The 143670-nt window shown below is 46.7% G+C and overlaps 3 protein-coding genes across 6 annotated transcripts in view; 1 reads left to right on the plus strand and 2 right to left on the minus strand.

Moving 5' to 3' along the window:
* The first annotated feature begins 16557 nt into the window (after positions 1-16557).
* Positions 16558-36998, plus strand: TCEA2 (transcription elongation factor A2). 2 transcript variants are annotated; one of them, XM_081868075.1, is made up of 10 exons: positions 16558-16730; positions 20996-21058; positions 22141-22246; positions 22951-23041; positions 30898-31031; positions 31383-31439; positions 32441-32595; positions 35033-35179; positions 35680-35751; positions 36658-36998. In XM_081868075.1, the coding sequence occupies exons 1-10, from the start codon at positions 16662-16664 to the stop codon at positions 36664-36666; spliced, it is 903 nt and encodes a 300-aa protein (XP_081724201.1). In that variant the 5' UTR covers positions 16558-16661; the 3' UTR covers positions 36667-36998. The 2 variants fall into 2 exon arrangements, with proteins under 2 accessions (XP_081724201.1, XP_081724202.1); XM_081868076.1 differs by lacking the exon at positions 16558-16730 and adding an exon at positions 19060-19082.
* A 9997-nt stretch (positions 36999-46995) lies between these two features.
* Positions 46996-114405, minus strand: RGS19 (regulator of G protein signaling 19). Of its 3 annotated transcripts, none has more exons than XM_081868130.1 (6): positions 114170-114405; positions 70252-70398; positions 68565-68704; positions 55813-55887; positions 50747-50981; positions 46996-49863 (listed from the first exon to the last, which is right to left on the minus strand). In XM_081868130.1, exons 2-6 carry the CDS (start codon positions 70279-70281, stop codon positions 49675-49677), a joined length of 669 nt encoding a protein of 222 aa, XP_081724256.1. In that variant the 5' UTR covers positions 70282-70398; positions 114170-114405; the 3' UTR covers positions 46996-49674. The 3 variants fall into 3 exon arrangements, with proteins under 3 accessions (XP_081724256.1, XP_081724255.1, XP_081724257.1); XM_081868129.1 differs by lacking the exon at positions 114170-114405 and adding an exon at positions 87313-87661; XM_081868131.1 differs by lacking the exon at positions 114170-114405 and adding an exon at positions 82286-82692.
* A 28966-nt stretch (positions 114406-143371) lies between these two features.
* The window catches only part of LKAAEAR1 (LKAAEAR motif containing 1), a 19667-nt gene continuing 19368 nt past the window's right edge, over positions 143372-143670 (minus strand). Inside the window, exon 6 of the mRNA XM_081868171.1 lies at positions 143372-143588. Within this exon, the coding sequence (XP_081724297.1) occupies positions 143578-143588 (11 nt within the window). The 3' untranslated portion in view covers positions 143372-143577. The remainder of the gene's footprint in view (positions 143589-143670) is intronic.

The raw sequence follows: 143670 nt of genomic DNA on the forward strand, positions 1-143670 counted from the left end.
GAATTGTGCTCGGAAACATACTGGGAGCCAATGTAGGTCTTTCAAGACCGGTGTTATGTGGTCTCGGCGGCTGCCCCCAGTCACCAGTCTAGCTGCCGCATTCTGGATTAGTTGTAGTTTCCGAGTCACCTTCAAAGGTAGCCCCACGTAGAGCGCATTGCAGTAGTGCAAGCGGGAGATAACCCGCTTGGAATTTTCATATTTTTCAAAAATTGCAAACCAATCTAGAAATGTGGAGAACAGGACTTCAGTCTGTAAAAATGAGAAACTGAGGGTGCATTCAGGTTTAATGTGTTAGCTTTACTGCTTATAATGCTAGTGGGGAAACCCAGCCAGATGGGTGGGGTATAAATAAATAATAATAATAATAATAATAATAATTATTATTATTATGCTTCTGTTCCTATTTCTGATATTCCTTTTACACTGCAGTAGCCATTGCATTATGGAACTGGGGCTTTTTGATCAATATATCACCATGTTGTTTTAGATTGTAGGAAAGAAAAGTATACCAAGACGCCACCCCAAATTTCGTCACATGACTGGAGGTGGTGTGGGAAAACCACAGGAAAATTGCAGCACCAAACTCCTGTGAATTTCTTGGCTAATGGTGTTGCAAACTGATTTCCCTTATTGAGCAACTGCAGACAGCCCCTGGGTTTCTCTAACCCATGGGTAGGCAAACTAAGGCCCGGGAGCTGGATCCGGCCCAATCGCCTTCTAAATCTGGCCTGTGGACAGTCCAGAAATCAGCATGTTTTTACATGAATAGAATGTGTCCTTTTATTTAAAATGCATCTCTGGGTTATTTGTGGGGCATAGGAATTTGTTCATTTTTTTTTTCTTTCCAAAATATAGTCTGGGCCCCCACAAGGTCTGAGGGACAGTGGACTGGCCCCCTGCTGAAAAAGTGGCCTCCTGCTCTAACCAAAGAGTACTTGCCCCAAACCTGCATCCCGGCAGCCAGGGAATTCTCCTTTTATATACCGTCCCTCCCCGCCACTTGCCACCAGCACTCTGGTCTACATTAACCAGCAGCAGCTCTCCAGGGTCTCAGACAGCAGGTTTTCGCAGCCTTATCTGGAAATTGAACCTGGGTCCATCTGCATGCAATGGACCCAGGTCTACCACTAAGCTATGGGCCCTCCTAAGTTTGGTAGTTCTGGCCAAGTGTGGAAGCACCCCAGAGCTGTGCTAACTGGGGCTAATGGGAGATGTAGAGGTGTTTTTTTACATCACCCCCTCAGAGGACAGTGAGCTTTTCCCCCTAGTGCTAGACTGTCTTCGGTTGCCAGCACCCAGGGATGGGAGGGAGGGAAACGAATGCAGTATGCCGGCACATTCAACATCCTAATGGCATTCACGTCACCCAGGAGATCGCAGCTGCAGAGGTAAGAAGAGAAGAGTTGTTCCGTTGTCTGGAGAGATCACTTCCTGCTTCACATGGAGAAGTCATTTTCAAAGGAGCCCAGCAACGGAAGCATGCAGCTGTATTGAGGCAGCACCGGGTGTTGAAATTTTGCTCCGCTAACAATTTTGTGCCCAGGGCAACCACCCCTGTGCGCCCCCCCATGCTTTGCCACAGGACGTCTTTACCCTATACAAAAGTGTTCACACCTTAGCTAAAGCTGAATTAAGAAGGGCTTAAGGACTCCAATTTGTGTGAAGTTGCTTTGAGAAACAATGCATCGAAGAGTAGTATTTTATAGCAAAGTACAGGACACATACCCATTTTGTACAATGCTATGTGAACACAGATTAAAAACTGAGCACTGAAAATTCAGTGTGTGCACAGTAAACAGGACTGTAAACACAGCTTTAATTCAAAACATTTGAGGGATACCAAGCTGAGGAAGGCCTGTTTAGACAAAACTGAACTAGACATATTCCCATGATCTAAGGGCTCTTCCAGATTATGTTTATTCATCATTCATCCTGATTTACTTGCACAAAGCTTGCACAGTAGTTAGACTATGCCCAGACTTCACTGAGCATTTGTTCTGATTTGATTATGGGGCAGTTATATGACAACGAAACATTCTGATTTATTGGTGGGGTGTTTACACATCTTCCTGTTAATAATTCCTTGTGCATTTCCCTGTTACTTTACAAACAGCAAAAAGTCTTTTTTTAAAAAAAGTTAATTTGTTGCATTAGACTTTAACCCAATTGTGCAAAACCTTAACTTCCAGCAATACAAGAACATAAGAAATTCCTGCTAGATCAGGTCGATGGTCCATGCAATCCAGCATCCTGTCATCACAGTGGCCAACCAGTTGCTTCTGGGAAATGCAAGCTGGGCCAGACCACAAGACCAATCTTTCCTCCTGTGGTTTCCAGCAACTGGCATTCTGAAGCATTACTGCCTCTGACCCTGGAGGTAGAGTTACTATCATGGCTAGTAACCATTGTCCTTGAACATATCCCAGAAAATACTGACACTGGGGAGAGACCCTAACGTGGTCTGGGCTATAAAGGTAAAGGGACCCCTGACTCTGTTTTTTTTAAAAATAATATTTATTACTTTTAAACCTTACAATAAAGAAGAAAAAGAAAGGAAAAAAGAAGAAGCAAAAGAAAGAAAAAAAACAATACGATACAATATATAAACAGTACACAACGCAACATTAACACATTAGACTAAACAAAACAAAGCAAAAACAATTTAAAAACATACATCATACCATTTCAATGCCTTATCTTTCATTCCCTTGTTTCATCGACCTCCTCTCACCTCCCTTTTTGTATTCCACTTCTATTAATTGTTTCAGCAATTCCTTTCCATCTTTCTATATTTTCTGTCATATAATTATCTTAACTTATTTTAACCTTATTTTCCATTAATACTATAATACTTATTTATGCTTAACTCCTTATAACATTTCTACTAAAGCCTTATAATTTCATTCCAACATTTTTCTGACACTCATTAATTTTACAGTATTTCTATAAATAAACTTTAAACTTTTTCCAATCTTCTTCCACCGTCTCTTCTCCCTGGTCTCGGATTCTGCCAGTCATTTCCGTCAATTCCATATAGTTCATCAACCTGGTGATCTTCTGTCCGAGGCTCTTAACTCTTTTCCAAGTCCCTTCTGCAGGTCTTCTTCATATTTATACATGCACTTTACTTTGTCTTCTGCTGATCTTGTTCTTAATTTCCTTCCTTTGATGCTGAAGAGTAGATCTCAGGGAAGCTCCGACCTAGCAATGTTTTTATTCCTTCTCGACAGGTCAGCCAAATCTCCGTAATTAAAACTAAAATCCAAAAGATATTTCAGGACGTGTTTCAAAATCCCTCCAAATCTGAAAGTCCCCACAACTCCAATCTCCTCCTAACCCAGGTCCAGGTCCCAAAGGTCAGTAAATCCCTGCATGAGGTGATCTATCCAACTTTCCTTCTCCAGTCCAAGCAGGGCTCCAATCCTCAAAATCTGACCTTCTCTGAATTCAATCATAGAAGGCAACAACTTATAGCCATCAAATTGCCTCTGTAAGTCTGGGGCTGTCTCCCTCTCCACCCGTATTACTTTAGGTTCAACAACAACAACTTTCTCCCTCGCCTTCTCCACAGCCTGCCACGCCAAAGTAGATTCCTGCATCAATTCTTGAACGGCTTCTGTATAGATGTTCACTCTTTGTCCCAAATTAGTCACTTTTTGTCCCAAGTTATCAATTTTAATAGTCATCAAATCCGTCTTCTTGTGGAGCTGTTCCAATGAATCACTTATCTTACATAATGCAATCACTAAGGCTTCTTCTGTCGACATTCTTAACCTATCCAAGGTTAATCCCTGGTTCTCACGGTTTTTTATCTTGCAGCTGGAGATTCCACCAGCTCAACTCTTGTAACAGTTTCAAAGGCTCCCTCTAGAGGGAAACAATTTCTATTTGTATCAATCCTTTTAAGCACAGTTCAAGCAATAAAATTAGTTTCAATTTTCAGTTACTTTTACTCCTTTTTAAACGCAGAAGGAGACAATGGAAACAATGTATTTCTCTTATTTAACTAGCTGTCAAGATACGTTTTATTCAGAGTCAATGAACTTTCCCAAAATGTCAGTCTTACTAGCAGCCCGTTTCCAGGTTCAGAGCGGTGGTAATTTAACTTTCTTCACTCTCTCCTGCAGGCTTACGCGATCCCAAATTTCCCCCCCTCTTCTCCTGCTTCCAAGGGGGGTTTAATGATTTTAGCCGATGGAAGTTTAATCCTTTACAGAGCACTTTCCAAGACTTTAGCTTGCAAGCTCTTTGCTTCAATCTATTTACAAAAGGGGGAGGCAGACTTCCTGTTTGAAACCTCCCCGTTTCGGTGCCACATTAAGACATTTAAAAATCCAATTTTCCGTTCTACTCATGGGTAGTGGTTTAGGATCAAATTGTCCACAGGAAAAAGTCAGCGCTCTCCGGCAACAGCAGTGCGGCTTCACTCCATGAAAGAAGCAGTCAATTCAAAGCACCGCGCCACTCACCCTACGTCGCTCCGGATCCCCGAAACCGGGTCTCCCCGCGAGTAGGGAAGGCGCAAAAGGTGCCAGCCGAATCCCACGTTCACAGGCTTCTCCCGCCTGTGATTTTTAGTGGGTCTCTGCCTTCGCCGTGGCGGCCAGACCCTGATTTCCACGGAGCAAATTCCTCCCGATCAGAGGAATTCTGCCATTGTCGGAGGTGCCAACCCGGAAGTCCTCCAGTCGTGGCTGACTCTGGGGTTGTGGTGCTCATCTCGCTTTATTGGCCGAGGGAGCCGGCGTACAGCTTCCGGGTCATGTGGCCAGCATGACTAAGCCGCTTCTGGTGAACCAGAGCAGCGCACGGAAACACCGTTTACCTTCCCGCTGGAGTGGTACCTATTTATCTACTTGCACTTTGACATGCTTTCGAACTGCTAGGTGGGCAGGAGCTGGGACCGAGCAATGGGAGCTCACCCCTTCACAGGGATTCAAACTGTTGACCTTCTGATCAGTTTAACCCACAGTGCCACCTGCGTCTCTTGGTCTGGGCTATACATCAGTCCTAAAGAGCTAATGTGGTGTAGTGGTGTTTGACTATGACCTGGGAGACCCGGATTCAAATTGCCACTAGACCATGAAGCTCACTGGGTGAGCCTGGGCCAGTTACTGCCTCTCAGCCTAACCTACCTCGCAGAGTTGGTGTGAGGATAAAATGAGGAGCGGGAAACCATGCACACCACTTTAAGCACCTTGGAGGAAGAGGTGGGCTATAAACAAATGAATAAAGTAACATGTTCTAGCTCTAGCTCTTTCCCATGCACACATAGGCTGCCAGGTTTGATAGAAGCCAAAAGGTCCTTCCTGCCAAATGAGCGGGAACCTCTCTCTCATCTTCCTGGAAATAGCTGCTCCTCCTGCAACAGGTCAGCTTTTGTGGAGGTGGGGTTTCCTCTCCCTCTGCCTCCACCCAGATTTGCTGGCAGGGACCTTCTGTATTCAGGGGGCAGAGCCGGACGACGCCACGGCAGCTGATTCATGGTTGAGGGCATCCAAATGTTGCTGAGCCTTCCAGACAGTCCTGGGTGAAGCTGACTCTCCCTAGCCTGGGAAGTCATTCTGTGCTGAAGGTCGGAAGGAAGGACTGTTTGGGGAGAACCTGGCAGCATGGAGTGGGGCAAGACTATGAGCTGGGAGCTGGGAGATCTCTAGCCCATACCTCCCCCTCCCCCAGCTATGAAATCCAGCCATTGTCTCTCAGCCTTCCATCTGCAATATGTGGGAAAGAATATGGCCATTACTGCACAGGGCTGTTGTAAAGATGGCTGAGATCATTATGAAAAAACATTTGAACACTTGCAATACCTTATATATGTTGTTGTTGTTTAGTCGTGTCTGACTCTTCGTGACCCCATGGACCAGAGCACACCAGGCACTTCTGTCTTCCACTGCCTCCCGCAGCTTGGTCAAACTCATGCTGGTACCTTATATATACGATGTAATATTAATTTTGAGGCACAGTTTAGCTAGGGCTTAGACCAAGAGTTTGTTCAAAGTATCAGAACTATGTCATAAGAACCTAAGAAAAGCCCAAAATCCCATTTAGTCCAACATCCTGTTCTCACAGGAATCTACTAGATGCCTCTGGGAAGCCCACAACCAAGTTATGTGTGCAACAGCACTCTTCCCATTTGTGATTCCCAGCAGCTGGTATTCAGAACCATGGTTTCTTTGACAGCCACCATGGTTAGCAGTCACTAACAGCCTTATCTCCCATGAATCTTTCTAACCCCCATTTAAAGCAATCTGTGGGTAAGGGACGCGGGTGGCGCTGTGGGTTAAACCACAGAGCCTAGAGCTTGCCAATCAGAAGGTCGGCGGTTCGAATCCCCACGATCGGGTGAGCTCCCGTTGCTCGGTCCCTGCTCCTGCCAACCTAGCAGTTTGAAAGCATGAAGTGCAAGTAGATAAATAGGTACTGCTCCGGCGGGAAGGTAAATGGTGTTTCCGTCCGCTGCTCTGGTTCGCCAGAAGCGGCTTAGTCATGCTGGCCACATAACCCAGAAGCTGTTTGCCGGCTCCCTCGGCCAATAAAGTGAGATGAGCGCCGCAACCCCAGAGTCATCCGTGACTGGACCTAATGGTCAGGGGTCCCTTTACCTTTAAGTTGGAGGTCATAGCTACGGCTCGTAGGAGCCAATTTCATAGCTTAACTAGGTGCTCCTTAAAGATTTGTTGGGTGTAGGGGCAGCTACACCTTGGAAGATGCACCAAGTTCCTATCCCTCATTGAGTAACTGCAGGCAGCTCCTGGTTTCTAGTTGCCTAGACTCTTGATCCTCAAAGTTGATGGCATCAAGACACATGCATAAGTGTTGCATTCAACATTCCGATGTCTTTTTATCATCCCCAAGAGCAGATAAATTATTTACTGTGCATTAACATTTTAATGTTTTGCTTATATGGGTTTTTTTGTTTTTGTTTTTTACATTTTTATGCAACATGCCCCAGGCTACACACAAAATTAAAAGCACAAAACATTTCCTAAGAATGCTCAACACACAAAAATTAAGCCATTAAAATACTGCATAGCAAGTAACCATCGGCAAGCCACAGCAGCGTACATAAATCTCAAAATATCCAAGAGAAGACCAGGATTGGTTACAGCGGTCTAAGTCTTAAACAACTGCTTTAAATCTTATGGGCACAACTTAGCAAAAGTGAAGCAATATTTATGGCTGCAGTTTGATGCAAGCTTCTTTGGAATGTATGAACATAGGAAGAGCCTGCTGGATCAGGCCAGTTGCCCATATAGTCCAGAATCCTGTTCTCACAGTGGTCAACTAGATACCTGTGGGAAACACACAAGCAGGATCCAAGCAGAAGAGCACTCTCCCCTCCAGTGGTTTCTAGCAACTGGTATTAAGAAGCATTACTACCTCCAACCATAGAGGCAGAGATATTGGTGGCTTTCTCCTCCAGACTGGATTACTGCAACATTCTTTATCAGGAGCTGCCCTTCCTACTAGCTTGGAAGCTGCAGGGAGTGCAGAATGAGGTGGTCTGGCTGACTTTGCAAGGCTTCATATAACACACATATAACAGCAGTGCTAAAAGAAGTGCTTGCCAGTTGAGCAGCCTTTGTTTATTTATTTAGTGGATTTATATCCTGCCTTCAACTAGAATCTTGACAGGATCAGGCTAGGGATGTGATGGGGGAGATGTTTGATTGAGTTGGCATTTATAGGCAGTGTTGGTGCTGACCTTTAAAGCCCTAAACGGCCTCGGTCCAGTATACCTGAAGGAGCGTCTCCACCCCCATCATTCTGCCCGGACGCTGAGGTCCAACGCCGAGGGCCTTCTGGCGGTTCCCTCATTGCGAGAAGCAAAGCTACAGGGAACCAGGCAGAGGGCCTTCTTGGTAGTGGCGCCCGCCCTGTGGAACGCCCTTCCAGCAGATGTCAAAGCAATAAACAACTACCTGACATTCAGAAGACATCTTAAGGCAGCCCTGTTTAGGGAAGTTTTTAACGTGTGATATTTTACTGTATTTTTGGTTTTTATGGAAGCCGCCCAGAGTGGCTGGGGAGGCCCAGCCAGATGGGCAGGGTATAAATAATAAATAATAATAATAATTATTATTATTATTGTTATTATTATTACACACTGGTAATTTTTTTGAAACAATAGTGTATCAAAACACAACCATCCTTCGAAATCTGCATTTCTCAGAATTTTGCAGTGCAGTTCTCCGGCCAAATAGCATGTCCTGAAATGCATATACTAGGGTAAAGTGTGCATTAAAAAGTATTATATAACAGAAACTTAGGCAAAATTGCATACAAAGATGGATATATTAGGAGAAATTCACAATGAATTTACAGGCCAGCATGGAAATGTGGAGCTTGTCAGCTTTTTGCGTGAACTGCTTTGATAGTTATTTAGAAAAGGGGAAAGCATGACAATATACCAATTTTACAATAAATAAAAGTATTTGGTTTCAATTGAGCAGTCGCTCCCAATGCAGTGAATGGGACCTCAATGAGTTTGGCTTTGCTTGGGCATTTTTTTGTTATTTCCCTACATTTTCAAACTCTGGGCCTTGTGATTTAAGAGAGACACTGCACATCACAAAAACAGAAGCCTATTAAACAGGGGAAGAAGACTTTTGGGAAACTAGGAGACAGCTTTTGGCACACCACTAGTTATCCCTGGTACATATATACAGGAGTGTAGTCTAGTCTTAGTGAACAAGTTTTAAATGAGGGGCCCCTTACTATATACTCTTAACCCCACACTAGACATGGCACATGGGGGAGAAAAAACCCCAAACCCTAAAAGCAGTGAGCTTGAGTGAGGGGGTTGCAATTATCTACTTAGATTAAAGTCCACATTTCTAAAAGATGGAGTGTGGATCGTAAGTCCTCGGAGTGAATGAGCACCCTGGAATGTGGAAAACATCCCAGGCAGGGTCTGTGGTTACAAGCCATGTTGGAGCTCAGATGATACAAAGCACATTTTACAGCCCCTGCGGCAGCAGAACATCCTTTGTGTAGACAAGGGCTTCTGTGGGGTGGCCGTGAAGTGTCTTGAACCCAATCAGCTCACACCTATTCTCAATCTGCTCTCTTGCTTAGAGGCCTTTGGCTCCCCGTTCTCTAAAGTGTGGCTTTCTATAGAGCCTGGATTTTGCCATGGGGTGGAACGTTGCCAAGTACTGTACTGTTTCCAGATTCTGGTCTGGACCATTGCCTAATCCGTACTACACTGAAGCTCATTGTTCTGGGATCCCTGGAAGAATCTCATGCCTGTGCGCGCACACACATCCTCTCATGAGAACGTATGTAGCGAAGGTTTCAAGGCTGACCTTTAATTCTATTCTTTAAAAAACTGACGTATCTTGAAATCCACATATTACGTGGTCAAAACTGGGGAGGAAACTCTCATCACCCCATACCACAATTCTGGCTGATGTAGGGTGAACATATATTGATGTGGCCACACAGCCTTCATTTTCTTTTCTCTGTCTAGAACAGGGGTCTGCAACCCGCGGCTCCGGAGCCGCATGTGGCTCTTTGACACCTTTGCCGCGGCTCCGGGGCAGATACTAGCGAGGGGAGGAGGCGCATTGTGCGCCCCGACACTCCCCACTGTGGCGGGCGCTATACTGGCTGTGACGTCGCATGGGGGCGGTGCGTGCGTTAGTCACGCACCGCCCCGACGTCACCTTCCCGCCCGCCCGCCCGCCCGCTACATTGTAAGGGGCATGTACGCTGGTCACTGCATTGAAAGGGGGCATGTACGCTGGTCACTGTTTTGAAGGGGAGTGAAGAACACACACACACAAAAAGGTAACTTGTTAATTTAACGTTTATTTATATGAGGAGGAGTAATTCTGAGGGATCAAACAAAGAAATAATAAAAAAGTGACAAAAAAGTTATTTTTATAATGACGAGTTTTGCGGCTCCCAGTTTTTTTTCCTTTGGAAATGGGTCCAAGCAGTGGCGTAGCGTGGGGGGTGCAGGGGGGGCCGGCCGCACCGGGCGCAACATCTGGGGTTAGGGCAAATCCACGGGTTAGGGGGCGCAAATCCACGGGTTAGGGGGCGCAAATTACTTGCCTTGCCCCGGGTGCTGACAACCCACGCTACGCCACTGGGTCCAAGTGGCTCTTTTTGTCTTAAAGGTTGCAGACCCCTGGTCTAGAAGAAGTGTTGGGCGGGGGGGACAGATTTCCTCATAGAAGCTGTCCTGATTGGCTACCAGTCCTGCAGACAGAGCCCAGAATCCTTAGCCAGTTGGACAAGGAGCAGAGTCTCATCTCTTTTGTCTTTTTGCCTTTTGTGCATTTTTCGAAACCCTGATTGGCTTCCAAGCCCAGCTTCCAGATTGGCCAGGAGCCCTACATAAACTTCCTGCCTCTGAACAGCCCACACCGGCTGAATGTTCTGCTGGTGACCTGTTTTGCCGGTTGCTGGGGATGTGCCTTATTCAGCGACTCAGTACCTGATCCCAGGGACTGCGGTGTTCTTGCCTGCTTCCTGTTCCGCTCTCTTCAAGGATTGCTGCCTTGCACACAGGCCTCATTTGCTCTGCTTCTGCATCCCATTATTCCAACTACGAGGGCCACACTCACTTTCATCGCAGATGCACAGGGAAGGGGAAACATGCTAGAGGATTCCAATTCCCAATACCCTTATGCTTCAGTTTCTGCCTTCTGTTTCTGCCTGGGGAGGCCCATAGGGGAAGCAAGCAGGGGCATGGCAAGTAATCGATTTCCTATTAAAACTAAACACCGCCTTTTCTGTACTAGAAGCAGGACTTTGTGTGTGAGAGAAAGACAGTGTTCACCAGTATGGAGCAACAGCACTTTGCTTTTGGGGCTGCCCATGGCAGCCATTTTGTGTTGGCACCCACAACACCTGGATGCCACTTTTACATGAGTACCAGCATCTCGTGATTTTTATTTATTTATCTATAGCAAAAAGGCACCGCTTAGAAGAGGCACATAACCATGTTTTTTTTCTTTTCCTGATTAAGGACAGGGGCAAACAGGAGCATAGCTAATCCCCAACCGTCACAACTGTTTGTTCTGCAGGGCCAATATATTGCAAGACTGAAATTGAAAAGTGGAGTAGGAGAAAAGCTTCTCCTGCAAGATCAAAAGTGACCACACCAGTTGACTGTACCCAAATGCTCATCACAAAGCTCGACATTGCCACCTGCAGAGACTTCTTAAGTACTGTTGCTCTTGGAGCGAATCAGGAAAATTGACAGTTTTATTTATTTGATTATACATCTAAGATTTAACATGGCAAGCCTAAGTATGTTTATTGAGAAGCCAGTTCTGCTAAGTTCTGTGGGACTTATTCCTTTGAAAACAGGTTTGTTTAGGATTGCAACCTTGGTGTTCAACTATCTTAGAGATGCTAGTGTTCAGTTAGCATATTGTAGATACACTAGAACTCCTTTAGCTTTGCTTGACTGGTGGGGGTGTAAACTGATGAGTGTGTGGTATAAATTTAGGAATGGGTGAGAAATTCATTTCAGTTTGCATTTTAATATTAACCCACCCAATTTACTCTGTCCAGCTCAATACAGTGGTACCTCGGGTTACATACGCTTCGGGTTACATACGCTTCAGGTTACAGACGCCGCTAACCCAGAAATAGTACCTCGGGTTAAGAACTTTGCTTCAGGATGAGAACAGAAATCGTGCTCCGGCGGTGCAGTCGCAGCAGGAGGCCCCATTAGCTAAAGTGGTGCTTCAGGTTAAGAACAGTTTCAGGTTAAGAACGGACCTCCAGAACCAATTAAGTACTTAACCTGAGGTACCACTGTATATAAATCCAAAATGCAGCAAACCTTCAAAATTCACACCTCTGTGAATTTTGTGATGGAGTTCACCAACCAATAAATTTGCACAACAGTGCATACATTAGGGAAAGCTATGAAGAAGAAAAAAAGTATAATGGGAAAAGGAATGTACAAAAATGCATTGTATTAAGGAAAATAGCTATGAAAATGCATGCTGATTTTCATGTGGTTTTTTAAAATTAGAAACTGATGCTGAAATGGGGTGAACTGAATTTAAGATTGGGAAAATGAGAAACTGGAACCAAAATCGGCACATTTTTCCATCCCTACCCTTATTGGCAGGAGATTGCTTATGGGATTGAGAAGTGCAAGAACTTGAGATGTCTGCAAATGCCTAATAATGTATATGCACTAATTTCTGGCTGCTAACACAAACAAGCATCCCTGTTTGTTTCAATAACATTGATTTGATGTAATAAACAAAATAGGAAACATATAGAACTCAAGTAAACACAATATATGTGAGGCCCAGGCAAGGATAGGCACTGCTCATCATTTTTCTGCTTTCCCCACTTCCACAGGGTCCAAAGCACATTATGCGAGCAAGTGAACAAGTGCCACACTTCTGTATATCTACAAAAACATTAGTGAATATGGACAAAATCCTAGGGAGTCCACCAAAAGATTTCCATCAGGTGGGACAAATAACAAAAGCTATGTCAGATTTGACTGCAGCATGTAAAAGGATCTTTTGTAAAAGCTTCTTGATATGTATAGTTTCAAAGGATACCAAACTGTACAAAATGAGTCTGCTTTATCCTGATGTTCAGTTATTTTCTCAGGCACTGCTATCTTCCATGGAGAGTGAATCCTGTTTCCCAGTGATGAGCTTCGGTGAGACAGGAAGCTAAAACCATAGATAAAGGTCAGTTATTTCATTTGAATACTTGCATTGCCCTCAACAAATATGTTCAAGAACATCAACTGTGGCACCATTTTCATGTAATATGTTTAAAATTTCAAAATTAATGATTTCCCAAAACCAAGCAACAAATTCATGTTCCCATAAAAGGTGGATCTATGTCTCCCATAAGTCTAAGGGGAACCTGTGGCCCTTCAGAGACTTTAACTTTCATCAGTCCCAGCCAGCATGGTCTATAGTCAGGGATGATGGGATTTGTAGTACAGCAACATCTGGGACCACAGGCTCTTGCTTCCTGCCGTAGACCTACAACCCCTGCAGCTAAAAGGACTAACACTCTGGAACATGTGGGATAACTGTGGGTGGCTTTCAAGAAATTTTCTTTAACATATACTGAGACTGTGTCCCAAACAGTATTCCAGCTGTTAACCAATCTCTCTATCCTGGTATCTGCCTCCCAGGTTATTTTAAGAGTAGGCGGGGGAAATCTGGCAATGCCGCATAAATTGTAGATACTAATCCCTTGGAGGAGACTCTTGAGAGTCCCATGGACTGCAAGAAGATAAACCTCTCCATTCTGAAGGAAATCAGCCCTGAGTGCTCACTGGAAGGACAGATCCTGAAGCTGAAGCTCCAATACTTTGGCCACCTCATGAGAAGAGAAGACTCCCTGGAAAAGACCCTGATGTTGGGAAAGATGGAGGGCACAAGGAGAAGGGGACGACAGAGGACGAGATGGTTGGACAGTGTTCTCAAAGCTACCAGCATAAGTCTGACCAAAGTGCGGGAGGCAGTGGAAGACAGGAGTGGCTGGCGTGCTCTGGTCCATGGGGTCACGAAGAGTCGGACACGACTAAATGACTAAACAACAACAATCCCTTGGCACCTTTTCCTGTGTTGTAAACCAGGATTTCAAAATTGGTTATGGTATGAAGTGCTTTCAACAAATTCCTGGTTTATTAAGTTAAGCATCTGATTGTGCTGTAAACAATTTGTTCTGATTTCTGCTCAAGTTAGTTTAAGTTGGTCGTTAGTGACGGGTCTAGTTCCATGAAAGAAATTCAATATAGCACCATCTTCTTCCATGGTCAAAACTTTTCTTCCTTATCCCTATTGTAGATGGCAGGGTGATATACACTGGGAATCACTGGGGAGATACATAAATAGGGCTGATCTTTCCTGCCACCATTTCCATATACAAAATGTGCACTGTGAAAAAGGACAAGAGACTTGTTTAAGGGTACAGGGCTGCCCAAAAGACAAGGCTGTCAGGTAACATATTGTTTCACGCCACTTCAATCTCTGAGCAGTGCAATATTCCAGGGGTTCCAGGCATGCTTAACCAGGAGATTGGGGTGTCTTTATGATATATGGTTTATTCACACACATATACAACCTGAGCTTACAATGGAGAGGCTTACAGCATTAACACTCAAAGAGGGTCTTGCTTCTCCCATAGAGGCAGCTCTGGATTTAAACAGAAATCAGCCATGACCCTCTCTTTAGTTTGCTGACTCTTTAGCCTGCCACTCAGCGCCCCCCACAGGTCACATCAACAGGGTATCAAAAGGGTAATATTTTCTGCTTCCCTCTGACAAACTGAAACCATCACAGTGGTGGACAATGTCCCCAAATTTTAGCCTCTTACCATGTGGTTTTCTTACTGTAAGCAAAAAGTGTGGGAGGCAAAAATATCCGATAAATTATTATCCTCCTTCTTCTCCCACGAGTCATCTGGTTTTGCAACAACAACAAAAATGCCCCAAGCAAGCAGGGAAGTGCCCATCTTTTGTTACATTCACATGGTTTTAGGACATTTTTTTATTCCAAGACATATTGGGATTTGGGCTTGTGGTAGCAAAATGTCCCCCCAAACTGCCCATGTCAGTTTCTGAAATATTTGGTAGGGGAATAAACGTCCCATTAGGTTATTCAAGAAAAACGTGATGTAGGGAACTTGACAAAGGTATTTTTCCCTTCTTGCCTAATACAAGGAGCCGAACGTTGGAAGATTCAGCATGGGTGATAGACACTAGCTTAGATGGTTTTAAAGAGGATTAGACAAATTCATGGATGGGGTGATTGCTGTTCCGCCTGGCCTTTGCTTTGGACTCAGTCTGACTCTTATGTTTCCCTCCCCCTTATGGTCTTGATCTATTGGCTACTTTTAAAATGAGGCTGCATTTTAAATTGCATTTTAACCTGTATTTTAAATTGGTTCCCCCCCCCCTTATGTTTTTACTGTGATTTTATTGGTGTCAGCCACCCTGAGCCTGACTCTGGCTGGGGAGGACGGGGTATAAATAAAATTATTTATTATTAATATGTCTATCAGCCGCAATGGGTACATTCTACCTCAGGGCCGGCCCAATGCAGATGGGCACTTGAGGCGGACCCCAAAATGGCATCCCTCCCCCCGCCTGGGAAGAAGGGGTGAGGAAAGACCTACATCAGGAACGAGAGGAGAAGAAAGATTGACACAGCGATCCGCTGTCCTGGTGATCCTGCCGCCTGAGGCAGTTGCCTCACTACGCCTCATAGGTGGGCCGGCCCTGGTATTCCACCTGTTATGTACTGAGGTTTTCACTCTGGGGCAGCAGGGGGATACTGTAGATAGTTTTCACTCAGGTCCACATATGCAAATAAGGGATTGAAAGTGACGTTCAGTGATTGGATAGTTACAAAAAGTTGCTACTGTTGCGTTGTAGTGGAGCTCTATATAAGCAGGCTGGCTGAACCCTTCAGTTCAGTTCTTTTCTGGCCTGTGAATAAACAAGAGCTGTTTGAAGAATCGCTGTGTCGTCTGATATGTTCACCCACAACTTAACACCACCGGAACACCACTTGCTGGGATCCGCGAGCGTGGAATAGCACTGTGGGCTCCTTACGGGCATCTGGTTGGCCACTGAGAGGGCAGGATGGTGGCCTGATCCTGTAGCCAGGCTCCTCCGGTGCCTCTCAGTAGGGCTCCTCTTCCAACACAGCTTCACCGGGAGTAGGACACGGCTCTGGCTGGCAGCATGCAACCCTGAAACTCCTTACTGTTGTTGCGTCTTCACAATGCGCTGAATTTCCCCGAGGGCTCAAAATGCTTTTCATCAAGGTTTCCTGGATCAGGCCACACAGCAGGGCCTATTCGTGATCCCCCCCATGACTGGAATGCCTGAGAATGGAGGATATATGCCTTCTTGGCCTACTGCCGATTTTAATTTTCTGAATGTCTTAATGGGTTTTCACTAATCATTTTATTTTACGACAATATACAAGCAGTATCTACATTTTACGAATTAAAAAACCCCGTCAGGTTGAGCGGCCCTCGACCACCTTTTCCTGAGCGCTATTCTTTTATATCCCTGCTTTCCTCTCATGCCTTTTCGTCTTTTCTTTTGTGGGCTGAGTTTCACGTTTTTATCTCCTCACAGACGCTTCGTTCCCATGCCCCTCCCCCCCCCGTGCTTCTTCTTTCCCCCCTTTTTGTCATAAAAATAATAATTTTATTGGTTGCGGTAGAACATATCGTAGAAAGCCACACGACATAAAACACAGCAGCGCCGTCGTCGTCTTCGCCCGAAAAATTTCTATCTCGTATTCCCCTCAGCCTCGCGCAACCCGCTCGGAGCTGCCGCTGTGCCGAGGCGCTTGATGGGGCTTGTAGTCCTCCTCTCAGCCGCCGACCACGGCGGACCGCCAGGCGCCCAACTACACCTCCCACAATGCTTCGCGGACCAAAACAGTGCCGCGCGCGCTGAATTCTGGGATCGGTAGTGCAGGCGGCCCGCGCCGAGCCACGCTCTTGAAGCGGCCCGTGGGGCGCGACGGGACTACGTCTCCCGTCGTGCCTCGGGCCGGCGCGCACGGCGGAATCAGGCGGCGGCGTGCGAGCTCGTCGGCTCCTCACCGCGGCCCGCCGGACTGCGGCACGGCTCCCTCAGCCGCATCGCGACGCGCCCTAGGCGAGCCGAGCAGCCGGCGGCCATGGGCGGGGAGGAGGAGGTCGTGCGTATCGCCAAGCGGCTGGACAAGATGGTCGCCAAGAAAAGCGCGGTGAGTGAGCCTCTTCTGCCGCTGACTGAAAGGTGCCCCCCAAACACACACACAGCCCCGCCTCTCGGTGGGTCGCGCGCGCGCGCTCCCGTTGCCTTTTTCAAAAAAGCCCCGCCCTTCGCCTCAGCTTCCTCAGCTAACGTCTCTCTTCCCTCCCCCCTCCGTTTTTCCGTTTTGACCAGGGAGCGGACGCCCTGCGTCCCCCCCCCTTGGTTTCCATGGCGACCGTCCGCCCGCGTCTCGTGAAGGATTGGCCCCGCCCACCAGTCCCTCCGCGCTCTGCGTTCCCATCCTTCAGCTTTGTAACCCCGCCCACAACGCTCCCCGCGCCGCCCTGAGGGAGTTAGCCCCGCCCACCCCGCGGAGACGTGGCCCCGCCCATCTCGCCTCCCCGACGCTTCCCAGCCTTTAGCTCCGCCCCGCCGGCCGAAGCCCGCAACTCCATTTGCCCCTCTTCAGGTACTGAAGGCTCCGCCCACCGCTCCTCGCGCTCCTCGGCAGTTGGCTCCGCCCACGCGGCCCTCGCGCCCGCCTACTGCTCTGCATGCTGCTTTTCGCCACGCCCCCTCCCTTGGTTGGAAAGGCTTGCCCTTCTCTTCTTCAATAAGGACCTGTGCAGTGCTCATTTGCATATGCTCATTTCATTTTATGCTGGCCTATTGCATTTGTATCCTGACCATCCTTGGCTGTTGTGCAACTTTTCCTCCTTGCAATAACCCTGCAAGGTAGTCGAAACAAAGTAAAATAAATTCCTTCCAGTAGCACCATCGAGACCAACTAAGTTAGTTATTGGTATGATCTTTCATGTGCATGCGCACTTTTTCGCACGAAAGCTCATACCAATAACTAACTTAAAAAAGGTCCAGTCGTGGCCAACTCTGGGGTTGTGGCGCTCATCTTGCTTTATTGGCCGAGGGAGCCGGCATACAGCTTCCGGGTCATGTGGCCAGCATGACTAAGCCGCTTCTGGAGAACCAGAGCAGTGCACGGAAACGCCTTTTACCTTCCTGCCGGAGCGGTACCTACTTATCTACTTGCACTGGCGTGCTTTTGAACTGCTAGGTTGGCAGGAGCAGGGACTGAGCAATGGAAGCTCACCCTGTCACGGGGATTTGAACTGCCGACCTTCTGATCGGCAAGTCCTAGGCTCTGTGGTTTAACCCACAGCACCATCCGTGTCCCTAATAACTAACTTAGTTGGTCTCTAAGGTGCAACTGGAAGGATGTTTTAAAATAATTAAATTTTTTTTGGTTTGTTTCAACTACGGCACACCAACACGGCTTCCTACCTGTAGCTAGAACCCTGCGAGGTAGGTCAGGCTAAGAGAGAGAGCTCAGGCAGTGTGGGCTGTACCACTTCAGGCATGTGGGGGTGGCTCCTGAGATGGAACGCTCTACCGGTACAAACATAAATTAATTTGTATAGCCAGTGCTAGGATTTGCTTATGTGTACGTTTTAAGCGGAGCGCGTTTTTATAGGTGAGCTTTCACTGAGGTGAGCTCCCCCCACCCCCCAGCTGAAGTGGTACAGCTCAGCTGTAAGCTCCACCTAGAAAATCCCACCCCCTTTCTCTTTTCAAGGTTCCTGATGTTGGGAGAGTGCCTGAGGCCCTATGCACTACTTGGACTACAACTCCCATCATCCCTGGCCACTGACTGTGCTGGTTGGGCAGATGCGAACTGTAGTCTCACGACATGTCAAGGGGCCATAGATTCCTTCCATAGCTGTCAACTTTTCCCTTTTCTTGTGAAGAATCCTATTCGGAATAAGGGAATTTCCCTTTAAAAAAGGGCAACGTTGACAGCTATGACTCCTCCTGTTGATTTAAAGCAGTTCATACAGAGTGAGCAGAGTGAGGGCTGCTTGGTCTGCTCTCATCGCCTCTGCAATCCTGCTTCTTCACCTTGTAGTGCACAATCCTGCTTGTAAAGAGAGAAAGAATACACAGATTTCTTTCAGCCCTTTAATTCATGCCTTGAAGCAGAGACTGACTTTCAGGTACAGACTGAAAAAGATTCGTGCATATGATGCGCTTTCTGAAATAAGACCTGTACGTCTTCATAGATGAGAAATGGCAGGTGGAGCTGCCTGAGGTAAGTTACCTTAATCCATACATGCCCATGTCTGGACACCAACATTTCTCTGTTCTCAGCAGTTGGTTTCCACTTGAACCCATTCTTCAAGTAATAAGGCATACTTTTTAGCAGGTTTGGCAAAGAGCTGTTTCTAGATGTCAGGGGCTACATCTGGGTGTCTAGACTCCAGGCTGAGGGATTGATTGGACAGCACTGCTCATTCCAAAGTTGGTTGATTTGTACAATTGGCAGTCATTTGTGAATGAGAGAAGAAACGTGAGTAGCAGTATAGATTTGGCGGTGAGTGTGGGTGCTTCAAATGTGTGCTAGCTTTTTCTTAAAGCAGCCAGACTAGGGTTGTGGAGCCTTTTTTTCTGTTGAGGGCCCTAGACCCTCAAGGTAACAAGTGGCGGGCTGGGCAGGAAAGGACTGAAGCCAGGACCCAGAACTAAAAGTGGACAGGACACCCCATTTTATCTTGTTCTATTCCTCTGGGGGCCCCACTTTTTAGAATTTCCTTCCTTTCCATGCCAAGAGCAGATACAGATTTTTTTCCCTTCCCAGACAATTGCTTTATACAAGGAATGCGTACTGTTCCAGCACTAATTGTTCCCAGTCTTTCCCGCCTCCTTGAGAGCAGCAGAGAGTCCTCCTGCTGTCTTTGTAGCAATCAGACTGAGTTGTTTTTGTTTGGCTTGGTTTTATTTAAGTGATTTTCATATACGACTCTTCATCAGGCTTGATTCAAGGGCAGTGTATAAAATAAACGTTTTAAACTATTAAATACAAACAGTCACAATAAGTTTTCATTTTCTTGCAATACATGTTGTATTTCGCAAAGATGCTTTAAAAAGCATATGAGCTCCAATATATCTTTCACTGGCCTAATTTCTGTGGCCAAAAAAAGCCTTTGCCTTTTGGATTGCCTTATGTGGGGTCAGAATGGCCCATGGTGAAGGGATAAAGCCAATTCTTGGATATTACTGTTATCTTGGCCATACTGCTATTCAAAGAAGCGATTAAAAACCCTTCAGTGAAAGCAGAAATTGGCCCTCCCTGTGTTTTTTCTGGGAGGCCTGGCTCGAATGGATTTTCAGAAAGCTGAAAAGGGACTGAGCTTTGTTAAAGAGCAGATTGTTTTTTCTGGATATTGCTGTAGTTCCTGGGCCTTGCAGCTTTGCTCAGATCGAGCTCTCCATGGCCTCTTTCCTTGTCAGATTGTTCTGGCGATTGCATCCCTTTCAGAGATGAAACAGACCCTCTTTATGGAGAGTAAGAGATCAAAAGCCAGTGAGTCTGTCGGGATAGGCCTCTTTCCCTGCCTTTGCAATTGGTCACTGGAGAGCTTGCTTTTTCTAGGAGTCCAGAATATTTACTCTTTGAAATAAGCAAGTCATTCCCTGTCTGATGGAATGGGCAGACGAGCTGCTGACCAGTCTTGATAGATTGCAGGCTGATGGGTGTCTGGTTAGCACTGCAAAAAAAATGAGCCTGTGCAGATTCCTTCATCAATTGAGAGGCGGAGGAACAGATTCAAGGGTACCAGGTGCCACTGCTTTATTAAAGATCATTAAAAACCTCTGGTTTTATTTAACCTCATTTTCTAAATTTCTATAAATCATTTGAGGGCCTTTTTTTTTTTTTAATTCCCTGCAGCCCCGCCAGCTCATGAAGTCTGTTTTGTTTGGTATTTGTGAACCCACACCCTGCCCTTTTTGTGGATCCAGCCTTCCATTTGGCTGGCATTGGTGATTCTCTCCTCATCCAGACAGATGCAAAAGTCTTTGGGTTTGGAAACTCCAGCTTGTTTTGCTGGTGCAGAAATATTTTCTAAATTATATACATGTAATGAATATCTCAAACATGCTTTTCTCCTACACTGCAATGACTGCATTTTCAGCCACATACTGATCCATGCCAGAGTGAAAATCCCCTCACAGTGGAAAAAGTTGGAATCTATCTTGATTTGTGAAATGTTACACAGTTTACAGCTGCAGTCATCTGCAACAAAAATTGCTGGTTCTGCTGGGGATCTTTCTTTTCGAGAAAGGATTTTAGACGCAACTGACCTCTTTGAGGAATTCCGTTCTTAATTTGCTGTGCCTGTTATCTGATGATCACATAGAAGCAATTTGGACTTAATCTGCTTGTCAGTTTCTGTTAATTTGTTGAATTCCTTTTCCTTCCAGGAAGGGGCAATGGATTTGCTGAAGGAGCTAAAAAGTATGCCAATAACTCTGGATTTGCTGCAGGTAATTCATGCTGATGGATGCCATTTGTCTTTTACCTTGCTGCCAGCGTGAATTCTCCCTCTACACCTGCTAGTCTGTTTCATGTATGCTGCACGGTCACATATTGGAATACCATAGCTCAGTAGTAGAGCAGGCAGACAATCCCAAGTTCAAGCAGTCCCATCTACAGGTGTGTGACCCAGGTGCCTAATATGGTCCCCCCCCCCCAAGATCCTCTCCCAATTTTGGTGGATTCAGCAAAAAGAAAAAATATGTAGACATTGGATTTAGTGAGTTAGGAGGAGACCATGACCCCCCCCCCCGGTTGCTCAACAAAGGTCAGCTGAGGAGAAGCGGGAGGCTCTGACATGATACCCCTGGGTGGTTGGCTACTGGCGACTGCATCCCTTGGGCCAAAAAAAGGGTGGCAATCTCTGTGTTTGGTAGCCGAACTGATAATACAACCTGCCTTTGTGGATCAGACCAGGCCCATCTAATCCACCCACGGGGCATGAGAGTGGCTGCCACCCCCAACAGCAGCAGTCTCTCAGAATCCTACCTCTGATCATGGAGACTGTCCTTGTGTCTGCTATGCCTAGAAGCCAATACTAGACCTCTCTTTTTCCCCCGAGCCAAACAGAAAAAAAATACCCATCTCCTAGTTTTCATCCTGTGGCCATGAATTCCTTAACTAGAAATTGCATGAAGGAGTGCTTATTTTCTTTTGTCCTGACACTGCTGCTTATCAGTTCCTTTGCATGACTCTCTGGGCTCTAGTGTTTGGACTATGTCATACAGTGTCCTGTCTCTAGTTGTAAGAAGTCCTTGATATCCCAGAGCCGTGGAGAACAAAATCAAGGTCCTATGTGGTAAGGAGGGGAGGGGAGAATCCTTGCTGTGATGAATGATAAGAGGGTTATAAAGCACACAGCATTACAATTACTGTTTCATGGAGTAAAGCTAGTGCGACGTGTCTGAGATTTGGTCTTAGCCTTTAATTATTGCTGCTTCGACTTGTTTGGGCCACTGGTTTCCTTGTTGTGGAGATTTCTGTCTAGCTGGTCATATGATGACCTGGTGATTTCTTCCTTCACGATCTGCAGTCCACTCGCATTGGGATGTCTGTGAATGCACTCCGGAAGCAAAGCACAGACGAAGATGTGATCGCACTTGCCAAATCGCTTATCAAGGCCTGGAAGAAACTCCTTGGTGAGGGACTAAGCATGTTTGGATAGATTCTCAAGAACGTAAGATAAGCCCTCCTAGACGGAAGAAGCAAGGATTTGTCTACCCCAGTTATCTGTGGCCATTAGGGGTCAATCAGCTGTCAAGGGGGGGGGGGAGCAACAGTCCACTCCTCTCTCTCTCCTTTTTTTTTTGCTTGTACCCATGGTTGATTCTCAAAGGCTCATAGGTTGCTGAAATGAGCATGTAGGTGGGTATTGGGGCTTCCTCTGCCTGCTTTAGTGACAAAACTACCTTTGTGCCCGCAGCAAAAGCAGTGGGAAAGCTGATAGAACATAACTGCGCTAGTTGAGTGTGTAAGCTGAGTCACAGCAGTTGCCCTGCTCCTAAAGTTTAAAGCTGTTTTCTGAGTGTGGCATCTCATGAGGAAACATGGGAGCTGAGGTCTTAGCGGCTGCTTTGTGTAGCAGGGTCATGTGACAGATGACTGGCCCTGGAGCAGAAGCGGGAGGGCGATCCGATTTGTGGCCACATCAAGTAGTCACACTGTCCTAGGATCAGTTGCTTTAGAACTTTATAGGGCCGGGCCACCAGAGAAGCTCACTTAAGGGTGATCAAAGGCCAGGCAGCCTTGGGCATATGCCCTGCAGAGAAGATTGTAGTTCCTCTTGATTTAACTCTTTCTACTTCTTGCTTCTGTTGCCATTGCTCCTGTCCCCCGCATTCAGATGCCTCAGAGGATAAGAGTGACGAGAAGAAAAAGAATTCCTCCTTGCCAACTTCCTCCTCAAAGGAGAGTGGCGACTCAAGAGACCAAAGGTAATAATGTTTCCCGTTAGCCAGAGGTGGCACTTTTGCACCTCGTATTCCTCTTCCCGCCCCAAACGTTCCATTTTGGGTATTCATTTTTATTTCTTTACTTGGCCTGTTGGAATGGGAAACTTTTTGATCTTGGTATAGTCAAATTAAGGCTGCCCTTAATTCATGATGGTGAGGAATAGAAAATAGTGGTTGCAGATAGAACTATCAGTGTGGTATCATGTTGTGTTTTTTTTAATGCTATAGTTGTAAATGGAAAAAAAAATAAATGTCTACAAAACTCAGTGGCTTTTGTGAGTTTATTTTGATTACCATTGTTTATTATTTGATTCACCTTCATTCCTCCTTTATTCTTTCTCATGCTCATCCTTTATTAATAAAAACATCACTTCCGTTTTTGTTGATTTATTTTGTGTTTGGGTTCTGCCCCCCTCCCCCACGTATTAACCTGTACTCTCCTCCCTCCCCCAAGTGCACTTACCCAGAGGGGTGGCCGTGTTAGGCTGTTGCAGCTTAAGCAACAGAGTGCTTTTTGGCACTGTAAAGTCTAACAAATTTTATTATGGCATGAGCTTTCATGGACTACAATTCACTTCAGCAGATGTGTGCGTATAATATATATATTATAAAATAAAAATATGCATGGATATTTGTTAAGTCTTTAAGGTGCCACAAGACTCTTTTCCGTTTTCACTTTCCACTTAGTTTTGACACCAAAAGAGAAGTTGTCCTTTTTTCCTCAGCTGCAGCAGAACAATGGGACAAAATTCTATTTAAATAGAAAGTGTATGTCATGCAACAATCCCACAACTTCTCAGCTCCCAGGTTATGTTGATACCATTCTTCTCCAGACTGTTAATAGCAATCTGCCCTGTGGCCCCTGGATCAGGGTGATTTGCCCCGCCCCAGGAGCCCCCCACCCTAGAATCATCCCCAAGCAATTCAGGGGTGGGGGCGAGACTATGGGTTTTTCATTCCATAAGAAACCTTTTAAAAGATTGGTGGCGCATGGCACCGTACAGGACTGGATCTGAGAGGATCAGACCCTACCCTTAGCAGCTGTTAAGCAGGAGGATCCAATTCTGTGTGGTGCTGCTGGTTCATAAGCTGCTTTCCCACAGGAAAGCCTCTTGCTAAGCAGCACCTGAACCCCGCAGGATCTATGCCTCCATCCAACAGCTGTTGAACAGAGGCATTGTCCTTGCATAGGTGGGGATGGGGTCATGTCAGGTAGGAAGAAGAGCTGTGGTGCTGGGCCCACCTTAACCAGTGTAGGTCCTGGCCTCTTTCATGTGGCTTTGTGCCCAACCTGCCTGTTCCTCCTGCCTGAGGTCTTCCCCCCTGCCAACCACAGGTCACTCTGGGCCAATCCAACCTGACCTGTGGAAATTGTGGCTGTCTTTACATGACTTTTCCAGCGCCTAAGGACTGACACCTATGCCTAATTTGACTCTGGCATCATTCGAATCCAGAACACAGCCCTAAATAGCCAGGGTTCGGATATGACCAGCCCTCTATATGAGGCCCATTCTCAAGCGACTCTCTTGCAGTAAGGGGTGATGTGTTTCTTCCTGTACACAAGACTTCGGAGCTGCTGGCGGTTGCTTCCTCATTGGGTGCCTTCTGTAAACCTCTCTGGATTTTGACCCTTTACCTGACACTGATTTTATAGCTTAAAGACTTTACTCCACAGCGACAGGGGGAAGAACCTTAATTTTGTTTAACCAGGAAGGAAAGAAGTTGAGATTTTCCATTATTTTGCTCCATTTCTTAGTTTGTCGGGTTGGGAAATATGCAGAGGATGTCTAGGCTAGGTTCATACTGGTAGACATCAGTTGTAGAAGGACATGACTCTCATGAGGTTGAGCATGCCAACTATCTCAGTGTAAGTAACCCTTCCTTTTCCGATTTGTGTTGGTGAGGTTGAAATGGTCAGAACCATAGGGGGAGCCACTTCACTGAACTAGCCTCATTGAACTATGTTCCTATGTTGGTCCGTACGGTAGCAGCACTCTCAGTACTTGCACCTATCATTCAGGCTTTAGCCTTTACTTACTTGCCTTCTTCAGGGGAATATTGTCACCGGGCTTTCTTGAGACAAAATGAAGCTGTGTGTTTTGAGTTTTCCTCTGTCCCACCTCCTTTAATTAAAAACAACAGCTCCTCCGAACGCCAGTGAACGCCGATTCCCATGTGCCTTGAAGTGTTAGGAAATGTTTGTTTAAAACTTGCACGCTGTAAAATCAAGGAAAAAAAGACATTGTTTTTGTTGGCTGTGATCGAGCTATGGGACTGAAAGCTCCATCTGCTACTCTGTATAGCTGCCACCTTCCAATCAAATGAGGATCAGGGTGCCATAAATGGAGAGTAGGCCTGGGCGATGTATTGGACTGGTTTGAGGGCCAGAGTTCAATGGTGCTGGTGAAACCACCGTCGCTCCCAAGTCCCTCCACTGCCAGCGCCTGGAGGTGAAACTGCCGCCACTCCTGCCGAGGGAGTTGAGGTGGTTTCACCCTGGCGTCTCACAGGCTCTGGGGCTGACGCAGCTTGTTCCTCCCTTTGCTTTTCAACATCGTGATGTGTCACTATATCGTGATGTTTGGCTGATGATAAGCACAATGTTGAAAAGCCGAAACGCCCAGCCTTGGTGGAGAGGAAGTGCAAATTAGATACCTATTTGTTGTTGTTGTTTAGTCGTGTCCGACTCTTTGTGACCCCATGGACCAGAGCACGCCAGGCACTCCTGTCTTCCACTGCCTCCCGCACTTTGGTCAAACTCATGCTGGTAGCTTCGAGAACACTGTCCAACCATCTCGTCCTCTGTCATCCCCTTCTCCTTGTGCCCTCCATCTTTCCCAACATCAGGGTCTTTTCCAGGGAGTCTTCTCTTCTCATGAGGTGGCCAAAGTATTGGAGCCTCAGCTTCAGGATCTGTCCTTCCAGTGAGCACTCAGGGCTGATTTCCTTCAGAATGGATAGGTTTGATCTTCTTGCAGTCCACGGGACTCTCAAGAGTCTCCTCCAGCACCATAATTCAAAAGCATCAATTCTTTGGGGACCAGCCTTCTTTATGGTCCAGCTCTCACTTCCATACATCACTACTGGGAAAACCATAGCTTTAACTATACGGACCTTTGTTGGCAAGGTGATGTCTCTGCTTTTTAAGATGCTTTCTAGGTTTGTCATTGCTTTTCTCCCAAGAAGCAGGTGTCTTTTAATTTCGTGGAGACCTATAGAGCAGCTCAATTGAGCAATGGTAGAGGAAGGCCAAAATAAAAGGTGGGTGGAAAAACCCAGGGTCATTCGCTGGTCTGATCAAGCCCTGACCGACTAGCAAATAAACTGGTTGAAGAGCTGCACCCATCCACTGTGTCTTGGCATAAAGAAAAGTGTAGTGAGACATTTTTAACTATTTGCGATGTAGGCAGATCAATTCTGCATCCTGCCCAGATCATAGAATCATAGAATCATAGAGTTGGAAGAGACCACAAGGGCCATCGAGTCCAACCCCCTGCCAAGCAGGAAACACCATCAGAGCACTCCTGACATATGGTTGTCAAGCCTCTGCTTAAAGACCTCCAAAGAAGGAGACTCCACCACACTCCTTGGCAGCAAATTCCACCGTCGAACAGCTCTTACTGTCAGGAAGTTCTTCCTAATCTTTAGATGGAATCTTTTTTCTTGTAGTTTGGAACCATTGCTCCGTGTCCGCTTCTCTGGAGCAGCAGAAAACAACCTTTCTCCCTCCTCTATGTGACATCCTTTTATATATTTGGACATGGCTATCATATCACCCCTTAACCTCTTCTCCAGGCTAAACATGCCTGGATCATTATGGATGGTCCAACCAAACTACACTGGCTTTCAATGCAGCAGCGTTCTTCTGACCAGGTTGGAACACTGGCTTTATGAATAGGCCGGCTGTCCTTGGGAAGCAACAAAAGGTTTCACGCTCGGAGCTGGAGTACCAGTCCTACACTTGCCCAAATCCAGTGACAGCCATTCATGTGTAGCTTCCTTGAGCATACCATTTTATGGACATTCAAACAGCAGTGCTGACTTGAGTTAGCAGAAGGTGGCAAGATGTTGTAATAAGCATTTATAGGTTCCAGCCAAGCTATTGGAATGGCTCCAGGGAAAGCGATGTGGAAATTACTGCTTTTGGGTGGCCGTAATCTGGGACCTGACATTCCCATTGGGTGATCTGTTGCAGCCTTTTCTTACAGCTGCCTGGCAATTGCTTTCAAAGCACATGGATTGTGGTTCAGCCATCAAAACAAGCTCTGTATAACTTTGTTATCTCAGCATGAGGCCATGGATTACAGAGAGATTACAGTGGGACATAGGGGAAAGTGAAGGCTTTTTTTGTATACGGGGATATCGTAGTGATGTCTCCTGCGCATTTTATTTAGAAAGTTACATATTTCTTAACATTTCTGACAAACATTCCTAAGCAGTTTACGGAAGATACTGTGAATAAAATGGAAAACACTGCAAATATAGGTCAGAATACCATAGATATATTGTAAAAGTGCCATCTTTTAAAACTGCTAGTCAACAGAGAAGGATAAGTCTCTCAAGTATCCAAACTGGTCTCTGTAACAAATTGTGTTTTTTTAGGTTTGTGCGAGATATCCAACAGATGGATTTTCTAATGTATTGAGAGATTATTGCAGAGGGTTGATGCTGTGACTGGTTTCTAGAGATGGCAGTCCACTAGTCACAGTATGTTGGCCGTTCCTCTAAATTACCCATTCACTGGGAAGAAAGTGCTGTCAAAGGGCTTAGTTTGCCCAGTTCCGATGCATCATATTTCAGTGGTGTTGCCTATGACAGCTGGTTGCCCTCATGACTGAAGTTACTAGAGCACTCTGTGTAGAGACATTACCCTATACAGCAGCAGTGGGAAGCTTTTTCCACAGGCCAAATTAGGCCTGGCAGGGTTAAATTTGTAAAGCTGTTATTGCCCAAACCATGTCCACCTGGCCCACACCTGACATGTGACGGCAGGTATGGTACAGGTAAAGATGCGGCTGCTAAGCAACAAGCAAAGTTTCTGCCGCCACTGATCGGTGGTGGTAGCAAGCCCTGCAAGGATGACCTCCACACAGGCTATGATCCTGATCAGGATTAGGCCTTTGCTCCTGCAATTTGCTGCATTTCTGTGTTGGCTGGCTGGCTGGGTGGGTGGGAGGGAGAGAAATCCCTCTGTAACCAGCAGGAAATGATGCAGGGGGGGACGTTTAAAGGTGGGGGGAATGAGGATAAAGTGCGGGCCAGTGGGAACCCTCTGAAGGCTATATCTGGCCTGCAAGCCAGATATACACTACACTAACTGACAACAGCTCTCTGCAGTTTCAGACGGGAGACCGAAACCTATCTGGAGATTTCAGAGACCGAACCTGTTGCGCTCATTTCACTGCCAAAGGTGGAACTATACGACACCTGATGAATGGGAAGATTAATGCAACTGGGTAGCTCAGTTGGTTAGAACATGGTGCTGGTAATGTCAAGGCTGCAGTTCCGATCCCTGTAGGGGATAACTTGCATTTTCCTGCATTGCAGTGGGTTGGACTGGATGACCCTTAGGGTCCCTTCCAACTCTCATGATTCTAGGATGGGAGCTAATGTTGATGCCACAAGGAAATACGCATATCAGAGGTGTTCTAAATCTCATCCCAGGTGCCGTGAGAGTGTGGGAGGGGGTCCCCAGATTGGGACCTCTTGACATGGTTTGCAAGAGGGATATATGCTTACAGACCTTTGTTCACGTTCCTGCTTTCTGTGGGAATGAAACAAAGCAAAAATGGCTATAGCAGAAGTGGGCGGGGGAATTGCAGAGCATACCTGCCAAGGAGACTTCTCTGATTTCATACTGGGAATTGGTTTGATGAGCGTGCAGAGGACTCTACAATCTCCTCCGTAGACCTGCTCAGTGCTCCACTTCCCAGGACTCCCTGGGAAAAAGTAATGCTGATTAAGTCACTTAAAAATCTGTAGTGCAGATATATCCATAGGGCAGAATCCAGCGTTGCACAAACAGACTTCTGCTCGTGCAACAGGAACTCGCTTTTCTCTTTCCCTCCTACAGTCCCTCTCCTACAGTCCCCCCCCCCAGTGCACCCCCAAAATTGCTCCATGGGAGTCTCTGGATTCTACAGATCAAATTTAAGGGCGCAGGAGGAACTGCATGGGGAAGGTGATGTTCTGTTGTGCAGCCAGAAAGCTGTGCTGTTTGTGCACAGAAAGCTTCAGTGCAAGCTATACAGTTTGCTGGAGGGGACCTCTGAGCCCCTGGTCATTTTAGCAGCATGCCATGAACCTGGCCATCCCCCAAAAGTTCCTGGGAATAGTTTGAAGAGGGTGCAGAAACTCAGCAATCCCATCCCTAGCCCTAGGGTACCTCCTCTCCCACATGGCCACCCATGCTCTTCTTAAAAAACTGTGTGTGTGTGTGTGTGTGTGTGTGTGTGTGTGTGTGAGAGAGAGAGAGAGAGAGAGAGAGAGAGAGATTTATTGTTGGGAGCTGCCCAGAGTGGCTGGGGCAACCCAGTCAAGATGGGCATTATATAAATAATAAAATTATTTTTAGAAATATGCTTCACACTGTTTCCAGAACACCTGTTCATGGTTGAAAATGCTCAATTGCGTGTAAGCTCTAGGGGGGAAGATTCCTCACCCCTGATCTAGATGAAATCATTGAAAGCAATTATTAGGAGATTTGGGGTGAGACTCCATCAGTATTTTTCTGCAATGTCTGAATCAGGAGAGGCTGTGTACGTTCTGAACTGGTTCCAGTTCCAGAAATGTGGGGTGTTGGCTACCTTGTAATATTTTGCTGTAATAAGGCTACCTTTGTGCTGTGTCTGGAAGTACAGTTAGTGCAGCACAAATTAAGAGGCTAGAATGGACACCACAACTATAAAGGAACTCGACAGTTGTTTGACCAGTGGATGCGGACAAAAGCTTAACAGCTAAGAAACTCTACATCTGTTTGCACTGGTTTCTCAAGGTTTTGGATTGTCCAAAGCTTGTGTGAACTCAAAATCAGCCTTTGCCAAACCAGTGCTATAACTCCCATCAGCCCCAGTCAGGGAGATGCAATCCAAATCAGTTGGATGGTTCAAGGACGTCAAAGGCTGGTCTGAATTCTCACTCAGAGCCCCCCCCCCCCAACTGGGACGCGGGTGGTGCTGTGGTCTAAACCACTGAGCCTCTTGAGCTTGCACAATCAGAAGGTTGGCGGTTCGAATCCCTGTTGCTCTGACCCAGCTCCTGCCAACGTAGCACTCCAATGCAAGTAGATAAATAGGTACTGCTGCGGCAGGAAGGTAAAAAGGCATTTCTATGTGCTCTGGTTTCCATCACCGTGTTCTCTTGCGCCAGAAGCGGTTTAGTCATGCTGGCCACATAAACCGGAAAAATCTGTCTCTGGACAAACACCGGGTCCCTCGACCTGTAAGCGAGATGAGTGGCGCAATCCCATAGTCGCCTTTGACTGGGCTTAACCGTCCAGGGGTCCTTTACCAGCTGCAAGCCCACCTTCCTCTTAGACTTTCACAATTTGACTTCTACAAAATGAGCAGAGAAATTTTGTCAAAACAAAAAATTCCTTCCAGTAGCACCTTAAAGACCAACTAAGTTAGTTCTAGGTATGAGCTTTTGTGTGCATGCACACTTCTTCAGATACTTCAGTGTATCTGAAGAAGTGTGCATGCACACGAAAGCTCATACCTAGAACTAACTTAGTTGGTCTTTAAGGTGCTACTGGAAGGAATTTTTTGTTTTGACTATGGCAGACCAACACGGCTACCTATCTGTAAGAGAAATTTTGACCAGCTTCCTTTTTCTTCCAGCTCCGCCAAAAGGCAGGACCCACCGAAGACCCCCACCACGCCCAAGATCACCACCTTCCCACCAGTGCCTGTCACGTGCGATACGGTGCGCAACAAATGCAGAGAAATGCTGACCTCCGCTCTGCAGACGGACAGTAAGAAGCAAAGGAGGGAGTCTTTCCCTCACCTCTCCTTTCCATCAGCGTCATCTTCCTTGCATTCCTGAATCTGTGCCCTTTTCAAAACAGCCCGTGTTTGCTGGTGTTCATAGCGAGCACTAGTAAATTCTGAGCTTTCACAGAATCATAGACTTGGAAGGGACCCGCAGGGGTCATCTAGTCCAACCCCATAACTTTGTATGTAGACAAATGGCGCCGATGGGCACACTGCATTAAATGTGAGTCTCTGGTTCAGTGCAGTGGGAACCTGGTGGCGAAATGTGAAGGCAACGGCTTGCTTAGGGAATGTAGTCTAGGCTACCTTTCAGTTTTCTTGTTTCTTCACAGATGACTATGTGACCATCGGTGCCGACTGCGAGCAGCTTGCAGGCCAGATTGAAGAATATATCCTTGCTTTGTTTGTAGCATCGGAAAGGAGGCATAGAGGATTTCTGGGCAGCCGCTATTTCAAAGGCAAACTCCCAATCCTCACACTTTAAACTCTCTCTATGCCATGATACACTTAAAAGCAGTTTAGTAGGGCCTCCTCCCAAAGAATCCTGGGAAATGTAGTTTTTGAGGTTACCAAAAACCCTCACATTTAGGAAAATGACAGAATGGCAGTGGAGCCGGATGCCCTGGGAGCCAGAGATAAGAGTAAGTTCAGCAGGAGAGCTTAACTTGAGAGGCTAGTCATCTACAATGTAATAATAATACAGTGGACACTCGGGTTGCAAACGTGATCCATGCGAGATGCACATTCACAACCCGCAGAGTTCGCAACCCGCGTCTGCGCATGTGGGGGTTGTGATTCGGCACTCTGGTGCATGTGCAAAGTGTGATTTACTGCTTCTGCACATGCGCAAAGCACGATTTAGCGCTTCTGCACATGCAGTGCAGGGCTCTTAGTAAGGATCTGGCAAAGAGGTTTGCACGACTCTTTCAAGTAACAATCAGCTGATTATCGGGCCTCCAAAGCGCTGCGTCGCCTGCCATCATTGTAATATCAGCCGATTGACAGATGGGGAGTCAAATTTGGCCTGTGGGGGTTAGGCTGGATCCTGTTCCCAGCCCCTGGGCTATGGGTTCTCTATTGTCCTGTGAAGGGTGTTGTTGTAAAGGTGTTGTAGTAAAGGGGCTGAGAGAGCTCCCAGAGAGGAGAATGTGGGCTAGGAAAACTCAGGAGCAGGGAATGTAGGATTCCTGGTCACTTGGCAGTCTCCCCCCTCTTAATTTTTGAAGGTGCCTGCCAGAGGGACTTCCAAGGTGATCTCAGGGTCCTAGGACTCCTCTGCTGGTGCAGAGCTCTCCATGATACCCAAACCTTGGTTTGGACTGTCAGGCTAGCATGTTTGGAGCTGGGGCAAAGGCAACTTGACGGTGGTGCTCCTTAATGGCTTTTGAACTTATATACCAAGATGTCAAGAACACAGATTTGAAGTACAAGAACCGGGTCAGGAGCCGCATCTCCAACCTCAAGGACTCCAAGAATCCTGACCTCCGAAAGAATGTCTTGTGTGGAGTGATCAGTGCAGAGCAAATTGCAGTGATGACCTCAGAGGTGAGATGGACGGTTGCATAGCCTGAAAAACCCAGTGAGGCTTGCCCCAGTCTACTAAACAGCCTGATCTTACAAAGGTGCAGTTCTGTTACCAAAATTCTAAACAGCTGCCATTGATAAGGAAGAATATCCAGTGTAGGGTTTGTTACCGGAAAAATCCGAGGGCTCCCTTGGACAAAACAAAGATACCAACCAGGATAACTTGGAGCAAAACAGCAGCCTGTAGGCTTGGCCTTTATTGAACTGTTGCAACAGGGTGTTCCCCTCACTTGCAGGAGAGAGGAAAGACACAGAAAAATGGTGTGCAAGACCTTATAAAAACTTTTGAAATTCCCATCCTGTAGGTCAAGCCCACCCCCAGAAACATCATGCATACATTACAGAAAGGAGGGGTTGAGGGAGGAGTTGTGGTGGTAACCTGAGTGTCCTGTCACCTGGCTGATTCCCTTCTCCCTCTCCCCATGAGTCATTTTCTGAAGACAAAAGGTAGTCGCAGTTTCCTGCCCCCTGAGGGAAGATCTGATCATTGTCCTTTGTTCCAGTCCATGCTGAATCCACTCCCATATGGAAGTTCTTTGTGATCTTGATTGTCTTCTGTCTAGGACCATCAGGGTTGGCATAGCAACTGGGCAGGGCCTCCTGTGGATATGCTGGGACGTTCAAGGGATTATGGCTGGCCTGTATCAAACTTTCCCCATTTTGTAGTCCTTCCTTCATGGAGTAAAATAAAAGTGGAACAGTGCAAATCCGATGTATGGTTGATTTTCTATGAATTTATAACAGAAGCGTAGCGTATGTAGTGTGTGAGTGTGAGTGAAGTTTGTACAAACTGAATGATGGGGGGGCGGGTTTCCTGCTACAGGTTAAAATTACTGTCTATAAACAGAGGGGAAAGGCCTTTGCAGAGGGGTCAAATGCTTTGGGCCAGCTCTGACATGCATCCTCAGGAGAAAACCTTAAAAGGATAAAGTATGTATTTTAAGGTGTGGGACTCACAGTAGAGGCTTGGGCCTGGATTCCCACTAGTGGAAGCCCTTGCAAGAACTTCTGTTAGCTCAGCCGGACTTTCCGCCTCCCTCCCTCCCCATTCCCCCCCCATTGGCTCTGGGGTGGGTGCAAGAACCCCAGAGCCACATGCAGAGGGACAAGAGGAGGTGTCTCCATGAGGCAAGCAGAGATGCTTGTACTGATGGGACGTTTATAGCAGCACACTGAATTTCTTGCTCTGTATTTTATTCTCCTTGGAAGGAGGAAACTCATGTCTGCCGTAAGTGTGGGGAGGGGGTCTAAGGGAAGGCCTTGGTGGCAAGGAAGAGGGGTGTCTCTCTCTGTGTGTGTCCATTGCCCCACTGAGAGGAAAAGTGGTTTTAAACAGCAGCAGAAGCTTGAGTAAAGCAGGGAAGGAGAGACACTGATTGGTAGTGCGTGTGCATCTTTTAAACAATTTTAACAAGGAGAAATTGCAGTGATGGTAACAACGCTGACTCAAACACAGCAGAGTGTTTCCCAATCCCCCTTGTGGCGTACTCAAACCTTGTTTTAATCTGCCTCTTCCCATCACCGCCAGTGTCTTCCGAACTCTGTTTTATTCAAGCTTCTGTTGTTGTTTAAAACTGCCACTTTCCTCCTCTCAGCCCCCCCCCCCCCGCTCTTCCTGCTGTACTCAAACTGGCCAGTGGAATCAAAAAGGTTAAGATCATAGCTCTTTCAGGGGGAGCTCATTTGCTCCACGGTTTCTGACGACCGTGTGGGACAAAAGATCATTATGGAGTGTCTTTGAACATGTTTAACAGAAATGCAGCTCGCTAGTGTGCAAATTAAGAAAGCCAAACTGAGCACATGGAGAATTAGAGGTTATCCAAAACAGAAAGTTCAGAAAGAATGGAAAATCTTTAAAGAGTATCTGAAAAAACATTACAATAACAAATATCTCCTGGCAGAAATAGAATGATCCTTGTAAAACAACAAATATAATATTTTTTGATATCTGACGAAAACAAAGAAAGCAATACAATAATTTGGAACTGTGTGTGAAAAAATAGTAGAAATAATAACACAATGAGTCTAATCGGAAGTCAAATGTGTTTATTTTGTTTTGTTTTTTCCTCCCCCCTTTTTTCCTCCCCCCCCTTCTTCTTCCTCTTCTTTTTTGTGTGCCTCCTTTCTTGGTCTTTCTCTTTTTGATTTGTTAAGAGAGAGATAAAGAGATAAAAATGTAATATGAAAACTTCAGTAAGTTAAAAGTGATGTTGTGTAATTTTTGTTACTATTTATATATTGTTAAAATTGGTTAATTGTAATGAATTGATGTAGCAATTACTGTGGTTTTTCCCTTTGTTATTGCTGAATTCTAAATAAAGCAGTATTCTTTTTTATAAAAAAAGAGAGAGAGAGAAAGCCAAACTGAGCGGATGCCCTTATCTTATTTCCCTGAAAGGAAATGGCCAGCAACGAGCTGAAAGAAATCCGGAAAGCCATGACGAAGGAGGCCATCCGGGAGCATCAGATGGCCAAGACGGGAGGGACCCAGACCGACCTCTTCACCTGCGGGAAGTGCAAGAAAAAGAACTGCACCTACACCCAGGTGAGGCTCCAGGTGTGCACAGGTCACCCTGAAAGACCTGCTGGTTTGCTTCTCGAGGTCCTGAACACCCTCCCATTTCATGAAATCCACTGAGAGGTGAGGGTCTTCTCCTCCGTGGAAGGATCAGTTCCCGTCAGGATTGAGCCCAGATTTGTACCAGGCCAGTTGAGGGAAAGGACAATACAGCTGTCCACTTCTACTGATGGAAGTGAGAGGATTGTTTGGGTTTTCTTCCATCCCTGGCAACATCAGGACGGATTGTAATTGGTAGCTTTGCTAATAGCGGGGAAGCCTTCTCACCCCTCCCCAAAATCCTCAGAACAAGTTTTTGTGGAGCTGCTGCTGGCTAGAGCACTAGTTTTCAGTTCCAAAACGAGTGGCGGGCCAACAAGCAAGTGCAGATGGTGGGAGGGGATGTGGAAAGATTGCTACAGGGCAAGCCTTGGAGACCAGCAGTACAGATTCCACTCACCCTCAGGCGTTTCCTTCCTTCAACACAGGTGCAAACCCGCAGTTCAGACGAGCCAATGACCACTTTTGTCGTGTGCAATGAGTGTGGGAACCGCTGGAAGGTAAGCATGCCTGACTCCCTTAATTTATTTGACCTAAGGGCAAAACCTGCAGCTCCAACCCGGCGTCTTCCACCAACCTCTTCTCCGGATGAAATGGCACTTGTGAAGAATAAAACAATTCCCCGAACAACGTAGGATGAGCTCTCCAGTGTTGCTTTGCACTCCTTCAGACACTTGGAGAATATGCATAGATCATACAGATCTTGCCCCGTGCTGTTTGGATAATTGTTTTATAGTTCACACACACACTCTTATCATCTGAACTGGGTTGTTGTTTACAGATTGGCCTGTGTTTGGTGCTACGCAGTGACCCAACTTGTATTTTCAGTAATGTTGAGACCACTTTTAATGGAGCTCCTGTGGCTCGGTCTCTTTGTTATCTTTAATTGAGGACTCTCTCTCTCTCTCTCTCTCTCTCTCTCTCTCTCTCTCTCTCTCTCTCTCTCTGTCTACAGCAGGGCTAGCCAAGGCATTGCTCTGCAGACATTGATGGACTGTTAACTCCCATCAGCCCCAGTCAGCACGGCCAGTGCTCAGGGATGATGGGAGTTGTAGTCCAACATGTGGAAGGCATCACATTGGCAGACAGAAGTACTGTGTTCAGTCTGACCTCGGCATGCAGCCTAAAAGGTTTATAGTCCATGACACATAATGGCTGCAATGGGATTCCAGTAGGCAGGGTGTGACTTTTTTTAATTTAAAAAACCACAACTCTCAGGCCATTCTCCCTGCCCTGTCAGCCCTCTCTGTCTTCCCGAGTTCCTTCCCTCCCTTGCCAATACTGCGCAGCAGCAAGAAAATCAAATCCGGTCATTCTGCAGAGAGCCCTCTCTGCTGCTTCTGTGTTTTGGGGTAAAATCAGAGGCATTTTGGTTGACTCTTTCCAATCCTACCAACTTCTTGCAGTTCTGCTGAGACATCCCGGACCAGGGCATCAGTTGCAGCCGCCAACGCTGGGCTGGATCTCTGCCATACATTCCGCCCAACACCGCCAGCAACTTTTGTACTGTTTTTGTCGCCGAGTTTGCTTTGTGCTCTGTACATCATCCGGGGAGAGGAGGTCCCGGCTGCCTGCACACCTCTGGAAAGAGCAGCAGCCGGGGTTGGAGGCTGGGAGGGGGCCGGATGGAGAATTCGTGTGGACTTGACCACCTTTGGAGTTTCTCATCCTGAATCAGTATTTTGTGAGGGTCTGGAACAGTATTAAACATTTTTTTTTTTTTGGTTTTGGTTTTTTTAAAAAGAAATTTGGCCAGGTGTCTCGTCTTGAGCGTATGGTAGCTTCTTCCGACTTTCCTTTCTCGTCCCCTCTCTCAAAAGCTGAAACGAACGTCTGCCTCACTCTGTTAGCACAGAGGCAGGAGAAGGGGAGACGTAGGAAGCCACATTCGCACCCACTGCAACCGAAGCTTTATGTCTATGGAATAAAATTCTATGGGCAATTCTTAGTCGAGACGCACAACCCATAAGGAGTTCCTTTTGGGCTGGGGGTGACAATGAAACCAGTTTCAAAGCAGATCTTTCCCCAGAACCAGGCTGTATGGCAAGACGCCTCAGAAGACGTGTTGCAAAGGAAAGGTGTGTGAGGGGGATGGATTCAGAGCAACAAAGCACACCGAATAAGAACCTCATGAGGACTACCTCCATTAGGAAGCACTTGGCACTGGAAAGGGGGTAAAGGTCAGGCTTCGTTCTCATGCTTCACCCTCCAACTTCCTGGTTGTCCGTTTGATGCCGTGCACTGGACCTTTTAGGGTTTATCTCCACTACACATTTATAATAGTCATGGCTCCTCCTCGCAAAGAAATTGACATTTGCCAGGGGTGCTGAGAACTCTGCCTTGAGATTCCCTCGCCTTCCTTTGCGGGTAGCAGCGTTGCTGGCCTCTGAGCAGCATAGACCCTCCTGCCCTCTGCCAGCCCACCCACACAGGAAGATCTGGGGAGACGTGGGGCCCATCTCTCAGTTGGGCTCTTGTGGGGGTGTCTGCGGGGGGGGGGGGAGGGTGCCGGCCCACTGGGTGCATGTCAGAAAGGAGAGCAAGCTCGCTACAGAATGGAGCGAACGACCTGGCCAGCAGATGCAAACACTGAAGGGTTAAGAAAAGAAGAATCTGCTGGGGCACTTAAAAGCCACTGGGGGAAAGGCCCAGTGGGTCTCTGGCAAGGGGAAGGTTTTGCGCTCAAGGCATTTCAAGTGGGTGGAAGGAGGTGGGGGGAGGCCATGGCTGGCTTGGGCTTTTAGCACCCACTTGAATCCCAGGAAAGGCTTTTGAATCGGGACTTTGCAGCATCACTCCCAGGCAGCCAATGTAGCTAAGGGTAGAGCAGCGCCTGTGAGCAAGAAAATGCAGCGAAGTGCAGGGAGACCACACAGCTTTTGGCAAAGTCAGTTTGGCTTGCATCTCCCGCCCTTTGCTGCATCTGTGCCTGCTCTCCCCACCATGCATGTTACATGTACAGTTGCAAAGGAACAAAGGACAGTCATACCTCGGGTTAAATAAGCATCAGGTTGAGCGTTTTCAGGTTACGCTCCGCGGCAACCCCGAAGTAACGGAACGCGTTACTTCCGGGTTTCGCTGCTCGCGCATGCACAGACGCTCAAAATGACGCGGGTGGCGTTCGCTTCAGGATGCGAACGGGGCTCTGGAATGGATCCCGTTCGCATCCAGAGGTACCACTGTAATCAAAATTCCTGACAGAAAGATGAGGCTCTTCATGCACTGCACCATTCTAAAACCCGGAAACTACAGCTAATCCAGAATGCGGCAGCTAGACTGGTGACTGGGAGCAGCCGCCGAAACCACATAACACCGGTCTTGAAAGACCTACACTGGCTCCCAGGACGTTTTCGAGCACAATTCAAAGTGTTGGTGCTGACCTTTAAATCCCTAAACGGCCTCAGTCCAGTATATCTGAAGGAGCGTCTCCACCCCCATTGTTCTGCCCAGGCACTTAGGTCCAGTGCCAAGGGTCTTCTGGCGGTTCCCTCCCTCCGAGAAGTGAGGTTACAGGGAACCAGGCAGAGGGCCTTCACGGTGGTGGCGCCCGCCATGTGGAACACCCTCCATCAGATGTCAAGGAAATAAACAACTATCTGACTTTTAGAAGACATCTGAAGGCAGCCCTGTTTAGGGAAGCTTTTAATGTTTAATAGGCTATTGTATTTTAATATTCTGTTGGAAGCCGCCCAGAGTGGCTGGGAAAACCCAGCCAGTTTCACAGGGTATAAATAATAAATTATTATTATTATTACATCAAAGTCCATCTTTAGAAATCAGGGCCAAATGACTATGCATAATTTGCAAATTTAGGTCCAGCAGGATTTCCTTCTAAAGAGGGCAGAGGTGAGAGCAAAACCCCATTGGTTGCCTTTGTTTTTGTTTAAAAAATAAAATAGCCATCCAGCAGGCGAAAGGGAAAGCCACGTACAACAGCCAGGCGCTTTTGCTTCCTTGAATTGGTTTCGTAGCATCTCTCTAGCCTGCCAGCACAGGAGGAGCTTGGAATATCCATGGATGTGAACATTCATTCTCCCTTTCCAAGCAGTGGAACCACAAAGGCCATTTAAATAAAATAAAATAAAATAACATGTTCATTGTTGTCCTTTCCTTCTAAAACACCTTCACTTAAAGACCCCAGGAACTCACTGCCGTAATTGGTTCGGGTGGGGGAAACTTATTTTAAAAATAAAAAAATGAAGGTTTTTTGGTAGAGGGATGGGTCAGAAAGGATTTGACATGATCTGAAAAGGCAGCCTGCCACGTCAAGCCTCTGTGTGCTGGGATTCCATAGCTGTTTTGTACATTTGCCAGTTGGAGAACAGACTAAATATGGCAAATATTTTAGCCAGCCTGCCAATCCGCTTCCAAGCTCCACCTTTTATGTTTTGCAAAAATAAACATATTTTCCTCTCCTTCCCCCAACGTATTTCTATTCCTGCTGGAGTTGCTTGATATGGAGAAACAACTTGTGCATTCAGCTTGGTACTTGCTGCTGTTTCCATGGCATCCATAGAGTTAAGGATTTTCTTTGGGGGGGGGGACGGACTCCCTACCCCCCCCCCAAAAAAAATCCAAAATGAGTGCAATATAAGATCCACTGCAAAATAGCATTTCCGGGTCATTAATTTTAGGGAAACTGCTGCAATTTAAAAATGCAGATATAAAGGGATCATTTTGATGGGCCGCAATCTTCATGGCAAGAAGATAGGGGAATCTGAAGGTCATAGTCCTACTCCCCGCCCCCCAAACAGGATTCTCTATACATTGAATCATGGGCACACTGTACAGAAAACCCCCTTGCAGATACATTACAGCAACTGAAAGTTGCAGAAGAGAACATGAGACTCGGTACCAAGGCTCCATGCATAGCCAAGCAACCAGTTTCCAAGAGTTGCCAACCAAGGTGCTTCCAGGAAGTTCACAAACCAACATGGCCCACAAACTGGTTGAGGTTGACGCTGCCTTAAAACATGGAGATTCCACTTCATCAGCATGGCTAAGTGGCTTTGAACAGCGCTGTCCTCCATGCATTTTCTTTTAAAAAACCAAACAGATCTATCTAAGACAGCGGCAGTGATCTACTGCTAGGATAGCTGAGTTGGTAGAGCACAAGACTTTTAATCTCAGGGTTGTGGGTTTGAGCCCTACATTGGATTAAAGATCCCAGTATTTCAGGGGGTTGGACTAGATGAACCCTGGTGATAAATCTACATAAATTCCATATTGCTTTGTGAGCAGTACGTTGGTCTGTCTTGAATCCACTCCCAGTAAAATCCATTGGGATACCCAGAGTTCTAGTGCTCTGGACAGAATCGTCAATCTGCTTTGTCTACCATACATTTGATAAACTTCCCCCATGTCCCAGATTACATGTACCTTTTCATCATATTCTCCCACCCTTTGTGCCACACTGGAGAAATGTTGGAGGGTATGAAGTTGGAAAGTGTTCTTGAAGCTACCAATATGAGTTTGACCAAACTGCGGGAGGCAGTGGAAGACAGGAGTGCCTGGCGTGCTCTGGTCCATGGGGTTACGAACATTTGGACACGACTAGGTAAAGGTAAAGGGACCCCTAGGCCCAGTCATGACCAACTATGGGGTTGTGGCGCTCATCTCACTTTATTGGCCGAGGGAGCCGACATACAGCTTCCGGGTCATGTGGCCAGCATGACTAAGCTGCTTTTGGCGAACCAGAGCAGCACACAGAAACACCGTTTACCTTCCCGCCAGAGCGGTACCTATTTATCTACTTGCACTTTGACGTGCTTTCAAACTGCTAGGTTGGCAGGAGCAGGGACCGAGCAATGGGAGCTCACCCTGTTACGGGGATTTGAACTGCCGACCTTCTGATTGGCAAGTTCTGGGCTCTGTGGTTTAACACACAGCGCCACCCACGTCCCGTGGACACGACTAAACAACAATTAAATTGGAAGCCCAGTTTCCTGTAAGAGAAAAAGGCTCTCTCAGTTGTAGCTATCTGCCAGATCTCACTGACATTTGCTACAAGGTGTTGTCTTTTAACAACTTGGGAGTCGGGACCAAAGAACTCACTGGGAGCTACTCTCCATTACTTGCCAGGCTTTGCCTTGTTGCCTTGCTGCAGCCAGGTCTGTGTCATACAATAGGGCTTTTTCTGTAGCAGACCCTCCCGTTTGTGAAACTCCACAAAAGAGGCTGCCCCCGGCTCGCCGACAACCTGGGAGAGATTTTCACATGTGCATTTGAAGGTCTGTGAACGGGCATGAATATTTGGGTGCTTGAACCACTTTACCTGCTTAATGTGATGTTTTAAGTACAGTGGATGCCCAGGTTGCGAATGTGATTCGTGTGGGATGCACGTTCGCAACCCACAGTAGTGTGTCTGCGCAAGCGTGGGTTGCGATTCACCGTTTCTGCCCATGCGCGACCGCTCAAACCCGGAAGTAACCCGTTCCGGTACTTCCGGGTTTCGGCAGTCCGTAACCCAAAAAAACACAACCTGAAGCGTCTGTAACCCAAGGTATAACTGTACAGTGGTACCTTGGTTTTCAAACGACTTAGTTCCCAAATGCCAAAAACCTAGAAGTGTGTGTTCCGGTTTTAAAATGTTTTTCAGAAACTGAACGTCTGATGTGGCTGTCGGCTATTGTTTCCGGGGCGCCTGCACCAATCAGAAGCTGCGCCTTGGTTTTTGAACATTTCGGAACTCAAACGGACTTCCGGAATGGATTAAGTTTGGCGCTTTTGTTTTTGCTATTTTGCATTTTTGAGGCTTTTTTCTGTTGTTCTCGTGACTGTGTGGAAGATAATTTTTATCATCTATAATACCGTCTTATTTGTTTTACAGTACTGTACATTATTGCTTTCATTTTATGAATCAATGGTCTCGTTAGATAGTAACATTCATGTTAAATTGCTGTTTTAGGGGTTGTTTTTAAAAGCCTGGAACGGATTAATCTGTTTTGCATTACTTTCTATGGGAAAGCACACCTTGGTTTTGGAATGGGCTTCTGGAATGGATTAAGTTTGAGAACCAAGGTACCACTGTGGACTGTTTCATCTTGCATGTTCACCTGGGGATCCTTTGGGATGAAGGGCAGTCTATAAATGTCTCTAAAACCCAAATCAATATCCTAGGAGGGAGACATTGTTGTTAAGCGCCCAGTCAGAACTGACAGGGCTCAGTTACATGCATAGATTACCTAACTTTGCCCAGATCACAGCTGGAATAATTTGTATGGGTCCTTCCCCAGAGTGGCAGAGATGTGCAAAAGTGCATCTGGAAGCTTTGCTTAAGGTTAAAAAAATTAAAATCCTTGCAGCTTCTCTCAAAATTCTTGCAGACGTTTCAGCTCAGGCAGAGGCTTCCAAAGCTCTTCAAATATTCTTGTAAAGAAGCTGGTAAAATGTGGTCTTGACCATGCTACCACTCAGTGGATTTGTAACTGGCTGACTGACCGAACCCAAAGGGTGCTCATCAATGGTTCCTCTTCATCCTGGAGAAGAGTGACTAGTGGGGTGCCACAGGGTTCTGTCTTGGGCCCGGTCTTATTCAACATCTTTATCAACGACTTGGATGATGGACTCAAGGGCATCCTGATCAAATTTGCAGATGACACCAAACTGGGAGGGGTGGCTAACACCCCAGAGGACAGGATCACACTTCAAAACGACCTTGACAGATTAGAGAACTGGGCCAAAACAAACAAGATGAATTTTAACAGGGAGAAATGTAAAGTATTGCACTTGGGCAAAAAAAATGAGAGGCACAAATACAAGATGGGTGACACCTGGCTTGAGAGCAGTACATGTGAAAAGGATCTAGGAGTCTTGGTTGATCACAAACTTGACATGAGCCAACAGTGTGACGCGGCAGCTAAAAAAGCCAATGCAATTCTGGGCTGCATCAATAGGAGTATAGCATCTAGATCAGTGTTTCCCAACCTTGTGCCTGCAGCTGTTTTTGGACTACAATTCCCATCATCCCTTGCCACTGGTCTTGCTAGTCAGGGATGATGGGAGTTGTAGTTCAAAAACAGCTGGAGGCACAAGGTTGGGAAACACTGATCTAGATCAAGGGAAGTAATAGTGCCACTGTATTCTGCTCTGGTTAGACCTCACCTGGAGTACTGTGTCCAGTTCTGGGCACCACAGTTCAAGAAGGACACTGACAAACTGGAACGTGTCCAGAGGAGGGCAACCCAAATGGTCAAAGGCCTGGAAACGATGCCTTATGAGGAACGGCTAAGGGAGCTGGGCATGTTTAGCCTGGAGAAGAGGAGGTTAAGGGGTGATATGATAGCCATGTTCAAATATATAAAAGGATGTCACATAGAGGGGGGAGAAAGGTAGTTTTCTGCTGCTCCAGAGAAGCGGACACGGAGCAATGGTTCCAAACTACAAGAAAGAAGATTCCACCTAAACATTAGGAAGAACTTCCTGACAGTAAGAGCTGTTCGACAGTGGAATTTGCTGCCAAGGAGTGTGGTGGAGTCTCCTTCTTTGGAGGTCTTTAAGCAGAGGCTTGACAACCATATGTCAGGAGTGCTCTGATGGTGTTTCCTGCTTGGCAGGGGGTTGGACTCGATGGCCCTTGTGGTCTCTTCCAACTCTATGATTCTATGAAATTTAGCCCGTCTGTCTCACCATGAGAAAATGTACTTATCCCGGTCGGCTAACTTGAAAATATCATGCAATGCAGGCTTGTTCCTTTTTGAAGCCATTTGCCCCAACTGTTGTGATGCATCTCAAGTTTTCATCTGCCTTTTGTGCCACGGTCCTACGGAGCTGTGTAGGAAGCACATTTGATTTTAAAAGGCTGGGGACAATATTTTGTCCATTCCCCAGGCACGACTTGTTTACCCATTCACCCAATACTTGAGTGAACACCGAAGTTCCCAAAATGCTTGTGTCTGAGAAGGTACATTTAAAACAATACTTAGACTTCCTCTGTCTCTTCTTTCACACTGTCATTTGCATTGCATTTACCACTCCTTTGAGTGTGGCATAGGGTCTTTTGATACTTGCTGTCATAAATCAGATTCGTACTCTCAGCGTCAGGCAATCCAGACTTCTGGTGTCAAATACTATAGCGTGGAGCAAGGATGGCTCTCAGATGAGCAACATTTCTTATATTGTGAATCTTCAAATTAAGAATTCTGTTTTGTTTTCCTCTAAAAGTCAGGGTGGGACGCGGGTGGCGCTGTGGGCTAAACCACAGAGCCTAGGACTTGCCGATCAGAAGGTCGGCGGTTCGAATCCCTGCGACGGGATAAACTCCCGTTGCTCAGTCCCTGCTCCTGCCAACCTAGCAGTTCGAACGCACGTCAAAGTGCAAGTAGATAAATAGGTACTGCTCTGGCGGGAAGGTAAACGGCGTTTCCGTGCGCTGCTCTGGTTCGCCAGAAGCGGCTTCGTCATACTGGCCACATGACCTGGAAGCTGTACCAGAAGCCGGCCGAGCTCCCTCGGCCAACAAAGCGAGATGAGCGCCACAACCCAAGTCGGTCACGACTGGACCTAATGGTCAGGGGTCCCTTTACCTTTAAAAGTCAGGGTAGGCTTATGAAAAGTTGTTAAACAACATACCGGTACTAAATGTGAAAGTGTCCACCCTCACTAAGAACTGAAGATTTCATTGGGTTTCATATACTGCACAGTGGTACCTCAGGTTACATATGCTTCAGGTTACAGACTCCGCTAACCCATAAATAGTACTTCAGGTTAAGAACTTTGCTTCAGGTTGAGAGCAGAAATCGTGCTCTGGTGGTGTAGCAGCAGGAGGAGGCCCCATTAGCTAAAGTGGTGCTTCAGGTTAAGAACAGTTTCAGGTTAAGAACGGACCTCCGGAAGGAAGTAAGCACTCAACCCAAGGTACCACTGTAGTAACTTTACATTTTGGGAATCCAAGAAGAAAGGGGAGTTGGAGCTTGTTGTAAAACATTGCAGATTGTAGACCACAACCTGCCTGAATACCACTGACTGATTGTTTTATGAAAAGTGCCCATTCACCCCAGTGAATAACACCCATCATTAATATTGGAGAAACCACATAGGGAGACTTCCTGTGGCAAACCTGCTCTCCATCCTGAGCACTGGAGAGTCTAGCACGACATTAGTGTGCTATACTTCTTTTTTAAATTGAAAATGGCCCAATTGGAAGGTTGGGTGGGGAGAGGCCATGTAGCCACATCAGCCCAGTAAGAACAATTAGCAGGGTGATCTCTTGACCATTCCCCCAAACATTTCTCTCTCTCATACACGAACCAGATCCTTTATATCCACAGACCTCGTACCTGATCCACGTTTGCAGGAAAAGCTTTGGTCAGAAGAGTGCTGGAACTCAGATGCATTTCTGCTGCTTTTAGGCAACCACAACACAGCATTAAGAAGCAATGTGTGTGTGGTTGTGTCTTCATTCCTTGGTGGAGCACTCAGATAATCACCACCTCCGTGTTCAAAGCAGCATAACGTACAGCCACCCCAGAACATGGAACATAACCCCACATTTTGTTGCCTGTTCCCCAAAATCAGTGTGGCAGGTGGGCCATAAATTTTTTTTGCATGGATCTGGCAGATGCCTGCCGAAGTAAATTCTCTAGATATTGAGCCAACATCACCTACAGGGGAATTTTATTTTCCCCTATAGTTACTGTGACACAGCTTCACCTCTTGGCTTTCCCACTCAATGCACAGCACAAACACTAGCCATATTCCTTAACCCAAAGGGACAAGACTCACAGAAGCGCTATGACTGTTGCAGCCCATTAAGAGAGTTGGGTGCTGATGAGGCACTTTGCCACGTTGCTTTGAGTTTTCAATTTATGACATGGGAATAAGAACGATCTACATCACAGGGTTGTTGTGAGTAGAAGACAAAGCACCTCGTAATTATGCTGCGTAAGAGGAATCTGCCAAATATATATATACAGTGGTGCCTCGCAAGACGAAATTAATCCGTTCCGTGAGGCTCTTCGTATAGCGTTTTTTTCGTCTTGCGAAGCAAGCCCATTGACAGCTTAGCAGATTAGCGCTATTAGCGGTTTAGCGGCTTTTAGCGGATCAGCTGATAAGCGGCTTAGGGCTTAGGAAAAGGGGAAAAAAAGGGAAAAAACCCCGCAGGAACTCACAAGACATTTTCGTCCTGCGAAGCAAGCCCATAGGGAAATTCGTTTTGCGAAGCACCTCCAAAACGGAAAACCCTTTCGTCTAGCGGGTTTTCCGTCTTGCGAGGCGTTCGTCTTGCGGGGCACCACTGCATATTACATGTTGCAGTATGGAATCCTTCTGTCTAGTGTTTCAGCTACCCAGCCATGCTTCCTTCCTGGATATTCAATTGCATTCACTGTTTTCAGTTCCCCATGCTACAACAGACAGCATTCCAGTCCAATCGAGCATACTCAGCCCTCCTTGAGCTGTTTTGGAGTTGTCCCTCATTTCTTTTCCTAAAAAAAAAAAAAAAGAATTCTTTTTTGCATTTCTGCAAACCTCTGCATTCCACGAACACACCAGTATGTAGGAACTGGCACTCAAGAGAAAGATTTTGTTGTCACTACATCTATATCAATGCAAGAGTCAGAACTGATCTGCCCAGTCTGAATCAGGAAAGATGTATCCTAACAGAGCTACAGTACTCTCTCGCAAAGTGCCATTTCCTTTCCAGAATTAAAGACACTCAGCCTATTCACACTGTTGTAATTACTTGAGGTCACTTGCTGCAATTCTCACATTTCTCGCACCTGTAAAAAAATAATAATCCTCAATTGACACAAACGGCCTTTATTACTTCTGGTGGAAGAGAGTTCCACAGGTCAAAAAAGGGTTTGTTGTGTGTGTGAAGCCTGCCATGATGTGAACGTGTGCCCTCTGAGTGTTGTGTGGAAAGAGGGAAAAGGGAAACCCAATTGCTCCTTTTAAGACTCTCCAAGGCCAGTTTCACGAAGTGCAGGTGTTACCAGGCAGAAACGAGAGAACTGCAAATAAAAGACAGTTGAGAAGGAGCTCGAGTCTTACTGGCTCTCCAACATCGGTGTGGGGTGGCGGCGACACAGAGGCCTCAACATCATTGCATATTGTGGCTTGATGAAAGCATGATTTCAACAGACATCCACGCCCATCTTTCGGAAGAGGCCGTGGCAAACAGGCTGTGGTCGTGACACAAGTTCCAATTTTGGCACCCAGCATCAAACAATATAAGCTTTTGAGATCATGGGGGGGGGGGGGGGGAGAGAAGAACAAAAGGAGGATGTTCCATCTTTGATGGAAGAAGACACAAAACCAGCTGCACATCTAGTGTGAGGAAGATTCCACAAGGTGGCATTGCCCCAGGCAGATGCCCACTGGGACCTGGCATAGTTCAGGTGAAGGTTTCACTTTTGGAAACACTGCATGAACAGAACAAGAAGGGCAGCCGTCTCACTCCATGCAAGGAGTTTCTACCAAGGAAGCGTCTCTCCCTTTTTGTGGATACAGCTTCTCCCGTTACTGCAACGGTATGATGGGAGAAACCAAATCTGGTGGGACGCCTGTCTCCTCAAGAGGAGACCGCGAGGAGATATGATGGCCATCTTCAAATATCTAATGAGCTGCCGCATGGAAGATGGAGCAAGCTGGTTTTCTCCTGCTCCTATGAGGACAGGACCCGAACCAACTGCTTCGTGTTACAAGGAGATTTTGACTAAACAGGAGGAAGAACTTTCTGGTGGCAACAGCTGTTCAACGGTGGAATGGACTCCTTCCGGGAGTCTTTAAGCAGTGGCTGGATGGCCACCTGCCTAGTTGCTTTAGTTGAGGTTCTTGCATTGCAGGGTTTTGGACTAGATGGTCCTCAAGGTCCCTTCAAACTCTGCATTTATGATTAAAAGGAACCACAGCCCTATCTGAGAGGCGTGTGTGACACCCTTAAGCTTTAGGCTTCCTTGGAGGTTGTTGCTAAGCAACCCAGCCTCTGAGACGGGCCACCCCATCCCATATCCCATAGTCCCATCTCACTCACTCAGCCTACTTCTGTGGTTGAATTGCTGGAGAGAGGAGATGTTCTGTCTTCCTCCAATAGACACGACTGAGCTACTCCATTCTGCTCCAGCATGTACAGTGAGGACAGACCAGCTGGATCAAACCAACGGTCCATCTGTTCTAGCTTTCTGCTTCCTCCATGCTTAACCAGATGCTTCTAGGAAACTCACAAGCAGGACATGGAAGCAACAGCCTTCAGAGGCTCAAGGCCTCATCCTGGCATGACTGCTATGCCACGGAGTGCTGTAGCCTGGCAGAAAAGTTTCCTTCTCCATCCAAGTCTGCTCCCAAAAGAATAAGGTGGAACCCCCGTTTTCCACCTGCCAAACATTTCCTTCACCTTTCGAAAACGAGGTCTCAGTTCCAGAGCCTCACACCTCTCAGAATATGATGGGCTCCAACAAACATCTGCACCGCCGAAGGCCTCCTGAATCTTTGTAGGACGAACACGTAATCGTACTATGAATTCCCCTGTGCTGCTAACACATGGAAGCCTCCTGTACACTTCTGGGATCTCAGGAAATTTGGAAGTTTACTTCCGGGTTGCTTCTGGGAAGGGCAAAATCATGATTTGCACCAGGGAGGTCTGCTTTCAGTGGAACTCCTCAACAACCCTACCTATCCCCCCTCCAAGAGCTCTGAGGTCAAGCCCTCCTCAGTTTTCCCACATCAGAGATGACAGAAGCCTTCCCGAGGTCTGGCCCCAGCTGGAATAAATGCAACTTGGGGGAATAGAGAAAGCCTTTGAGTTGCACGGGACTCTTCTCTGGCCAAAAACCACCACCTACACCTGTGCAATTCAGAATATTCTTATGCTACACTCATATCGGTCTGACTGAAGCTTCCACCAGAACCATTTGAGATCTGCCACGGAAACAGCTCTTTTTTTTTTTTTAAACAGGGAAAACCAAACAAAACAGAAAAAAGACAGGAAGAACAATATTCAGAAGATGTGGATTTTGGCCTTTTTCTTTTCTTTCGCCATGTCGCCCAGGATTCTCTTGCCCCCTCCCAACCCCCACCCCTCCCTGCACCAGTTGGCCGATTCAGTACTTTTAGTTCTTCTGCGTGGTCAGCTAGCTTGCCAACACGGATTCAGTAGTAAAAGCAGAGGCCTGAGTTTTGAGGTTCATGTGATGGCAGGTGTCACCTTTCTGGCAGAAGAAGATGGGGCAGGTTTGCACGGAGTGAACTTCCTAGTAAGTTGGACCAGCACCTTGTTGTTCAGAACTGAGGCGGTTTTACAGGATTTGGCCCAGAATGCCATTTCAGGTCCCTTGGTTCTGTAAGACCAAGTGGGAGGTCCATATATATATATATATATTAAAAAACCCCAAAGTTAACACCTGCCGTATGAAAGGAGAACAGTCACTTCGTATTTTGCTTCTCTCTCCACCCTCCCCAGTGATGGCGGTGGCGGAAGGGGCTTAGGACTCTGAGGATGACCGAGAGACGCTCTGGAGCAGTGCTTTGTATACGGCCGAGTTCAGAAAACGGGGATAGGAGTCTCTATGCATGAGCGTGTAGATCTGTAGCTGTGCATCGTCGAAGGTGTGCGAGGACGGCTCCTGCATCTTGCGGTTGATGCCTTCGCGGACGCGGGAGTCCAGGCTGACCTGAGGGACAGGTGGGCGAGAGAAGCAACACACCTTTTAGGGGAAAGACGGGAAGCGAATCTGCTGGGGAGAAGGTCTGAGTGATGTCTAGTTTTCACCAGCTAAACATTGCGATATACAGTGCTACCTCTGGATGTGAACAGGATCCGTTCCGGAGCCCTGTTTGCATCCTGAGTAGAACACAACCCGCATCTGCGGGTCACGATTCGGCACTTCTGCACATGCGCGTGACGTCATTTTGAGCATCTGCGCATAAGTGAGCGGTGAAACCTGGAAGTAACCCATTCCGTTACTTCCGGGTTGTCGCAGAGAGCAACCTGAAAACGCTCAACCTGAAGCGACTTTAACCCAAGGTATGACTGTACTGATTTTTCACAATGTCTGCAATAAGGAAGCAAACAGGGTAATGTCCCAGACTTAGGGGTCTGTAAGCGACACATTTTTACTTATCTTTAACAAATTGTTACGACTGTTATTTTGTATTGCAGAGCAACAGGGGCGGCAGGAATCACGAGAAAAGGGATGGCCGTTTCTCCCCATATCACGGTTTTTTACACAGCACACACACATGATTCGCGAAATATTGCCATGTCAAATATTATGAAACCGTTATCATGATGTGGACTTCAAACCGATTTTGGATGACGTATCGATACACTGCCCAGCCCTACTGGGGACTACAGGGGAAATGGAAACATCAGCCAGGGGGAGGGAGGGAGGGAGGGAAGGAGCTGGGATAATAAAGTACATTATCAAATAACAGTTTTTAAGCATAGGTTGGGTAGCTACGATCTAGTTGAGATTCCTGCACTGTAGGGAGTGGGACTAGATGACCCTTGGGACGGGACCCCTTCCAAGTCAATAATTCTAGCTGCAAAGGTACCTCCTTGGGCGAGAGGATGGAGATATAATCTTCGTAGATCATCCGAGCCTTCTCGTCGATGGCGTGCTTGTTGCACTCGCTTTTGAGTTCCTCGCAAGCCAGCCAAAAGAGCATGTTCTCCTCGCTGTACTCAGTCCGTAAGAATTCCCGGAACACGTTCCTGCCGGCTGGGTTCTTCATCAACTTGTCAAAAGACTGGGACCAGCCCTTGACTTCCTCAGTCGTCGGCTTGGCGCTGAAGGGGTAGCCCTCCCACCAGGCAGAGGCAAAGGCAGCGCAGGAGGAGCCGCAGGGAACAAGATGGGGGAGAAAAGGAGTTATTTCAGTCCCTTCGGCCTGCTCTCAGTCTCCCCCAGTGTGCTTGCTCAAGGGGAGAGATTCTGTTTGGCATGCAGTAGGTCCCAGGCTGAATCTCTATCATCTCCAGGTAGGTAGGAAAGGCCCCCTGCCTGGAACCCTGGCCTACAATATAGAGCCAGGTACTGAGACTGCGGGTGGCGCTGTGGGCTAAACCACAGAGCCTAGGGCTTGCCAATCAGAAGGTCGGCAGTTCGAATCCCCGCGATGGGGTGAGCTCCTGTTGCTCAGTCCCTGCTCCTGCCAACCTAGCAGTTCATAAGCACGTCAAAGTGCAAGTAGATAAATAGGTACCTCTCCGGCGGAAAGGTAAATGGCATTTCCATGCACTGCTCTGGTTCGCCAGAAGCGGCTTAGTCATGCTGGCCACATGACCCGGAAGCTGTATGCTGGCTCCCTCGGCCAATAAAGCGAGATGAGCGCTGCAACCCCAGAGTTGGCCACGACTGGACCTAATGGTCAGGGGTCCCCTTTACCCTTTCTGAGACTGCTGACAGGCAGTGTGGAGCAGTGGTTAAAGTGCTCGACTAGGGCCTGGGAGGCCAGGGTTCAGTTCCCCACTTGGCCATGAAGCTTGCTGGGTGTTCTTGGGCCAGTCACTCACTCACACACTCACTCACTCCCAGCCTAGCCTACCTCACAGGGTTGTTGAGGGGATATAATGGGTTGGGGAGAGAACTGTTGGCTTATTCTGTTCCACCTTAAGGAACAGGCATGATTGTTGTGTGTCACATGTCTGTTTACACTCCAGCACAGCTTGCTGGGAACTTCCGTTTGTGTATAGCTTATGCTTTAGCTGTCTTGCTTTGGGCATGAAGGAGATCAGAAATGTTTCCTTTTGTCCTGATGTACGCTGAATAAACTGCTTGCAAATAGGCTCTCACAGCCTCTCCTGCCACTTCCGTGGTCCTAAATGGAGTAACTTTGCGCCCCTGAAGGACCAGGTGCGCAGACTGGGAGTCATTTTGGACTCACAGCTGTCCATGGAGGCGCAGGTCAATTCCGTGTCCAGGGCGGTTGTCTACCAGCTCCATCTGGCATGAGGCCTGAGACCCTCCCTGCCCGCAGACTGTCTCGCCAGAGTGGTGCATGCTCTAGTTATCTCCCGCTTGGACTACTGCAATGCGCTCCACGTGGGGCTACCTTTGAAGGGGACCCGGAAACTGCAACTAATCCAGAATGCGGCAGCTAGACTGGTGACTGGGGGCGGCCGCCGAGACTACATAACACTGGTCCTGAAAGATCTGAATTGCCTCCCAGTACATTTCTGAGCATAATTCGAAGTGTTGGTGCTGACCTTTAAAGCCCTAAAGGTCCTGTATACCTGAAGGAGCATCTCCACCCCCATCGTTCAGCCCGGACACTGAGATCCAGCGCCGAGGGCCTTCTGGCGGTTCCCTCATTGCGAGAAGTGAGGTGATGGGGAACCATACAGAGGGCCTTCTCGGTAGTGGCACCCACCCTGTGGAACACCCTCCCTTCAGATGTGAAGGAAATAAGCAGATATCCTATCTTTAAAATACATCTTAAGGCAGCCCTCTTTAGGGAAGTTTTTAATATTTAATGCTGTATTGTTTTTAACACTCAATTGGGAGCCGCCCAGAGTGACTGGGGAAACTCAGCCAGATGGGCGGGTTATAAATAATAAATTAGTATATTATTATTATTATTATTATTATTATTATTATTATTATTATATCAGGGTTTCCCAAACATGGGTCTCCAGCTGTTTTTAGACTACAACTCCCATCATCCCTGACAACTGGCCCTGCTAGCTAGGGATGATGGGAGTTGTAGTCCAACAACAGCTGGAGACCCAAGTTTGGGAAACCCTTGGCAAAATGGACCAGGGGTCTAACTCAGTGTTAAGGTAGCTTCCTATGCTTTAACTACAGTTCTGAAAAATGAGCTTGCAGGACTGCACTGGGCCCTGAGTTACGGCAAGCTCACACATGGTCACTGACTTTCTGAAGATCCATTTATGGCTTTTTAATGTGCAAAAGGGGCAGAGATATTCCACACACACACACCACCCATGTCTCATGTGCTTCTTTCCTCTCTCTCTTTATGAATTTCACACTTCTTACTGGATTGCTATTTTAACTGCAAGACAAAGTCTTGAAAATTAAAATGGAAAGAAGAAAGGATCTAGAAACCTCACCCTCTCTGGCCAGCTGAACTCTGGCCCTATCCCACCCTCCGATTCCAAATGTCGCTTTTTGGTTTCTGAGATTTCATCACGCACCCACCTTTGAGCTTATTAAGGACTAGAAACATGCTTTTTTTTAAAAAAAAAAAAAGAATGTAGAACTGTTGATTATTATTATTATTAAAAAATTAAGTCTCCATACAAGACTTAACATCTATACATGCAGTTGTGCTTTAGCTCGATGCTTGGCAATTGTCCTAAAAAGATTCAATAAAGTCTGTAATAAAAAAGAAGTTTGTCTTCCCTAACATAGAACCCCCCAGATGTTTGCAAGTACAGCTCACACCAGTCCCAGCTGTCACCACTGGGGAACCAACACCACACTGGGGAAGCCTGTGTTCTAAGCTAATGCCAATTTATTTGGGGAAAGGCTGTAGCTCAGCAGTACAGGATCAGCTTTGAATGCAGGGGTCTCCACCAGGGAGAAGAGTCGGTGGAAGAAGATTGGAAGAAATTTAAAGACTACTTACATAAATACTGCAAAATTAATGAATGTTAGAATGATGTCGGAATGAAGTTAAGTGGTTTTAGCAGCAATGTTATAAAGGAGTATATAAAAATGGATTGTTATTAGGTGAGAATGTAAAGTTATAATACATCAAGGTAAAGGATTAAGATAAAAACAAGGAGGGAAAGGATTTGCTGAATTAACTAACTGAACTGGAATACAAAAAAGGGAGGTGTGAGGAGGTCAGGGAAACAAGCAAACGAAAGACAAGATATGAAAAGATTGATTTGTTTTTAACTGTTTTTATTTTTTTGTACTTTGTATTTTTTCTTTTCTTTTCTTTTCTCCCCTTCTTTTTCTTATTCTGTAATCTTTTTTCCGAAACTTTAATAAATATCTTTTTTTAAAAAAATGAATGCAGGGGTCTCCAGGCAGGGATGGGATAGTTGCTTCCAATGAGTGTAGACAATATTGAGCTAGATGGATAAATTGGTGGTCTGAGTGAGGCACCTTCCTATTTTCCTTTGCTTCCAGAGGGCCAAGTCAAGCACTTTAAAAACCCACTTTCGGGGGGGAAATCCCATCAATAAAAGAATGGCAAATCAAATTTTGTGAATCTATATATATATATTTGGCAAGATTCACAGCATTCTTCAGGGGACAATCGGCCCCAAAATTAGTAAAAGAATGGGATTGTGTTAAAGAATATATGAAAAAACATTGTTCTGGAGTAAGTATATCAGTATGCAACGAATGAAGCTTTGCAGGGTTAAAGAAATTGAAAAATGGTGCAAGAGGTATAAAGATAAAGGTAATCTACACTAGACACAACAATACGGAAAGATTAAGAACTATGAGGTCTCAGAACAAAGGAAAGAAGTCAATATGTGTATATGTATGTATGTGGGTTAAAGAACAGAGCCTAGGACTTGCCAATCAGAAGGTCGGCAGTTCGAATCCCCACGATGGGGTGAGCTCGTGTTGCTCGGTCCCTGCTCCTGCCAACCTAGCAGTTCAAAAGCACGTCAAAGTGCAAGTAGATAAATAGGTCCCGCTCAGGCGGGAAGGTAAACGGTGTTTCCGTGCGCTGCTCTGGTTTGCCAGAAGCGGCTTAGTCATGCTGGCCACATGACCCAGAAGCTGTACGCCGGCCAGTAAAATGAGATGAGCGCCGCAACCGACTGGACCTAATGGTCAGGGGTTCCTTTACCTTTACCTATGGTTTTCTTTGTAGGTGTGATTTTTCTTATTGTTTTTTTCCTTCTTTTTTTATCTTTGTTTTTTGTTTTGTTTTGTCTTTTTTGTTCTGCTTTGTTTTGGACTTTATGTTTGTAATCTATTTTTAAAAATAATAAAAACAAAACAAAAACCCACTTTCAGCCCATGCAAGCTAGCTCAGTCGTTAAGAGCACGAGACTCTTAAACTCAGGGTTGTGAGTTGAAGCCCCATGTTTGGGCAGGAAGATTCCTGCATCTCACGGGGTTGGACTAGATGACCCTCATGGTCCCTTCCAACTTTACGGTTCTATGATGTCGGTGTACTTAACTCTCCCACTGAAAGTGATCAAACTTGGAAGGCACTTCTTCACTTTAGCTGGGTCATGCACTTTTTGTGTAGAGATTTACCTCTGCTCCCCACAGCTCCAAAGGAGCCCGGAGGAAACCTATCAACGGATAAAAACCAGTCGCTAAAAAAAAGCCACTAAAATGCATCCGTAAAAACCAGTGAACAGTGCCACAGCCATTAAAAACCCTATAAAAACCAGAAAAGAACAACAGGACCTCGGTGGAATCTCAGAAAACTAAAGTTAACTCCCCAAATATTTGCCAGGGAATGGTGGTTCTTTCGTATCTCCAGAGAAACAAACAAGCTGAAAGACAGACCTGTTGAACTTGCCCATCTGGGGAGTAAATTGTTTTGGTGAGGGTGCCACCACCAAAAAGGCCCTGCCCGTTGTCCTGGCAATTCCTCAGCATGGCTCGCTATGGACAGGTTGATGGTGAAAATTCTGAGTGCACAAGAGCTGCCACCACGGCAAAGAGTGAACTCACCAGGCTTCACAGTTTGGAATGGGCTCCAGTTTGGTGTCTCGCGATGCCCTCCACGCCCGCTCACGATCTTCATTCCTAGTATCAAAATGAAAAGATTGCAAATAGGGCAGGGTGTGTACAGCATCAAGAATGAAGTTATGGAGAAGCTTCAAACATATGCACATGCTTCCCACCAGCCTTCCTTATGAATGAATTTTATTATTTTGGTCACAGACCAGTTCCACGTACAATATCAAGGAAGTCATAAAACACAATAGAGATACATTTGAATTTGCAATTAGGTATAACAGGGACAATACAGATATAGCAACAGTTATATATATATATAAATTAAAACTTAGTCCCTAACATATAACCTAAAATTATCATTTAAAACTGTAACCGTTATGATAGCACAGCTTGTTCCCCAAGTTTTATGCCAATTGCACAGAATTTGGCTGCCCTTAACGTGATCTCAGGATCCTTGTCCTCTACCAGGGATTTTAGACATTGAAGTTCGGATTCATTTGGAGATTTTTGCATAGCAGGGGTGATAAATACTGAGTGTATATCCCCGTAGAAATGGCAGCGTAACAAGGCACACCCTACCTTATGAGTAAAGTTCAAACTACATGTTAATCAGAGTTGATTCTATGCATTGCCTCCCCCCCAAAACCCAAACCCAACTGGGAAAAGCTGCTTAACCCCTTTCCACTCCCCCCCCCCAACAAGTGTAAAAGCATCCGGGGAGGTCCGTTTTGAGCTGAAAAATGACGAGGGAGAGATTGATTAAGCACCTTGCAGCCTTCTGCACAGATGCAGCTCACGCCAGGGCTGCTGTGTTTTGAAAACGAAGCAGAGAGAGAGAGAGAGAAAAGAATGGATAAACTCCACATCAGAGGCAGACTGAGACTCAAGAGCTTATATATAGAAAACTTAGGGAAGGAAATGTGCAGCTGTCTTTACCAAAGCTGACCAGTAGAGGTCAGTGTTCTCTCACAATTAAAGCAGGCAGCGGTTTCACTAGCAAATACTGTATAAGAAGTTTGAAGGCTGCTCCAGGGAGTGAAACTTTTTACCGCTATGTTGGCTTGGAGGTGATGCCCACAGCCAAAGGAAGACAAGCATGAACCGTAACTGTTAGAAGTCGCTGGATGAGACAAGTGTCTGAAATCTTGGAGTGCAGCTGCCAGTCAGTGTGGACAATACTGAGCTGGGTGGACCAACAGTCCAGATTCCTATTTTTCATTATACTTATTGTTGTTTAGTCATTTAGTCATGTCCGACTCTCCTTGTGCCCTCCATCTTTCCCAATACGGACTATACGGACCTTTGTTGGCAAGGTGATGTCTCTGCTTTTTAAGATGCTGCCTAGGTTTGTCATATCCCAAGCTTATTCCAAAAGAGCCCCTTTTCCTGCTGTTCAGTCCTACTCTCAGCTGTTCCCCTGCAATGTTCGCGTGCCTGGGCAGCTATGTACAAGGCAGGATTTTCAAAAGCAGGGGAGGAAAACTTTCAATTGCCAAAATTCCCTCTTCTACCTACAAAATGAGCCCTGCTCTCTTCTGCATCAATTCCAGTGTTAAAAGTCTCAGAACAATTCTCTCTGTGCTGACCAGGGAACAGCTGAGAGTGGGGCTGCACTGCAGGAAAAGGGACTCTTTTGGAAGAAGCATGGGGTACGAAATTAATGAAAAATTATCTGGACCAACCCCCTGCTGCTTGGCTGATCGGGGGGAGGGTATGCTGTAGGGCATGTGAGACTAGGCAGTGGGCTAGAAGCAGCCTAGGGAGCACAGATTGAACAAGAAATAGTGAAGCAAAGAGGTACTCGCATTGTGTTAAAAATAGATCAGCCAGACAGCAATGGAGAATAAGAAGGTGAGGTTTATTGCCAGGCAATAAGGTACCCAGTTGGAATATTTTCCAAAGAACTGGGGACCCCGATTGACAGAATTCCAGAGGTCTTTATACCTGAGCAGAACACAGCAAATCATTGATCATGAGACAATCAGGAAGGATTCATAATATTGTCAGCGAGAATCAGCCAATCAGCAAGCGGTTGTCACGCAACTTGACCCCCGGTCAAACCTTGGTCGGCACCGGATTCTACTTCTGCTTTCCGATGCTTGTAGTGACGCTCTGTCTAACCTTTCCCCCAGTAATGACAGGACAGGGAGCTTGGACATTTTGTGGTTTTGCTCTTCCTGTTCTGTGGATTAATTTAGCCTGCATCTGAGGGGATTTTGTACCAGAATCTCTGATTCATGTCTTTCCCCCTTGTCCGGAGTGCACAGATATTTAGGGGAAAGGTCGGCTCCTAATTTCTTGCCGTTTCAAGCAGTTTGCAGCACAGCTTCCCTTTTGATTCAAAATGAATTATAAAGTACTGTAATCCTTGATTTGTATAAGCATATGTGGATATATATTGAATATATTGAATATATTGGTTTCTGATAACTGATTATGTGGATAGCATAGGGGTAGCCCTTCTCCCTTGCCTCATTCCCCCCTTTTCAAGCTCAGAGAGAAGATTCATCTGACTCCTGAGCTTGAACACCACTCAAGACATCAGAATAAACCGTTGCTTCCTGCAATGGGGCCTGTTCCTGCACCGGAACCGGTTCCCTATGCATTCGCTCGTAACCATCGTCTTCCTCTGGCTCATCTGGCGCTGGTGGCAAAGCTCGATATATTGCCAGAATCTGAGGGTCAGTGAGATGTTTAACATTGCGGGCTATCATTCCTCTAAGCAAAGACAGACAACAAGGGATTACAGAAAGAAACAACAGAAAAACAATTCCTCCTATAGCTAAGGCGGTCAGAAGGCCATGCACCCACCCCTCTCCTGGGATCCATGACCACATCTTTCCCCAGGGATTCTGAGAGGGTGTGTTGTCAACTACCAGGGATTGAAGTTTTTCCAATTCATCCTCGATTGTTTTGTTAAGGTCGTGGAACTTAACCTGGCATTGACCTTTTGGGACAATTTTACAAAAACCGCCTGAACGTGCAAGGAGGTAGTCTAAAACCAATCTATGGGTCATCGTCAGTTGGTTCAAATCCTCAACCTCTGACTGCAAAGAGCGCAAGACATGGGTGGTGGCATTGATAATTTTTTCCAGCCTGCATGTAAGAGCAAACAGTGCTTTCTTATTTTGCTCGGAAACTACTCTTGGGTAAATTCCATTGAGAGGAATCCTATAAATCCACCCCCAACGCTCCCTACAGAATTTGTCAGATAAATTTCATCTTCACAGTGTTCGCCTAGGGCCGCCCTTTTCCGTCTGCTTGCAAGACGAGGTACCATGTGGTTGACCTCCACTGCAACCGGAAAGGTGAATGCCCCTACACCGACACACTGGAATTTCCTGGGTGGAAATTTGTCGCCAATCCATCATATAGAAACCAGAGGTTAGGATCTTTAATCATCCAACCAGAACAAATGGACCCTTGTCCGGTGAAATTAACTGAATACTGAGGAAAGTATGGGTATAAATCTGATGAGGTCGTATTGCCCTGGTAGGAGGCATTGTGGGATCCCCAAAGCCAAAATTTATCCGAGCATTGGGTATAATTTCCCAGCCATCCTTTGTCAATGTGGTACTTAACTTGGGGCCAATACTTCCATTTGGAATTCCATAGTCCAGTGGCATGACAACAAAAACATAGACCTTTTGTGGTTCTGGTATATCTGATATATCGATAGGGGATGTCATTCATTTCAGTAGGTGGGGCTGCAAAGAGACCACTCTGATTGTAAAGTAGGCCTGCCAAAACAACATCAGGATCCTTGATTAATCCTGGTATAAGGGACATGTCTGCTACCTTCCTTGGGTGTTCATAATATAGGGTAGCATTCTCCCCATATATCTGGAACATGTGTTCAGCATGGTTTATAAAGACATTACCTACTACCATTGGGCCTCTCTGGAGCCACAAGCACATCAATATCAACAGAAGCTTCATTTTCATTTTCCCCATGTATGCCTTCAAGGTTGAACCTTATCAGTTCTGGCTCTAGGTCGATGTTAATACTGTGATCCTTCTTGTATAAACAAAATACAATGATCAGGACCAGAAGGAGCGAAATTGCAACAATTAAATAAGGTAGCAGGTACCAGAACATACCCTTCAGTGAGATATAGCCTCCCGCTCGGCCGCACCCAGTGGACTTATTGGTGGTCCCCAGGTTCTGATCGAACTGGTGAGGTCAACTCACACTGTATACACTCTGCAACTGCTACCTTGAAGGGACCTGTGGGTGGTGGAGGAAATACAGCTACAGTGACCAGTATAGCACCGGGAAATGCTCTTTGGGGAGGTGGGTAGGAGAAGCTTCGTATGGCTCTCCTTGCTTCCCCTGGCATGTACTCTTCCCTTGTATGTGAACTATTGTCTTGGACCTGCTTGTGCCCAATCTGGTATGTAGAGTTCCCAAAGAAAGAAAGGGATGTAACAACCGTATGCAGTTACCCAATCCACCCACTTGTCACGAATGTCCCCCTTTTTGTCCACCCTTGTTATTGTTATTTGCACTAAGGGTTTATGAGCAAAGTCTGGCTGGAATTTAGGATTGACCGAAATTTTAACTGGTAGGGGTCCTCCCATACGCTGGTGCAGCTCCAAAATCTTCCGGTGTGCGTAGACTCACTGGCTTCCAGGTGCAGTGAGAGCAGACCTGTAGTCCCGTTGCCCGTGCTCCTGCCCGCTTCCGGAGGGGCTAGGTGCAAGGTTTCCTGGTGAGCTTCAGCTTCAGAGGGTCAGACGGGTTCAGCTCACAGTTCCAATGACCCTCAGACTGCTTCAGACGAGAATGATGAATCCACGGGGTTACTTCCGCTACTTTTACTGCAGTAGGTGTGGCCAGCAGAACCGTGTAGGGAGCTCTCCAGCGAGCCGTCAGTGGTTCGTCTTTCCAATCTCGTACCCACACTCGGTCTCCTGGCCGAAAAGGATGAACTGGGTCGGATAAGCAGATGGGAATGCGCTGGAGACACCACCTGTTTAAATCAAGAAAAACACGGGAGAGAGCCTGGATTTGCTCTGCTGTTATCTGCCCCCCCACCTGAGTCAAGTCTGCTGTTTTCCCCCTGGCTATTGGAGGTGGTCTCCCATACAAAAGTTCAAACGGAGAAGTTTCAGTCTCTTTGTTGGTGAACATCTGATCCTAAACAAAGCTACAGGCAACATGTCTATCCATTTACAATGAGTTTCCTGGCACAATTTCGCTAATTGTGCTTTCAGAGTCCGATTCATCCTTTCTGTTTTTCCTGAACTTTGAGGTCTATATGCCGCATGCAGTTTCCATTGTATTTGCTGTACCAAAAAGTGTTGGGGAATTCTTGAATCCTTGAGGCAACCTTGTCCACGTTAACTGAGTCTTTGTCCCCTTGTAAGGATCCTCCCATTGAAATGCAAATATTGGCTGACTCTGGGAGGCAACACGGCAACAGAAAAATGCATCTTTTAAGTCCAATACTGTAAACACAGTTGCCTCTGATGGAATCAATCCTAGGAGGTTGTAAGGATTGGGCAGACATGGATGCAGAGTCTGTATTAAATTATTAATCCTTTTCAGATCTTGGACTGGGCGAAACTGATCTGAATTCGGCTTGCGCACTGGAAAAAATGGAGAATTCCAGCTGGACTGGCACTTTACCAAAAGCCCATATTGCAAAAACTTATCTATATGCAACTGCATTCCCTCTGCTGCTTGTCTTGGGATTGGATATTGTCGAGTTGCTATCGGCTTTGCCCCTGGTTTTAAATTTATTATGAATGGGGCTATATTCTTTGCCATGCCTGGTGGGTTGTCCTCTGCCCATACTCCAGGTGGGGCTCTCAGATTTTTGGGAATCTGTGAAATTTCTTTTTGAGAGTCTTTACTTGACAAAGCCACCATCATTCTCCATGCCTGTTCCCTAGGCACCTCTACTGTGACTATCCCAGATGCAGCCTGGGGTAATTTCATTTCTGCCCCTTTTGGTGTGAATGTAATCTGTGCTTGAACCTTTGATAGAAAGTCACGTCCCAGCAAGGGAATTGGGCATTCAGGCACATACAGGAATTGATGTGTAAGTGTTTTCCCTCCAATCTGGCATCCTTGAGGTTGCAGAAACGGTTTTAGGACCCTGTTGCCTGTGGCCCCCACAATTGTCACTGCTTGGTTGCTTTTTGCTTTTAATGGCTTCGTGAGCACCGAAAACTGCGCTCCAGTGTCTATCATGAAATTTACTAAACGGCTCCCCAGTTTAACCGAGACCATGGGCTCCTGGGAGCCTAAAGAAAGAGTTGAGCCCGGTCTCTCCTATGCATTCTCATTCTCATATTCCTCCAATTGCGCTAATCCAACAAAATCTCTGCTACTTCCTCTGTTTCTCACATATCTTCCTGCTTGCATCCTTCCTCTCTGCGATCCCCATTCACGTCCACGTTCCCTCTGATCCCTGAATCCACCTTCTCCCTCTGCTTCCCTTGCATCAGGGCACTCTTGCTTCCAATGACCTTCCTTCCTGCAAATTGCACATTGATTCCTTCCCAATGGCAGTCCTCTTCCCCTTCCACTTCTACCTCCACGTGCCCTACTTGAACCTCTCCCTTGGGCACCTGCATCAAATGCCGATCCTTGGCTGATGGCTGCAGCCAAAAACACTGCCTTTTGCTTCATTTCCCGAACTCTGTCCTTCTTAACCTCATTCTCTCTGTTCAAGAAAACCTTTTGAGCGATTGCTAGGAGCTGATCCATTTGCAATGTTTCAAAAGCGTCTAACTTTTGTAATTTCCTCTTAATGTCCGTAGCACTCTGAGCCACAAATGCCGCATTTACCATTTGCTTACTTTCTGGGGCTTCTGGATCAAAGGCCTGAATCTGTAATTGCATCCATTAATTTCCATAATTTTGAACTGTCATGGCTTCCTGGGGTTCTTAATGAATTAATTTGTTCCCCCCATGCTCCAGACATTTGAAATGTACTGGTTCCTCCTTCCGCTCCCTCTGTCTGTGTCTGCCTGACTGACATGTCCTGGTTGAATTTTTCCTCGGGAGGGGAGGGTAACATGCCTTGATCTAAGGCAGCCGCTTGATTTGGCTGGGAAGGCAAATTTGGAAGGCTAGGCACATCCAGCGTTGCTTGAAAAGGTGGGGCTGCCTGAGAAGCTTGTTGTGAGTTATTTACCGCCAGCTGAGATGGGCTGGGCACAGGTATCTGTTGGGCTTGTCCTGCCATTGCATTTTGACTTGGCAACACTTGCCCTGAAGGCGGCTGCATTGCTTGATTTGTGCTGCTATAATTGTATGGCGGTGGAGGGATTCCCTCCTCCTCTGGCGGAGCAACATAAATTTTCCTGTCAGCTGCAGAAGAATTTGTGGTTTTCCTGGCTTCCTGTCTTACAGCAAAAATCTCACAGCTGCTATTATTCCCCTTTATCCTGAGCCAGTCCGGATTTTTTAAACAAATAGTAGTCCATTTTGAAATATAATAAAACTGCTCCTTAAGCAAATCCGGTTTCTGCATTATTGAGTCCATAACTGCTTGACATAGCTCAATCCTGAAGGTACCTCCCCGTGGCCAATTTTTGACCTGTTGGGGCCAAATCTGCTGGCAATATTTCTTTAAAACCTCCTTACTTGGTTTGACCTCTCCCTGTTCTTCTGGGAAAACTCTTTTAAAATTTTCTAACATGCATTCTAGGGGTGTACAGGCTTGAACTGGTTTTGAACATTTTCCCCCCATAGTTGTTCTTTGCAAAAACTTTCCCTCTTCGCCAGGCAAGCTTTTAGCTAGGCAGTTTCAAAAATAGGACAAGGAAACCCACAGCACACTTCCCCTTTTTTTCCCCTGCCTTTCTGCGCTCATTCAGAACCCTTTTCTCCTTTTTTTTTCTTTCAAACACTCTTCCTTTTATATATATCACAGTCCTTACTCATTCAACCACAAGTCCCGGGACACTCTTCCATTCGATCATACACATACACACCACCCTTTTCGCCCCCCTTTGCCTGCGGCGAAACAACTTTGGCAGAGAAACCCACACACACACACACACAGCTGTTTTGTTTCTTGTTTTTCCTAACCTTTTCCTGCAGAAACTCCCTTATTCCCTCCTTTTGGGGCTCACCCAGCTTCTCCTCCCTTTCCCTTCTGGGAATCCTTTCCCCTTTAACGGGAGGTTACTAGTGGGTCGCCCGAGTGTTGATCAAGCACTCATTTTTATCTCAACTCACCGTGAGTTCCTTCCGTAGCGCGCTTTTCCTGTTGGCTCACGTTCAGATTCTCCTTCCTCGGTCCTTGCCTCCGTCTTGCCGGGGATCCGGGCCGAGGCGATTGCCCCCCTCCTTCGGAAATGATGTCCGAGTGGCGCCTGGAGCTGGAACAAGGTCCCCGACACGCCCCCCCCGCAAGAACCGAGCGAGGCTCTTTTGGGTTAAAAAAACCCTACTGGCCTGTCTGATCCAGTCACGGCACCAAATGAAGCAAAGAGGTACTCGCATTGTGTTAAAAATAGATCAGCCAGACAGCAATGGAGAATAAGAAGGTGAGGTTTATTGCCAGGCAATAAGGTACCCAGTTGGAATATTTTCCAAAGAACTGGGGACCCCGATTGACAGAATTCCAGAGGTCTTTATACCTGAGCAGAACACAGCAAATCATTGATCATGAGACAATCAGGAAGGATTCATAATATTGTCAGCGAGAATCAGCCAATCAGCAAGCGGTTGTCACGCAACTTGACCCCCGGTCAAACCTTGGTCGGCACCGGATTCTACTTCTGCTTTCCGATGCTTGTAGTGACGCTCTGTCTAACCTTTCCCCCAGTAATGACAGGACAGGGAGCTTGGACATTTTGTGGTTTTGCTCTTCCTGTTCTGTGGATTAATTTAGCCTGCATCTGAGGGGATTTTGTACCAGAATCTCTGATTCATGTCTTTCCCCCTTGTCCGGAGTGCACAGATATTTAGGGGAAAGGTCGGCTCCTAATTTCTTGCCGTTTCAAGCAGTTTGCAGCACAGCTTCCCTTTTGATTCAAAATGAATTATAAAGTACTGTAATCCTTGATTTGTATAAGCATATGTGGATATATATTGAATATATTGAATATATTGGTTTCTGATAACTGATTATGTGGATAGCATAGGGGTAGCCCTTCTCCCTTGCCTCAATAGAGGGGGGAAAGTATGTTCTTTGGAGTTAATGCATAGTGACTGGAGTATTTGCATATTGCCCAGACAATGTACACGACACAGCCGATATTATGCACATTCCCCAAGGCCTGTTGGGGATTGTGCATAATGACCAGGAAATCCACATAATATACTCTTCATGGACAGATTCTGTGCACCTTCTCCATGAGGCTCAGCGAATGTGCATAATGGCTGGGTGTTAATGCACAATGAGTTGGAACGTGGGTGGCGCTGTGGGTTAAACCACAGAGCCTAGGACTTGCCAATCAGAAGGTTGGCGGTTCAAATCCCCGTGATCAGGTGAGCTCCCGTTGCTCGGTCCCTGCTCCTGCCAACCTAGCAGTTCAAAAGCACGTCAAAGTGCAAGTAGATAAATAGGTACCACTCTGGCGGGAAGGTAAACGGCGTTTCCGTGTGCTGCTCTGGTTCGCCAGAAGCGGCTTAGTCATGCTGGCCACATGACCCGGAAGCTGTACGCCGGCTCCTTTGGCCAGTGTCGCGAGATGAGCACCACAACCCCAGAGTAGGTCACGACTGGACCCAATGGTCAGGGGTCCCTTTACCTTTACCTTTAATGCACATTAGCAGCTCAACTTACATTCCCCATAGCACACACAAAAACATCTGCTGCCTGATTAATCTGAGCATCTTTCTAGTCAGTCTTTTTTTATATACAAAAAAATCACACTCTAGACATTTTGCCTATTAAAGTTTCCACCCTTGATTCAAACATAAAAGATCAATGTTGGCAGCCTCCTCTGTGCCTGAGGCAAGCGACTGTAGGCCCGAGTTGCTTCAACTTCCTTTTTTTAAAGAAAAAGAACTTTCACTCGAAGCCCCACAGGAACAGCAGTTCCGGTGTGCAAATTTCATCTTTTTCTCAACCCCCGCCCTTCTGCCCGGGGTCTGAGAGCATCAACTATACAGGAAAAGAATTAACACAAAGATATGCCACTGTCAAAGGAAGTGACCCTGTCCAAATGTGACCGCAGGCTTATCTTGCTGGGACTTGGGGGAAAGGCAGACAGAGTGGCAGATCCTCGTCCGACTGCAGTGGCTACCAATTAGTTTCCAGGCCCAATTCAAAGTGGTGGTTTTGACCTATAAACCTTAAACGGCTCACGACCGCAAGACCTCAAGGACTGCCTCTTTCTATATCAACCTACCCGGACCCTGAGATCATCTTCTGAGGCCCTCCTTCGTGTGCCCCCTCCTCGATAGGTCAGGAAAGTGGCAACACGTGAACAGGGCCTTCTCTGCAGTGGCTCCCCGTCTGTGGAATGCTCTCCCCAGGGAAACTTGCCGGGCACTTTCATTATACACCTTTAGGCACCAGGCAAAAAAAGTTCCTTTTTAACCAGGCCTTTGGTTGATCTGTTTTACATCCTATACCCTTTAAAAATGTGGCTCTTTTCTGGGGTGTGTGCGTGCTATTGAGTTGTTTTTGTTCTGATTATATACTGTATGTTGTTATTTTTTATGTGAACTGCCCTGAGACCTCCGGGTATAGGGCAGTATATAAACTCAATCTATCAATCAAAATAATAATAATTTAGCCTGGAGGCGAAGGGCTTTGTTGCAGCAATGGCTGAGAAGGTCCCAAGTTCCATTTCCAGTATTTCCAGTTAGGGCTTGGAATGTTCCCAGTCTGAACTCTGACAACACCCCTTGCTCACCTGGAACAGGGGACAGAAGTGTGCAAATGTCTGTAGGAAGTAGCCAGCTACAGAAAGGTAAATTTCACATTCGTTGCTTTGCTCACCCCCCCCCCCTTTTGCTTCTGGCCCTGCCCATTATTGGCGTGTGGCCCCCAGAAGATTGCACGGAACGGAATGAGGCCCTTGTATCGCATGTGAATCCAAGAACGACAAGTGCAATGCAAACGGGAGACAGGGCTCAGTGGCAGACTAGGAAAATAGCAGCATTTCCTAGAACAGATTGTGGGAAAATTCAGCCGTGCAGTATATCCTAAATCCGAAACACAAACACGTATCCGAACCCAAACAAAACTGAACATCCGAAGCTTCCGAGGGCCTCCGCACTCTGTGAGGCACAAATACCAGACCATCTGCTCAAGATGGTGTTTACACTTGCTTTGTTAAATACTCCTCCAATTAGCCACCAGCTATAAACAAAGCTTAAGCACATGGCTCCTCCGAAACGCGGCAGCTGAACATCAGGCAGCAGGAGGAGAGGGAACCTCCAAAACTTGCCTGTAAGAAGAGACCAGTGGCCCATTTAGACCAGCAACCTGTTCTCACAGTGGCCAGTCAGATGCCTGTGAGGAACCCCTAAGTAGGATTTGAACACGAGATTTGAACCCCTCCTGTGGTTTCTAGCAGCTGCTTATCAAAAGCATTCCTGCGTCAGACCATGGAGGCAGAACAGAGCCACCACCACAGTGATCAATATCCCTCCCCTCTACGAATTTGTCTAATCCTCTTCTAAAGCCATCCAGTTTGGTGGCCATCACCACCTTCTACAGTGGCAGGGAGTTCCACAGTGTAACTGTGATGAAGAACTGTCTTGAGTACTCTGCATTAGACTGCACTGGCATGGTTCTAAGTATCCAAGCAGGTTTGCTAGGCAAGACGTTTGAAAAATATAATTTCCAATAATATAAGAATGCATTCTGAAAGGCTGCAAAAAAATATTATTTGCTTTTTTTGCTGTGTGTTTGGGTTGTTAAAAGCAGTGGGGCGTCACTGCTGGAACAGAAAGTCACTGCATGACTTGACAAAATAGGATGGGTTCAGTTAAAAGCCGTCTTTGAAGAAGCTTTTAAAAATATGCTGTATGGGATGTTAAATGTTTATTTTTTCCGCTGTTGTGTTTTAGAATGTATTTATGTGTAAGTTCTTCAGTGTAAGATCTGTTGGGTGGCAAGTGACTAATAAGTCAAATAAATGAATAGTGTTATGAGGGAGAAAAGGACTTCTCTATCCACCTTCTCTGTGCCATGAATTATTTCATAAACTGTTATCGATCTTACTCACCTTTTCCCTTAACGAAAAAAGGTGTAATGGCATAATAACCTATCGGCTTCCTCTTCCATAGTTTCAAACCAAAATTAGCTGACCCTGCCCATCATTGGTTCGGTCACTACCTATGATTAGACTCCTGCTAACTGCAGTGGGCGGGACGCGGGTGGCGCTGTGGGTTAAACCACAGAGCCTAGGACTTGCCGATCAGAAGGTTGGAGGTTCGAATCCCTGTGACAGGGTGAGCTCCCATTGCTCGGTCCCTGCTCCTGCCAACCTAGCAGTTCGAAAGCACATCAAAGTGCAAGTAGATAAATAGGTACCTCTCCGGCGGGAAGGTAAACGGTGTTTCCGTGCGCTGCTCTGGTTCGCCAGAAGCGGCTTAGTCATGCTGGCCACATGACCCGGAAGCTGTACGCCGGCTCCCTCGGCCAATAAAGCGAGATGAGCGCCGCAACCCCAGAGTCGGCCACGACTGGACCTAATGGTCAGGGGTCCCTTTATCTTTAACCGCAGTGGGCACCAGCCTCCACTGGCCCAGGCCCTATGACACAGGTACAGGTAGGCAGTGTCCAACCCCCCAACCCGCCCCAGTTCGTTCCACGTACCACGAGCAGCTGCAGCAGCAGCACCAGCAGAAGCAGCAGGGGTTGTTGCGTCGGTGGTTGCTGGCGCGTCGCAGTACTGTCGGAGAGGTCTCATGCTGGGACATTGGAAGGGGTCTCCCCGTGTACTCTGGCTCTGGGTACTAGGGAAGGAAGCAGGAGGAGGAGCGTGAGACGTCACATGGAACAAGCCTGTTTTCTCCTGCTCCTGAGGGTAGGGCTTGAACCGACAGATTCAAGTTACAAGATTCCGACTCAACATCGAGAAGAACCTTCTGGCAGTAAGAGCCATTCAAAAGTGGAACAGACTCCCTAATCTACTGGGAAGGGTTGTGGGAGCCCCCAGAACTGATTTTGTTTTGGGGAGGGGAGATTTGTGGGGTAAACATGGGGGTAGGATAAGGAGGGGAAGCGCAACTGCGCAAGCAGAAATTGTCCTGCACTTAGGTCATATTCACACCAAATGTTTAAAGCCCTTTGTGGGAAGCCACAACTGTTTAAAGTGGCTTAAATACTGCTTTAAATGTATTCTTAGGGCCTGATTGCCATAGGCAGTATGAGCCTAGATGAATCATTGGTCTGACTCCTGTAAATCTAGGTGGTAACAAATTCCTGCCGAAACTTCACCAGAGCTGAATAGAATGGTACGTATGATAGCACTTATATTCCACCTCTGGGGCTTTCTAAACTTACCATTCACAGTGGCACAACCCCTGTTTGATCCAGTGTTTTTGAGTGAATTTGTAGCTGACTGCCTGCACATTTGAGCACATGTTACTGCTATTAGAGGGCAAAGGGTTTTCCTTTCTACAGTAATGACGGTTGTGCCCAAATTGGAGAAAATAAATAAATATGTGGCTGTAGTCACATCACATCCCTTAGGTACCTTTGTGTTCCTTCAGTCAGCAGATGCCAAGAGTTTTTAACATGCACGTGGCGACAGCCCTTCTGCGGCTTTTCAAAATTTTATTCAGTGCCGAGTATTCCAGAATTCTAATCTTGTGGGAGCACAGGAGATTAGAAGAGGAACTATGTGTTTGCCTGAGCTACGACGAACCTGGCTATTGTGATGAAATGTTGTCTGCTGCTAATATTTGCTGTCACGGGCAGCACTCTGACTCAGGACCCGAAGCTTGATCTACAGCATCTCTCCTCTGAATTGAGCCACAAACTCACAGCTCAGAGGGAAAGTGGTAGGAAACACATGCCTTCCAAACCACATCCACCAACCCCAACCCCCACTCTACACAGGAAGTGGGACAATACTTGTACACGTGCCATAAAAAATACTGAGCATCCACTCCTGTTCTTTCACAAAAGTCAGATTTTTTTAAATGGAAGAAGAAAACGCTCCCCCTGGCTATACTATTCTGGAGTACTAGCTGAATAATGACGTCACGTGGCAACATGCTAAACATTTCCCCCCAAACCGAGTCAGTGGCATGAACGCTCCCACTCAAATCAAGTTATGACGTCAAGGTGCTACATAGCCAATCAGATTTGACTGTGTTCTGATGTCACCCGAGACCATGTGACCAATTCAGGAAGCGATGTCTCACTCTTGAATAGTTTTCACCCCCCTTTCGATGCAACGAAGGGGTGAAAGAAACCTCTAGAAGGGCAGCCCTTCCCAAGGTTGTCAGATTAACCCCAAGCCCGACCTTCCTGCAAGACAAAACCAGCAGCTCACCTGCTTCCCCACTTCATAAACTGCCGGCATGGGCAGTTCTGCTCTGCCGTTCTGGCCCACCGTGGCTGTTTTTTCTGGCCAAGGGCTGGCCACACGTCCCGTTGACACTTGCCCTTCCTAGGGACCCTGCGGTTTATGGGATGGCACCTGTCGGAAGAGAAAGGCAACACCCCGTCAGTGTCATCACAATGCAGTTTCTTTGCTGAGTTGAACCTTGCATACCAGAAAAGGAAGTAGCATATTATCGTTTTTTAGTATCTCAACTTATCTCTAATGCCTGGGGTTTTTAAATTTTAAAACCACAACACACACACACACACACACACACACACACACAATGAACCTCTGAAGCAAAGAGACTGATGATCCTGCTCATCACATGTAAAGAAGAGAAGAGAAGAGAGAAAAAGAAAAGGTGCTAACATGTTGTCTAGTGCAGTGTTTCCCAACCTTTGGTCTCTAGCTGTTTTTCGGACTACATTTCCCACCATCCCTGACCACTGGTACTGCTAGCTAGGGATGATGGGAGTTGTAGTCCAAAAGCAGCTGGAGACCCAAGGTTGGGAAACACTGGTCTTGTGTGCAATAACATGGATTCGGATGCTCACTGGAATGAACATGCTATTCAAAGTCACACTGCTAAACTACATCCTCATTTGGATATGCTTCCAATACCCAATCTACTTCCTAATCCGTAAATGACACACGCCTACTATGTCTGCTCATGAATATAGGTCTCCTTAGCTGAACTGGTGGGAAAGAATGTACACAACACAGTATTATTATTACATTCTGCTTATGTGTCGTATCCCAAATATTGGTTCCCTAAAGGTCCATCAGTTGGACTATATCCACACTCAACACCCCACCCCAACAAACAGCCGCTGTTCCTGGGAACACATGGCTTAATCTTTCAGGTGTCTACAGACTTGTCCACAGAAGCTCTCTTTTAAATTTAAACCTACGATTGGTACGATGTACCAAAGAAGGCATAGGGATGTGGGTGGCGCTGTGGGTTAAACCACAGAGTCTAGGACTTGCCAATCAGAAGGTCGGCGGTTCGAATCCCTGCGACGGGGTGAGCTCCCATTGCTCGGTCCCTGCTCCTGCCAACCTAGCAGTTCGAAAGCACGTCAAAGTGCAAGTAGATAAATAGGCACCGCTCTGGCGGGAAGGTAAACGGCGTTTCCGTGTGCTGCTCTGGTTCACCAGAAGTGGCTTAGTCATGCTGGCCACATGACCCGGAAGCTGTACGCCGGCTCCCTCGGCCAATAAAGCAAGATGAGCGCCGCAACCCGAGTCGGTCACGACTGGACCTAATGGTCAGGGGTCCCTTTACCTTTTTACCAGAGAAGGCACCTGTATTTCGTCACAGAGGCATGGAACCTGTGGCACCTCCAGATGTTGTTGGACTCCAACACCAAACTGACTTTTGGCCAAGCTGGTTGGGGCGGACAGGAGTTCTAATCTAACCACACCTGGAAGGCCTCCATGATCCCTGGCTGACCATATTCACCATGGACAGTGTTCTTCTATCCTCTGGCGAACTTGATGAGCTTGCCTCCAAGTCTTAGTCCTACAGAAGTGTGGACATGTGAGTGTGGTGGTCCCCCACCCCACATTTTAGGTTGGAAGGAGGGCGCCATGACTGGCTTGGCACACTCCATGTCTTTCCTGGAAGAAAGGGAGGCGGGACATTTCAGTGGTTGATTCTCTGCAGAGGAACTTAGGAATGTAGCAAGTTACCTTACACGGAGACAGACCATTGGCCACCTAGCTTTGCATGATGTAAATCGAGTGGCAGAGGCTCTCCAGGGTATCAGACAAGGGTCCTTGCTAGCTTTGTCTGGAGAGATCGAACCTGCGACTTGCCTCTCCCCAGCCTTGGCCACTTGGAGGCAGGAACCCGGCAAGGCAACTGCGGTTGGCCAAGGCTGTTGGCTAACTCAGTACACAAGTTTCCCACGCCTGCCTATGCGCAAAAAGAAATAAAGCCACATCCCTGTCCTCTGCTCCATAAGTGGGGAAGCTCAAAACCTGATGGCAGACCCATGATAAAGCACATTGCACTAATGTTGTTGTTTAGTCATGTCCAACACTTCGTGACCCCCTGGACCAGAGCACGCCAGGCACTCCTGTCTTCCACTGCCTCCTGCAATTTGGTCAAACTTATGTTGGTAGCTTCGAGAACACTGTCCAACCATCTCATCCTCTGTCCTCCCCTTCTCCTTGTGCCCTCCATCTTTCCGAACATCAGGGTCTTCTCATGAGGTGGCCAAAGTATTGGAGCCTCAGCTTCACGATCTGTCCTTCCAGTGAGCACTCAGGGCTGATTTCCTTCAGAATGGATAGGATTGATCTTCTTGCAGTCCATGGGACTCTCAAGAGTCTCCTCCAACACCATAATTCAAAAGCATCCATTCTTTGGTGATCAGCCTTCTTTATAGTCCAGCTCTCACTTCCATACACTAAGAGAAATAGGTAAATGATCGCAGGCCCTTCATGCGTAACACTGGTACAACCTGAAAAGTGTGACAGCCTTACAGCAATGGAAGGGGACTCTTTCCCCTGCAAACATTCTTCATCGTCAAATAACCGTTGACCTGCAGGTGTGGAAGTCATCACAGAGAGATGCTTCTTAAAGCCTCAGATACGAAGCATTTTAACAGAAGCCATTCCAATGGAGTTTACGGTATACCACAGCATCCTCACAGCGACCTTGGAAGGTAGGTTAGGGTGGTGAAGATATGTTTGCTAAAAAAATGAAGAAATGGGTGCATGAAGTTCCAGAGGTGTTAAGCACCCAACAAGAGCAGCAGTGCTGTGATTCAGACCAACACAGAACTGGAATAATAATCACGAAGGTATCTGGAGAAGTCACAAACCCTACATTAACAGAATCAGGTTCCTACAAATTTAGCTCTCACTATTCATTGCAAAAAACTACTTGGGACGGGATGTTTCGCTAGCCATTTCAGCTGCCTCCTTCCCAGGAGCACAAATCTGTGGGCCTAAGCACCAATTGCGCAACCCGAGCAGCTCCATGGGCCGTTTGCACATCCGACGCCCTCTGCTGCAACTTCGCCGCATGACCTTGTGCCACAGAGAGTGGCGCAATCGCTGGATTGTGCATGTTGGAGCAGAATGTGTGTGGGACTAGGAACCGTGTCAGCAGCGGGGCAAGCCAGCCCCTGAGACGGCCAATTAAAAAAAGATAAAGAACGAAAACTTCCAAGTGCACACCACACAAGACAAGACGAATCAGTCGGCCACCAAAGAGGTTGGGGTCAATGTTGGTCCCTTTAACTCCCTCCCTGTCCCTGCGATACTGACAGATGGAGGCTCCACGGTTGCTGAGCATTTCATGCATGAGATATTTTATAAATATGCCTAAAGTTTTTGAGCACGGGTCCAAAAATGCAATGTGGGAAAGAAACAGGTTTGTCTGGAAACATGGGTTTGTCCACCAGTTGTCCGATTTAGAGGAAACATATAATTGTGGTGTTGGAAAGGACCTCCAAAGATCTTCTAGTCCAACCCCCTGCAATGAAGCTTCCTGTGAAGTGTGTATGCCCTGGCAAGTCAAGCTACGTACAGAAAAGCCCTGAATGGGGGGGGGGGGAGATCTATGGTCCTCCAGATGTACCTGGGCTACAAGGCTACAACTCCCATAATATCTGACCCTTGGCCATGCTGGCTGGGGATGGTGGGAGCTAGAGTCCAGCAGAACCTGGAGGGCCAGAGGTTCTCCAAACTGGATGTAGCACTGGAAATGGGGACTGTGCAGCACTCAAGATGTGGCTAGACTCCATCTCTATTCAGCTGCAGCCAGAATGGCCATTATGGTTAGGGATGACAGGAGATGGAATCCAGCAACCTCTGGAAGGTCACAGATTCCTCGCCCTAGCCCTAAATGGTCATAAAATCATAGAATCGAAGAGTTGGAAGGGATCCTGAGGGTCATCTAGTCCAACCCCCTGCAATACATGAATCTCAGCTAAAGCACCCATGGCCAACAACCTCTGTTTAAAAAACCTCCCAAGGTCCACCACGTCCCGAGGGAGATTGTTCCACTGTCAGAAAGCTCTTCCTGTTGTTTAATCAGAATCTCCTTTCTTGTAACTTGAAGCCCTTGGTTTGAGTCCTAGCCTCTGGAGCAGGAGAAAACCAGCTTGCTCCATCATCCTCCATGGGGCAGGCCTTGAGATATCTGAAGATGGCAATCCTATCTCCTCTCAGCTCCCTCAACTGTTCCTCATAAGGCTTGGTTTCCAGACCTTTCATTGTCTTAGTCCCTCTAGCTCAGTCTTACCTACCTCTGAAGGCGGTGGACTTGCCTTCACCAGAAGTTTTTAAGCAGAGGTTGGATGGCCATCTGCCAGGGATTCCTCAGCTGTGTTTCCTGCTTGGCAGGGGGTTGGACTAGATGACCCTCAGGGTCCCTTCTAACTCAACGATTCTTTCATACCCTGACCAAAATATACCCCAGCATTTCACTTGGGGCACCTGCTAGCCAATACCTTACGAGCTGGATACACTAGGCACTCTATTTCCCCCCCAATGTATTTTTATTAAAGATTTTCTTGATTTACAAAGGTATGTGCAATGTCTCTCTCTCTCTCGTATTTCCCCCACACACACACACACATAACATTTTTTAAAAAATTTTATTTTTTACAAATTAGTTTCATTTGTTGAGACATTAGGAAGAATAGGGGGAAAGAGGTGGAGGGGGGGGAAGATGAGTTGGGTTGGGGGGTGATGTTTCTATTTTACTTAATATATGTGGGGTTTTGTGTCAGCTTCACTTGTGCAGGTTCTCTGTTGTTCGCTTGTGTTCCTTAGGTGGTGAGAGAGGTAGGGGTTGGCCAAGGGTGTGGCTGTTCATTTGTGGTTGGCTGTGGTGGTCTTTGTTTTCGTGTGTGAGTGGGGTGGGTGGGTGTTTTGGATCAGGTTAGCCATACTGATTTGTATGCTGTTGGTGGATTTTTGTCATTGTCCTGTTGGGCTGTGTATGTGATAAAGGGGAGCCATACCAAGATGAAGGCGTCTTCTTCTATTTGTCCCCGTGTCAGTTTCAGTTTATTGGTTAATTTTTCTAGTAAGGCTGTTTCCCATACTATTTGGTACCACTGGTCCATGCTTACTCCTCACAGGTCTCACCAGTGTCTGGTTATGGTGTGTGCTGGTCCAGGGGGGAGGTTACCGTGGGGCGAGGTCCAGGACCTGAGTTGAGGGTCGGCAGACAGTCCTCCTCGGGCGAAGTGGTGTCCACAGAGGGAAGCCGGGCAAGGACAGGAACTCTGGGGGAAACAGGACTGGATGCTGGCCGAAACAGCTCATCAACGACGTTGCTCCCGCAACCTGGGACCGGGCTGACTGGCCTTTATCTTCTCTGAGGCCAGGGGCGGTCCCGGCCCCCAGGAGACCCGCCTCTCCTGGCCTTAAGGCGAGCACTCCTCCTGGGAGAAACCAGTTCCCTTCGCCTCTCTGCCCTGAGCCTCTGCAGTTCAGGAGAGGCTGAAGGGTTACTGGGCCCAGGGGGAGACTCACCTGTAGGCACTGAGTCCTCAACCACCTCTGGAGCCAGAGTGGATTCACCTGGTGCCTGCTCCTGAGGATCCGGCACAGGTGCAGGCGCTTCAGAATCAAGGCCCTGCCCCAGTTCAGCCGGCCCTGGAGGCGGGGACTCCTGTGCAAGCTGGGATTCCTCTGGTTCAGCCTCTGAATCGGATTCCCAGGCCATCACATGGTGTTTCTGGCTGCTGAAAGTAGGTGGGTTATGAGTTCTTTGTGGTGTGCGTGGGCATTGTTGTCTTGGAAGATGTTTAGTAGGGCCATTTCTGGGGTGATTTCTAATACTTGCTTGGCTATTTTACATATTTCTCGTATGACTGTTGTCCAGAATAGTTGGATTTCGGAACACTCCCACCACATGTGGAGGTATGTGACTAGGCACTCTATTTGAGATTTTAAGAGACAGGGACCTGTCCTGCCACTGAGCCATGGCCCTGGTATGAACAGCTGGCTGTGGAGCATTTCCCAGCTCTACTGCATTTGCACATGGGACCGGGAGAGAGAAATGAACTGCTTTCCTCCAGTTTCAATACTAGCCTTCTTGTCACTGCCTCTCCCTTTCATGCAAACCATCTTAAAGCAGCCAGAGCCACAGCGACGCAGAAACTCCAAAGCTGAGTCTAGACTCTCTTACTTACACAATGCAGCACAGGCTGGGGGCGTCAAACACGGGACATGCCTGGTGTTCTGCTCCTTCCTCAACATCCTGCCAGCAACCTCAGCATGGAGGGGAGAGCACAGAAGTCAATCGCCACCTCCATATTTGAAGGTTCTGCCCAGGCCTTGCCAGCACCTCGGAAGGTGGTGGACTCTCCTTCCTTGGAGGTTTTCAAGCATAGGTTTGGTGGCCATCTGCCAGGGGTTCCTGAGCTGCAGTTCCTGCACTGCAGAGGGTTGGATTGGGTCACCCCGGGGGGTCCCTTCCAACTCTACAATTCTATGATTACATCTCCCTCCCCACCAAACCTTTGCCAAGAAATTCCAAATCCCCCTGTTGACATTTATTAAAATCAAGCCACTCCTGTCATTTTGCACCACCTGCAGGATCTTCCCCTTGTCTTTTGAAAGTTATTGATTTATTAAAGTTATAACTTCCTGCCCAGGGCGGCATCAAGGGCTGAAACTGCATCAAAGACAGCACATGCTGATAAAACTGGTTTTAGATTTACAAAGAAATAAATAAAATAGGGATGATCACTTCTTAGGCCATGCTAATCTTAATACAGAAGAAGCATATTCTTTTCTTTAATTCATCGATGTGAAACTTGAAATGAGGAAAAGCAATTATAGTGTAAATCATGCAAGTTCTAGCATTACTATTAATATGAAAAATGCAAGAAGATTCAATCACTGTATAGAATGGGAGGGGGGAACAAAACTCATTTCTTATTTCTATAGCATATTGATAAATAAACTGCAACAGACAAAAAGGTGGTCCTTCTTGAATTCATGTACATGGTATTTACTTTGGATTGTTATGAAAAATGCTGTTTTCAACATTGTATTTGGAATATGCATGTCTTTTTTCATTGTATATAAAGTATTGCTTAAAAGTGATATAAATGACTGAAGTTTTCTTTTAAAAAAAGATAGCACATGCTTTTGTGTTAATGCCCTCCTTATTCCATAAACTGTTACCCAAAGCGGTATCAAGAACTTTTTCACTGCTCCCATGATTGGTGGCTAAGGTGTTCAGTTTATACCTATGAATTCCACCACCACCCCATCAAAAAATTGTTGTATCCTCACCAAACATCTCCTCTAGGCACCCCGGCCCTGCAGCTCAGGGCATCAGACAAATGTCTTTTTCACCAAATTTGCACTATGGGTCAACGATACTGGCCCCGCCTCGCAGGGCTGTCGCATGAGGTAATAACATTGACAAAGCACTGAAAGGTGCTCGATAAAACTACAATGACGAATGCAAAACGGCTGTTGGCAAAAACAAGACACGCTTCCGCTTGGACCCCACTTTATGGTAAACCTTATCTATTCATGGCATCGGCTTCTGAGAACAGGGCTGTTTCAGGGGGACGACTCTCAGCTGGAAGAGAAAACTTCAATGCGCAGAATAAATGGAGGGAAAAAAATACCCGTGCCACCAAATGTTAGGATAAAAAGGCTTAGCTTGGAATCCTGTTATGCAATTCTGTTAACATCTGCCAAGCTGACGACAAACTCTGTGGATTCCCTCTGCGGCTACGTTAATATCAAAACCAGAAACATGCTCCCATGAATCCCAGGTGCTTGCCTCACAGAATGTATTAACACCACACAGCGAGAAGCCGGAAACCAGGCCAATTCAGCAAGCACAAGGATGTGAGCTGGGAGAAAATGGGGGGGGGGGGGATTAGCCAGACCACACCCGAAGAAACAGATGATGGCAATTAGAAATCCAATTGGGATTTAAAAAAAATAAAATAAAAACTAGCAGAGCTGTAAAAGTCTGGGATCATCTCCCTGGAACAGCTGTGGAATAAAGAACCTCAATGCACCGACGACAGCAATAGGAGCCTTTACGGAGAATATCTTGCCATTTCTATTCCGACGATGCCCATTCCAGTTACAACTGCAAGGAAACCCTTGCCAGGATGCAACAGGGTTTTCTGGGATTTTTCCAGCCCTGGAAAATGGAACAACGCTCTGGAACAGCCATTCCCAGCTTGTAGCTAGTGTCACGCTGCGTACGGGCTCTGCCGACGCAGCTTGCGGCTTCTATGTGAAACCTTATTTCCTGCGCTTGGGGGAAGAAAAAGCCCTGAACGATGTCTCTGCACCTTCTGACTTGCCAACAGCTTTCCCAGCCTGTTGCGACCAGCAAGAGGCCACCTGAGATTCTCTCCTGTGTGAGAGTTTGCCGAGGGAGTGAAAGCCCTTTGTGCCTTTGGCTGTCCGAGGCAGGAAGATGCAAGGATAAGACACAAGGGGGAGGAAATGGAGTTGAGAGAGAAAGACAGGGAGAGGAGGCTGGAGGGAGAAAAAAAGGGGAGATGGGGAGGATTGCGCAATGGCATCGCAGAAACCTGTTGCATGGAGGAAGTGCTGAAACTGCACTGGAGGCCGATGCGTCTGCATGCGAGAGAGGAACCTGCTTGCCCTTCCTGGCCTAACCTGTGTTGACCTTCCCGCAGGTGCAAGACTGACCGATATACTCCTGGGTTGCTAACCTCATTTCCTACCGCCTCCTTTTTCATTCCTACCTTGGGAGATGAGACATAATTTGTGTGTCTCTCCTGAAGAGATGCATAGCTCAAGCTGACTCCACCTTAGGGAACTTTCCCAACCCACATGCATTTCCTGTAATAAACATGGCTTTCTCATTCTCATGTCCAAAGTCTGTTTTGGGGGCCTAATCTGGCCCTTTGGTCAGCCCCCACGGCCCTTCACTTCATCAAATCCGACCCTCATTGAAAAAAGTTTGAACACCACTGTCCTAAACTCAAGAGTCTCTATGTGATTGCAAAGTGTGCCCCTCCAGCAGAGATTTAAGTTCCATTTTCTGCCAAGCATTTAAACACCAACCCCCCAAAAGTGGGGGGGAGGGGAATGAAACTCAGATGGGCTGCAGAAAGAGAACACAGAAAAATAAAGGGGGTAAAGAGAGAACGGTGTGTACAAAAAGTACACACTGGACAAAAAAATGGCAGCAACAATGCTTTAGTGTAGTGGTGCAACCCGGCTGAACTAAATAAAGCATGGCTAGGCAAACTAAGGCCTGGGGGCCGGATCCAGCCCAATCGCCTTCTAAATCCGGCCTGTGGATGGTCCAGGAATCAGCATGTTTTTACATGAGTAGAATGTGTCCTTTTATTAAAAATGCATCTCTGGGTTATTTGTGGGGCATAGGAATTCGTTCACCCCCCCCAAAAAATATATAGTCCGGCCCTCCACCAAGTCTGGGGGACAGTGGACCGCCCCCCTGCTGAAAAAGTTTGCTGACCCCTGAACTGAAGCGTTAAATGCAAGAATGGCCCTTAAGAGTCATTCATTCTCCAGTCCTGGGTTTTTCCAATCGATGGGCAACCCAGTGGCACAGGCAGGGAGAATTTATTGCAGGCTTGGAGAGGAGATGGACGTCCTGGGACCATGACAGGGAGGGAGACCTAATACTGCCTGCCTCTCCATCACTGCCTGGCTGCCTGGGCCAGCAGTCGAGGCAGAAATAAAATACGCTTTCTGATCTCCTCCGCCGCAAGTGTTCTAGGGGCTCACTCAGTGCTCTTCTCTGATCGGCCACTTCTGACTCTGTTCAGTGAAGATTGCAGGGTGGGGAGGGGGAAAAAAGAACAAAGGGCCTTCTGGATGCTGAGCATGTGCCCTGTGGCTTGAGTGACAGCCTCTTCCCCAAAATAAATGTCTGGAAAGACAGACGTCTTTCTAGGGGGCCCTAGAAAGCTTTACAGAATTAAGGAGTGCAGACATATGCAACCTTCCGTAATTCATAGAATTGTAGAGTTAGAAGGGACCACGAGGGTCATCTATAGTCCACCTTCCTGCAATGCAGGAATCTTTTGCCCAACGTGGGGCTTGAACCCACGGCCCTGAGATTAAGAGTCTCGTGCTCTACTGAGTGAGCTATCCATCATGAGCCTTCATCCACCTATCTTCCCCACAAGTCTTTACTCAACCCATTCTGGAAGCAGAAGGCACTGGGGAAGATGGAGTGTACAGAGCACTGTGGAAAGGTAGAAACTAGGAAGGAGGGAGCCTCCATTGTTCTTGCCTCGGTTGGAGAAGTGATGCTTGATGCTGCTGCTGCCGCTTTGGTTGGAAAAGCAGCATGTGTCCTGCTGCAAAACAAGACTGGCCCTGCCTACTCAAAATTTCTAAAGTGCATTTGAAGTAGAGAATCTGATTCAGTTTGCACTGAAAGGCGAATCTACCTATTCTGCACTGTCCAATGTGTGAACCAAAACACAGGCATCCCTTTGAAATGTGCACTTCTCTGAATATGGCAATGCAGTTCTCTAAGCAAGCAATGTGTACAAAAAAAATGCATATACTAAAGTGTGCATAAAAAACACCCATCCCTACCTTGAGGCCAGAACTAGTGATTCATCATAAAACATGGGAGCAGGGTTACTAATCCTGTGTTTGCCTTTGAAGAGGGGGGGGGGGGGGGGAAGGGCTGGTCACTTGCAGGGAAGAACCAATATGTGTGTGCAGGAAGGCCAGGGAATTAACTACAGTGGTACCTCTGGTTACAGACGCTTCAGGTTACAGAAGCTTCAGGTTACAGACGCTTTAGGTTACAGACTCCACTAACCCAGAAATAGCACCTCGGGTTAAGAACTTTGCTTCAGGATGAGAACAGAAATCGTGCAGCAGCGGCGCAGCGGAGGCCCCATTAGCTAAAGTGGTGCTTCAGGTTAAGAACGGTTTCAGGTTAGGAACGGACCTCCAAAACGAATTAAGTGCTTAACCCGAGGTACCACTGTATTCCCTCGGTCATTACTGGTAGTCTGAAGCTGGTCCTCACTCTAGCTGAGCTCCAAGACCATGTTTCCCAGGGAAATGGGGAAAGTTGCTGCCGGGGAAGGGTTAAGCACAGTGTTTCCCAACCTTTGGTTTCCAGCTGTTTTCAGACTACAATTCCCATCATCCCTGACCATTGATCTTGCTAGCTAGGGATCATGGGAGTTGTAGTCCAAAAACAGCTGGAGACCAAAGGTTGGGAAACACTGGTTAAGCACACACAACACAAAACGATTCCACTTCTTTCACCTTTAGAGGCAAACGCAGGATTGGGAACTCTACATTTGTTGATGAGCATCTGGTTTCACCATTTGGGCAACTCCTTCCTGTCATTCAGCAGCCTCTCTCTGCAACTCTGGGCTTCGTTGGTCAGAGATGAGGCTCGCACGAGCATTTGCACAATCTCCTTTCCCAGAATGCAAACAGAGGTGAAAGAAGCTAGCCAGGTTCACTGCATTGCTTTCAGTTGAGTGTTGTTTTAAAAAAATACACATAGGAATTTATTTAATCTCAACTCTAAATATTCAATACAGTGCTACCTCGGGTTACAGACGCCTCAGGTTACAGACGCTTCAGGTTACAGACTCCGCTAATCCAGAAATAGTACCTCGGGTTAATAACTTTGCTTCAGGATGAGAAAAGAAATCGTGCAGCGGTGGTGGCCCCATTAGCTAAAGTGGTACCTCAGGTTAAGAACAGACCTCCAGAACGAATTAAGTTCTTAACCCGAGGTACCACTGTACAAATAAGAAACAAATAATGGATTGAACAAAGTCATCCTGTTTGCAAAAAGGACTTCTGCTTGTGCAGCAGAACTTCCCCTCCTGCTCTGCCCCCACCCCCAGGATCTGGGGGCAACATGGGAAGGAGAGGGGACGCTGCCTTGCACAAATGTTAAGTCCTGGAGCAAAGGGGAGGGCTTTGTTCGATACAACCACAACATCTACATTCATGCACATACACCAAGAATATCGCAACTCACGCTAAACTCCGAGAGCCAGGCTGCAAGGCTACAAGATACGGTGCTTGAGCATGCAAGGAATTTGGATCCGCTTGTGTTGAACACACAGGACTCCTGGCCACATGCTGCCCCTACCAGCATAGAAGGAAGGCTGGAAAGGCTTCGGGGCTGCCTTGCCCCTTGACTTCCCCAGTGCTCACAGCAGGAGGAAGCTGCCCCGGACTTGTACTCAGCAAGCACAGCAGCTCTTTGCTGGAGGAGGGAGCTGTCTGTTGGCGAGGGCTTCTCCCCGCTGATCTCTTTTGGTGGCTAATCTTCCTTCCCAGCTGCTGGGATATCTTACGCCTAATAAACATGCACTGACAGATGCTTTCAGGGGAAATCCCAAAGGAAGGAGGCTCCGCATGAACATGGAAATAGACGAAGCTGGTGCTTTATCCCAGGTCAATTAGCCCATATTGCCCCCCCAATACGGTTTATTCCAGCCTTCCCCAACCTTGTGCCCTCCAGATATTTTGGATTACAGCTCCCAGCCAGCACATCTGGTGCTTGTAGTCTAAAACACCTGGTTAGTTTGGATCTGCAGTGCAAAACACCAGAGGTTGAGGAAGGATGGTTTATTCTGACTGGCAGCAGCCTACGAATATCGCGGGGGAAAGTTTCGCCCAGTCCTGCTGACCAAGTGGTAATCCCAGAAGTGATTTATTAGTGGCCACAAACAAACAAAAGTACGAGGGAGACCCTTCGATGTGATTAATCACACCACCTCTGAAACTTACAGCATTGCTCAACCAGTATTTGGGGCTGCAATTCAAGGCACAGTGGTTTTAAGCAACTTCTAGTGCCGAAAAGACAAGCTGCTTTTGAAGCTCAGCAGTAACGGCTTGTCTCTTTGGGATCAATTTAAGCAAACAAATGGGGGGAAATACCAAGCTAGCAAGTTATTTCCGTTATCAGACAGGTCCCTTTAGTTCAAACCCATTGGCCGCAATCTGAAAAAGGTCACACACCATGGCTATTCTTTTTGGGTTTTCGGAGCACAGAGAATCTCCAGATTTTAGAGTGGAGAAAGTGTGAGATAGCAATAGTTGGGAGGAGAAGGGCTCTTGCTGATATTCCTGCATTGCAGGGGGTTGGACCCTCGAGGTCCCTTCCAATTCTATAATTCTTTGATTACAATTACAAAAAATAGTCGGTCCCTAATTCTGTTCCCTAGGAGGCTTCTGAAGGCCACCATCCACTTTCAGTGGGCTGAATGTGGCTTTGCAGATTGCAAGCTCTGCAGACCTGACCTAGCGAGGGCACACGAAAATCTGCAGAGGATCTGCCCAGCAGCAGAGCAAAGGAGGAAGTTCATTTTGGGTAGCTAAAATACTGGGGCAGTTTATCTCAAAACGCCCTTTAAAAAGAGGAAGGAGAGAGAGTGTGTTAATTGCGAAGAGGAACAATCTGAAAATGCGGAAATTTCCCAAGACAACAAAATAAGGACCCGTCTCTCTGCTTTGAAAAGGGGGCGGCTGCCCCTTTTTGTTCTGGGGAACCTGGACTCGTACACAACAGATTTAACAGCGCAGTTCAAGAGTCATTGCTGCCCGGTTTCCAAATTGTGGCTTGGTGATTCGGCAGTGTGACGTTCAAAGGGGTCACCAGGAGCCAGCCCTACGCCACATAAATTAAGTTTCAAAAACTGGAATTCTAATGGGAACAGAGACTATAGTACATTCCACTGGAACGGCCAAAAGCCATGCAAAAAAAAGTTCACAATTTATTTCCACAAGCTTTCCCTGGAGTGTGACCTAGTGATAGGTTATTGTGTCTTTTAATTATTATTATTTTTAAAAAGAGAATTTGACATTGTTCGCTGCTTCGGCATTTTACTATTAAGCAGTATATGAATTTGCAAAGAAAAATATATATATACACAAAAACGCCCATATTGCTCAGTCGGTAGAGCATGAGATTCTTAATTTCAGGGTCGTGGGTTTGAGCCCCACAATGGGCAAAAAGATTCTCAGTAAAGTTGCCTCACATCCAGAGACAACCCAAGCATTTTGCCGACGCCATATCCAAACGGCATTCACCTCTCCTACCACAAACCTGCGGTAAAAATGCATGTTGGTTAACTAATTGTCAATTTTTGCCATTCTTTCCTGGCCCCACAAGAAACTGCCAGCCTAACGTTAGGACCGGGCCTAGTTTTCATCTAATTTCCTGGGCATCTTTGCCCACTATGTACTTGGGATATTTTCACCGCCTGGAAACCAGAGGCTTAATTCTCACACTGAAAACCACAGGGTTTGAATCCAGCCCAAAGGCTACATTCACACCATATATTCAAAGCACGATGATGCCACATTAAACCATCATGGCTTCCCCCAGAGAATCCTGGGAAATGTCGTCTGTTCAGGGTGCTGAGAGTGGCCAGGAAGGCCGCCATTTTTTGCACTCCCTTCTGAAGAACTATAAAACGACTCTGGGAACTGTAGTCCTGCAAAGGGGAATAGGGGGTTTCCCTGAACAAACTATACTTCTTAGGATTTTTTTTGGGGGGGGGAGTGTTTATAGCAGTGATCACCAAACTTTGCCCTCCAGCTGTTTGGGGACTACAATTCCCATTACCCCTGACCACTGGTCCTGCTAGCTAGGGATGATGGGAGTTGTAGTCCCAAAACAGCTGGAGGGCCAAGTTTGGCCGTCACTGGTTTATAGTATATGGCACAAAGTTGCGAATGACTTCTGTCCGTGCTGTGGAAATTCCCCTCGCTCTCTTCACACACCCGTCTGCTGTGGGGATCCCCCCCCCCAATTTTGGGGGGAAGCAATAATAATAGTAATTTTGTTATTTAATATGCCACCCCTATCTGACTGGGTTGCCCCAGCCGCTCTGGGTGGCTCCCAACAAAATATTAAAACACACAATAAAACACAAGCATTTAAAACTTCCCACTTGGAGTAGATTTGGGAGCGGGGGGCGGCAGCGCATGGTGGGATTTTAGGGGAAATTTTGATATGTGGGTACGAATCATTCCACCAGGATGGCGACTCCTGTCAGATCCTGTAACCACCTTGGGTCTTCTTAAAATAAAAATAAAATAAAAGCAGGGAATGAAAAGGAAGCCCCTACATCACAACACAAAACGATGACTAATCCAAGCGGAAAGGAAACTCGCTTACTGCCTTTAATATACTATTAAGCTAGAGGGACACTTAGAATAAAATAGCTTCAGGAAACTCACGAACTATTATTATTTTTTAATTTGTATACCGCCCTATACCTGCGATTCTCAGGGCAGTTACAACATAAAATCACAATGCAGAAACACAAAATACAGAGTAATAATAAAACAAACAAACTACTTGGATGTTGAAGTTATGTAGCCAAATTCTGGTCAGAAAATAAAATAAAATACAATTGTAACCTGACAGTACGATGTGTTCTGCCACTACCCCATCTTGAAATAGAGTTAATGTGAACAGAGAAATGAAAATAATCTGGAGCAGAAATCCTAAAATGTGAAATGTCGTATGAATATTTAAATAAAACGGATAAAAGCAGCAGCGGATTAATATGTTCTGGGAGACGTTTATGGGCTTAGAAAACAGAAATGGGCAGGGGGGAGAGTTGCCAGTTCCTGGAAAGAGGGCAATGTGGGGGTTCAGAAAATACTCGCTCTATAAGAGTCTATAAGACGCACCAGACCACAAGACACACCTAGTTTTTGGAGGAGGAAAACAAGAAAAAAAATATTCTGAATCTCAGAAGCCAGAACAGCAAGAGGGATCGCTGCGCAGTGAAAGCAGCAATCCCTCTTGCTGTTCTGACTTCTGGGATAGCTGCGCAGCCTGCATTCGCTCCATAAGACGCACACACATTTCCCCATACTTTTTAGGAGGGAAAAAGTGAGTCTTACAGAGCAAAAAATACGGTAGCTCCTGGGGAGAACGTGCCATAACTGGGTGTCTCCCAGTTCACCCACAACGGCTGCTGGGAGACGGCTGAGGGTGACCTCAGTGCCAACATAGAGGAAGGAGATGGCAAACTGGGTGGTTGCCATTGCAGCCAAGGAATGCATTGTGGTGAAATGACACCCAAATGCCTCGAGCGCCATCTTTGGCCACAGCCCCCCTGCAAAAAGAGCAAGGTTTGCAGTAAAACCACGCACAGGAACCGCTTCGTGCAAACAGCTTCCCACGCAGAAGAGGCGCCCACACGATTTTGTCTTCCGAGGAGCGACGGCGGCATGAGTGCGCCGCTTCAAAGAGGGCTTATTTCTATGCGCCTACCAAGATGCGGCGCATAAGCGTGAACTGAAGCATCAATATGATAATCCACTTAAACATCTATGCATTTATGATCCCTGAAAGAGGAGGTTGGCAGCCGGGGTGGGGGGAGAGAAACGGAGGTGGCAGAAGCAGCTAAAAAGAAGTCTGGTAAAGTGAGAGGAACAAAGGCATGGGAGGAAAAAGAGGTGGGGAGGATATGAAGAGGAAAATGGAAGAGAACGAGCAGAAAGCATTGAGACAAGGACGGCTCACACCAGCGTAAAATAGGATATGAAATATTTTTTCCAGCTCTGAGCACAAATATCCCCGAAACGCCAAGCTTCTGAGTAAGCAGAAATTCCCCTAGTTATGAAGACAATACAAATGTGTATTAAGGGAAATTATTCTGGATTGAACTACAGCACAGCACTGAAGTTTTTAGAATATGGCTTTGACAGGCAGGCCCTTAAATGAGGCAGACAGGTACACATTTGTTTGCCCACAGTTCGTAAGAACTGCCTCCCTGCAAGGAAGCTTTTGCAAACAGGTGGGGGGAAAGCTGGTTCTTCCCCCCCCCCCCCCCGGCAACAGACACATAAAGTTGTGGGCAGGTGGTTAAAAACCAAAAAAGCCCAAACACTGTGGACAACTGTTTGCAAAAACTGCTGGGGCTGGGCAGCTGCAGAGACACCACCCCATTGCAAAAGGCTATCTTGCCCAAAGTCAGAAGAAGACAACCGTGAGAGCATGGGAAAAGGGTTCCAGGTTAGTACAGGTTCCCTTACCTGTTCCGTGGCTGGCAGGATTCCATCTAGCCATCGTGAGGTCTCTCCAAGCAGACTGATGTCTACTTGCAGGGCACGGCACAACACATTTTGCAAAAAAGGAAGGGGGAAAAAAAGGCAGATAGACAGACTCGAGGGGTGATAGAACAAAAAGAAAAAAAAGGAGGAGAGGGGAAGTGAATGTCTTGTTACTTCACAGGAAAGGGAGTGGCAAAGGAAATGGCATAATCTAAATGCAACGCTAAAGCCCTTTTTTGGGAAAGCCCCGGCCATCTCTTGTGAAGGCTTCCTAGAGACAGGAAAAGCTGGTGGCCACGCAGAGAATGAAGAGAGGAAGTGGTTGAGAAAACGAGAAAGAGTGTGGAGGGGGCACAGAACGGCGGGGTATGGAACAAGAGAGAGAGAGAGAGAGAGTGCGTTCCGTGTTACGTTCTCTTGCTGCGCCGCAAAACTCTTCAGCAAAAATATGGCAAAAAATAAGCATTTTATTTATTTATTTTGCAAATATGGAGGTGCATCCATCTAATCACCAACTGGTTTTAAAATACTGCAAAAATAAGCATTTTTTTTGCAATTATGGAGGTGCTTTAACCTAATCGCCAAAGCTGGTTAAAAAAAGACATTGCAAAAGATCTGGATCTGCTGGCCTAAGCAATGTGGCTGAGCTCTTGGAATCCCAGGTGGCAGCTTATGGCATTTTATCAGCGTTGGCTGCCATGCCTGCTTTGAGTGCCACAGGAAGACAGAGACCAGACTGTTCTCATTCAGACCATGCAACTTCCAGATCTGCCGACTGAGAGGCATTCTATGCGAAGCCTGCCTTTGGGGGCGAAATGACTGGAACTTGTAGCTGGTGCAGAATGAGACAAACGGCTTGCTAAGTGATGTGAACACAGGAAAACAGGGAGCTGCTTATACAATCGGACCACTGGCCCAGATGGCTCAGCATTGCTGACACAGGCTAGTAGCATCTCTCCAGTTTTTCAAGGAGGGGACATTTCCAGTCCTACCTGGAAATGATCCAGACACCTTCTGCCTGCAAAACATCCCTTGCCTATGTCCAGACCCGTCCAACTCCCAAGGGACTGTGATCTACTCCCAATATGAAAAAACTGACAGTGATCTACCAAAGGTGGCAACTAAATGGGGGGAGATTTGCCAAGGGTTGTTTAGCTTTGGGGGGGGGGGAGCTGTTTCTCAGTGATCACTTCCTATTGTCCCGCAATCTACCTATTGCGATCTACAGGTTGGACATCCCTGCTCTATGTCTGATCTCTAAATCCTAAAACAACTTGGGTCCTAATTATCTGTAGTCCCATTATGAACCTGCCCTCCCTTCCAGCTCGTGAAACCTTCTTGGGGAGGTTCACCTACAGCAGCGGTGTCCAAACTTTTTTCAAAGAGGGCTGGATTTGAAGAGGTGAAGGGCCGTGGGGGCCAACCAAGGTTGTTGACCTCTGACCTTTTCTTAGGATTGAAGTTGTTGAACTTTTTAGGATTTTACCCCAAAGTTGTTGAGCCAGATTAGGCCCCCGAAACAGACTTTGGACATGCCTGACCTACAGACTTCATCCAACAAAAAGTCTGGCTTAGCCTCTGTGGGGAAAGGGGTCTTCTCCTGGGCAGTCCCCAAACTCTAGAACTCTCTTCCAATGAAGGTTTGAGTAGTCTGCTTCCAGGTGTCTAGTTCCCTTTCCCCCAGAAGGCTTTCATTCACCTGCAGGGCATGCCTACCAGTGGTTACCAGGCTAGTAGCTAAATGCAAGCCTACATTATACCACTCACCATCTTGCACAAGATTTCATTTTTCTGAATGGGAATGACAATCTCCAACGCTATGAACTAAGCACTATGTATGTCCCAGCTGTTATCTGAATGTATCTGAAACTGCTTTATGAACTCTTTTCATATATGTTAATTGCTCAAACTATATTTTTTTTTAAATATATGCAATGTATGTGGTTTGGATGGTATTGTATTGTATCAATTGAGATGCTTCAAAGGAAGGGATTCATAAATGAAATTAAGAATAATTTCAACGTAGCCAAATGTCACAGCAAGGGTACTTAAACAAAAGCAAATAGCACCAAATAGTTTTCTATAAATGTGTTGCTGATTTTAACCTCAATCCCACACAGTTTCAGGGCAATTCTGTGAACAGGTTCTTTCAAGTAAGCCCCACCGGGCCCACTCACTTCTGCATAGGATCAAGGCTACACAGCCCCCACAACAGTCTAACAAAACACAGAAAATATGGGCCGATGCTGTGCAGAATATGTTTTCCACTAGCTAAAGATTCGAGCTCTTACAGGTTTGGGCCATTATGAATGGGTGGCATCCCTTGAGCTGGAGAAGGAGCAAAGAGGTTGAGAGGATTGCTTTATAAAGAGTTTTGGCTGTGATTAAATATGAAAATCAGGTGAAACCCACTAACTAATTATACATTTCCACTGCAGCTCTCGTTTCCAAATAAGCTATATCCTTCCAATATACTCTTGACTAATGAATGGAGTCAAACGACTGCCATGATTTTAAAAAAACAACCCTTTTTTTTGGTCGGGTTTCAAAATGCAAGTTGCTTCAGAACTGGCTTCTCTCTGCTTTCCAAATCACAACTTTTATGTGGCTTCTTTGCTGTCTCCAAAGTCCCTTTGAAATCCAGTTTAAATCCATACCATTCCCATGCACTGCATACTGCCATCAGCAGGGGTATATATCCCAACTTGGGTTCTGCAGACAGCTCCATGCATGATATTTCTCTGGGCAGGAGCTACGACAACCCTGGACAATGTGGGGCTAGGGTGGAATCTACACACATATTAAAAACGTGGCGAAAATGCATTTTTTTAAAAAAAAAAGTTTTGAAAAATACATTGAATTTTGCATAGCTCACTGTTGCCATCTAGTGTCACATTTGTATATTGCACTTTACAACACATTTAAACCTTTTTTTTTGCAGCTGTGTAGCTGCGTCCTTAGGGACGCGGGTGGTGCTGTGGTGTAAACCACTGAGCCTTGGGCTTGCCGATCGGAAGGTCGCGGTTCGAATCCCCGCAATGGGGTGAGCTCCAGTTGTTTGGTCCCAGCTCCTGCCAATCTAGCAGTTCGAAAGCATGTCAAAGTGCAAATAGATAAATAGGTACCACTCCGGCGGGAAGGTAAACGGCGTTTCCGTGCGCTGTTCTGGTTTTGCCAGAAGCGGCTTAGTCATGCTGGCCACATGACTCGGAAAAACTGTCTGCGGACAAATGTCGGCTCCCTCGGCCAGAAAAGCGAAATGAGCACCGCAACCCTAGATTTGTTCGCGACTGGACTTAATTGTCAGGGGTCCTTTATCTTTACCTATGTCCTAGGTTATCTCCAGGGATTCCTAACCATGTACAGTGGTGCCCCGCAAGACGAACGCCTCGCAAGACGAAAAACCCGCTAGACGAAAGGGTTTTCCGTTTTGGAGGTGCTTCGCAAGACGAATTTCCCTATGGGCTTGCTTCGCAAGACGAAAATGTCTTGCGAGTTTTTCCGACTTTCCCCCCCTCCCCCCCTTTTTCTAAGCCGCTAAGCCGCTTATCTGCTTATCCGCTAAGCCGCTAATAGCGCTAATCCGCTAATGGGCTTGCTTCGCAAGGCAAAAAAACCGCTAGACGAAGAGACTCGCAGAATGGATTCTTTTCGTCTTGCGAGGCACCACTGTATACCCCTGCCTGGTCACTTCATTCCCTCCGGAGAGTTGCTCTTAGTAGAGCTGTATGCACTGGAGCAGGCATAGGCAAACTCTAGCCCTCCAGATGTTTGGGACTACAATTTCCATCATCCCTAGCTGACAGGACCAGTGGATGGTGGGAATTGTAGTCCCAAACATCTGGAGGGCCGGAGTTTGTCTATGCCTGCTCTGGGGCTTTGGTGTGGTAGCACCTGCCCTATGGAATGTGCTTCCAACAAGACAGTATTGAGCTCATGTCTTCTCCCAGGTGTTCACAGAAAGGCGATCCAGTTATGTTGATGCATCAAGCTGCTCTACAGAGGCAGAAGAGACAGTGGCCAACTCACTGGCTGTCGCACTGTTGAGACCTTGAAGCAGAGCTCACTTATTCACATGGGTCCTGATCCGAGAGTCACTGCCACATGAGAGAAGCCCAGCCCCACAGGGAAAAAAGGCGGGTGTCAGAAATGGGTCAATTGTGGAGAAAAGAATTTTGAAGATCTCTTTGAAAGCACCCCTGTGGCCGCCAAGGTGGATCTTATTGTTGTCTGTTAAGAGTGCCCAAGAGCATTCAGCTTCTGAACAAATTCCCAGAAGCTCCAGATCACTTCGCCCCTTCGAAAAGCTGGTATCACAGCATCAAGAGCATTCGTTTTGCCAAATTCATTAAACTAAATAGCTTTAATTGGATTTGAAATAAATGTGCAATTAATTGCTCCTGCTTTGAATTTCACTGTGCCATGATCTTCCTGAGTGGGCAGTGCAAACCACTATTTTGAATAAAGCTATTTATAGGGTACGGGACAAGGGTGGCACTGTGGGTTAAACCACAGAGCCTAGAACTTGCCAACCAGAAGGTTGGCGGTTCAAATCCCCACGACAGGGTGAGCTCCTGTTGCTCGGTCCCAGCTCCTGCCAACCTAGCAGTTCGAAAGCACGTCAAAGTGCAAGTAGATAAATAGGTACCGCTCCGGCGGGAAGGTAAACGGCGTTTCCATGCGCTGCTCTGGTTCGCCAGAAGCGGCTTAGTCATGCTGGCCACATGACCCGGAAGCTGTACGCCGGCTCCCTCAGCCATAAAGCGAGATGAGCGCCGCAACCCCAGAGCCGGCCACGACTGGAGCTAACAGTCTGGGGTCCTATTACCCTTTACCTATTTATAGGGTAGGGGCAGCTGGGAAGGAGTTTAAGGAACCAAAGGCGCAAAAAGCGATTTGGGAACCACTGCTCTAGGTTAGGAAGGTTCAGGAAAAGAAACAAGGCAGTAGAATCGTGGTCCAGTTTCCTTTTGAAGCAGTGGGTAGGCCAGCCGGGCGAAGAAGAAATGCATGCAGAAATCTGTTACGACAAATGTTTACTACAGTAAGCAGCAGTGACATTTGCGCAGATAATGTGGACACTACCCTCCCCTGGAATATTAAGACAAGGGTGCCTTCTTAGCACACGCGGAGGAAATTCCTTTTTCAACAAGCCTTTTAAGCTGCGCTCTTTCCCCAGTTTGGAACTGTCTTTAAGGATGCAATTATGGAAATAAAAATGCAGCTCAAAGCAGGGCTGCCTTTCCAGCGTGTGCTGGGTTCAGCAGGTGCAGAATGCAGGTTAACCGGTGCAAGTTACAGAGCTGGCATAAGGCAAAATCTTTCCCACATCCCTGAGCGAGATCATAGCTCCACATTCCCTGAATCTGGGATGGGGGGCGGCGGCGGCTCTGCCAGTGGTTTTCAACCTTTTCGAGTCCACAGCACCATTGACTTAACCACAATCTTTCTGTGGCTTCCCCGTGGGAGCCACTCAGACCAGGGTTCTGTTACAGGACGCGTGTAAATGGGGATTCCCCCCATTAGCCCCAACCCTGACCTGTTCTGCCCCACCTGCCGGCTCCCCTGAATGTTCCTCAGAGAGAAGGAAAGAGAGAGATAACGCAGGAAAATATATAGGGGGTGCAAGTGATTCACTGGCCATTCCTCAAGGGATACTCAGAGTAGACCGACTGAAATTAATGGACAGGACTTGCAAGTCGCATGGCATCATTTCTGTAATGAAAGCAACTAGTAAAAATAACAGTTCCAATAATTTCAATGGGACTTCTCTGATTAGGGCTTATTTAGGTTAAACCCCACTCTGTCCAGGGCAGCTGTCTACCAGCTCCATCTGGTACGCAGGCTGAGACCCTCCCTGCCCGCGGACTGTCTCGCTAGAGTGGTGCATGCTCTAGTTATCTCCCGCTTGGACTACTGCAATGCGCTCTACGTGGGGCTACCTTTGAAGGTGACCCGGAAACTACAACTAATCCAGAATGCGGCAGCTAGACTGGTGACTGGGAGCGGCTGCGGAGTCCTGAAAGATCTTCATTGGCTCCCAGTACGTTTCTGAGCACAATTCAAAGTGTTGGTGCTGATCTTTAAAGCCCTAAACGGCCTCGGTCCAGTATATCTGAAGGAGCGTCTCCACCCCCATTGTTCTGCCCGGACACTGAGGTCCAGCTCCGAGGGCCTTCTGGCAGTTTCCTCTCTGTGAGAAGCCAAGTTACAGGGAACCAGGCAGAGGGCCTTCTCGGTAGTGCCCACCCTGTGGAACGCCACTACCGATGTCAAAGAGAAAAACAACTACCAGACTTTTAGAAGACATCTGAATGCAGCCCTGTTTAGGGAAGCTTTTAATGTCTGATGCATTACTGTATTTTAATATTTTGTTGGAAGCTGCCCAGATGGGCGAGATATAAATAATTTATTATTATTATTATTATTATTATTAATTATTAATTATTCTGAGATAAATCTGCATCATTTATTGCATTTCTCCAAGGTGTTCAAGATGGCATTCATGGTTCTTCTCTTCCTCCTCAAGGAATCTACACAACAACCCTGTGCTGTAGGTTAGGCTGAGAGACAGGGACTAGACCAAGGTCACCCAATGAATGTCATGGCTGACTTGGGATTTGAACCCTGGTCTCCCAGTTCCTAGCCTGACACTCTAACCCAGGCATCTCCAACCTGCAGCCCTCCAGATGTTTTGGCCTACAACTCCCATGATCCCTAGCTAACAGGACCAGTGGTCAGGGATGATGGGAATTGTAGTCCAAAACATCTGGAGGGCTGAAGGTTGGGGATGCCTGCTCCAACCACTAAACCACACTGGCTCTAGGTGACATCACCGGTTTTGTCACCTATCAAGATGACACCTTTTCACTAACGGAAGCTGATTATTTTTCTACTGAATCGTAATAGGAGTGGCTCATTTTTTTTTAGCAGTGAGATTCGTTTGCATTTACAAAGACGCCATCTGTGTTTCCTTGTAAGCGGTAGTTCCTCCTGTTTAGCAAACTCAGCTTTGCAAATAAGTCTGCAAGGTATGGATGAGCCTACAAAAAATAAAAATAAAAAAAATGTGCTACTGGCTGCCTGCCCACAAATAGTCATTTGTGACTTTCAAAGCAGCAGGGATAGAAAGACGCTTTTGTAACGTTTTATTTTTTATCAATGAATGCTTAGAGGACATTGCCACTGGGCCAGAAAATGTTTACAAGCCTGGGCAAACCTGTGATTGACAAGAAAGGTGAGCCATGTAAAATTTACAGAGAAAATGCACTGCATTTAAGCAGAAATATATATCTTTTTAAAGACTACTTATATGGCTCCTATCTCCTTCCAAACAACAATGTCCCGTCCAGCAGACACGTGAGAAACACAAGCCACGATAACAGAGTGATGTAGTAGCTAGAAAGTTGGGATAGGCTCTGGGAACCCGGGGGGTCAAATCCAAACTTGGCCATAAAGCTCTCTCATTCATTCATTCATTCATTCATTCATTCATTCATTCATTCATTCATTCATATCTATCTATCTATCTATCTATCTATCTATCTACAGTGGTGCCTCGCAAGACGAAATTAATCCGTTCCGTGGGGCTCTTCGTATAGCGGTTTTTTTGTCTTGCGAAGCAAGCCCACTGACAGCTTAGCGGATTAGCGCTATTAGCGGTTTAGCGGCTTTTAGCGGATCAGCTGATAAGTGGCTTATCAGCGGATCAGCTGATAAGCGGCTTAGGAAAAGGGGGGAAAACCCGCAGGAACTCGCAAGACATTTCGTCTTGCGAAGCAAGCCCATAGGGAAATTCGTTTTGCGAAGCGCCTCCAAAACGGAAAACCCTTTCGTCTAGCGGGTTTTCCGTCTTGCGAGGCGTTCGTCTTGCGGGGCACCACTCTATCTATCTATCTATCTATCTATCTATCTATCTATCTATCATCTATCTATCTAATAAATGTTCATAATGTACAAGGCAAACACATACATAAGTATATAAGGCAAACACATACATAAGTATATAAACCACGTGTCTGAAATACAGGAGGACAATCCTGAAGCCATTTTGACTCTCCCAAATTGACCTCAAATCTTTCTCTGCAAGGAGGAAGGAAATGGGAAAAGCTTTCCAGTTGTCTTTGGACTGTAGGGGCTTACACACCTCCCTGTAAATACAGTCTGGCAAGTATCTGTTAAGCTGAGCACACTATCAATATGCGCAAGAGATTCAGGAACTAAGTATTTACCATCTCCAAAGAATGGCCAGGCTACCCAGAAAAGGCAAGCAGATAAGGCATTATCAGGTACTTTGGCAGACAGGAGAGAAACAACACACTCAAATTTCTGCTGGGGACCACCTCTTTCTGTGATGTATGTATGTATGTTTTGGAGGGTTGTCTTGAGCTACAACTGGGACGCGGGTGGCACTGTGGGTTAAACCAGAGCCTAGGACTTGCCGATCAGAAGGTCGGCGGTTCAAATCCCCGTGACGGGGTGAGCTCCCGTGGCTCGGTCCCTGCTCCTGCCAACCTAGCAGTTCGAAAGCATGTCAAGGTGCAAGTAAATAAATAGGTACCGCTCCGGTGGGAAGGTAAACGGCGTTTCCGTGCGCTGCTCTGGTTCGCCAGAAGTGACTTAGTCATGCTGGCCACATGACCCGGAAGCTGTACGCTGGCTCCCTTGGCCAGTAAAGCGAGATGAGCACCGCAACCCCAGAGTGGGCCATGACTGGACCTAATGGTCAGGGGTCCCTTCACCTTTACCTTGAGCTACAGGGGAGGCAGTTTCAAAAGTCTATATAAGAGCTTGCACACCAATGTTCTGGGTTCCTCTCCTCCCTCCCTGCGGGGTGTGTGTGTGTTTGTGTGTGAGCACCCTGTTACAACAGTTTAATAAAGATCAGGCTTGCTAGCTCCTTTGCTTCTCAATATTCTCTGGTCGGCCCCAGTTATTTTCTCCTGCCCACAGAGAACCTACATAAGGACTCTAGTATACGGGCTCTTGGGTACCCCATGAGGGAAAATGAGCAGTTTTTTCTTATAACAATCAACTCTCAGCCGAGCCTACCTGGCAGAGTTGTTGTGAAAATAAGACAGCGAGGAGAAAAACGTAAGCCATCTTGGAGGAACAGCGGATAGAAATGGAATAACATATATAAAGACGGCCTTCTCTTTCTGCTTGCAGGTTTATGGAAAGGGGTTTCTAAATTTCTGGGGAGATAAGGTTAAGCCTTGGGATTGAATTCACATTCCTTTCCCTCCCACTTCAGCCACTCTGAAGTGCAGGTCCATCTGTCTCGGAGGAGTCTTGCTCTGCGTCTCAGGAAGTACCCCGCAAGACGGCTGAATTCTCTTTGGAATCGGAAAACGCCACGCCATTCCTCACAGAGTCTCTACATGCGCTTTGCCAGGGCTGTTTCTCCATTTATCTGTGGCATTTGTATCCTTCCCCGTTGCTACCAATAGCTATGCTGCTGTTGGAGGCACCATGCCTATTATAAATGCCCATTGCTGGGGGTCCCAGACGGGGAAATCGGGCCGTTGCCCCCAGGTCCTGCTTGAAGGCTTCCTATGAATATCTGGTTGGCTGCTTTGAGAACAGAATGCTGCACCTAATGAGCCTTTCGCAAATCCAGTCTAGCTCTTTGTATACAGTGGTACCTCGGGTTACATACGCTTCAGGTTACACACTCCGCTAACCCAGAAATAGTGCTTCAGGTTAAGAACTTTGCTTCAGGATAAGAGAAATCGGGCTCCGGCGGCGCAGCGGCAGCAGGAGGCCCCATTAGCTAAAGTGGTGCTTCAGGTTAAGGACAGTTTCAGGTTAAGAACGGACCTCCAGAACGAATTAAGTACTTAACCCGAGGTACCAAAGTACCCATTAAAATGCCTGGGATAATTCTTTTTTTTAAAAAAAACCCACACCCTCGCCTGGCACCTAAAACGCCAGCCTGGAGAGGGCAATCAACTGCTCCTCACATCGTTGACAGGGAAACTTGGAAGAAGGGTCTCCAGGGAGGATGCCCAGGTCCAAATTCAGAACATCAGAAAAGTACTGCTGGATCGAGCCATCTAGTCGCTGTGTTCTCACACAGGGGTAGGCAACCTAAGGCCTGGGGGCCGGATCCAGCCCAATCTCCTTCTAAATCTGGCCCACAGACGGTCCGGGAATCAGTGTTTTGACATGAGTCGAATGTGTCCTTTTATTTAAAATGCATCTCTGGGTTATTTGTGGCACATAGGAATTCGCTCATTATTTTTTTCAAAATACAGTCATACCTCATGTTATGTTTGTTTCATGATAGGTTTTTTCAGGTTGCGTCCCGCAGCAACCCGGAAGTACCGGAAAGGGTTACTTCCGGGTTTTGCCGCTCGCGCATGCGCACGAGACCAAATCGCACCTGCGCAGATACGGCACTTCATGTTGTGGGCTTTTCACGTTGCGAATGGGCCCCTGGAACGGATCCCGTTCGCAACCAGAGGTACCACTGTACAGTCATACCTCACGTTATGTCCGCTTTATGTTACGTTCTTTTAAGTTACGTCCCGCGACGACCTGGAAGTACCGGAAAGGGTTACTTCTGGGTTTCGCCGCTCACACATGTGCAGAAGTGCAAAATGACCTCATGCGCGTGCGTAGAAGCGGCGAATCGCAACCCGCGCATGTGCAGACGAGCCGCTGCAGGTTGCGCTCTTTTCATGTTGCGAACGGGCCTCTGGAACGGATCCTGTTCGCAACCAGAGGTACCACTATATAGTCCGGCCCCCCAGAAGTTCTGAGGGACAGTGAAACGGCCCACAGATGAAAAAGGTTGCTGACCCCTATTCTCACGGCATCTGCCTGTCTTGAGAGACAATGGAGTGTGCCTCCAGGGGTGAAGTCCAACTGCTGCATTAGTAGCACCCAAGAGACCTGCCTGGGGTGCAAGCCTGGGCAGGGAGGTCCTGGGCTGCCCAGACCCCAGACAACAAGCGGCCTTTCTCCTGGGCATGGTCGGCCAATTGGTGTTAAAAGAGGATAGAACTTTCTTTACGTATGCCACAATAGCAGCAAGAATACTTATCGCAAAGTACTGGAAAACACAAGACCTACCCACCCGGGAAGAATGGCAGATGAAGGTGATGGACTACATGGAACTGGCTGAGATGACTGGCAGAATCCGAGACCAAGGAGAAGAGTTGGTGGAAGAAGAGTGGAAGAAATTTAAAGTTTATTTACAGAAATACTGTAAAATTAAGGAATGTTAAGAAAGATGTTGTAATAAAACTATGTGGTTTTAGCAGAAAAGATATAAAGGATTAAGTAAAAATGAATTGATGGAAGAAGAGAAATTAAATTACAGTATATTAAGATGGAAAGGATTTGCTGAAATATCTAACTGAACTAGAATACAAAAATGGGAGGTGTGAGGAGGTCAAGGAAGTAAGTCAATGAAAGCAAGTAAAGGGTTTTTATGTACTGTTTTCCTTTATTTATTGTTTTTGTATTGTTTTTTATTGTATTGTCTGTTTTTTACTTATATTTTTTCTTCATTTGTTTTTTCTTGTTTTTCTGTAACCTTTTTTTAAAAAAATCTTAATAAAAATCTATCTATCTATCTATCTATCTATCTATCTATCTATCTTTCTATCTATATAAAACACCCCCTCTCTCAGCCTCACTGACAGCGTCCAAAGGAAAGCAGAGCAATGCATTTGTCACCAGCTTGGCTGCAGGAGTCGCTGGAAGGAGGTGGACAAGACGCCATCCAACCATCTTAGGGACTCCATTCCAGATTTGTGCAGGATTTACTCCTTAGTTTTTTCTTCTCCTGAAGATATCCCGCAAGGGAGTGGGTGTTTAGGATCAGAATTTCCCTTCTCTGCATCCCAGAAGACACCAAACAGATACAGGAGGGATCTGAGCTGGGTGGATAAAAATCAACGATTTTTTTAAAAAATCATTTTTTAAAAATTTAAATCGGATTTTTAAAATAAAATGCTTTTGGAGGAAAAATCTTTCTAAAGATAGTTTTCTATTTAAGCAAAGCAAGAGCACCCAGACTTGCAAAAACACTGCTGGGGTGGGAAACACACATTTACAAAAAAATGGAGGGTGTTTGGAGACATTTATCCTAAATCCAAGGGTGGGAAATGTCTGTGTGTATACCTGTGTTGGAAGAATAATGATAATTTCTATTTAGGTTACATTATAGTCCAAAGGCTATCCATCAGGAAATAAGGATTTGTTTTAAGTTTTTCATGTGTGCTAAAACAGTCTTAAGTTTTTGTTGTTGTTTTTTTTTTTTAAGTTTAACCACATCAGTTAACAAACATGGATACATATGTGTCAGGGGTTCAGAAGGAGAGACACAGGAGGGGGAGCAAATGGAGAGTGAGGAGGAGGAGTACGAGGGGGGAGCAGGCAGTGACAGTGGAAAGAGTTATTCCACAAGCCTCTCCAGCGAATCGGAGGACTCACAGAAGGGAGCGCCGATGGCCAGGGCGAGGGGGGTTCCAGGGGGGAAGCCCCAGGAGGAAGGGGCCAGCGGGGAGTCCCTGAGCAGCAGTTGGAAATCAGGACCAGCTTCCCCACCAGAGCGCAGTGGGGAGGGGGAGTCCCAGGAATCGGGACCAGTGCTCTCACCACCAGCGGGAGGAGAGGAGTCAGGTTTGGTCACGCCCACATCAGGAAGCGGGGAAACGGTCAGGAGGAAGGTTACCGGCTGGGCGCGCGCGCCAAGTTCAAATGTACAGGCGAGCGGCACAGCAGGGAGCCCGGGTAGGGAGCCAGGTCCTAAAGCCTGCCGGAAGGAAGGGGAAGACCAAGGGGGGTCAGCGTCAGAGGAGTCCAGGAAGGAGGAAACCCCAGAGGGCAGAAGGACCCTGCGAAGGAAAGAACAGCGTAGGAGGTGGAGCCGGGCGAGGATCTTAAACTGGTGTGGGAGGAGCAGTGAGTCAGAGGGGACTTAGCCGGTCTAGCGTCGAGACGTGGGTCTGCGCGCCCAGAGCTTTGAAATGGAAACTAAACTTCAATAAAGACTTTGTATATTATATCCACCGGGCGTTGGTCCTCTGTGAGCTGGGATCTAGAGGCAGACCTGACAATATGCTACAATGTTATCACTTTAGTTAAATAAATTGTTTAAATTGTGATTAAGGAAATGATTATGTTTTCTCCTTCCAATAAAGTACAGCAGAAAAGTTGTCCAAATATAAACAGTTAATTTATTAAACCTCACAATAATTTCATAATTATCGGTCTATGTATTTCTGATTGCGTAACCAAATCGGTGATTTTTTGATATAACTGTAAAAACTACTCTGAAAATTTATTATTCCAAAAATGAAACCTTCCTCTGGTTGTGAATATTAAGATTATACCAGCAAGAATGAGTCTTTCTGTAAAATAATAATAATAATGATTTAAATCAAGTCTTACTGACTAGTGATTTAAATCATGATTTAAATGAGTGTCACAGAACTCTTCCTAGTGGTGATTCTCAGCCGTTGGTATTCAAAGGCATACCGCCTCCAACAGTGGACCTGAAAGTAGCCTTCCCTTCCATGATTTTGTCCAATCTGCCTTTAACGCCAACACTGCCTACTGTGACAGGGAGTTCCACAGTCTAACAAGGCATGGCCAAAGCCCTTTCTTTTATCTGTCCTGGATCTCCCAGCATTCAGCTTCATTGGACGTCCTCGACTATTATAAGACAGGGAGAAAATGTCTTCATTCCCCTGCTAAAAATGGTTTTCAGCTTGTTTTAACCTCTGTGCCGGGTTATGGTCTTATTTCTGTTTGTATTATTCACAACTGCTTTTTTTCAGTTTCGGTTTCTTCTTGTACTTACAGAGGTTTCTAACCTCCTACCGCTGCGTGCACATAAATACGTCCCCTTCCCACAACACCGAAAACCAGTTTTTTCCACGAAAGAATACAAGGGCTCCCTCGAGTGTTATATCTCTATAATCCTTCCGGGGCCTTAAGATTTACATCGGCCAAGTACTGTTGCACAAATAGCATATTTATAGAGGTACGGACAACGCAGGGGCAGATAAGCACCTATTAATCACTACTTAAAGCTCCATCAAAGACAGCTTAAGAAGAGTCAATAGCTATTTAATCAGCATTTCCCTTAGACAAAATGGAATGTGTTTCCTAACCCCCCTTTTGAAAAGCATTCCTGAGCAGTGCAGTGGAAAGGCTTTGCTGAGAGACAGGAAAGGATGTGAGAGCCAAAGGGCATTTATCTGTTGCAAGGAGAAGGTTGCTCATGCGCTTTCTGCCAAGGTGCCCTAACGTGCCAGAAAGAAGTCTAAATTCAGCATGCAATATAAATTATGCAAAGCACTAAAAATAATGCTCCTTCGACATGCTTGGAGATTTTATTTTCTTTAAAGTTGTTCCCAATTCTACACCAGCAATGGACTTGGAAAGGCTGGAAGAATTTGATGCCAGCTCTGAAAGTTTGGCATCTAATAATTTTAATATAATCATCAGTTGGCAGAGCATAAGACGCTTAACCTCAGGGTTGGTTGTGGGTTCGAGTCCCATGCTGGGCAAAAGATTCCTGCATTGCAATGGGTTGGACTAGAGATGACTCGCATGGTCCCTTTCCAATTCTAGGATTCTGTAAGCACAGAAATTGCTTTCGGAAAAACAAAGAATTTTAATTTTACATTCTGAAAATGTCAGGCAATGCTTAATAACCAAAGAAAATAAAAACAAAAGCAATATATAATTTAACTGCAAGTACTTGGCAAACATTTCTAATGATTTCTATGCCACTTTGCACACATTTTACCGTATTTACGCGAATCTGATGCACCATCAAATCTAAGGTGCACCTCAATTTTCAAAACCAACTTTTTTTTTGCTGGTGAATGTAAATGCACAATCAAATCTAATGCGCACCCAGATTTTTGTGAGGTAATTTGGCCAAAAAAAGGTGCACATTACATTTGAGTGAATACGTTAACTTACCAAGCAAAACTAAATCATGTTAACTTAACCAAACTATCTTTTGACTTCCCAGGTCACGTCACAACTTTTTAGCACACCTCGTTTTTGGAAATTGGAAAATTCAACACGTCCTAACCTCCTATCTTTCTCCATCGCTCCACACCTTCCTAAGGTACTGATTCAATAGCACAGCACACATTTCATCTTTCGCTCTCACAACTGCGGCGCTTTATGTACGCAGTGTCGCACTTTGGCTCCCCACGTTTTCCACATGCACAATTGTGAAAATTGCCTTGCTGACCATTTCTGTTTTGACCAGGGCTCTCCGCTTCCAAAAGCTGCCAGCGAAATGCCCCAGAGGAAAAAAGGGAGGCAAGAAACCACACAACCCACCTTGCCCCCAAATTTTGTGCCGTTCAGCGATACACTACCCCTGAGCATGGAATTTCCACTTCGGCTGTCAAGGAGGAGACAAGATTTCAGTCTTGCCTGTTCCCATTTTGTGAAGACATGCCTTCGGACATCTCCTAGTTATGTGCCTGAAAATGCCTTGAGAACACAAGGAAGGAAAAGCAGCAGAAAGAGTTGAGAGTGGGACAGCAAACCTCTTTCAAGTCACTGGTTACAACCCCTTTTTTATTTTTATTATATTTTTTGAGGCTGCCTGGAGGCCGAAAAGTTGACCAGACAAGAGGATGCTCTCCTAATATTTGACAGATCATTTTCACAGGCAGACAAAACCATCCGAGAGACAAATATTTCCTTATATCCTTTGCAAGCAGTCTAAGTTTATATATATATATATATATATATATATATATATATATATATATGCAGGTTTTGGTGTCCTCGGGTGTCTTCCCGTGTAAAAGTTGGGGTGTCTAGGCGAAGTTTCGACGAGGTCTCACTCGTCATCTTCAGGCTGGTGCCCAGAACATTCAGGCTCATTCAGAACATCAGGCTCTGCCCAGAACATTGGAGGCTATACACCACACCCCCTCTACAGTATTTATAGGAACTCAAACACTGAGATCCTGCTCTGTTCCAGTAACAAGAAGCCGAAAGCACCAGCCTGAAGATGACGAGTGAGACCTCGTCGAAACGTCGCCTAGACACCCCAACTTTTACACGGGAAGACACCCGAGGACACCAAAACCTGCATTCCTGTACCCGTGAAAATCTACGAAAGCATATATATATATATATATATATATATATATATATATATATATATGCAGGTTTTGGTGTCCTCGGGTGTCTTCCCGTGTAAAAGTTGGGGTGTCTAGGCGACGTTTCGACGAGGTCTCACTCGTCATCTTCAGGCTGGTGCTTTCGGCTTCTTGTTACTGGAACAGAGCAGGATCTCAGTGTTTGAGTTCCTATAAATACTGTAGAGGGGGTGTGGTGTATAGCCTCCAATGTTCTGGGCAGAGAGGAAGTTCCCAGGCTAGTGTGCCTTTTCTTCTTTTGTTCCTTAATTACTTGAGAGATATCTTGAGTGATTTCTTGAGTGATATCCTGAGTACCACTTAGGTGGGTCATTAGGTGTGGATTAGTTGTTAAAGTCTTTGTGTCTTGACCTCTTGAACTTTGTGAAGAGTTTTCCTGAGAAGATGGCTGTACTGTACTTAGTTGTGCTCTGGCTTGGCTTCGTGTATAGGGGCGAGCTGTGGTTTTGTGGCTTGTGTCAGCCAGATCTGTGTAGGGATTGCAGGGGGGTGCAGCATCCGGAGGTGCCACCATGGATTGGCTACTGGATGGTGTCTGTAATTCATCTGTGGAGAGGGTCTGGGTTTGGGTCTGGTGTGGTTGATTGGTGTTGGCGTTCTGTGTGCCTCTGGATCTGGTGTCAGTTTTTGTGGGGAGGGCTAATTTCCAGATGTCTGGCAAGCGGGATGTGTCGTCACGCTTGTTCATGTTGTGAGGGTGTTTCTCTATCTCGATGGCTTCCATGATTAATCTCAGTGTTTGAGTTCCTGCTCTGTTCCAGTAACAAGAAGCCGAAAGCACCAGCCTGAAGATGACGAGTGAGACCTCGTCGAAACGTCGCCTAGACACCCCAACTTTTACACGGGAAGACACCCGAGGACACCAAAACCTGCATTCCTGTACCCGTGAAAATCTACGAAAGCATATATATATATATATATATATAGTGTGTGTGTATATATATATATGTGTGTGTGTGTATTAAAAAATGAGAAAAATTCCAAATTATAAAATACAGAACAAATTACAAGCAATCAAATTAATTCTCCAAAAATGCTTGGCGAAAGAAATTTTCAGCAGGCGACAAACAACCAGAATTGAAGGTGCCTGTCTGATTTTAATAGGAACACTACGTAATAATAATAATAATAATAATAATAATAATAATAATAATAATATTTTATACCCCGCCCATCTGGTTGGGTTTCCCCAGCCACTCTGGGTGGCTCCCAACAGAATATTAAAAACACGATAAAACATCCAACATTAAAAACTTCCCTAAACAGGGCTGCCTTCAGATGTCTTCTACAAGTGAGATAGTTCTTTATTTCCTCTTGACATCTGACGGGAGGGCGTTCCACAGGGCAGGTGCCACTACCGAGAAGGCCCTCTGTCTGGTTCCCTGTAACCTCACTTCTTGCAATGAGGGAACCGTCAGAAGGCCCTCAGAGCTGGACCTCAAGTTACTATGCTAAAAGGCTCACGTCACAAAGAAATTATACAAAAGTGAATTAACTGTGGAACAATCACAAAGGCTTCTTCAGGTGATCAGACAGGAGTATATGGAAGAGGATGGACCTTGTTACAAACATCATGGCAGTGAGACAGTGTGGCATAGCGGTTAGTGTCAGACTGGGACCTGGGTTCAAATCCCCACTTGGCCACGAAGCTCAACATGTGACTTGGGTTTAGTTGCTGCCTCTCAGCCTAACCTACCTCACAGGGTCGTTGTGGGAATTAAATGAGGAGAGGGAGAACCATGTGTGCTCCTTAGAGGGGGGAAAAGTAGAATATAAATGCAATAAATATAAAAGAAACACCGTGGTGCATCTGCAGGAGCCCAGCAAGACACTTTCCTCTGCTCCAGCTGCAACGAAACATGTCTCTCCTCTATCGGTCTCTACAGCCACAGCAGGCGCTGGCAACTCCCCAACGGCTGGACTTCCCCCCCGAAGGCATGCTCTTCCACTGTCTCTCCCGAGACAGACGGATGCCGAAAAACCAAATACAGTGGTACCTTGGTTTTTTAACAGCTTAGTTCACAAACAACTTGGAACCCGAACGCTGCAAAACTGGAAGTAGTGTTCCGGTTTTCGAACTTTTTGGGGGGAAGCCGAACGTGCTCCGTTTTGAGTCCCCCTGTGTTTCCAGTTGCGCTGCTAATTTGCGTCCGTCCCCCACCCCCATTGTAATTCAAGCCTTCTTTTTCCGATTGCAGTGTTCTGAGGTGATATTTGGAGCTTATATTTGATGCTTTTGTTTTTGCTACTTATTTTGCATTTTTTGTTTTGAGGTGTTTTCAGTTAATTTATTTTTGTTACTGTGTGGATCTGTTCAGCTACTGATTGATTGATTGATTGATGGCGGAAATGCATAAAAGCCCCCCCCCCCATCCAAACAATGGCTATCATCAGTGCAGGTAAGACTTTTTTAAAAAAATTATCCTCTACAATACTGTTTTATTTATTTTATAGTACAGTACATTGATTACTGCTCTCATTTTATGGATCAATGGTCTCATTAGATAGTAAAATTCACATTAAATTGCTGTTTTAGTGGTTGTTTTTAAAAGTGTGGAACGGATTAATCCGTTCTGCATTACTTTCTCAAAGCATGGCTTGGTTTGGGAATGCTTTGGTTTCGGAACGGACTTCCGTAACGGATGAAGTTTGAGAACCAAGGTACCGCTGTAAAATAAATGCAACAATTTTTCAAGCACAAGGGGAACTCTAGATCTATGCCATCTGACCAGCGGACCTCAAGGAAACCTAGGTGTCCGGGAAACAAGGAGATCTGGTCTGTTTTGGTGTGTGTGGATACGGTACTGACTCTGGAGGGGAAATGAAGAGTAGCCAAACATCAGAATCTGCCAGCAGCCTCTTTAAACAACCTGATGTCTGCCAAGGTCTCTTGGAAGGCTCTGCACAGCTGCTTAAGGAAAACTGTTTCCTTCCCAGACAGGTTGACGGATCCCTAGAGGAGACCTACCTTCACCCCCAATCATACAACATCTACAGGCTGCAGCGACTGTGACAGGAGCCACTGTGGCACGTTTGGGGGAATGTGCTTCCTCCCATCGCCGTATGCACCGAAAAATGCTTTCCAGTATTTCTGCAAGGTTTCAGCTAGTCGTCCTTATCTAGCAGAAGCCAATTCACCTCTTCCACCTAGAAGTCTGTGAGCCCAGGAAACTGGAGGGAGGGGGAAAGCAGATCTCACCCCACCCCCCAGGCCTTTCTCCCTCAATTTTCCCAACTAAGGGGGGAAAACAGGAAAATTTGGGTGAGCACTGGCAGCGGCAGAACGGCTACGTTTACGTTCTTTGAATGAATGAAATTCTTTTTGATACATTACTTTATTTTAATATTGTGTTGGAAGCTGCCCAGAATGGCTGGGGAAACCCAGCCAGATGGGCGGGGTATAAATAATAAATTATTATTATTATTAAGGCAAGGCTTTACTTAAGTGTAGTATGAAGATTCAACCGCCAATGTGTTTTGTGCTTTACAGACACACTTGCAGATTTGGAAGGGAATCTTTTGCCCAGGGCGGGGATCGAACCCATGTCCTTGAGATTAAGAGCCTCTTGCTCTACAGACTGAGCTATCCTGGGTTTTCCTTTTGTACTTTTATGTTGTGAACTGCCCAGTGATCTTTGGACGGAGGGGGTAAACAAATTAAATTAATGCTGATTATTATATTGATGAAAGCAGCAATGTTTCTGAATACCAGTTGCATTAACCACTGTGCTGCAGCCCTTTGTGTAGCTCTCATAAAGGCTGCACCCCTACATCTTACTGAACCCCTACACTGGCTTCATGTCCCCTTATCCTTAATTCTAATTCTAATAATAATAATAATAATAAATTTTATTTATACCCCGTCCTCCCCGGCAAGAGCCGGGCTCAGGGCGGCTAACACCGGTAAAATTACAATAAAAACTTAATAGGGGAAAAAAATTAAAATACAGGTTAAAATGCAATTTAAAATGCAACCTCATTTTAAAAGTAGCCCATAGATCAAAACCATAAGGGGAGGGAAACATAAGGGTCAGACTGAGTCCAAACCAAAGGCCAGGCGGAACAGCTCTGTCTTGCAGGCCCTGCGGAAAGATGTCAAGTCCTGCAGGGCCCTAGTCTCTTGTGACAGAGCGTTCCACCAAGTCGGGGCCAGTACTGAAAAGGCCCTGGCCCTAGTTGAGACCAATCTAACCACCTTGTGACCTGGGACCTCCAATGTGTTGTCATTTGTGGACCTTAAGGTCCTCCGCGGGGCATACCAGGAGAGGTGGTCCCATAGGTACGTGGGTCCTAGGCCTCGTCCTCAGTTTCTCTCTCCATCCTTACATCCTAAGAGCCACTCTTCCTATAAAGCTTTTGGCACAGCCCCTTAGTACTCACTAGGGACGTCATGGTGGAGAATTCAAAGAGAAATGGACACAGGGGTGCAATCTGCCATAGCCGGCATACCTGTCCCATGTCCAGAGCAGAAATCCACCTGGCCAATATGATCAGGATTTGCTGTTGTCCCAGTTGCTTTCAGTTGGCAAACAGTCACGTTCGCCTCCCACCTGCTTTTGCAAATGAATGGGGTGGAATAACGTAACTTAGCCAAATTACGCACTTTTGCCACAGCAGACAAAATGAGACAAAAAGTGATGTTTATGGAAGAAGGCGAACCGCAGCAGAATGGAAACAGTGCTGCATGCGACAAGTACAGGGCAGAATGAAAAATGCTCCACCTCTGCATTACAGAAACGAAGCCTTGGTACGTGTAACTGAACAGGATACATATACTCCCCATTCATTCTTCTCTCTTCCGTCCCCCTTCCCTTTAGGGTCCCCAAAGCTGGGTCTTCAATTGTAGGCTCTCTGGAGCAGGGATCTGCCTTTTAAACAATCCAGCACAGAAACAACTTTTCTATCAAAAGAAAAGAAGGGAATCCTCTCTCTCTCTCTCTCTCTCAAAAACAAAATTAGCTCATCGCTCAAAATAATGCGGGACACGGGTGGCGCTGTGGTCTAACCCACTGAGCCTCTTGGGCTTGCCGATCAGAAGGTCGGCGGTTCGAATCCCCGCGACGGGGTGAGCTCCCGTTGCTCGGTCCCTGCTCCTGTCAACCTAGCAGTTCGAAAGCACGTCAAAGTGCAAGTAGATAAATAGGTACCACTCCGGCGGGAAGGTAAACGGCGTTTCCGTGCGCTGCTCTGGTTTTGCCAGAAGTGGCTTAGTCATGCTGGCCACATGACCCAGAAGCTGTACGCCGGCTCCCTCGGCCAATAAAGCGAGATGAGCGCCACAACTCCAGAGTTGTTCGCGACTGGACTTATGTAACTGTTAGGGGTCCTTTACCTTTGCCAAAATAATGCATCATACTATTGACTCATGTTCAGCTTGTGGTCCACCAAGACCCCTAGATCCTTTTCACATGTACTACCAGCAAGCCAGGCGTCCCCCATCTTATATTTGTGCAGCTGGTTCTTCCTGTGTAAGTGCAGAACCTGACATTTGTCCCTGTTGAAATTCATTTTGTTAGCTGGGGAGAGACTCCTGCTGCAATCCTGCAGAGCCACTGCCAGCCAGTGGAGTGTGGACCATACTTAGCTAAACAGGTCAGGATCAAGCAGCTCCCCATAATCGATTTATTTTCATTTATTTCGTAACATTGACTGACTGCTTGATTGCAGAAAACAAAACAAAATCTCAAAGCAGTTTGCGAAAAAACGATAAAACGAATAAAATCACCAATAAGAAGAATGCGCACACAAAAACGTTTGTGTTGACCTTTAAAGCCCTAAACGGCCTCGGTCCAGTATACCTGAAGGAGCGTCTCCACCCCCATAGTTCTGCCCAGACGCTGAGGTCCAGTGCTGAGGGCCTTCTGGCGGTTCCCTCATTGTGAGAAGCAAAGCTACAGGGAACCAGGCAGAGGGCCTTCTCGGTAGTGGCACCCGCCCTGTGGAACGCCCTCCCACCAGATGTCAAAGAGAAAAACAACTACCTGACATTCAGAAGACATCTTCAGGGAAGTTTTTAATGTGTGACATCTTAGTGTATTTTTGGTCTTTGTGGAAGCCGCCCAGAGTGGCTGGCGAAACCCAGCCAGATGGGAGGGGTACAAATAAATTATTATTAGTAGTAGTAGTAGTAGTAGTAGTAATAGTAGCAGCAGCTGCCGAGAAAAGTACAGTGAAGGTACCTGCCTTGATATCAACAGGCAGGGAGTTCCAAAGTTCTGCCACACTAAAAGCCTTAATTCATACAAATGCAAAAAGGGTTTGCAGTTGCCTTCGCCAACCTAGTGTGTGCCACTCCCAGGTGTTTTGGAGTGCAACTGGCTAATGCTACTGGGAGCTGTAGTACAAAATATTTGGGTGCTGCCACGTTGAGGAAGCTGGTCTGGAGAATGAGAGTCCCGCAGGAGCCAATCTGAGAGGGTGGGCTAGATGGGTATTTGTTTCTCAAGGGGTCTTGCCATGCCCTCTGGGGTTCCCTTCCACATTTGGGTGCTGGGCATGCACAGAGACACCTGCATGTCACTCAGGTCCCCTGCTGGGGGGCAGACACCACCTGCCCGCCCCCACCTGGCTGGCAAATTGTGCTGCCCCTTCTACTTCATTGGCACTAGCTGAGAGCAGCTTAGGCTCCAAGCAGCGAGTGTGGGAGTCCTTTTTCTAAATTTGTGGTTTTATAAATGATCTTTTAATTGACTCTCGAATCTTTCCCATTTTGACGTTTCTTCGTTTTGCAAAACCACAGCTGCGTGTCGCCCGTGCCAGGAAAGCAAAACAAACGGAGGGAGCCACCGCCGTTGTTTTTGCAATCTTAACGGTCCCCCCATCCAGATCGAAAGGTACAGCCACTGGGCTTAAGATATCCCCAAAGTGCGCTGGACGAGGCAAATCGCAATTCACACAGGCGCTTGGAGGTTCACGCTGCACCCATTTCCACCAATTCCTCCTGAATTCAACAAAAAAAAGTTACAGAAAAACAGAAGGACGCCTTAGGCAGAGACCACTGGTCTGCCTGACCTCTCTGACTGGCAGAAAAAGACATTTCCTCGTCTTTAACTGGAGATGTTTTTTGTTAATTGCATTTGCATCTCACGTTTTCCTGCCAAGGAGTTCATGGTGGCAAACATGCTTCTATCCCTACTCATTTAATCCCTACAACAGGCCTGCGAGGTAGGTTAGGCTGAGAGGCAGCGACTTCAGCATTTCAAAATTTGCCAGGCGCATTTTGCACTCGGGACGCGGGTGGCGCTGTGGGTTAAACCACAGAGCCTAGGACTTGCCAATCAGAAGGTCAGCGGTTTGAATCCCTGCGACGGGGTGAGCTCCCGTTGCTTGGTCCCTGCTCCTGCCAACCTAGCAGTTTGAAAGCACGTCAAAGTGCAAGTAGATAAATAGGTACCACTCCGGCAGGAAGGTAAGAACGGCATTTCCATGTGCTGCTCTGGCTCGCCAGAAGTAGCTTAGTCATGCTGGCCACATGACCTGGAAGCTGTGCACTGGCTCCCTCGGCCAATAAAGTGAGATGAGCGCCGCAACCCCAGAGTCGGTCACGACTGGACCTAATCGTCAGGGGTCCCTTTACCTTTACCTTATCGGCCACCTGTGACTAAGTGAAGATGCCCGGGTGCTAGGAATCATAGAATCATAGAATCCTAGAGTTGGAAGAGACCACAAGGGCCATCGAGTCCAACCCCCTGCCAAGCAGGAAACACCATCAGAGCACTCCTGACATATGGTTGTCAAGCCTCTGCTTAAAGACCTCCAAAGAAGGAGACTCCACCACACTCCTTGGCAGCAAATTCCACTGTCGAACAGCTCTTACTGTCAGGAAGTTCTTCCTAATGTTTAGGTGGAATCTTCTTTCTTGTAGTTTGGAACCATTGCTCCGTGTCCGCTTCTCTGGAGCAGCAGAAAACAACCTTTCTCCCTCCTCTATGTGACATCCTTTTATATATTTGAACATGGCTATCATATCACCCCTTAATGGTGTCTAACATCTCCACCATCTGGAGCTACATGCCCAGGCGTCCTCAGACTGTGACTGCTTCCACACACTAACAACACACCCTGTAGAATTCCACCCGTTATATTTTATCTTCACTATCAGAATGAATTCCAGGAACCCAAAACTCACGTTGAAACATACGACTTTTGAGCTGCCCGGCCCCAAAATGGCAACAAGGCGTTCTGCTAGGGTGACTATAACCCTGGTTTAAGGAGCCATTTGGCGCCTAAGCTTATATATCTGAGTTTCTAACGAGGAGTGACCGGCTCCCAAGGTCACTCAGTGAGTTTCGTGACCAAGTGGGGATTCGAACCCTGGCCTCCCAGGACCTAGTCCGACACTCTAACCACTACCCCACACTGCCTCTCAAAGTCAGAGAGGAGGCGGTATTGACAAAGATTGAACATTCTGCAGGAAACTCAGGGTTCTGCCAGGAGGACAGCATAACCGAACCAGGACCTGGGTTCAAATCCTGACGCAGTCACAAAGCTCTATGGGTAACCTTGGGTCAACCACTGCTTCTCATCCTTAACTACCTCACAGTATTGAATGAGGAAAGAGGGGTCCATGTCAGATAAAAAAGCAATAAAATGAATATAAAAATTCAAGCCAGGCTTCAGATCCCTCCCTAGCCTTGAGCTCTTTCGCACCCTTTGCTTCTCCTCCCCCCCCCCTTTCCAACATCTGCAACGCGGGAGCTAGGGATGACCTCCATCACAGGGCTGTCATGAGATCGAATCCGGGCACGGCCAAAATTACATATATCGCCACGGTACTTTCAGCAGGCAGCCGTTAAAAAACAACCAAAACATGTCCCTTGTAACTGAAGCAGATCTCTCTGGCTCCTCCTGTCCAGTGGCCCGTCTATTCTGACTGGCAGCTGCCCATCACCAAGGAAGATCTCCTGGCCCCATCTCTTGGGATGCCTCCGCCAAGGATTCAGCGGGGATTTCTGCATGCAGATGCCGGAGAAGAGGCACCACTAAACTGGGCTTTCGGAGGTAATGCGGTGGGGGTGCCAGGCGAAAGGCAGCTCTTCCTTAGGCGAGGCCGGGTTTCCTCTCCGCTGGGAAGCCCCGGAATTAAAAGACAGGGAAATCCCACACCCGAATACCCTCCCCCCCCCCATGTCCTATTTCCTTGCTGTAGAAAAGGGGGAGATCTCTGCTGCGGGCTGTCTCTCCCGGTGCAAAAGAAAGGGGTTCCCTTGCTCCGGCAGAAGATACCAGCTCTACAGGGTGGGGCTGAAAAGGGGTGGAGGGGAATTGGAGAGAGGGAAAGAGAGGATATTTGCAGGGAGGAAGAGGAGGAGGAAGGGAAACCCCCACCGCAGACTCTGGAATGGGAAAGCCCCTGCGACTCCCTTCCCTCCACCGTCGGGGGGGGGGCGAGGATGCAGCAGAGCGGGCGGGGTGGGGGAACACTCTTGCAATGCAGACAGGCAGGCATGCAAGCTAGGAAGGGACTGCAGCCCAGGCGGGCTGCTGGGAGCGCCCTCTTGGAGCTTTCCAACGCAACCCTGATTTTTTAAAATGCATATATATATATATGTGTGCATTTTTAAAAAATCAGGGTTGCGTTGGAAAGCAGCCCTCTTGAACGCACATTCTAAATTAATGCACATTTATACATGTGCATTAATTTATATTTGCTCCGAGCAAGTCGTGCAAGGGCTGACGGGCATCACTCGCCACGCGACACGCCCGGCAAATCCCCGGGTCACGGAGGAGGAAGCCGGAGGGCGCGCGCCAGCAGCCCGCCTGGGCTGCAGTCCCTTCCTAGCTTGCATGCCTGCCTGTCTGCCCTGGCTGCTCCTTCCAAAAGGGAAGCCCCCCACCCCCACCTCCCCAGAGCTGGCAACCGAATGCGTTGTAAGCGATGCAAACTCCCATTCCGGATCCCCTTCCGAGCAAAAGCCACGCATAGGGAAGGCTCCCTCTCTCTCTCTCTAATCGTATGCAAAACCACCGCACATGGCTTTCATTTTAAAAGCAAAGGGCCATAGGACGGGTGTTTTTTTTTTAAAAAAAATGCAATGCCCCCCCCCCGCTCCAGAGGAGGGGGTGTGGAGAGAGACCCTCGCTCAGTTGGCAAAACGGGACGCGGCTACCCCACACCCCAAACCCACAAGCTTTGCCTGCCTCCCTCCAAGTCCAGCAATTTGCAGGCACGAAGCAGCTGGGCTGTGTGTGTGTGTGTGTGTTGGCTTATTTCTTTCCCTCCACCTCCACCCCTGCTGCCCATCTCCTCCCAGTCCATTGCAACTGGATCTCTCCTTCCCTGCCCCCCCCCCAGTGGCACACTTGATGCATTTATGAAGACGGGAGGGAGAGAGAAAGAGGCTCGCTCGCTTCCCCGCGCGGCAGTTTCAGGAAAGCCGTTTTTCCTCTCTCTCTCTCTCTTTTTTGCAACGCGATGCAAAGACAGGAAGAGGACCGGGGAGGGGCGGAGGGGCTTTTCCTCTCTCTCTCTTTTGCAAGGTCTGCTCCGATCCCGCTCTTTCCCTCCCCTCCTCCCAGGAAACACCCCCCTCCTCTGCCCCCCACCCCCGGCCCGATCGCTTCCCTTTTGCACCCGCGCCGAGGACCAAGCGAGTGGATGCTGGTCTGTCTTTCCGTAGATAAGAGAATATACATTTTTGCAAAAAAAAAAAAAAAAAAGGAGAGGGGGGGGGGTTACTCACGTTCTGTGCATCCGAGGCCCCTGCAGCCTCCCCCCGCCGGCTGGAGCACATCCGTGCCTTCCTGCTTTGCTTGCCTTCCTCCTCCCCCCCCCCCCCCGGGCCGCTTCTTCCTCGCCTCTTATTTTAAAGCTCCAGAATCGACACCCTTTGAGGAAAGGGAGGGGGGAGGGAAGGAGAGGAAGAGAGAATTGGAAAGCAAGCTTTGAAGAAGAAGAAAAAAAATACTGGCTGGCAGGGTCTCCACTGCGCACGCGTCCCCCAGCCCCAGCGATTGACTTCCTAAAGCAACTGCTGTTTTGCACTTCCTCGCGTCAAGAGCGAACCAACCAGCCCCCTTCCCGCTCCTCTCTCTCTCTCTCTCTCTCTCTCTCTCTCTCTCTCTCTCTCTCCCCACCTCCCTCTTCCCGGGACCGGGCAGTAGGGGTTGCCAGCCCACCCCCAGCTCATGCACACGCATGCATGCGCACATGCACACCTTTTCCCGGGTGCATGCATGCGTTGCAAAACCTGCAGCTGCACCGTGCAAAGGAACCGCTCAAGCAGCAGGCAGAGAGAGAGGCTTGCAAATGGGAGAAAGAAAATCGAACCTGCTCGCCATCTGCATTGCATCCGCCGACGGCGGAGTAGTATTTTTGGGGGGTAGTTGGGGGTTTTGAGGTGTGTGTGTGTGTGGTTTTTTTAAGGGGCTCCGCACGTGAGAAAGTTCAGGCTGCGCTCGGTTTTGCGCGCTCCTTCGCCGGATCGCGCTTTTCTTTGAACCGCTTTGATTATTGTTAGCGTTATTTTTGCTGGAGTTTAATCTGGGCTGGGATTCGGATTCGGGGCAGAGCGAAGCCGAAAGGAATGGGCAGGTGTGGAGTGGCAGGAGTGCCTCTGAGCACGTGCAAAGTGCCCTTCCTTCGTCGTTTGGATAGTTAGCGCGAAAAGCGGGTGGTAGTCATCCTGACGCTCCCGGTGGGTCATGTCCGAAGGGGGAACTCGAAGAGGTGGCTCCCCAGGCCTCTCACCTGCCGCCCAGGTGAGTGGATGCGGGAGTCACTGGGCATCTGCTACTGCTTCTTCGAGGAAATGCTGGAGAGCGCCTTTATTGCAGTGATAGCTCACCCTTTTCTCCAAGGAGCAAATGTGACTTGCAGGATTTTAAACACATTAATCCCACAATAGCCCTGTGAGGTAGGCAAGGCTGAGAGACAGTGACTGGCCCAAGGGCTATTTCTGCCCCAATGGGGGGGCAGCAACATGCAAAATCATCAAATAACAGGCTACCATAACTTCTCTATTAGAAGCACACTCAAGGATTTACAGGGGTCCACATTATCACATTTATTGTGGCCCTTTGGGCCACCACCACAATGGCAGAGCGAGGATTTGAACTCTGATCTCCCAGGTCCATCACAACCATAGTTCAAATCTCATTGCAGCCACAAGCTGCTAAGGAGTCTTAAGGCAGGGCACTATTCTGCTTAGCCTCAACACAAACACACACAGCCTCAACCACTTGCAGGAAGGGGTTAATTATACTGGCCTGCCTTACAGGGCTGGTGTGTCAGAATTAAGGTGACCAGGTATGTTTCGGGCTTTGAACATTTGCAATTGGCTGTATGTGCCAAGACTTATTTATTAACCAGCTTCATTGTCAGCTGGACCATAGGTCCGACTCCATAGACCCTGCTATACAGAAGAGAGGCAGTGTGGTTTAGTGGTTACAGTGCCAGACTAGGACTGTAGTCCTAGAATGCTCGCCCAGTTATGACGCTCAGTGGATGACCTTTAGCCTGAGACCCATCTCTCAGGGTTATTGCGGCAATAAAAATGGAAAGGTGTGATATAAATGTAATAAATAAAGACATTTTTTAAAAAAAATTGTGGCACCATTTCCCAAGGCCCCCTCATAGCACAGGTGATTGCTAACACACACACACACACACACACACACACACACACACAGGATTATAATCGCTGCTGCTCTGAATTCATAATCATTGCTTTTGTGTCATAATAATAGTAAGCGATTTCCGGTATCTGCATGTGTGCAAACGCGGTTTTTGGCACCGTTTGGCATGTCACTGCACTGCGCCGGTTTAGCACAGCGTGCGGGGGACTCGCCGAGCAAGCCGCTCGGTTTGTGGGCGGCTCGTGGGCTGGTGAAACAGTCTTCATGGGCCGCATCCTGCCTGTGGGCCCCACGTTGCTGGCCCCTGGCTTAGGACATGAAAAAAATACATAGCTGCAACATAGCAAAAGTAGTCATAAACAACGAATAACACATTAAAAAAAATACACAGCCAATTTGAAGATTTCCCACATAAATCAAAACAGGATCTCAAATAAAGGTACAAAAAGGCTGCGCGGTTCTGAGCCAGCTGCAGTTTCCAAAATGTACGCTTTGAGCAGTTCCAAATTAAAAGACGCAAGCAGTGTTAGTGACACCCTGGTTTTTAAGTCAGTTCTTGTTAAAAGAGACCTGGACTGTAAGGGGTTTGAAGACTTAAACCGTTTACATCCCTGGAGCTGCTTGCTCTAGAGAAGTCGCATGATCCTGCAGTAAAAGCAGGGGTCGGCAACCTAAGGTCCTTGGGCCTAAAGCGGCCCATGGGGGTCGTTTAACCGGCCCATGGACCCCCGCTGTCCACTCGGTCGGCTCCTGTGTGCCGTACTAAACTGGCGCAGACCAGAGCAGGGACCGCCTTCCGCGACGCTGGCCGGCTTCCTATTGGCTGTAGGAAGCTCCTGCAACCAATGGGAAGCTGCGCACGCCTCCTCCGCACCAGAAATAGCGTTTGCGCATGCATGCGTGCGCACTCCGGCCCACTGCAGCATCTGCAGGACCGTGAACTGGCCCAAGCCACAAAAGCTTTGCCAACCCCTGAGTAAAAGGCCTGGAAAACGAGGGTGGCTTGCAAAAAGATTGCTAGGAACTTTAAAGCACTACAGTTTGTTCATATGGCTGCCTTCCACTTGGATAGCATTAGTGGAGTTCATTATGAATAAGAGGCGAAATGCATTCACATAACAACACTGGAAGCATCTTGCTGGATTGGAACAAAGGCCTATCTAGTCTCACCGTGGCCAGCCAGCTTTCTCAAATGGAATCCCACAAGCAGGTAAAGGTAAAGGGACCCCTGACCATTAGGTCCAGTCGTGACCGACTCTGGGGTTGTGGCGCTCATCTCACTTTACTGGCCAAGGGAGCCGGTGTACAGCTTCGGGTCAAAGGGTCAGCAAGACAGCCGCTTCTGGCAAACTAGAGCAGCGCATAGAAACACTCTTTACCTTCCCGCCGGAGTGGTACCTATTTATCTACTTGCACTGGTGTGCTTTCAAACTGCTAGGTTAGCAGGAGCGGGGACCGAGCAAAGGGAGCTCACCGCATCGCAGGGTTTCGAACCACCAACCATCTGATTGGCAAGTCCTAGGCTCTGGTTTAACACACAGCGCCACCCGCTTCCCCACAAGCAGAATATGAGTGTAATAGCTTTGTTCCCAAGCGACTGATATCCAGAGGAATACTGTACTATAGAGCTCTGATCCTGGAGACAACATATAGCCCATCATGACCAGTAGCCCTTGAGAACCTTCTCCTCCATGAATTTTTTTAACGCTCCTTTCAAGTAAAAGTTGGAATCCATCAAGAGAAAAAACTGGTGTAGAAATTGCATGATCTCGGCAAACGCTTTCGTTTTCCCCAAAACCTTCCCTTTTCCTTGCCTTCAAGGGTTGGAAATGTGAAAATCTCTCACTTGCCTTTTCCAGTGCCAACGTGAAAATCCAGTTTGCCCTGAAAGGAGCCCTATGCTCAACATCGTCTGCACCTTAAATTCCGAAGGCTTGTCTCAGTAAACTTGGGAGGAAGGATTAAAAGAGGGAGCCAAGCATCTGATATCATAGAATCATAGAGTTGGAAGAGACCACAAGGGCCATCGAGTCCAACCCCCTGCCAAGCAGGAAACACCATCAGAGCACTCCTGACACATGGTTGTCAAGCCTCTGCTTAAAGACCTCCAAAGAAGGAGACTCCAAAGAAGGAGAAGGAGACTGATATTGATGAGACCCAGAGAAGGTGCTCGTCTGGAGATTTTAACACCTGTATCTTCCAGGTAGTCTGGGCCCAAACCTTAACTTGTCGTGTCTTCCAGTCTTGGACTCGTAGTTTGCTCATCCCACCCCAAGCAAACTTTGGTTGTCTGGGGTGGGGGGAAACAAACCATCAGCCCAGGTGTAAAGGACACTGCAGTCTTAACACCTGTGGTTTGCAACTTGTGACACAGCAGAGTGAAGGAATGTGGCAGAGACTTTTGTTTGATGTTCTCTAATATGCTGTCTGTTTGTGTTTAGCAACGGTTAGCACAGGAGCAGGGAACAGATGTGGTTAAATTTCTAGCTTCCATCAGCCCAGCCAGAGTGACCAATGATCGGGGATGATTTTGAAATAAATAAAAAAATTGTCCATAGCACCTTAGAGACCAACTAAGTTTGTTCTGGGTATAAGCTTTCGTGTGCACGCACACTTCTTCAGATTCACTGATGATCCAGAACAAACTTAGTTGGTCTCTAAGGTGCTACTGGGCAATTTTTTAATTTTTATTTATTTATTTTGACTGCGTCAGACCAATTCAGCTACCTACCTGAATCTGGGATGGTTTATTATTTATTTATTTATTTATTTATTTATTTATTTATTTATTTATTTTCTATGCCACCCTTTATCCGAGGACCACAGGGCAGTTTATGAACACAAAAATATGCGAGGTGGTAACAAACAGATACAATAAACCCTCTATAGGTAGTTTAATCAGCCAGAGGCCAGTGGGGCGGGGGGAGGAAAAGGAATGTTTTTGCCTGACATCTAAAGATATGTAACAATTGCGCCAGGTGAGCCTCCCTGGGGAGAGTACCCCAAAGACAAGGAGCCACCACAGAAAAGGCCCTGTTCTCATGTTGCCACCCTCCGGACCTCTTGCGGAGGAGGCACGTGAAGAAGGGCCTCAGAAGATGATCTCAGGGTGTGGGGCAGTTCATATGGGGAGAGGCGGTCCTTGAGGTATTGTGGTTCAAATTTCAGATGGGAACAACATCTGGAATGGCACTCATTCCCCACCCCTGCCTTAACGTGTTGTGGCTTACCTGTTCCCTTCTCATATTGGGCTCCCATCACCTCCCAGTCGGCATGGGCAATGGTCAGGCCTGATGGGAGTTGTAGTCTGGTAGCTAACCATGGTCTACACCAGGCATGGCCAAACCTGGTCCTCCAGCTGTTTTAGGACTACAGCTCCCATCATCCCTAGGTAACAGGACCAGTGGTCAGGGATGATGGGAATTGCAGTCCCAAAACATCTGGAGGGCCGAGTTTGGCCATGCCTGGTCTACACTGAGTGGCAGAGACTGTCAATGGTTTCAGTCATGGAATCTTTTCTATCTCTACCAGGGAGTAAGCACAAGACTTTCTGAACACAAAGCATATTCTCCATCACTGGTCTGTGGCCTTCCTGTGTTTGAGCTCTATCATGGGGGGAAATATTTGTCAGTTGTTTGGGGATTCTTTTAGGGATGGAAGGAACTGTCAATTTTGTTCTTCTCAGTTTCTATTTATTTCCCAATCTCAAATTCAGTTTTCTACAGATCTGCAGCAATTTACGTTTTTCTTTTTGTTTTAAACCCAACTCTCATGTACATTCACCAGCATTTTTGTGTCATTTTCTCCCAATAAGCAAATTTTGTACGCAGATTTGACTCATGCACACCATTTTCAAGCAATTTCCTTACATGGAATCATTTATTTTATTTATTTATTTTGCATGCTGTTTTCACTAGTATATTCCTTTTTACACATGCTTTTCCCCAATAATGGCAATCAAATCGTTTGGTTGGAGAGCTGTACCGCAAAGGTCAGGTAAGTGTGAATTTCATTGAATGGCTGTGTTCTGGTACTCAGGAAAGTGTGAATTAGATAAATTCATCTTTAAATAGGAACTGAATCAAATTTATCACCCATCTCTAGTCCCCCCCCCCACTTTGTCTACTGCACATATGTAATAACCCGGGGGGGGGGGACTGGAAGATTTTCAGCAGATGTGGTTAATGCAGTTTATCTGTATGAATTTGTTATTATTATTATCCAGCAATTGTCGTAGGCAATGGCAGTGACCTTTAATCTTTTCTCACACTGTCAGATCTGGAAGGAGCGACTGCGATAAACAGGAATCGGCTGCAATATTGTTTGGGTTTTGTTCCTGTATTTGAGGAGAGTTTTCTAAGGACCCATCTCGACTTTTGCCCTGACTTTTCTTTAGGCGGGGGCAGCAAAAGTTGTGCTACGATTTAACCCCCTCCCAAGTGCCCTGGTAAAATCAGGACACCCCGTTTTTTTTGCACGAGAGCATGGTGGCCAATTTGGGCACCACAATCTCGCACTACAAACTTTTTAGGGAGCCGTGATCTCGCACGGTGCTCCCCCCAAGCCTGTCTTTTGGGGCCATGATCTTCCACAGGTCACATGATTCGCACAGGAGCCCAGCCCTGGAAGATGCAAATCCCATTTTTGTGTGTGCCCTGATTGGAGGGTATGAAAGCACCCCACCCCCCAATGGAACATCTATGGCACTAAAAGTTACAAGATTTCAGCCACGGGACATGCCCCAATTGGAAACGGAGTAGTATTTATTCTGAAACCTTAGCAGGTTCTAACAGTATTGAAGGCATGATCGTGTACAACTACCCTAATACCTATCACAAGGGCGAATTCTCCCGAAGGCACAATAAAAATGATGTCTGTGGGTCGGAGGCAAGTTTAGTAGAACACTACCATTTCGACTGGATTTGAAAATCGAAAATCTTAAGAAGAGAAAACGGCATGATACAAAACAAGGCGAGTCTTTGATTCCAGGAGAAAGTGGTGCAGAACAAATATTAAGGGACGTATTGGGTTTAATCATAACAGCGTAGAATGCAAATGAATGCAAAACAGTTTGGAGATGCAGCTGTGCTCTGAAAACCGTAGGAAGCTGCCTTCTATTTTTTTTAAAAAAATGTTTTTATTAAAGATTTACTTGGGCTACAAGAGTGTATACAGTCTGCTTTCAGTTCATAGGAGTCCTTTCTACACATCAGTTATATTCTATGTGAGACTCTATTGTTATAGACAGCATCTCGTTGTGGGATGCCTGATTATCGTCTTCCAAAGCAACTACTCTATTCCGAACTTAAAAATGGAAAGCGTAATGCAGGTGGTCAACAAAAGACGTTTAAAGACTCTCAAGGCGAATCTTTAAAAATGTAGTATAAACACCAACAATTGGGAAACACTGGCCTGCGAGCGCTCCAGTTGGAGAACAGCCTTTACCAAAGGTGTCATGGGCTTTGAAGACACTCAAACTCAGGACGCAAGGGAGAAACATGCTGAGAGGAAGGCACAATTGGCAAACGCTCACCGTGAACAACTCCTGTCCAGAAACCTATGTCCCCACTGTGGAAGGACGTGTGGATCCAGAATTGGCCTCAATAGTCACATAAGGACTCACTGTTAAGACCGTGTTTATGGAAGATGATCTTACTCGGTTAAGAGGGATCGCCAAGGAATAATGAAGACAGGTTGGGGGAGAAGAGAGGGGGAGAGACAGATAGGAGGACAGAGATCAGGGGTAGTGAACTTTCATTCTTTTCCATAGTGTTTGTGTGAGGTTTTTGTGCCACGTCACGTGGGAAGGCTCTCTTCCTGTTCATTTCCTAGTTTTCATGGGTGGTGAGAGAGATTGAGTTAGACCAGGGGTCAGCAAACTTTTTCAGCAGGGTGCCGGTCCACCGTCCCTCAGACCTTGTTGGGGGCCAGACTATATTTTGAAAAAATAAATAATTGAATGAATTCCTATGCTCCACAAATAACCCAGAGATGCATTTTAAATAAAAGCACACATTCTACTCATGTAAAAACATGCTGATTCCCGGACCGTCTGCGGGCCAGATTGAGAAGGCGATTGGGCCGGATCCGGCCCCCGGGCCTTAGTTTGCCTACCCATGAGCTAAACCAGGCATCCCCAAACTCGACCCTCCAGATAATTTGGGAATACAACTCCCATCATCCCCAGCTAACAGGACCAGTGGTCAAGGATGATGGAAATTGTAGTCCCCAAACATTTGGAGGGCCAAGTTTGGGGAGCCTGAGTTGGACCCATGGCCCATCTATCTCAGTGGCTCTCCAAGAATTTCTGGGTGCCTCTTGCGAGCCTTCCTTGTCTGGAGTTTTTGCGGATTGAACCCGAGACATTTTGCATGGAGACCAGCTGTTCTACCGCTGAGCGAATTTTGCTATTCACAAGAACAGCGCTCCACCTTGAATTACATCTCATGTGCATGTGTGTGTGAGAGAGGGAGGGAGCCTTTGAGAAGTGGGGGGCCATAAAAGTATACCTAGTTTGGAAAGTTTCCCAGTAGTGATGTATGGAAGTGAGAGCTGGACCATAAAGAAGGCTGATCGCCGAAGAATTGATGCTTTTGAATTATGGTGCTGGAGGAGACTCTTGAGAGCCCCATGGACTGCAAGAAGATCAAACCTCTCCATTCTGAAGGAAATCAGCCCTGAGTGCTCACTGGAAGGACAGATTGTGAAGCTGAGGCTCCAAGACTTTGGCCACCACATGAGAAGAGAAGACTCCCTGGAAAAGACCCTGATGTTGTGGAAGATGGAGGGCACAAGGAGAAGGGGACGACAGAGGACGAGATGGTGGGACAGTGTTGTCAAAGCTACCAGCATGAGTTTGACCAAACTGTGGGAGGCAGTGGAAGATAGAAGTGCCTGGCATGCTCTGGTCCATGGGGTCACGAAGAGTTGGATACGACTAAACAACAACAACAACAGTTTGGAAAGAATGTGGCTTATTCTCACTTGCTTTTCCTCTACACCTTAAACCTCTATGCTCGAGTGCCCTTTTATCTTGGCCCCCCCCCCCCAGATTATGGGCATTGCCATTCAAATGGTGCACATGTGCTGCGATACAATGGTACCTTGGTTCTCAAAATCCGTTGCGGAAGTCCGTTCCAAAACCAAAGCGTTCCGAAACCAAGGTGCGCTTTCCCATAGAAAGTAATTCAAAATGGCTTAATAAGTTCAAAAACAACCCCTAAAACAGCAATTTAACATGAATTTTACTATCTAACGAGACCATTGATCCATAAAATGAAAGCAATAAACAATGTACTGCAGTCACACAATCAATCAATCAGTAGCTGGACTGTGTTCCACACAGTCACAAAAACAAGACAAAAAAGAGCCGCAAAAACAAAAATGTAATATAAATAGCAAAAGCACTCAAAATGTAACACTCAAAACGGATGTGTAACACTCAACACAGAGCACGTTCGGCTTCTGAAAAAAGTTCGCAAACCGGAACACTTACTTCCGGGTTTGCAGTGTTTGGGTTCCAAGTTGTTTGAGTACCAAGGCGTTTGAGAACCAAGGTACCACTGTATCATAGCTGTAAACTTTTCCCTTTTCTTGCCAGGAATCCTATTTGGAATAAGGGACTGTATGTGATATTTATTCAAAATACTGAATATTTGATTCAAGTTGGCATCTCTGGGTGGCAAGGAGCTGCAGGGCTAAGCTGATCCTAGAAAGCTTTCTTTCTGTTTGTAGGAATGAGTTAAACTGTTCTATCCTCCCAGTCACAAATCCTACAGCTTTTGACCCAGAAGAAGCCCTTTCACATAGATAAAAGCTGGCAGTCGTTTTAGATTGTACAGTCTAAGGACAAGCTAATCATGTTGTTTTTTTGGGGGGGGGGAGGAGTTTTGGACTCGATGACGTCTAATCGCTCTCCTACCCATTGGGCTGTACCAATGCTAGCCTTACTCACAGTAGACCCATTGAAATTATGAACATGAGTAACTTAGGCCCATTCATTTCATTTCGGATGGGGAGCTGTGTGTGTGTCTGTGTGTGGGAGGTTTTTAAAGATCCTTTCAAAAGTGCTTATTAAAAAAACCTCTAGGTGGTATACAGAACTACAACAGAAAAACAATAAAGCAGTGTTTCTTTTCAATTAATATTTTATTATGAGAATTTTAGTTATAGAGAAAAAAGAGAAAGTGCAAATAAAAAAGTAAAAAATAATAAGTAAAAAGATATAACATAGTACACTAAGTATGGTCAGTTACACTTCTAAACATATAGATATTTAAATAATATTATTGTCCCAATACATGTTGTTGTTTAATCATTTAGTCATGTCCGACTCTTCGTGACCCCATGGACCAGAGCACGCCAGGCACTCCTGTCTTCCACTGCATCCCGCAGTTAGGTTAAACTCATGTTGGTAGCTTCAAGAACACTCTCAAGAGTCTCCTCCAGCACCATAATTCAAAAGCATCAATTCTTCGGCCATCAGCCTTCTTTATGGTCCAGTTCTCACTTCCATACCTCATTACTGGGGAAACCATAGCTTTAAGATGCTGTCTAGGTTTGTCATTGCTTTTCTCCTAAGAAGCAGGTGTCCCAATACATATATGATTATAAATAACCTACTATATTCGGGCGGTGCTAGGACGCGGGTGGCGCTGTGGTCTAAACCACAGAGCCTAGGACTTGCCGATCAGAAGGTCGGCGGTTCGAATCCCCGTGACGGGGTGAGCTCCCATTGCTCGGTCCCTGCTCCTGCCCACCTAACAGTTCGAAAGCATGTCAAAGTGCAAGTAGATAAATAGGTACCACTCCAGCGGGAAGGTAAACGGCGCTTCCATGCACTGCTCTGGTTTGCCAGAAGAGGCTTAGTCATGCTGGCCGCATGACCCGGAAGCTGTACACCGACTCCCTCAGCCAGTAAAGCGAGATGAGCGCCGCAACCCCAGAGTCATCCATGACTGAACCTAACGGTCAGGGGTCCCTTTACCTTTACTATAGTCTGTATAAACTCGTTCCAATGTTAACATATTTATCCAAACAAAGTCTGTGGCTATAAGCATTCCATTCATATGTTGCAGCTGTTGTCATGTCATCAATCCATTGATTAAAGGGTTTATTATTTATTTATATTTAATTATAATTATTATTTATTTATATTTAATGTCAGGGAACTGCCAGAGGAGGAGGGAGGGCTCCAGAGGGATGCCGGAGAGCGTCCCGGGAGGGAGAGAAGCAGCCCATCTTCTGGGGAAGGAAATCAGCGTAGCACCAGTGGAGAAGGGGGGCAGATGGGGGAATCGGCGAGGTGGCTCCATGACTCCTCACCGGAGACCAGCGGGGAGAGCACGGGTCCTCCGCTGCCCACACCCTCCCTGCGCAGAAGGCTTCCGCGCAGGGAGAGTAGGCGGAGACTAGGCGTCAAAGAGCTTCTTTGCTGGAAGAAGTTCAAGAAACGCCCACTGATGGATTCTGCCAGCGATTGAGGCAGCCACGGATGGGTGGCTGTCCGGACAGAAAGGGTTCACCCAGGTAACCCAGCCAAGCGTGGCACCAATTTATGCACGAGCAACCCCTAGAACCATCACATTTAATATTTAAATATTATTATTTATATTTAAAGATTAAAAAACCCAGAGTTTAAAAAATGCAGGAATTCAGTAATGAGAGAGTCTATTCTTGTGGGTCAGGGAAAGCCTAGGCAAAAAGATACATCTTTATTAGATAGATAGATAGATAGATAGATAGATAGATAGATTTATTTATTTATTTATTTATTTATTTATGTGTATACCACCCTACATCTGGAACCGGGCAGTTCATGCTAAAAACGAATTAGACACATTTATGTAAAGTAGGTTGCCGGATTATTGTCTATTTGCAATGACTGGTAACATTAAGGGGAAGTGTCTGTGTGATTGCCAGATGCCCGAGGCCAAGAACGGGGTATTGTTAACTGCATTGTGCGGCTTCCCAGAGGCATCTGGCTGCCTCCCTGTTAGAGATGATGCTCCACAAGAGTGAATCTTTGGTCTGTTCCGGCAAACTACCGTCTCTATATGACGCACCGGGCCATAGGAGGGGGAGAACAGGAGGGAAAAAAAATTCCCTCCTCTCTGCGCAGCGCCCCTTCAGAGAAGCGGTAGGAGAAATGGAGCCCCTCCAGCGGTACTGCCTCTCCAGCGAAGCAAAGCCTGGAGAGCAAGATTGATCGGAGTGTGGCGGGAACTCCTGCTGCGCTCCGGGGGCTTTAGGCGGCTTCGGCAAAAGCAATGTGAAGCCAAGGAGCGCGGGGGGGAATTCTCCCTCTGTGCTTCGGACGCTTCGCGTTGCTATCGCTGAAGCCAGGAGCCTGCATTCGTTCCATAGGACGCACACACATTTCCCCTTCATTTTTGGAGGGGGGAAAAGTGCATCCTATAGAGCGAAAAATATGATAGTTCGAAGACGGCGAGACATCCCGCCAGATAACACCAGCACATCACGAAGCAGAATATTACATGGGCATTGCTGGTGAATATTATTCCAGTGGCAAATGCAGATACCCTTGCCAGAGCTCAATGCCAGAGCATCTCCTTTGCATGCAGAAGGTATTGGGTTCAATTCCTGGCCTCTCCAGGTAGGACTGGGAGAGATTTCCCATCTGAAACCCTGGAGGGTTGCTGCCAGTCAGTGCAGACTACTAAGTTAGATGAACCAATGGTCTGACTCAGCGTAAGGTAGTTCCTGTGATCCTAAATGTTTAAGATAGGGGCACAAAGTCTCCCTTTTATTTGCATTAAAAAAAAAATTCCTATAGGAAAGAGGGAGTCGTTTTTGTAACCACTTAGGATGCACCCGTGACTCCACTTACCTGGGGGGTTAGCCCCATTGAATTCAATAGGATTCACTGGGTAGGCTCTTAGCCTGTAATCCTATACTCACTTATCTGGGCATAAGTCCTGTGGAACTTGGTGGGACTTTTATACATAGGTAAAAGGACCCCTGACCATTAGGTCCAGTCGTGACCGACTCTGGGGTTGCGGCGCTCATCTCGCTTTATTGGCTGAGGGAGCCGGCGTACAGCTTCCGGGTCATGTGGCCAGCATGATTAAGCCGCTTCTGGCGAACCAGAGCAGCGCACGGAAACACCATTTACCTTCCCGCCGGAGCGGTACCTATTTATCTACTTGCACTTTGACGTGCTTTCAAACAGCTAGGTTGGCAGGAGCTGGGACCGAACAACGGGAGCTCACCCTGTCGCGGGGATTCGAACTGCCAACCTTCTGATCGGCAAGTCCTAGGCTCTGTGGTTTAACTCACAGCGCCACCCGCGTCCCTTTCTATACATAGGGTGGGGCAGAAAATGTTCAAAAGTGAACTTTAATGCCAAAGTTCATTATTTAAATGCTTTTGTAGGAGTGGTTGCTAAACAGAGGCTTGGGGAGAAACAGCTTTCAAGCTGGTTGCCAAGGCGACCAGGAAAGTGACAAAAAAACTGCTGAAGATCTGTGATGAAGGTTTCTGTGATGTATCCTCCTTATGCTGAAGAGACAACCGACTTCATAGAAATACTGCTTGCCTCTTCAGTCATACAGTGGTACCTCGCAAGACGAATGCCTCACAAGACGAAAAACGCGCAAGACGAAAGAGTTTTCCGTTTTTTGAGTCGTTCCGCAAGACGAATTTCCCTATGGGCTTGCTTCGCAAGACGAAACGTCTTGCGAGTTTGTTTCCTTTTTCTTAAAGCCACTAAGCCGTTAATAGCCGCTAAGCTGCTAATAGCTGTGCTTCGCAAGACGAAAAAACCGCAAGACGAAGAGACTCGCGGAACGGATTAATTTCGTCTTGCGAGGCACCACTGTATATCGTTTGTTTTTATCTTGTATTTTTATGCTGTGAACCTGCCCTAATATCTACTGATCAAGGGTAGTACACAAATTTAATAAATACGATAAATAAATAAATGAACAAAGCTGACAGTATATTGTCCCCTCCCCCGTTGCATACATATAGCATTGCTGGTCACAGCCACAAAGGGCAAATTAATGTCTTAGTTTGAATGTTTAGTCTTTTTGCTCTCCTGTAGTTGCCAAAGGATAACACAACACAAGGAATTTCTGCAAAGAATAAACACAACAGAATAGCAGTTTCTCAGTGCAAGAAAGTGTTATTAGATTTATAAGGTCTAAGATATGAAATAAATGTTCATAAATGTACCAGGCAAACACATACTGTACGTAAGTATATAAACCGTGTGTCTGAAATAGTACAGTAGAGCAATTCCGAAGCCATTTTGACTCTCCCAAATTGACCTCAAATCTTTCTCTGCAAGGAGGAAGGAAATGGGAAAAGCTTTCCAGTTGTCTTTGGACTGTAGGGGCTTACACACCTCCCTGTAAATACAGTCTGGCAAGTATCTGTTAAGCTGAGCACACTATCAATATGCGCAAGAGATTCAGGAACTAAGTATTTACCATCTCCAAAGAATGGCCAGGCTACCCAGAAAAGGCAAGCAGATAAGGCATTATCAGGTACTTTGGCAGACAGGAGAGAAACAACACACTCAAATTTCTGCTGGGGACCACCTCTTTCTGTGATGTATGTATGATGTTTTTTGGGGGGTGGTCTTGAGCTATAGGGGAGGCAGTTTCAAAAGCCTATTAATAAAGATCAGGCTTGCTAGCTGCTTTGCTTCTCAATATACTCTGGTTGGCCTCTGTTATTTTCTCCTACCCATAGAGAGCCTACATAAGGACTCTAGTATACGGGCTCTTGGGTACCCCATAAGGGACAAAGCAGCAGTTTTTTCTTATAACAAAATTTTAAGAGTTACTGCAGAGGGAGTTTCTGAGATCTTTGGGACTTGCAAGAGAAACAAAGATGTCATGGGCTGGAATCCATTGAAATTGTCCTGCATTAGCCTTGTGGGGTTCTTAACCAGGGATTCCTTTTCAGGATCGATGGGATAAGATACAGTGATCACCTCTGGTTTAAATAGGCTAACAAGGAGGTTGGATTAATTCATAGAGGAGGGTAAGCCTATCAGAGCGGCATGACTTTTGGGGCTTGCGAAAGACGTTGCAGTGTGTCCTCCTTGCCTACAGGGGTGCTCTTTTTTAGGGTTCCAACTTGCCAGCCATGCCTCCCTCCAAGGCACTATACATACATGCCCATTGCAAAGTACGGTATCTTTGCAATGTATCCCTATGGGACCGCCTCTCCTGGTATGCCCCGCGGAGGACCTGAAGGTCCACAAATGACAACATTTTGGAGATCCCAAGTCGCAAGGTGGTTAGATTGGTCTCAACTAGGGACAGGGCTTTCTCGGTACTGGCCCCGACTTGGTGGAACGCTCTGTCACAAGAGACCAGGGCCCTGTGGGACTTGACATCTTTCCGCAGGGCCTGCAAGACAGAGCTGTTCCGCCTGGCCGACCCTTATGTTCCCTCCCCCCACGGTCTTGATTTATCAGCTACTTTAAAATGAGGCTGCATTTAAATTGCATTTTAACCTGTATTTTAAATTGGGCCCCCCCTTATGTTTTTACTGTGATTTTATTGGTGTTAGCCGCCCTGAACCCGGCTCTGGCAGGGGAGGGTGGGGTATAAATAAAATTATTTATTGTTGTTGTAGTAGTAGTAGTAGTAGTAGTAATATACTTAGTCTAGGAAAAAGAACAAAGGCAGAAAGAAGAAAATAATTTCAAAAAGGGAAACCTAAAGAGAGAGAAGCAGAGAGGAGAGAAAGAGAGAGAAAAGATTAGAGAGAGATAAATTAGGATAGCAGGACTTCCGGCTCTGTCCTGCAGCTACATATGATATTAAGATCCAATCATTCCATCTTCTATAAACCAGTATTTTTTTCAATCTTCAGCTATGACAAGTCCATTTTCTATTTCGCGCAAAAACTCCACAAGAAATTTCCAATCCTTAATAAGTGTCAGGAATGATTTTTCTCTAATTAAGCACTTTAACTTGGCCATCTCACCCAATAGTTTTATCAGCCAATTCTCCTATAGCTGGGAAGGCTGCATTTTTCCCTCGAAAGACACGTGCCTCCCTCTCTCTGAGAAATGTAGCTGTGTGAGGGGAACAGGAGCCTCCTAAAAGCTCCCAGCAGCTTTTTAACAAACTACAGCTCCCAGAATCCTTGGAGGGGGCAGGGATGCAGATAAGTTTTTTCTCCCTTTCTCATCCCACTAGAATTGAAGAGGGACAATGCAAGGAAGCTGAGCACTGGAAGATTCAGGACAGAGAAAAGAAAGGCAGCGTATAGTTGAAACTATGGAACTCCCTGCCACTGGAGGCAGGGATGGCCACAGACTTGGATGACTTTAAAAGACAGATCCAGCAGCTTCGCTTATGCTCTGGCTCTCAGTCAGGCCCTGAGCTGTGCCTGAGTTTCCACTTCGCCAGGGAGGGCCATAGATCGATGGTGTTTTGCGCTTAGAAGCTCCCAGCTTTAATCCTCAGTGTTTCTCGGCAAGGCTGGGTGTTATGTACTGAGTTGAATAGGATCCAAAATGCAGCAGTCTGATTGGTTCTAGAACAATATTCAGAATGCAGCAGTCTGATTGGTCCTAGAACAATGCAGCATTATGATTGATCCGCAGGAGCCACCCAATCCAGCTCCAGGTGGAAGTGAATCCGCAACCTGATTGGCCTACAGGAGAATCCCGGAATTAGCCAATCACATGGGGCCCATTGTGTAAATAATGTATATAAAGCAGACATCCTGGGGGAACTTCCATTCCTCCTCACCACTATGAGCTGAATAAGGAGCATGAAATCCACTCTCGACTCCGAGTATATTTCACTGGGAGAGATTGCATGCCTGAAACCCTGAAGAGCCTTTGCCAGTCAGTGTACGCAGCACTGAGCTATATGGACCAGCCAATCTGACTCAGTAGAAGGCAGTTTCCATCATCTACTCCCTCACCAAGCACTTCTGCAAGCAAAGCATTTGGACTTCTGTAGCTGTTCTGAAATTCCCATCTGGCTCTCTGCCTTCTTAGCTTCTGTTGCTCTGGAAGAGATGGTGTGTTTGTGTTTGTGTTTGTGTGTAGGGTTGTGTCTCTGAGAGCTGGCCAGCAAGCCATGCGACTGGTGTGGGAACCTTCAGTCCTGGGGCAAGCAAGCCCTGAGTTCAAGAGCATGCTCTTCCTCTGTGGTTTGCAACAACCGGTACTCAGAACCATACTGTCTCCGACAGAGGAGGTAGGGCATAGCTGTCAAACGCCGTAGTCATTGAAATCAAAGCCATAATAACCATTAAAATATAAGGTAAAGGTAAAGGGACCCCTGACCATTAGGTCCAGTCGTGGCCGACACTGGGGTTGCGGCGCTCATCTCGCTTTCTTGGCCGATGGAGCCGGCGTACAGCTTCTGGGTCATGTGGCCAGCATGACTAAGCCGCTTCTGGCGAACCAGAGCAGTGCACGGAAATGCCGTTTACCTTCCCGCCGGAGCGGTACCTATTTATCTACTTGCACTTTGACGTGCTTTCAAACTGCTAGGTTGGCAGGAGCAGGGACCGAGCAAGGGGAGCTCACCCCGTTGCGGGGATTCGAACCGCCGACCTTCTGATCGGCAAGTCCTAGGCTCTGTGGTTTAACCCACAGCGCCACCCGCATCCCCTTATAGGCACCCATAATTAGCACCCAAAATATAAGCACCCATAGTTAAAGCACGCAATAAAATAACCCCCGTAAAGCAGCACGGCAGTTAAAGCAGGGAATGCGAGCTGACCGTATTATTATTATTTATTAATTTCTCCCCGTTCCTTGTCGTTTCCTTCTGAGCTGCGTTCTTCTGTACATCCAGTAGGTGCCACCCAACTCCAGCAATCGGGAACTCAATTTCTTGGGCCCACATCAGAGGACAGACCCTTCTCTCTCTCTCTCAAGCAAGAAGGGGCCGTCTCACCCTCCCACTATGCTGTTTATTTCCTGCTAGCCATATGCTCACTCCTGCAGCCAAAGTTTGAGATCAAAACCGACATCTGAAAGATGACACGAATATGTCAAACCTTTCCCCTCTTCCTCTGTGACCTTGCCGCATGCTTGCTCCTGGATCTCCCCAGTCTGATAAACACCCAAAGCTCCCTAGTCGTGTTTCCTAGGGATAGAATCACACGACGCACATAAAACAAATTCACGCACAGGGGACATTCGCAGGGAAACCAAAATACTTGTTTCCAAAGCTATTGTACTACCAACCTGACTGTATGCTTGGGAAACATGGACCACCTATCAACGCCATCTCCAACTCTTCGAAAGATTCCTTCAACGGTGTCTCCAAAATTTTTTACACATCATTAGGAAGCTGGGCGAACTAATGCCAGTGTACTGGAAGAAGCCAAGATCACCAGTGTCGAAGCAATGATTCTTCAACATCAGCTTCGTTGGACTGGTCATGTTGTGCAGATGCCTGATTGTCGTCTTCCAAAGCAACTACTCTATTCCAAACTTAAAAATGGAAAGAGTAATGTTGGTGGTTAACAAAAGAGGTTTAAAGACTGTTTCAAGGCAATTTTTTTTTATAAAAAAAAGTAGTACAGTGGTACCTCGGGTTAGGAACTTAATCCGTTCTGGAGGTCCATTCTTAACCTGAAACTGTTCTTAACCTGAGGTACCACTTTAGCTACTGGGGCCTCCTGCTGCCGCTGTGTGATTTCTGTTCTCAACCTGAAGCAAAGTTCTTCACCCGAGGTACTATTTCTAGGTTAGCGGAGTCTGTAACCTGAAGCGTCTGTAACCTGAGGTACCATTGTACAGTGGTACTTCGTGTTGCGTATCCTCCAGGTTACGGAATCTTCGGGTTATGGCTGTGTATACTGGAAGTGTATACTTCCAGGTTTTGCCGCGCTCTATCACGTTGCACGGGTGCACAGAAGCAGCGCCTCTAGTTACAGATTTTTTGGGGTGCGCACTGCACCCCGAAACGAATTAAATCTGTAACCAGAGGTACCACTGTATAAACACCACCAACTGGGAAACACTTGCCTGTGAGTGCTCCAGTTGGAGACCAGCCTTTACCAAAGCTGTCATGGGCTTTGAATACACTCGAACTCGGGACGCAATGGAGAAACGTGCTAAGAGGAAGGCACGCTTGGCAAATCCGCACCGTTATCAACTCCCGCCTGGCAACCTATGTCCCCACTGTGGAAGGACGTGTGGATCCAGAATTGGCCTCCACAGTCACTTACGGACTCATTGTTAAAACCGTGTTTATGGAAGACAATCTTACTCGGCTACGAGGGATCGCCAAAGAAGAAGAGAGAATGATAGAATCGTAGAGTTGAAAGTGAGACTCTGTCGAACAGGACGATGGCTAGAGCTACTCCCAGGATTAGAGGTAGACTGCGGTCTCCTCTGGAGGCTCAGTATCTGTTGCCTCATGCGCTAGAGTCTCATTCTGTAGCTGTTTGGTTTCAGGTCCATAGCAAAACAGCGCCTGCCCTGTGGAATATGCTCCCCATAGAAACTAGACAGGAACCAACAACTGTTGCCTTTCATCATGTATTAAAGACTTTAAAAATAATAATCTGCTTGTTTTTCCAGAGAGATGAGCCGATTTACTGGCATTATTTGTTGACAGTATTTCATGATGTGCTTTTTTTATGTGCTTTATTACATTCTGCTAAACTTGTGTATCACTATGGGTGTTCTATAAATGCTTTCAAGTAAATAAATAAGACCCAGTGCATGAGTTTGCTTCCCTCCTCCTCCACCCCCACTCCCATTCCTTTTGTGCTATGTCTGTTAAATTGAAAGCCTGAAAGGAGGAACTGTCTTATTACCAATCTTTGTAAGGCCCCCCGGGAGCCCTTTCTGGCTGAACAGCGGGGTAAAAATCCTTCAAATAAATACATCGATCCAATCTGCTTTGTCCTACAGATCTCTATAGGAGGTGCTGAGATTGCTCTTAATCTGCTCAGCCGCCCCAATATATTGCCTTAATAGCTCATTCAGGATCTGCGCTGGTGAAGTTTCGGCACCACAAGTTTCTCAGCACGGGTTATATACAATTCCCTGGCAGGACTCCTAACACAAGCCTGTGGCAGGTTTTTTTTTCTCGGCAAAGGAAAAGGAGGGAGGGCGCAGGGTTAATTCACTAAATCCTGAATGCAAAACATCCCCTGACATTGCAGTAATTAGGATAGCCTAAAAAAACTTCTTCCACATCAACATTCCCAATATAATAAAAGTTAACCTGGTACCTACTTTATTATCATTTAGATCTCCCTACTAAATCCTTTTCCTTTTTAGTTCCATCAAGCTCATAATTAATTAATTAATTAACTAACTAACTAACTAAACGTATACCCCGTTCGATTGTAAGAAAAGCTAAGCTGTTTACAAATGTCTTCTGCTTTCTTTCTCTTTTAATGCCAGTCGCCCCGCTGCAACTATGGTTCTGGTTATATTTAGCAGCTGTTAAGCGTGTACATGTTTATTTACCACATTCTGTCCTTTTGATTGCTTGTACGAAAAGATTTTTTTTTAAAATATATTATAACAACAACAACAACAACAACTCAAATTGATTCAAACTGAGAATTTCTCGTCCTGGGGTTATTGGACAAAGAGCGGCACACATATTCCTTACATGAAATAAACCAATGGCACTGGGGAAAGCTGTCTTTGGGTGAAGTTTGCTTCTCTTTCCTGCTCGCTGGGGAACTCTGGGTAATCTTCTAAGCCAGGCTTCCTCAACCTCAGCCCTCCAGATGTTTTGAGACTACAATTCCCATCATCCCTGACTGCTGGTCCTGCTAGCTAGGGATCATGGGAGTTGTAGGCCAAAAACATCTGGAGGGCTGAGGTTGAGGAAGCCTGTTCTAAGGGACCTCAGGGGTTCTTGCGATGCCCTTTGAAAACCACAACATTAAAGGAACTGATATCACATGTGTGGCCTGTATACTGTGGCAATCCCCCTGAAGTTTTAATTTTTCCAATTATACTGGAGGACCACCACTTGCAAATGCAATGCTTTGCTTAAATCTGATTTCAGGGGGGCGAGTTCTGCTTAATTATGACACTGCCTTGGAGATGTTGCTCTTAGGAGCCTTTTTTTCTGCTCCTGACATCCTTCTGACCTTTATCCTTTTCACTTTCCTGATCTCCACTCCTTTTGAGTCTCAAGTATTCTTCTCTGTGCTGCCACCTTTTCTTTTGGGAACAATTATTCAAGGATCCATTCTGAGTGTTACAGCCTTTGAGATACTACTTGGCTGCCATTATTTCCGCTTCCCTCTTGGGCTGTTACGTATGCCTTTGAAAGGAAATAAAACCCCACTAGATAGTCCTTCACTGAAAGAATGGCTCTCCTGTATTTTTCAATTTACTTGCCAACTCTCCTCCCATTCCCCCTCCCCCTTGAAGAGGGGGACTGCAAACCCTCCAATGGGAGGCTGTGCTCTGGTTTTATGCAAATCCAGCATTGTGATTTGGCACAACAAATCCTCCAATTGGGGCCGCGTGATGACAGCATTACATTTTTATGTACATAGGCAGAAAGCTCTGGAGCACCAATCCAGCACTGACACATGCCATACTATGTTGCGCCATGTTGCTCAGTGCCAGAAGAAAGCTTGCGCTTATGGCGGTGTGCAAGCCATATATTTAAAGTGCATGTTTTCCCCAATAATCATGGGAATTGTAGTTTGTAATGGGTGCTGGGAATTGTAGCTTGGTGAAGGATTCTTTTTTGGGGGTGGGGAGCAATGTGGTTTGCACATGCTTTAAATGGGCTTTAAATGCATGATGTGCACAGGGACTTTGTATGCATAGGATAGTCTCCAATAATAAAGGAGTTTCACAAGATTCTCTGGACCTTTATCTGAATAAGGAGACTGAGAAATGATAGCCATCTTCAAATATCTGAAGGGCTGCCACAAGGAAGATGTGTTTGCTCCTGTTCTCAACGACAGGACTCAAACCAATAACCTCATTACAAGAAAGGAGATTCAGGCTAAACATTAGGAAGAACTTTCTGCCAGGAAGAGCTGTTGGACAGTGGAATGGTCTCCCTCGGGAGATTGTGGACTGTGATGGCCTGGGAATCTGATTCAGAGGCTGAACCGGAGGAATCCCAGCCTGCACAGGAGTCCCCGCCTCCAGGGCCGGCTGAACTGGGGCAGGGCCTTGATTCTGAAGCACCTGCACCTGTGCCGGATCCTCAGGAGCAGGCACCAGGTGAATCCACTCTGGCTCCAGAGGTGGTTGAGGACTCAGTGCCTGCAGGTGAGTCTCCCCCTGGGCCCAGTAACCCTTCAGCCTCTCCTGAACTGCAGAGGCTCAGGGCAGAGAGGCGAAGGGAACTGGTTTCTCCCAGGAGGAGTGCTCGCCTTAAGGCCAAGAGAGGCGGGTCTCCTGGGGGCCGGGGCCGCCCCTGGCCTCAGAGAAGATAAAGGCCAGTCAGCCTGGTCCCAGGTTGCGGGAGCAACGTCGTTGATGAGCTGTTTCGGCCAGCGTCCAGTCCTGTTTTCCCCAGAGTTCCTGTCTGTGGACCCCGCTTCGCCCGAGGAGGACTGTCTGCCGACCCTCAACTCAGGTCCTGGACCTCGCCCCACGGTAACCTCCCCCCCCCCCGGACCAGCACATGGACTCTCCTTCCTTGGAGGTTTTTAAGCAGAGTTTGGGATGGCCATGGATACCTGAAGGAGTGTCTCCACCCCCATCATTCTGCCCGGACACTGAGGTCCAGCTCCAAGGGCCTTCTGGCGGTTCCCTCACTGCGAGAAGCAAAGCTAAAGGGAACCAGGCAGAGGGCCTTCTCGGTAGTGGCGCCTATCCTGTGGAACGCCCTCCCAGAAGATGCCAAAGAGATAAACAACTACCTGACATTTAGAAGACATCTGAAGGCAGCCCTGTTTAGGGAAGTTTTTAATGTGTGACATTTTAATGTATTTTTAATCTTTGTTGGAAGCCGCCCAGAGTGGCTGGGGAAATCCAGCCAGATGGGCAGGGTACAAATAAATTATTATTGTTGTTGTTATTGTTAGTTGAGATTCCTGCATTGCAGGGGGTTGGACTAGAGGATCCTTGGAGATTCCAGCTGTTACGAAAATTATGGGGGGGGGGGCACATCTATGGGATTGTTGAATGTTACAAATATTATGCCTGAATGTATCCTTTCGACTTGACTGCTCAGGGAAGATACCTAGCTTTATAAATCATATAAAATCAACCCCCTTGCCAATTTAAACACATTCCAACGCCATTTTGCCCTTGGAAAAAGGACTCTTCTCTGCCACCTCCCGTGAGGACATATACACACACCCCACCCAAGGAAGTGCCCAGGGGTGAGAGTTGCTGAGGTATCTGAAGAAGTCTCCTTCAGCACCATAATTCAAATGGCGTTCAGCCTTCTTTATGGTCCAGCTCTCACTTCCATACATCACTACTGGGAAAACCATAGCTTTAACTATGGCAGTGATCCATGAAGGAGAATAACAAACTTAGTTGGTCTCTAAGGTGCTACTGGAAGGATATATTTTTTTTGCCTTGTTTCAATTGCTGAGCAGCTAGCTTTCAAACGCCCATCACCTGACTTGCCCCAAGCTATGGATGTACAAAGGGAGGTCTACTGTCTTTTGATTGTGGGTACTTGGGAGTTGCCTGGACATGTTTTACCTGTGCTAATCCCTGTCTACCCCTGTCTACCCCTCCCCTTTTGTGACATGTCAGTGATGTATAGATGATGTAGCAATGATGCTGCTCAAAGTGTATTCTGGGGGAAAGAGGGAAGTTTTAAAAGTCAACATCACCCATGCTCTGGGTTCTTACTGCTGGAACCTGTTGCGCAGCAATAAAGAATCTAAGTCTACTGATGTTTTGCTCCAAATTACTTGGCTGGAATTTCCTTCTTTTACTGACTGCATGGACCTGCGGGGGACTTGGCGAGCTGGGCTATTGAGTAATCTCTCAACCCAGAATTTTCTTTAACACCTCCAACTGTATGATTCTATGATTCTATTCTATGATTTTATGATTCTAATAATAATATGCCTATTGTCTTTGTCCATGGAGTTTTCTTGGCAGGGATACTGGAGTGGCTTGCCGGTTCCTGCTCCAGGTGGATCACGTTTAGTCAAAACTCTCCACTATGACCTGTCCGTCTTGGGTGGCCCTACACAGCATATCTCATACAGATAGGTAGCCGTGTTGGTCTGCCATAGTCAAAACAAAACAAATTCCTTCCAGTAGCACCTTAAAGACCAACTAAGTCAGTTCTTGGTATGAGCTTTCGTGTGCATGCACACTTCTTCAGATACACTGAAACAGAAGTTTCCAGACCCTTCTATATAGTGAGAAGGTGGGGAGGGGTATTACTCAGAAGGGTGGTGGGAATGGGTGATTGGCAGATAGCTGTGATGAGCCTGTTGACGACTCTTAACGACTGCAATAGGTCTTACAGGAAAAAGCAAGGGGTGAAAAGGTGAAAAATGGCTTTGTCATGTATAATGAGATAAGAATCCAAGGTCTTTGTTCAGACCAGGTTTTTCCATGGTTTTGAGTTTGGTGATAAGTTGTAATTCAGCAGCTTCTCTTTCCAGTCTATTTCTGAAATTCCTTTGTAGTAAAACAGCTACTTTGAGATCTTGTATAGAATGTCCTGGGACATCAGGAATCACAAGACAGAGAAACCAGTAGGAGAACATTTCAATCTCCCAGGACATTCTATACAAGATCTCAGAGTAGCTGTTTTACTACAAAGGAATTTCAGAAATAGACTGGAAAGAGAAGCTGCTGAATTACAACTTATCACCAAACTCAAAACCATGGAAAAACCTGGTCTGAACAAAGACCTTGGATTCTTATCTCATTATACATGACAAAGCCATTTTTCACCTTTTCACCCCTTGCTTTTTCCTGTAAGACCTATTGCAGTCGTTAAGAGTCGTCAACAGGCTCATCACAGCTATCTGCCAATCACCCATTCCCACCACCCTTCTGAGTAATACCCCTCCCCACCTTCTCACTATATAGAAGGGTCTGGAAACTTCTGTTTCAGTGTATCTGAAGAAGTGTGCATGCACACGAAAGCTCATACCAAGAACTGACTTAGTTGGTCTTTAAGGTGCTACTGGAAGGAATTTTGTTTTGAGCATATCTCATAGCTTGTCTGAGTTATTTAAGCCCCTTCGCCACAACAAGGCAGTGATCCATGAAGGACTGTGATCCATGAAGTGATCCATCTCTGGAAGGACAGATCCTGAAGCTGAGGCTCCAATACTTTGGCCACCTCATGAGAAGAGAAGACTCCCTGGAAAAGACCCTGATGTTGGGAAGGATGGAGGGCACAAGGAGAAGGGGATGACAGAGGACGAGATGGTTGGACAGTGTTCTCAAAGCTACCAGCATGAGTTTGACCAAACTGTGGGAGGCAGTGGAAGACATGAGTGCCTGGCGTGCTCTGGTCCAGGGTGTGATGAAGAGTCGGACACGACTAAACAACAACAACAATATCCTGGCTTTCCTCCTGGAAGCTTAAGTGGCATATATGGTTCCCCCTTCCTATTTGAGCCCCACAACAACCCTGTGATGTAGTTGTGATGTATGCTGTGATGTATGCTGAAAACAGAGGAAACTAGATTCAGATCAATGGTCTATCTAGCTCAATATTGTCTACACCAGGCTTCCTCATCCTCAGCCTTCCAGATGTTTTTGGCCTACAACTCCCTTGATCCCTACTAGCAGGACCAGTGGTCAGGGATGATGGGAATTGTAGTCTCAAAACATCTGGAGGGCCGAGGTCGAGGAAGCCTGGTCTACACTGACTGGCAGGTGTTTTCCAGGATTTCAGTCAGGAGTCTTTCCTTGAATGAAACAAGGTTCACCCTAGTGAGCTTTGTGCCTGAGTGGGGATTTGAACCCAGGTCTCACAAGCCTTAGTTGAATCCTCTAACCATGCTGGTTAGGTGAGCGTCCATATTGTATGGTTCAAGCCTGGCTTCCAGTGCAAAGTATCAGTGCAAAAACTTTACACATGGAAACCCAGCTTGGAACCGAGGCAATGCGTCCTTTTCTACTCTGCTCAGAGAGGTTGAAGGCGGTTGCATAGTCTGAGTCAGAGGGAAGTCAAGGCTCTGGACAGCAAAGAAGAGTCAGAGACGCCACAGGTAATTGAACTCAGCTTCCAGTTTATTTGTAGAGCATCTTTGCATATGAAGTGCTTACGACAATTTACATCGAAACAACAATAATACAAGAGATGAACAAACAACAACAAACAAGCAATCCGAAATATCTAGGATAATGGAATAAGCCACTTACAACAGTGAGGCAATCATACACAAATTGTATTTTACAGTTGGTTGTTTAAAATCTGGATATTTATTCAACAGCAAGGTATTAAACAGCAATTCTGTTAAAAAAAGGAGTCATCAAAATATAACAAAACAAAATCCAGTCAGGTTAGCCACACAACAAAATCAGTTCCTAAAAATGCTTTCCTATTCACAATAATGGTGCAATCTTAGAGGCATGTCTACTCAGAAGTAAGGCCTGCTGTGTTTAGTGGGACTCACACCCAGGTAAGCATGTATGGGATCACGCCCTAAAGCACGTAGTACCCCTCCCCTCACCCCCGCCACAAAAATACCAATTTAGACGACGTAATTTTAAAAGCAACAATGCAGAATTTAATTGCCAATAAATTCAGGAGCCTGGGAGCGCATGTTAATAATAAAAGTAATAAATTGTAAAGGCCGAGGTATTAAAAAGGTGGAATATGCTTGCCTACAATTTCATAAGCCCTGGACTTTATTTGGCCAGCGGCATTTAAATTCCCAATCACAGTACTTCGGAGGACTTTGTCCTGGCTGAGGAGGAAGGAGCAAAGGATGGAGGAGCCATTTAATAATAATAATAATAATAATAATAATAATAATAAATTTATTTTTTATTTATTATTTATTTGTACCCACCCATCTGGCAGGGTACAAATAAATAAAAACATGTCTGTGTGTAATTTTATGCTCCCTCCTGCTTCTCTCTTGGAATATAGCAAAATATAACCCAGTGTTAGAAAAACGGAGGCAGAAGCGGGATGATAGCCCAAGGGAGGCTGCTCCACTTGTGTTTTAGAAACCGGGCTGAGCAGTGAGTATTTTTGTCTCCTGAGCAGCATGGGGGATATGTGGTTATCCAGAGACTCCAACTCCCATCAGCCACAGCAAGTGTGGTCAGGGATGATGGGAGTTGTAGTCCATCCAGATCTAAAGAGCCCCAGGTTCTCCACCCTGACTCTTGAGCCTCAGTATTATGTTGAATGTTATTGACACAAACACACATGATGCTGCCAAAGCTTATCATATACAATTGGGCTGGAGGGGGGAGAATAAAACGATGAATTGATTCCCCCCCCCTTTTATTCAATGTGTGTTGGCTGCTGCTAAGTAATAGTGAAGGGTTGTGGAAGCCGCCCAGATGATGATGAGGATGATACACCATCATCATCAACAACAACAAACTGTTACTCAGAGTAGGACCATTGAAATCAGTGGGTGCAAGTTAGCCATGGCCATTAATTTCAGTGTGTCTACTTGAAGGAACAGTTAGCTGACCGCAACCCTTAGAAATAAGATCTTCCATCGTCTAGATTGCGCAGAAAATCCCACGGTGGCTCAAAGCATCAAAACGGTCCCTAAAACTATTCCACACTGCCAGTACATTTTAAGCATTGCAACTCAGGAAGCTGCCTTATGATGTATCAGACTATTGGTCTACCTAGCTCAGCATTGTCTACACCAGGGGTCAGCAAACTTTTTCAGCAGAGGGCCAGTCCACTGCCCTCAGACCTTGTTGGGGGGCCGGACTATATTTTGGAAAAAAAAATGAACGAATTCCTATGTCCCACAAATAACCCAGAGATGCATTTTAAATAAAAGGACACATTCTACTCATGTAAAAACATGCTGATTCCTGGACCGTCCGCAGGCCGGATTGAGAAGGCAATTGGGCCGGATCTGGCCCCTGGGCCTTAGTTTGCCTAACCATGGTCTACACTGATTGGCAGCAGCTCTCCGGGGTCTCTGGCAAGGACCCTCCCTAGCCTACCTGGAGATTTTGGGGAATGAACCTGGGACATTTTGCCACGGAGCTATGGCCCAGGTAGCACAAGCTAGCCTGACTTCTCCTCCTGAGGTTGGAGCTGGACACTGTTTGTGTCTAAAATCTTTTGTTATTGCCCATGCTTGGCAAAGGGGGAAGCTGCAGTAAAATATATACCGTATTGCCCCAAATATAAGCCACACTTTTTTTTTGCCAAATTCTGACTGTGAAAATAATAATAATAATAATAATAATAATAATAATAATAATAATAATATATTATTTATACCCCGCCCATCTGGTTGGGCTTCCCCAGCCACTCTGGGCGGCTTCCAACAAAATATTAAAATACAGTAATGCATCAAACATTAAAAGCTTCCCTAAACAAACAGGGCTGCCTTCAGATGTCTTCTAAAAGTCTGGCAGTTGTTGTTGCGGCTTGTGTTTGGAGCTGAGTGCCGGCACCGGCTTGGGGAGCGGGGCGCCAAGTGTCGGCCACCCCCCGTTCAGGGCGCTAGTGCGGGAGGCAGGCTGCCCTCGCAAATAAGCCTTGAATTTTAAAGGTGCGGCTTATTTGTGGGTGCGGCTTACTGTCGGGCCAATATGGTGTGTGTGCGTGTGTGTGTGCGTGTGTATTTGCAGGGGATTGTCTCGGAGGAAAGGAGTTCTTTATTTTTCGGATCCACCTCATTTTTGTGATTGTAGGTTGTTTTAAACTTTTTCTAATACTGTGTTTTAATGTTGAAACCCGCCCTGGGACCTTAGGGTGAAGGGCAGGATAAGAAGAAGAAGAAGAGGAGGAGGAAGAGGAAGAAGAAGAGGAGGAGGAAGAAGAAGAAGAAGAAGAAGAAGAGGAGGAGGAGGAAGAAGAAGAAGAGGAAGAAGAAGAGGAGGAGGAGGAGGAAGAGGAAGAAGAAGAGGAGGAGGAGGAGGAGGAAGAAGTTATTGTTTCCAAAATGCACTGGGCAACAATAATCGATTGCACTTGGGGAACTTTCTCTCCTGGGTGTCTTCTGGGACACAGGGTTCATGGGGCCATGACACGGTCCTTTGTGGGCACAATACCTCAACACTGGACAGGTGACCATTCAAAGAGGGGGTTGGGGGCCCCTGGCCCTCCCCACACTATGCTCCTGGGTACATCAGAGTCATGGCGGTCAGGACAAACTGGGATGGTGAATTGTGGAAAGTCATGGTGGCTCAGCCCTAGCGAACCCCACCGAAAGACTAGTGAGCAAAGGAGAAATAACATAGAAGCTGCAATTCCAGGCTGGGTCGGTTGCCTTTATTGGAACATGGGTATATACATGGTGACTATCTGTACATATGCAAAAAAGCGACCTATTCAAGCTTAGAGGCTCTACAGACGTCTGAGCAGCTACACTCCCCTTGGTTCAGCACAAGGCCAAGCGCTCATCGCCAAGAGCCCTGATTGTGGCAAAGGAAACGGGGACCTATTTCCAGAGGGCGGTTGCCCTAGAATCTCGCTGAAGCGGCAAAAGAGAGCAGACAGAGCGTTTAGCACTTGAGAACCCGTTTCAAAAGACAGGTCATACCAGGGGAATGCTG

Source organism: Podarcis erhardii, assembly GCF_964252035.2.
Source record: "Podarcis erhardii genome assembly, chromosome: 6".
NCBI classification, from domain to species: Eukaryota; Metazoa; Chordata; class Lepidosauria; order Squamata; family Lacertidae; genus Podarcis; species Podarcis erhardii.

Coding starts and splice junctions, on each gene's coding strand:
- RGS19 (XM_081868130.1), bottom strand. CDS start 70,281: ATGCCGGCAGTTTATGAAGTGGGGAAGCAG. Junction 68,705..70,251: donor TTTATGAAGTGGGGAAGCAG/GTGAGCTGCTGG, acceptor TTCCTTCCCTAG/TACCCAGAGCCAGAGTACAC. Junction 50,982..55,812: donor ATTCCAAACTGTGAAGCCTG/GTGAGTTCACTC, acceptor CTACCCCTTCAG/CGCCAAGCCGACGACTGAGG.
- TCEA2 (XM_081868075.1), top strand. CDS start 16,662: ATGGGCGGGGAGGAGGAGGTCGTGCGTATCGCCAAGCGGCTGGACAAG. Junction 21,059..22,140: donor TAACTCTGGATTTGCTGCAG/GTAATTCATGCT, acceptor CACGATCTGCAG/TCCACTCGCATTGGGATGTC. Junction 32,596..35,032: donor TTGCAGTGATGACCTCAGAG/GTGAGATGGACG, acceptor TTTCCCTGAAAG/GAAATGGCCAGCAACGAGCT.